The sequence below is a fragment of the Syngnathus scovelli genome, chromosome 16, assembly GCF_024217435.2.
Source record: "Syngnathus scovelli strain Florida chromosome 16, RoL_Ssco_1.2, whole genome shotgun sequence".
Lineage (NCBI taxonomy): Eukaryota > Metazoa > Chordata > Actinopteri > Syngnathiformes > Syngnathidae > Syngnathus > Syngnathus scovelli.
In genome coordinates, this window is record NC_090862.1 from 10408345 (window position 1) to 10548129 (window position 139785).

Below are 139785 nucleotides of genomic sequence, written 5' to 3' on the forward strand. Positions count from 1 at the left end.
AACTTTACTGTTTAGTTTTGACTCTGGAAAAAAAACATTTAATAATTATTTTCACATGCTATGCAAAATGCCATTTGCAGGGGCGAATATTTGTATAACTAATCTTGTCCCCCGACCGTGCATGGGACGTCAGCTGTATTCAATCGTTCATAGAAAAAAGAAAATCTCCCTTGACAACATAACCAAGACGATACGTTTGCTTTTTTGCTTTGATTTTGGTTGCTTCTTTTTAATATGGATTTATTAGGATTGGTTTTGTTGTGTTTGTTCAAGATGTCCGTCGTTGAGCAAGGAAAACAAAGATGTTTGCTGGTTCTTAGTTTGCAAGATCTTGGGTTGTTTTACGGCAGTCAGTACACAATGCACTTCAGCAGATGAAACAACAACCTCATAGTTCCGGTCAGAAGGCTTTGTAGTGTCCACAAGCAGGAATAAGGAAGAGAAGAAAAGGGAGGGGAAAACAGAGAAAAACATATCATAAGGCAGACATTTGTTCTGTTATCACCTGAATGTGTTGTTATCGACTGAATGTTTTGTATCTATGTGTCATGAAGTTAATGAGCTGTGCCTTATGTGTAATGGAAAAGTTACCAAGCTCTATGTGCTGTGTCAGTGTTCTGATTGAATAACTATGTGTGTATAAATCATTAGGAGTATTTATTTACACATTGATTGACATGATAAAATATATAAATTAATAGGAATAGGTACACATTGATTGACATGATAAGTAAAACAGTATAAAAGTATGAAAGCATATAAGTTTGTATAAACTAACAAAAATATGCTGTTGCTCTCCCTTCAGTTTCGAAACTCACGTCTCTGGAAAATGGAAATTATCCAAAGTAATAAAAAACTTGGCGTAATTAATCTGTCACGTACATGTATCATAAACGACCGAGCCAATAAACTGTTTTTTTGTGTCGTCGGGAATGGGTTGAAATAATACTTCTAAAAATGAATAATTTCGTGCACACAAATGGCTACGATAATTTTGCAAATATTTGTACTTGCAGGCCTTTACATGTGCTCCACATTTTCCTCCACAAGAGGGCGCTACTAATAAACCTTTTGTTTTTTGCAGTATACGTCGTCACAAACTGCTCAATATCATCGCAACGTCATCCCCAAATCGTGTTCAATAGCCAATTGAGGACACAAAAACTAAACAAAAATGCAAATTAATGGTAGTAGAGACGCTCTCATTTGACGCCTCTCTTGTAACATTCGCATAATAATATCAAATGGAAAGGGTGATAGGTAGCACGTTCATTTAGCGCATTATTCTCCAAATTCGCTTGAAAATTCGAAACATTTAATGGAAACCTTACTAGTGTCCAGGCACGTGCACTCATAAGAGGCAGGTGAGGCAGTGGCTCACCTTGCCACCAGGGGCGGTAAAGGGCTCAACATGGTTTCCTCAGCTGTCACCATAAGTTGTTAAAAAATGAATAATATAATAAAACATAATATAATATCTGTCCTGTGGTCTATGCTTTTAATGGAATTTTGGTGTGTTTCCTATACATTTGGATCATTTTCATAGTCAAAATAGCTGTATTTCTTGTTCAAATAACAACGGGAGACGAGAATCATGGAGGCTGAGGCAGTGACAGGTAGTGCCTCTCAGGGCGTGCGTGTGAGAGTGTGCACCACTCACACACTGTACTGAGCGCGTGCAAACGGCGCGTGCTTGCAGTCAGCGGGAAAATACGGGCCTTGAAGCAGCCAGTACTTTTGCCTCAAAGATGGGGCGATAGTGAGCCTGCAGCTAATAGTTCACGACACGAGTAAATGCGAGAGTAAATTAAGAAGAAAAAAAAGAAAAGAAAAACAACCAACAACATTCGGTGCTAACGCGTTGCTATTTGGCTTTATTTTCCCTGAAAATGGAGGATATAATCTCGAAGATAAGACATTTTTCAAAACTTGACTTTCAGTCAAAGCAAAAAATCATAAGTAAGGGAAGACCAACGCCAGATTTGCGAGGATTAATTCAAACTACGGGCCTCTCGGGACGGACTACAACACGTTCATTTCAAAAGGATTGGTACTCTAAAAAAGACTTCATTTACAAGTAAAGGTAAGAATACTGCAGTGGTGTGTTTAAATGTACAGTGGTGTGTTTAAAATGTTGTTAAATTTAATCAAGAATGGGATAACAACCATGTATGCTTGTAAATCTGACTTGTGAGTCAGTGCCTTAGCGTCATACAGTACGTTTGTAAATCTGACTCTGAGTCAGTACCTCACCAACCCCAACCCTCACCGCACGTCACTGCTAGTGTCTCTTCAAGACACGCTCCAACCTAGACACGAACGTCCCAATATGTCGCAGCAATAACACACGCACACAGAACGCGCCCGAGATGAAGTGGTTGCCATGCCAACCTCAACTATATGCAGTGCATCCCAACCAGGAGACATCAAACGTTGCAACAGGAATTTATTCAATATCACTTAATTGTTTACAAGAAATGTCGAATGCAGAAAAGTAATGATGAATGAAAATAAATGTGAATGGAGGAAAATGGGCCGGTGGAACCGAAAAACGGAAAGAGCTGTAATAACCCCACAGTGCCTGCAGATAGTGCCCGAAAACAACAATTTCATGAGTTCAGCCCAGAGAGCCCACTCAGTTTCCAGATCAGGACTTTGATTCCCCGAGCCCTCACTTAAATTGTTCCAAGATTACAAGCGCTGGCCCAACACTTTAGTTAAAATCAGCTTAACCACCCGAGTAGTACAAAGTTCAAGACGCTGCATGACCGCCACGAGCAAAACACTTGCGCTCATGATTAACTGCAAAGGTTCATAGGTCGACAGGCAGGAATCCCGGTCGGGCCTTTACACGACGTACTCTTGTAAGAAGAGGCCAGATAAGGCAGAGGAGTGCCGTAGCTATGAGAGAAAACTCGAGGCTATTGAGAGAAATTGCTTGGGTGACACTGGGTGAATTATTATGGGAAAGTGTAACATTGTTACCTTGCTTGAGCAGCGCGTGTAGCACAAAGGACACAAAGGATGCTGTATCTCTTTTGTTACGGGGGAACACCTGATTGAAATGATCAGATAATCAGATAATAATGATCAGAGGGCAGACAGCAGTCCTGACCATTTTAAAAGTGTGTTGCAGCAGGGAGACCGAGAAAACATGCACCAGTACCAGACTTGAGAACCTCCGATTTCAACACTTAATTCAGTGATTCGTTCGTACGCCACTAGAGAGAGCCCTTGTACCCAATGATAATAATAATAATAATAATAATAATAATAATAATAATAATAATAATAATAATAATAGCACATTGGGAAACAGCAAATTTGAGTCAAAGATGGCTTTAAGTGTCTGTAAAATGTTGGACAATGTTTGGAAAATAGCACATCAAGTTTTTGAAATATTCTATTTTATGTTTTTAGGTTTGACCTATAGATATCTGCTTTATAAGGATTTTACAATCTGCTGTAATTTATAGCTACAACGTTAGACAAATTCAGCCGTTGCTGAACCTAATCTAATTCATAAATATTTAAAACATATTAGTGTTATTATATTATTATTCTGAAAACAATGTGTAAGAAAAAAAACGAGGGCAGATTCAAAAGCGGTGCAAATACATCTAGAAAAGTTAAATTGCATCTCTGATTAAAAAATATGTAATAGTTTTTTGACCAGCAATATATGCTTTGTTGGTAGTTTGTTAAAATTCTTACATTTCTAGCATATAGAAGAAATGGACTGTAAATAACAGTTACAACGGCCGAGAAGGAAAAACAAAAATACATTTTATAATACATGAATTTTTATTTGAAGTCCTTTATTTATAAATAAAACTTTGCATTAGCTCACTATGATGTCAAGTTAACACCTCAGTGGCAGTGTGATCCAAAAGTCTCAGCCTTATAACATGTTTGCAAAGGCAGCAAGTTTCCACACAAATTCTGACTATGACGAGCGGTGGAGGAGGTGTCCCTAATGAAGCGTCTTTCGAGTGCGGAGATATCACGTGTGTGTGCGTGTGTGTGTGTGTGTGTGTGTGTGTGTGTGTGTGTGTGTGCGTGTGCGTGCGGTACAGTAGGAAAGTCGAGTCACTTCCTCCTTGTGCGCTCCCCGCAGCAAAAACGAACCAGCCCACAACTTTTTCGTCTCTCCTTGCGCTCGATGGCTTGCTGTCAGCTGTTTGAGACAGAAGTTGCGCCACTTTACGTTAGCTGCTTCTGTTTATTCTAAAGTCCTTCATTTTGGAGAGTTCGAAGAAGATTTGGGCGTCTGTGCGGAGGTTTTTTTTCCAAAGCACAATGGCTCCGACCTAGCCCAACTTTTTTTCGGAGCCACAGAAAGAAGGAAGAGTTCCGCGGAGGTGCCGTTGCCCTTTTTTAGGTGCTTTCATATAAAGTGGAAGCAAGCGGGCGAGCAACATGAAGAAACAGTTCAACCGGATGAGGCAACTGGCCAACCAAACAGTCGGGAGGTGAGTTGTTCGGATTTAGAAGGACGTTACAAGCCAACGCCAGCATGTAACCGACACTTTCTATTGGAAGCTTTCGTGGCAGAAAACGAACGCGCAGCTTTGATGTACAAAACGAAGAACATTTGCCACTTTATACGTCACTCTGTCGCTCTTAGACGTGGGTGAGCGAGCGGGGAAGCTTTCTCGACAGTCTCGTTCAAACGAATTCATACTGAATTCTTCAACAAGGTTCGACTGCTGTCTTCTTAATTCCTACTCGATTGGTTTAATGACTGCATATAAAAAGTAACGGGCTACCTGTAAAAGAATAATGGGAGCCAGTACACGAATCCAAACGCATTACCCATTTAATATCGCCTGTATGACGGCACAACAATGTGTTCATCATCGAGGTTGCGCAGTTCTTGACCCTACCCAGCCGCTCTTCCAGCGACCTACCGAAAGATAACTATCTGCCGACCTAGGCACTCTCAAAAAGCCCCACCCACCAATACTAAGCAGCCAACTACCTTCCTCGGTACCAAGGTATCAACAGACGCATAGTCTCCATAAATTCTTTGAACCCCCTCACCAAACCTACCTAACCCCCATAACTTTCTCAAAAACCCACCCAGCAGATCAAACCGTCACGAAGTGTTTTTTTTTTTTTTTCTGGTTTTGTTGGTGCTCATCTATTGCATCACGTCGCCGCAAAGACTTGTGAAATCAAACTTGTCTGACGTCCATCTTTACACAACAGAAGGAAAATAAAATGAATCGATAAAAGGTTGGGGGAGACGACGTCACTTCCAAGCCTAGAACTAGCTCGGAGCCAGGCCTACTTGAAGCAAAAACGACAAGTCGGTGGAGTGATGCTACAATTGTGACGATGTGATGATTGAGTGAGAAGCCCCTTCCCCACAAGCAGGCTGAAAATGTGAGACACACCCACTGAGGCTTTGCCCTGCAGTACACCCACAGTGGAACTCTTTGATGGATTTGTGTCCCCTGTGATGTGCCTTTCAGGCAGGCTCACTTGGCCACAGAGGGATTGTGTGGAGTAAGCATTTTGGGGACAGGGGTGGGGTTGTGTAAATGAGTGAGGCTGAAATGGAAACATGAGTTCCATGTTGTGGTCACACACACGCCATGCTTTTGAAGTTTTGTGTGCTTGTTGCCTAGTTTGTGTGATCGTTGGGGTCATGCTTCTGAAACAAAGCCGTTTCGGAGCTTAAAGAGCCATCCGGCAAGAAAACTCTGTTTTGGATCTCAAATTGAAGAGGAAGATGCTTGCTGTTCGCATTCTACTTTCACTCATAAGACGTTTGTTGTCTGAGCAACATGTCCGATGTACAACTTGTGAACTGAAGGCTTTCCTTCCAGTCGGACGACAGTTATGATGAGACTTCGATTTTTGAAAAGTCGGACAACAGTCATGACGAGATTCCGATTTTTGAAAAGGAGAGGCTCACAGGCCGGGATATTTGGCACACCAAATACAAGACAATTAGACAACTAGAGAAAAGAAAGAAAAGTTTTGAATGGAGTGCTTGAGACTCAGACGTGCCCCTTGGCGACCTCCGGTGCTCACATACCCGCTCACCTCGTGTTGCCATAACAAACACAGTGACACAACGGGATGCGTTTGTTGGGACACGACGGAGGAATCTCACAGCGCCTTCATAGAAACGAGTTTCCGCTGAGTCGCTCGAGTAAACACACGGTTTGACTGTGCGCATTATTATTCTGCTCAAGTGAGATCGTGTGATGAGCGGCTCACATTCTGCTGTGTACACAAAAAGACAGGTTGAACTCCATTTGGAAGTTTGCGCTCGTTTGCAGCATGCCAAGTCTTGCAGAATTCAATTCAAGACAAGTACATTTTGTATTGTGTCGTACTGCTGTTGACATTGCCTGCGTTTTGACCATAAGTGCAATTTTTCTCTCGCCAGGGCTGAGAAGACCGAGGTGCTGAGTGATGACCTCCTGCAGGTAAATACTTGGGCCATACCAATTTCACCATCATAAATGAAGGCCCACTGCAGTGTTTTTGATCAATATTTAGTGTTGCCATCGCAAGCTGGGCTGTCCAGATGCCCATTTTGCTGGCATGGTAACATCACATGACCCAACCCAGAAAACGGGCTGTTAGCTGAGCCCGTCGGCACTGATGTCATTACTAGTGGACAGCAAACGGCAGTACGAGGCCTTCTGCTCAAGTCATCATCTTCCCTCAGCCCAAGTTGAGTTGAGTTTGACGACTAGTGGGGGGAAGGAGACGTGGCTGGCGGCTTTCCAACAAAGGCTATGTGGTGCTAGCTTCAAATGTTGGGGACGGGGACGGAAAGTAGAGCAGCGCTTGGCCACATGAAGGAAGATGATTTGAAGTTAAAGGCTTGGCTGTCAAGCTGTGCTCGCTCGGACTGACGAACGGAGCAAAGTGAGTGAGAAATAATATAAGTGCGAGGTCATCGGCTCCGTTTCTCCTCACGGCGTGCGGCTGTTGAGGGCGGAAACTAGTTGGCCATCTTGTAAACCTTTGGACAGCTCACCTACTCGAGGACTGCGGCTGGCGGGATCGCGCTTAAGTTTTGTTAATTGTTAAATTGCCCGTGCGGCAAGGTCACATGACCCCGCAAAATAGCGAAAAGGATGAACAACATGACAGAGAAGACGCCACTGGTGTTGAAAGGAGCAAAGTGAGTCTACAAGACAATCAAATGACCGCCGGGACTCTCTAAGTGACTGCAAGTTTGTTACCGAAGCCTAAAACAAAGAGAACACGCAAAATGGGATTTACGTGGACAGACTTTGGAGATCTGGCAGACTTGTTTGGAGATGTTCTCAACAAGTTGTGTTGAGGCAGGTCAAGACCTGACAAGACATGGACTGACGTTTCAAACTATTCCCCAGGTGTAAAAAGCAAGCACGGGTTCTTGTTGGAAGTTTTCATGCGGAGCAACATCTTTGTGGAGAACGGCGCTCATCTGCCTGCCTGCTTGCTGAATATGCCCAACATTCAACGTTTTCCTCGCCAACGTGGGTTACAACTCCTTCTGGCGGAGGAACCTGCAGGTTGAAGTACAAGTTAGAACTTGTCTGACTTTCTGCGGAAGCTTACTTTGTTAGAAAAAAGTGAAGAGGGTTACAAGGTAGTGCATTCCACAATCAAAACAGCCAGGAGCGTTAAAAACATCCAAAGTTGTACGATCATGTCTGATCCCCACATGGTCTGGATTCATTTTTTTTTTTTTCCTGTCAAAGAGCTCGATTGCAGTGTGGAAATCTGAGCCGGCCGCGGACGAGGCGGAATGATGAGCTAATCAATTGGATCCATTTGGACGCGTCTGGGGGGGGGGAAAAAAGACTGTCAAATGGGAGACGTGAAAATGGGGTGACGAGAGAGTCAAAGATGGGAATCTCTCAGCCAATGAGGCGCCCTGCTTGTTTATGTGCAGGCAGGAAGAGGAAGTGAGATAGCATCTTTTGCAAATGCGCTTTTCAAAGTTCAAAAAGAAACTCCAAAGGCAGAACAAATAAGCATTTGTTGAAAAAACATACTTCCTTTTTAAAATGGATCTACTCCAAATCAAAAAACGGTGAAAAAACTGACCAGGGCGGTGCGCGCACGCGTGTGTGTGTGTGTGTGTGTGTGTGTGTGTGTGTGTGTGTGTGTGTGTGTGTGTGTGTGTGTGCATGTGCATGTGTGTGTGATCAGATCGAGAGGCGCATGGAGCTGGTGCGCTTGATGTCGCACAACACGATCAAGAGGCTGGTGTCCTGCCTGCAGGGTCAGCTGGGCACAGACACCGAGAAGCGACACGTGAGTCGGATAACAAAGCAGCAGTCATTTCTTTCATTAAAAAAAAATAAAAATTGAAGAAGGTAAAATAAAATTAAAATTAAAAAAAAGAAAGAAGCCTTTCTCGGGCCGCTAGGGCACTTTGATTGGCTGAGGGAAATCATGAGCTTCCAAGTTGTGTCTTTAGAAAAAGCTGCCCTTGACGACGCTGTCACAGGCCATGCAGGAGGGCGGCTCGCAGCTGGGCGACGAAAGTCTGATCGGGTGAGCCGCGTCCACCTTGTCGTGACCCCAAATTGCAAATGTTTGCATTTTGTCTTGAATGCAACGCGTGTGCAAGCAGCAAGATGATGGATGTGTGCGGCGAAGCCGAGGGCAGGTTGGCCAGCGAGCTGATGCAGCACGAGGTGCAGATCGAAAGAGATATTCTGGAGCCTCTCAACACGCTGGCTGAGGTACCACACCTGCTGGGTGGTGGGGTCCTGATTCTGCTCACATTGCTGAAACTTGAATTCTAATAGGTTGAGATTCCCAACATACTGAAACAGAGGAAGCAACTGGCCAAACTGGTCCTGGACTACGACTCGGCAAAGACCAGGTTGGCGTTCGGTTCTTGCAGCATTACAGCCGATGAGCCCAAACGGAACTTAACTCTGCCTCAAAGCGAATTCACGTGGAAATAAGATAATTAGTCTGGTTGTAATGGGGCATCAAATCACGAAACCATTAAATAGGTTGGTCCAATTTGTTGAGGGTAAAAATCGATTGTGGTGCAGGTGGTACCAAGCGACCAAGTCCAGCAACCAGGCCATGGCGGCTAAGGTGGACTCCCTCAAGGACGAAATGGACGAGGCTCTGAACAAAGTGGAAATATGTAAAGTAGGTTTCCGCTGCTCTAAATAAAATGACGATGCCATTTTGTCCACAATGTCTGTGACCACTTTTCCCGCAGGACCAGCTATCGGCAGACATGTACAACTTTGCGTCCAAAGAAGGCGACTACGCTCGCTACTATCTCATGGTGGGTACATGACGTGATGATGAGATGAACCAGCAAAGTGAACCACATTGGTGCTCGCCTATGTCGTCAGTTATTGGAGGCCCAGGCCGAGTACCACAGAAGGTCTCTGGCAGCTCTGGAGCAAGCGATACCGAATATTCAGTTGCAGCAAGGTGAGCAGCGAGGCATTTCAAAGAGGAAACGAGCGCATAAACGTTCGGTCGGCACCTTTGTCTTTAGACTCCTGGACGGAGCAGCCAGCGTTTGGCACCGCCCTGGAGGAGCACTTGAAGCGGAGTAACCGAGACATTGCGCTGCCCATCGAGGCCTGCGTCATGATGCTGCTGGAGACCGGGATGAGGGAAGAGGTGGGGGGTCTGTGATTGTTTTGCAAGTCGCTGCTCTAACTCTCAATTTGTGATTGTTGATTAGCTCACATTTTGCGGATTCGCTCTGTAGGGTCTGTTCAGAATAGCAGCGGGAGCTTCCAAACTAAAAAAGCTGAAAGCCGCATTGGACTGTTCGACGTCCCAGCTCGAAGAGTTCTACTCGGACCCTCACGCCGTCGCCGGTGATGACCGCAAAACCATGATCTGCTCCCAGTCGTGTTTTTTTTTTTTCTTCTTCAATAATGGACCACTTTGTACACAGGAGCCCTGAAGTCCTACCTTAGGGAACTTCCTGAACCTCTCATGACCTTTGGCCTGTATGACGAGTGGACGCAGGCGTCCAAGTAAGACGACGCACACAGCTGAAGGTGTGTGTGCCCAGGATGTGATTCCGCTAACTGTGTGCACACGTGTTGTTTCAGTGTGTCTGACCCTGACAAGCGACTTCAGGCTTTGTGGGTGACATGTGACCGTTTGCCAAAGACTCACAAAGCCAACTTTAGGTAGGTGTGCTCAGCGTTGATGTGGTCAACCGAATGTGGGAAAATCATCTAAATAATAAGAAATGCTTACAGGTATCTGGTGAAGTTCCTGGCCAGACTGGCTCAAAACTGCGACATCAACAAAATGTCTCCCAGCAACATCGCCATTGTGCTGGGCCCCAACCTGCTGTGGGCAAAGATGGAGGGGTGAGGGCACGGCGCAAGCACCCGCGCACGCGCTTCGCTTGGTCTTCGCCGGCCATTGAACTTGGCTCATCTCCCACAGGACACTGGCCGAAATGGCGGCAGCGACCTCGGTCCATGTGGTCGCCATCATTGAGCCCATCATCCAGCACGCTGATTGGTTCTTTCCCGAAGGTAATGCTTCATAAAACATTTTCTGGCTGAAAAGTAGCTCATGGAACAAAATACAAACACAAGTAGATTTTTTTTCCAGCCCTAATTGAATAATGTTGCTGAACTAAATGTCCTTGGCTGCTTGGTTTCTTCCACACAGAAATGGACTTCAATGTGTCAGGCATGTTTGCCATGCCCACCCACCCATCCACGTCGGACGGCGAACCGGACAGGAAGCGCCCCGGCAGCCTGGTGGGGCAAGACGGGGACACGCAGTCTCCCCGCAAAGACAGGTACCTGTCTCGCGCCAACCTCAGCCTCAGCCTGCCACTTCCCCTCCCGTCCCGGCCCAAGACAGCCAGCGGGCAGGATTGGCGGGTCCCGGCGGTGTCAGCCCACTACGTAGTGGCCGACGACTCCATCACGGTCACCCGACAGCAGCCCTGTCCAAACGTTCAGCCTGTGCTGTAGTTCAAAGTAGCCCCTATCTTTTTGGAGAATCCTCTTGATTCTCTCCAAAAGACGTTTTGTCGATGTGGCAATTTGTGTTCTGAACTCCTCCCATTGTGTTGTCTTGCAATTAAAGCTTGGGTCTGACTGCAGGTTGCTGGTCGTGTGTTGGCTTCCCGCCCGCCATCTGTCTCGTCTCATGCAGCCACGTTGCTTCCTTTCACGTTCATGTCGAGTTCTGCTTTCCGATGGCTCGGCTATGTCTACCCTTGGCTTTCTGTTCCTCTTGAGCTCTCCTGGGAATTTTCTTAAAATTTGTGTGTGTGGTTTGCCCCTCTGCCTCTCTGCCCCCCCCTTCCGTAGCACCATTAACAAACCTCCGGAGGCAAGCCCACGTAGAGCTGGCACCACCATTAGAAAGCAGCCACAGCTAAGCTCGCCCAACTTGCAAACGCCACTGCCCCACCAGGAAGGCGGGGGTCCCGTCTGCTTTGAGGCCCTAACTGCCGCCCTGGAGGTCGAGGCCGGCGGCGCAGGTGCTGGGGGCTGGCTTGCTGCCGCGCTACCTCACTTGGTCTCCCAGGCGGGCGTGGAGGAGAACAGGTAAGGAGTGAGCTAGCCGCATATCCTCCCCGCCACGCTGCTTGCTCTCAAGCAATCCGACCTGCCCAACTCGCCCTCGCCTTTTTGCGTTTGTCAGAAGCCAGCAAATTGGAAATGTCTGGCCAGTCCTATTTACATGGTGCTTTGAAAATGATTTGCCGTTCTATGCCCGCAGCCCGGCTCGGGAGCTCACGTCCACGCCGCTTCCGCTGAGGAATGGTTCAGCTCAGCTTACGGCGGGAACGTCGCATTCCCAGAGTGGGTCCAGGGGCCCCAGCCCTCACATGGTCCGCAGAGGTAAGATGAGCGGCATGTAATGTTTCCCCGCACAGTGCCCAGAAATGTCTGCACGATTTGAATTAACACAGATGGCCACTTGAATGTGTCACCTCAAAAATCTACCGTTCCTTTTTTCAAACAGAAAGTGTGTAATGAGCCGCACTTCTGCATTGAATGAGCAGATCTCATATTGGAAGTAAATTCAAAATAAACAATTCTCTCAGGCAAATGTGTTGAATAAGAAAAGTTTAAAAACAACGCAATTACACCCAGGGCGTGATCCTTTCGGATACCACTAGAGGGAGCTCGTGCAACACTGACATTAGTACCACAGACAAAAACAAAAGGTTGAGTTGATGCACAGGCTGAGGAAACACAGTTGATACTTGAAATGCAATATGTTCCCTTTTCCAGGAACCAAGAAACAGGCGCCGGCACCACCCAAACAAGCCAGTCCTTTCGCCTCTCAGCCTGCCACCCAAACTCCGGGGTCCCCTCACAATCCTGCCATCAATCCCAGGCGGCACTCAGGCAAAGAAAGCCCCATCCAGGCTCCCAGCCACCCTCCACCGCAGCCGCCCCAAGTGTTGGGTACGGGGGAGCCGCCGTCGCCGCCCAGGACGCCCACGCCGCCCGACACGCCACCTCACGTCGGCGCCCACTCCCAGCCACCTGCGTACCACTACGGCTCGCTTCCCCGTCCCGCCCGGCCGGCACCCAAGCCGCGGCCCCGGCCTAACATGCCGCCGCCGTCTCAACCGGCTGTCAGCGATGGCAGCTGCAACGGCCTCGTCGGCTCCTCGTCCAAGATCATCACAGGTAAGGCGCCTCTACCAAGCGGTTCTATCTCGCTATCAACTGGCAGTTCAAAATTGGGAAATAAAAATCGGTGGTGGTGGTGCGGGGTGATTTCGGGTCTACTTTTAGATTCATTAAGAAAAACATCTGATTAAATTAGTATGATATATTTTGATTTATCAATTTTAAAAAAGGTTTTATCTAAAGTCATTTTTTTAAACTTACAACAGCGATTGCTCGACCAAAAAGAATTTGCCGACGCCAGACGTCAGCCCGAGTTCTAAACGACGTGTTGGTTTGGATGTGGTGCTTGGCTGAGTGACATTTTCAGCTTCCTTTTTCTTTTACTGTCTGCCTTTTGGGTTTCAATGTGACTGGTGACGTGAAGTGTGTGTGTGTCTAACATTGCAGATGTCTGAGGTGGCGGGCCTTGTAAGGCAGGCGTTGGTAAGACTCCGACTGGCTGATGCGCCTGGTTTGCTTGCATGTGTTTGTGTGTGTGGGTGCAGGTGTGTGAGGGAGGAGGGGTGTCTGGGAAATCCTAACAGCGTGTCGTTAAGATACAATAGATAGACTGGCTCGAAATCCATCCGGTGTGATGTGTATGTGTCAATTGCTGCTGTCCAGACAAACTAACATCGACCTTGGGTGTGACTAAACAAAAAAACAACTGTGCCTATTCTATGTAGCACTGATCATGTGCCACACTTTACATGTACTCCAAGGACTCCCTCCAAAAAAAAAAAAATCACATTTTAGTCTCAATGGACATGACAGGTATGACCACAATAAAATCAGCAATGCCTTCAAGACATTGGCTGGCATCTCCAAAAACGTGAACCACTCGCAATTAGAGGCACCACGCTCAAGGAGTCCTTAGTGTCTTAAAGTGTGCGTCAAGAGTGCCAATTAGTGGGCGCGCTAGTATCTGACCTTTTCCCCTACGACCCCGTGCAGACGGCGGCCTGGATCTGAAGGGGGCTAGACGAGTGTGGATCCCGGGGATGGTAGTGAGCCCGCAAGCGACGCCGCCCGCCACCCTGCCGCCGCCACTCGACGCACACACGGAGAGCACCTCGTTGTGAGCGGAGCGCCATGCGCCCCTTTTATGCCGGCGCCAGGTTCCGCTCAACACCTTAGGAACGCATTTCTGACAATCTGATGGCAGGCTTGATCCAAAGGCTTTTTTTCTGTGAATCTATTTAACACGGCAGCCAAGTGCGAGTGAAATTGCGTGGAACAAAGACAGGGCAAAACGGAAAGGGGAGGAAAACGAGGTGCTGTTTTGGCTTGTGTGGTGCCGGTTGTTGACCAAAGTGCAATATTGTGCACCGACTGTCTTCCAGTGGCTCATATTTGGTTTGTTGTACAGTGCCTTGCGAAAGTATTCGGCCCCCTTGAACCTTTCAACATTTCGCCACATTTCAGGCTTCAAACATAAAGATATAAATTTTTTATTTTTTGTCAAGAATCAACAAGTGGGACACAATCGTGGAGTGGAATGAAATTTATTGGATAATTTAAACTTTTTTAACAAATAAAAAACTGAAAAGTGGGGCGTGCAATATTATTCGGCCCCCTTGTGCTAATACTTTGTAGCGCCACGTTTTGCTGCAATTACAGCTGCAAGTCCCTTGGGGTATGTCTATATCAGTTTTGCACATCTAGAGACTGGAATTCTTGCCTATTCTTCCTTGCAAAACAGCTCGAGCTCAGTGAGGTTGGATGGAGAGCGTTTGTGAACAGCAGTCTCTTTCCACAGATTCTCGATTGGATTCAGGTCTGGACTTTGACTTGGCCATTCTAACACCTGGATACGTCTATTTGTGAACCATTCCATTGTAGATTTGGCTTTATGTTTTGAATCATTGTCCTGTTGGAAGATAAATCTCCGTCCCAGTCTCAGGTCTTTTGCAGACTCCAACAGGTTTTCTTCCAGAATGGTCCTGTATTTGGCTCCATCCATCTTCCCATCAATTTTAGCCATCTGCCCTGTCCCTGCTGAAGAAAAGCAGGCCCAAACCATGATGCTGCCACCACCATGTTTGACAGTGGGGATGGTGTGTTCAAGGTGATGAGCTGTGTTGCTTTTACGCCAAACATATCGTTTTGCATTGTGGCCAAAAAGTTCTATTTTGGATTCATCTGACCAGAGCACCTTCTTCCACGTTTGGTGTGTCTCCCAGGTGGCTTGTGGCAAACTTTAAACGAGACTTTTTATGGATATCTTTGGGAAATGGCTTTCTTCTTGCCACTCTTCCATACAGGCCAGATTTGTGCAGTGCACGACTGATTGTTGTCCTATGGACAGACTCTCCCACCTCAGCTGTAGTTATCTGCAGTTCATCCAGAGTGATCATGGGCCTCTTGGCTGCATCTCTGATCAGTCTTCTCCTTGTTTGAGATGAAAATTTGGAGGGACGGCCGGGTCTTGGTAGATATGCAGTGGTCTGATACTCCTTCCATTTCAATATAAGTGCTTGCACAGTGCTCCTTGAAATGTTTAAAGCTTGGGAACTCTTTTTGTATCCAAATCCAGCTCTAAACTTCTCCACAACAGTATCTCGGACCTGCCTGGTGTGTTTTTGTCTTCATGGTTCTCTCTGCGCTTTAAACAGAACCCTGAGACTATCAAAGAGCAGGTGCATTTATACGGAGACTTGATTACACACAGGAGCATTCTATTTATCGTCATAAGTCATTTAGGACAACACTGGATCATTCAAAGATCCTCACTGAACTTCTGGAGTGAGTTTGCTGCACTGAAAGTAAAGGGGCCGAATAATATTGCATGCCCCACTTTTCAGTTTTTTATTTGTTAAAAAAGTTTAAAATATCCAATAAATTTCATTCCACTTCACGATTGTGTCCCACTTGTTGTTGATTCTTGACAAAAAATTAAAATTTTATATCTTTGTTTGAAGCCTGAAATGTCACGAAATGTTGAAAGGTTCAAGGGGGCCGAATACTTTTGCAAGGCACTGTATATTTTGGGGACTGATTTGTGACATTTTTAATTGCTTTGAGGATATATTCGTTATTTGGTCCAAAAAATGATTTATATTTAAAAATCGATATTGACAATGGTTGGTAATGACCAACTGTGCTCCAATATTTCAAAGCTTTGACCAAATATAGCCCAACGTTTACATATCGTTGCCAATCTTTTTACTAGTAATACTAAAACATGAGACCGTTGCCGCGCCATGACTTGTGATGATTAAAGTTTTACAATCTTGTCATGTTTTTCTTTTTTCATGTATTTACATATCAAAGCAATCATATAGGATACTTCTGATCACATTGTGGCCTGGGCTACACTTATGTGACTTGCTGTTTCTCTTGGAATGCAAAAACACCTTTTGAGGAGCATGGCAGCCCCTCAAGCCCAGTAGCTGATGATGAACACGGCCACAGAGAGGCAAATGACGACATTGGCGTTCACCAACGTTTTCAGACTTGGATTTTCTTTTAGTTGACTGAGGTCGGGGGCCATGGGTGTCACGGGTCTTCTCTCTGCCTCGTCAGACCGTCGCTCCATCCCGCACAGCCAGTAGAGAGCAGACACTAGCCGTGACTGGCGTCTTGAGCTGGAGCCCGGGTCCGAAGACTCTGGAAGTTGGGGGAGATGGCAAATGAGCAGATAGTGGAGCAAGGTCAAAAAGATGGAAAACTATACCTTTTCTCGTGCTGTCAACTGCCTTTTCCATGACCATCTCCGCCATCTCGTGACCCGTGACCTCTTCCACGCTCTGCTCTTTGACTTCCACGGGGGCAAACCTTGTGAACCAAGTCAGACGGTCAATCTAAAAAAAACAAAAAAAAAACAACATTCTCCAATCAACGACCACACACAAATGCAGCATTCACAACAAATAAAGGAACATTTTGACCTGCTCGGCTTTGGGTTTGTCGGTGGCCAGACTGACCAGCACGACCACGACGAGTGTGATGAAGGACAGCAGCGTGGAGAAGTAGAGGTAATGCAGCGATTTGACCACGGCGGGCCTGTCGTCCTGCTCAAAGCACAGCGGAGCCGGGTAGATAAAATCCAACAGCATGCGGACGCAGCCAATCGTCAGGCCCATGGCAACGCCCCAGAAAGCACCCTGCCGGCATGCAGAAAACAACGCTCGGAACATGTGCTTTGGTGCCGGCCCGAGGAAAGTTCAATGACATTAGCAATAGAGTCAGCAAGCTATTGGTGCTCTCTCAAATTGTGACACGGTGGTTCCAGAAACCAAATGCGCAGGCCTAAATCGCATACTGCTCTACCTTCTCGTTAGTCCTCGTCCAGAAGCAGCCCAGGAGGAAGATGATGGACACAGGCGGCTGCAGGTAGGTGCTGATGGACTGGATGTAGATGAACAGCTGTCCCCCTTGACTGGCTTGAATGACGGGAATCCACAAAATGGACGCCACCACTAGAATGAGCACAAAAACCCTAGAAAGTAAAACATTTGCTTATCAGAATGTTTTCGGTGCTGCTGTTTTGATTACCAACAGACAGTGCGCATAGTAAAATATTGATTACCCATCCATGTCATTTTACTTTACAGTCCAAAAGAGTTCACATCCAATTGTGTGGTCCATATCTACAAATAAAAAGATAAACGGACCTGCCCACGATCATAAGCTCCCACTCGGACGCCCCGGATCGGTACATCTTCCACAGGTCCATGGTGAAAATGGTGCTGGCGCTGTTAAAGACGGATGTGAGCGAGGAGATGAGCGCAGCAATCATCACAGCCATCATCAGACCTCGGAGTCCTGGAAGATGCAGCATTTATATGAATGCATATGAATATGCATTTTATATGAATACCGAGGTTGAATAAAGGACAGGAAGTCACCTGCGGGGAGAAGCTCCAAGACCAGCCTGGCATAAGCCGTGTCAGTACATCCTACTGGGTTGTCACAGATCTGCTTGCACAATTCTGGATCGGCACAGGCTACGTCATCTGGAAACAGTTTTATTCAAGGGCAAATGGGTGTGAAATGTTCTCAATTTTCTTGGACTCAAATGATTATTCCATCATTTGATTGAAAAAAGGTGGAGGCAACTACGGTCAACTGGAGTATTCCGCTGATGTTTCCCACCTGTGTAAAGTATCCTGCTGATCATGCCGGGCAACATGATGGCAAAGAAAGGCAAAAGCTTGAGGTAAGCAGCCAGCAGGGAGCCGCCTTTAGCATGGGTCAGCGTTTTGGCAGCCAACGAGCGCTGCACGATCACCTAAATAACAACCATACACGCAGTTGAAGCCATTTTTGTTGTGGTGTATTTCTTTAGAATAGCTACTGCATGACACGATGAAATCAATGAATTCCATAGTTTACTGATAAGCCAAAAGGAGCAATTAGACTAAAACGACAAAAATAACAAGGTTTCTAGAAGTGATCCTTGAGGGATGCCACATATTTAAAAAAAATAGAAGAAACCTGACCTGATCAGAGCACCAGTACCACATGGAAGGAACGGACATGCCGATGATGACGCCAGGCCACGGGAGGTCAGAGTCCACCGGGTCTCTGAATATGTGGAAGGAGTCCCCTCGGGGGATGCCGCACGTCGTGTTCGGCACGCGAACCGACGGGATGGCCTTAAGGTAGCCCTCCATCAGAGCATTCCAACCTCCAACCTCTGCAAAACCTGAACGGCAGCACAAAAATAGAGTGAGCCAATGTGAAAAGATGCCATAACACAGGTGGCGTCATTGTTTGGGATGCGCTTACTAAAGCCCATGAGTATGAGCGCTCCCGCCAGCATGATAACCGTTTGAGCGGCGTCGGTGTAGATGACAGTAGCCAAACCACCTGAGGAAGGAACAAGACAACACATTCAAGTAAAGTTTTAAAAGACTACAGGAAGCGTCTTGGCCATACAATTGTGTTACCATTTACTAAAAATAACATTAATTTTATGCAATTATATGAGTAATGTGGGCTGACCTGCCACGGTGTAGAGCGCAGTGATAGCTAGCAGGAGCACGATCGCCAGGTAGATGTCCCACTGCAAAGCCATCTTTATAAACAAGGCACCAGCATACATGTCCACCTGAAATCTCAGACAAGAGACAGTGAGCATCATACACACTTGGACATGCCAAATGAAGACATAAAGGTCCAAGTCATACCGACATCTTGGTGAAGATGTAAATAAACAAGAATAAGACAGCCATGAACAAATGCGTTCTTCTGCCACCGTATCGCCTCTGTAGATATTCAGGCATAGTTGTCACCTGGAAGGAAGCGACCAGAAAACGTGTCACTAAGTGATGATACAGTGAAATTCATGTCGGTGTGGACTCAGCTTACCCCGGAGGCCAGATAAATGGGCAGGAAGATCCACGCAAGCAGAAGCACCATGAAAATTCCCTGTCACATCAAAACATGGAAGGCACACTTGAGTACCCCGAGGCCCCCAAGAGTCTCGGCGCATCATACATTCCACTCGTAGGCAATTGCCCCGATTCCCGCTGCTGCTCCGGATCCAGCCAGCCCGATGAGGTGTCCGCTGCCGATGTTACTGGAAAACAGAGAGGCCCCAACCTGCAAGAAGAGGATGAGATGAAGCAGACTTTTTGGTCCGTTCTACTGTGGTATCTGTGACTTTGAGAGTGTATGGCTTCAAAAGGCAGGGCTTGGCCTGGTGGGTGTCAGCGAATAAATTGGCTGAAAACTGTGTCTTGCTCAGTGAAACCACTTGGCCTTGAATTCTAAATATTTACAGATTGATAAAACGTGTTCAAAGTCAGTCTGGATGCCTCTTAAGGTGTTTGAACTCACCGGCCACCAGGTCATGCTCTTCCCTGCCAGGAAGTAGCCATCCACTGTGCTGCGCTTTGTTTTCCACATTGACTAGTAGACACATGACAGAACACAAGAAGAGACCAATGAAGTGATCAAATGAAACTCCTGGTGTCCCCCCCTCTCCCTTTCCTCCCTCACTTGGACTCACCCAAAAGCCCACAGCCAAGACCAGGACAAAATAGAGCACCAGTACCACAATGTCCAAAGCTCCCAAGGGAGGACTTCCTCCGCCTGGAGACGGCGTCGTGGACATGGTGCTCCCCTGCTGGGTTGCTGCAAGATCTAAAGTCATCTGAAAAGAAGCATGAGATTAACATCTGTGGTTAAAATGTGATGTACCTCCGTCATTTATTGAAGAAAAGCAAGCCATGTACTATTCTACTAGAGGCAGGTACTTGGAAACGCAATAAGCCACATTTGATTTCACATTTGTACATTTTAAAAATAATATGAGACACTAAAGCGGTTCATGTGAATTCAAGTGCTGTCAGTTGAATTAACTTGCCCTGCTGCCACAAATGAGAAAAACGGCGACAATGCCAACAGAAGAATCTTAGTGGTGTCATGCATTACAAGTTTGTGTTTTGTTGCAAATAGAGAAACCTCACCTCTCCGTAAGTTCCCACCAACAACAAAGCATTTCCAGGAATTAGCCAAAGATGAGTGAATGAGCACGAGGAAGGTGCTTTCACGCACCTAGAGATCAAATTCCACTTTCAACACGTGCACACTGATCATTAGTTAAAATGTAAAAGGTTTATTGTCGTCAGACGCACGACACTTACACATTGACACGCACACACACTCATTGCAAGTGCTTTACCAAACCATGGCAGAGAATCGGAGGTCTACGAATGTGTTCATCAGGAACAAAATCAAAAGAAAAACAAAGACAAGAATTCAATTCCAGGAATAAAGTTCACCTTAGGTTTATTATCAGAAAGCTTTTACATTTTACAGAAGTAGGTTTAATTTTAGAAGAAGAAAAAAAATATATCACAAATGACGTTGGAATTTTACAAGAATATTTTTTCAAAATATATTTTATGGGGCTAGTGTTGTGTTTTTAGAAGAAACGCCACTGTCACAAGAACCAAGACTTCATTTTGGGGGGGAAAAATGTCGAGTTTATTTGAATAAATTCAGATAATCAACAAGATCTCTGACTATAAAGTTAAAATGTAATGAGCTTTCCGTTACATCCCCACTGCAAAATATACATTATATATATATATATATATATATATATATATATATATATATATATATATATATATATATATATACATATCCATCCATCCATTTAGAAGTTAGGAGGGTGCGGGTTCGAATCCACCTCCAGCCCTCCCAGTGTGGAGTTTGCATGTTCTCCCCGGGCCCGCGTGGGTTTTCTCCGGGCACTCCGGTTTCCTCCCACATCCCAAAAACATGCTTGGTAGGCCGATTGAAGACTCCAAATTGTCCCTAGGTGTGAGTGTGAGTGCGATTGGTTGTCTGTCTCTGTGTGCCCTGCGATTGGCTGGCAACCAGTTCAGGGTGTCCCCCGCCTACTGCCCGTTGACGGCTGGGATAGGCTCCAGCACGCCCGCGACCCCCGTGGGGACTAAGCGGTTCAGAAAATGGATGGATGGATATCTGACGCCATCTAGCGTTGTGAATGGGTATAATGTCTAGACGACTGCTGTCAAACCCAAGGCCCGGGGGCCAGATACGGCCTGCCAATTCATTTTGTGTGGCCCCCGAAGACAAATTGTGCATCAAATTCGTGTCATTACTAAAATTGCAAATTGTATTCACGTTTACTAATACCGTATTTGCCGGTGTACAGGTCGACTCAGTGTATAAGTCGACCAACCTAAAATTCGACGGAAATTTACGATTTTATGATAGATCCTTTGTATAAGTCGAGCTCAATTGTTGCATTATATTAAACTTCAAAATTCAATATGCGAAATTTATTGACGAAATGTGTTCAAATTCCGGGAGGCCGTGCGCATGCGGCTGTTTATAAGCACCGCGCAGGAGATCGCGGCCGGCGAGCTCGCGCACGCCGCCCGGCACCAACGGGAGATCGGAAATAGCTCCAAGCCGAGCGGATCGGCACTTTATAAGCACCGCGCAGGAGATCGCGGCCGGCGAGCTCGCGCACGCCGCCCGGCACCAACGGGAGGTCGGAAATAGCTCCAAGCCGAGCGGATCGGCACTTTATAAGCACCGCGCAGGAGATCGCGGCCGGCGAGCTCGCGCACGCCGCCCGGCACCAACGGGAGGTCGGAAATAGCTCCAAGCCGAGCGGATCGGCACTTTATAAGCACCGCGCAGGAGATCGCGGCCGGCGAGCTCGCGCACGCCGCCCGGCACCAACGGGAGGTCGGAAATAGCTCCAAGCCGAGCGGATCGGCACTTTATAAGCACCGCGCAGGAGATCGCGGCCGGCGAGCTCGCGCACGCCGCCCGGCACCAACGGGAGGTCGGAAATAGCTCCAAGCCGAGCGGATCGGCACTTTATAAGCACCGCGCAGGAGATCGCGGCGCCTCATTGGTCTTCCAGCGGGCCGCGCACTCGCGCACGCCGCACAGTTCAAATTTTCTAAGTGCAACGCACAATGAGATGCATGAGAAACGGCCTTGGTTACCATCACATTTGAAGCGATGAATACGAAGTTAAATTTTATGACTCGGTGTATAAGTCGAGGTCGATTTTTTTCGGTCGATTTTGGATCGAAAAAGGTCGACCAATACACCGGCAAATACGGTATCTTTTTTTTTTTTTGGACCAGTTTTTACTCGTCTGATTTGAAAACAAGTTATTTGTCAGTTTGTTTTGTAGCTTTTACTGTATATAATATGAGGTGCTCATACATTGATTTGGGTTGACAATCATATGACCCTCCGAAAGAAGCTATGACTACAATGTGGCCCGCGAAAAAAATGAGTATACCCACCCCTGGTCTAGACCCTGAATGTAAGATGACCCCCACTTTTTCAGTCTTATTTCAATGCAAAAAACACCGTCTTATATGTGGGCCAATACGGTAACAGAAAAACTATGATTGTACTCAACACATTTGCGTTCATCTAAACATTTTAAATGCTGCTACAAAATAGTTCAATGGCTAAGTTACACCGCACACCCACTTAGTGAACTTTGAAAAGGAAAATTAAAAGTGAAAATGCAATAATAAATTCTGCAATACAATCATAAATATAGTACACTATTGGTATGAATAGATAAGCCATCTTGTATGTCCCTTCCAAATAGAAACGGTACATGAAAACTGATTTGGCTCAGAAAAGTGCAACAAGTTACATACTGGATGTGAAACAGTGTAGCTAGTTCGCGAGCTAACAGGCTTTGGGTGCTGCACTCGGCTCATCTGCGGCGTGAACCTCATTGCTTGGGGATTTAAATAGCCGCAGCTGAGGAAAATGCATTTTCAGGGTTTAGCAATTGCTTATAAGCTACACAATTAACGAAAGCTAGCAAGCTAGCTAAGCTACAGATAGGGGAAAATTGGGCAAAAATCTTGATTTTATAAATGCTTGTAGGACCAAATGAAGAACGGTGTGGGTGGAGCAGTAAGTTGCCATACTTTTGCCAGCCATGCTTTCGAGCATAACAGCGTGTGTGTGTGTATGTGCATGTTTGTTCTTTATAAGTGCTACCAGGCAAGTGGGGAGGCCATTCGAGGACTTCTCGGGCTTTTTGGGTTTTCAGCTGCCTGGTGATCGCTGAGAACCCTCTGTGGTGAAGAAACAAATGCACATTGGCATCAGTATAACGGGAAAGCTTGGTGGCTCTGTGACAGTATGATTCAAGCAATCAAACTTCATGAGGATGAGCAGTTTATCAACATAACAATAAAACTTGTGATTAAAGTACAGTACTGAAGTAACACATTGTTGGAATCTCCGCACTATTAAGTCAGGCACTAACAATTCAGGATTGCAAAGTGTATCTACTGGCAGGAAGAGAAGACGTTCAAACCCATAAAAACACACAGACACACACAGACACACGCACACACGCACACGCACACACACACACACACACGCACACACACACGCACACACACACACACACACACACACACACACACACACACACACACACACACACACGCACACACACACACACACACATCCACCATGTAGACTTGAAATGGTTCCTCCTCACCTCGAACTTGCTGACAAAGTCAGCAAAGATGCCAAAGAAGGCCTCCGTGTTGGTGCTTTTGCCGTCCTCCCCGAAGTAGGAGGCCGTTTGAGAAAACTCTTCCAGAGAGCTCTGCTGGAGGGACTCCAGAGACTGCACGGCCGGATGACTGTTTTCCAGAAAGGTCTGCGCAAGGCCCAGTCAAGGGAGATGGCCGCCAATGCACTGGTGTCCAACCCATGGCTCACGGGCCAACTCTGGACCTCCACTAGCCATCAGCTAGTCTGAGCGCGGTGCTGCAGGTGTTGGACATTTGCTCCCTAACACTGAAGGATACACTCATGACGGCGGCAAAGCGGTCCTCGGCGCTCGCGGGCATTTTCTGACAGGCCGAGCGGATGTTACGGATGGCTCCGTGCATGTCGTTCAAATCGGATGTGATCGTCCTTTGGTTGACTGAATGGATCGAAACAATTTAGGGCACTGCGTTGAATGACTCGATTGTTAGCATTCACCTTTGGCTGCGAGAGGAACCGTGGTGAGATCTTTGGAAAAATCCAGCACGTCGGGAAAGTGATAGCACAACGACTTGACCAGAATGTGCAGGAACGTCGACTTCCCGTCCACCGTCTTCGTTGTGCTCAGCTGCAAAGATTCAGAAACAAAATGACCCTCCTGCCCCGAAGGATTCGAGTGTTGCTGCCGGTCCGTGTACCTCTGTCAGGAAATTGATCTTGAAGCCAGTTGTCTTGTTGCTTTTGGGCTGGCTGCTATTCAAGTAGTTCCCCATGGCCAACACGAACTGTGGAGCAGATACAAATGCACAAAATTAGCTCATCATATTTGCAAGCAGGGACATCAAATTCCATGAATAAAGTCAGAAGAGACGAATGTACAACTTCAGGGGAATAGAATAACCCCAACAAGAAAAAACAGGTTGGTACCTCAAGAATCTTTGCAAGCTTCTTGCTGCTCCTGAGCTCCGAAGAGGCCTTGTTGATGCATTCGTAGGCTCCCCTCAGCTCTTCCGTCTTCTCCTGTAGTGAGCACTTGAAGAGGAGGCTCTCCAGGCGGGTCTTGTACTCAGGCACTGACAGCATCTCATTTTTCCGGGAGAAAAAGATAAAATCGTAAATCTTAATGAATACTGTTGGAATAATTTTAAGTGAAGCTTTGGCCTGCCAGACCTGGAGGCCTCGCCTTTACGAGTTTATCTTTCCTTTTATCTAGGTTCTTCCTTTTATGTGATAGGGATGTCTTTTGATCCCTGTCAGCCATTTGTATCCTTCCTGTCCTTATGTTGTCTGTGTGTTTTTGTTCCCGTAAGAGGCCTTCACTAACAATGAGCAGGGCTTATTTGCATAGGTGACATGTTCTTTGTTTGATTCACAGGAACTTCATTCCTTTTCATTTAGCTGTAGGTTTGGTTCATAGATTGTAGTTGATCAGACCTGTTTTTCTTTGTTAAGGGTTATATACAGTTAGAAGTAGTTGCATAAAAGTTATCCCATATTTACTCAATGTTTGTTTAAGGAACTGCATACCAGTTACCTCACGTTTGCTTAAGGTGTGTTGAAGTGTTTAGGACAAGTTACTTATTGTTATTGTGTGTTAATTTACCAAGTAGATAAAGTTAGTAAAGGTTTAGTTGCATTTGTTCCACAGCAAAGCGGCAATCAACGTGCTTCAAGGTATTTGATCACAGTCGAGGACGAGTCAGCCAACTATGAGGGAAGACAGCTGGTTGAGGAAAGAGAACGGCCTCTGCGGGGGGGTCACGAGCCAACAATGAAGTGCTAATTCACACCACACTACATTCTTTAGCTAATCAGCGTTGCTACAGACACAATCTCCCCTCCCTTAGTGTAGCAACACCTCTGCAACCAGGGCAACCATAACATTAAAAAGAGGGGCACGTGGAGTAAGGACTCAGAACTGATGGAAGTTGTAACTGAGATTGCTTTCTCTATCGTTCTCCTCGCGAGTAAACCTGTTCTGATTGTCTTCTCCTTTTCATTCCAGCGAGTGATTTAATGTCTAATCGTATTTAGACCCAACAAATACATACGTCTTATGAATGTGTCCTCCAAATGCTTATGTATGCCAAGAACGGTGAGAGAAGGGAGCAGCGGAGAACTCGGATCTACCAAGACACTATTAAAGTATTGGGACCGAGAGGACACCATTAGGAGAATTGAAAGGATCACTACCAAAATGCCTGCCATCGCTCCTGACTGTACAGTACCTGCAGTACAAACTGGTCGGGCTCGCTGAGTTTGCCAGGGTCCTCGCTGTAGTCTTGGTACTTTTTTACCTCGTTGGCGTCGGGGGCATATAGCAGCAGCTGTTTAATGTGCGAGGGCTGCAGCCTGTCGGAGTTCATGCTCAGCAGCACCTGACGCAGCTCTCCGGGACACAGCTTCAGGTGGGCCATCAGGATGGCTGCGCAAAGAACAGACGGGAGCATCATTCACTTTGCCTTCAACCCTTAATCTCCTCGGAAGCACACTTACATGCATTGTAGGCCTTCTTGTGGGACAGAATTTCAATGACATCCTTTTTCCTAAATGTTTCCAGTTGTGCCAAGGGCTCCGGCGCGAGCGCTGAAAACAAGACTGTCCGTCAAAAGTCACCACATTCGTCAGAACATAATGAAAGCAGCAAATCCACTTACGAGACCCTTTCTGTGTCCCAAAGTGCATCTCCAGGTCCAAATACTTCACCATGTCATGCAGCTTCTCGTGGTCAGAATTTGCGCCCAACTACAGAAAAAGACAACAAGCGTGGCAGCACCGTTACTTACAATTTCAGGCAGACTCTTTTCAAGTCATAGTTCTAAGACGTAGCCTTACACGGCCAACGTGCAACTAGCCCAACATTCACCTGGCCCCAGATAGTGCCTTCCGAGTTCTCCACTTGCTCCCAGCGCAGCCTCTTGACACTCATGTGATGGGAGTCCATCCTGGAGAGGGTGGGCCGGGGTAAGGGCGGAGGGGAGCAGGGTGGAGGCAGAGGTGGTGGCGGGGGTGGAGGTGGCTCAGATAGAGATGGGGGGAGTGACTGGTGCTGAATTGGGCTCTGTATTGCTTTGTGCTGGGACTGGCCCTGGGGCTGCTGCTGCTGCTGCATCAGGTGGTGGGAGGGCTGGGAATGAGGGCGGGTGGTCTGGGTGGCCGACTGGGCCTGCTCGCGCTGACTCGGAGGCTGGAAGGAGGAGAGCACGGGCTGCTGTGGCTGGAGAGGCTGGAACGTAGACAGAAGCGGGTGCGGCCGGTGGGTTTGCTGCGGCGGATGGATCACTTGAATCTGGTGCTGGTAATCCTGTGGCGGAGGTTGCGGGGTCATGTGGTGGATGTGATGGATGTGAGGCATGGCCGAATGGTGGCGAGTCTGCTGAATGGAATGGGGCCTCTGGGGGGACGGCTTGATGGGTTGGGGGCGATGCCTTTGGTGTACTGGCGGCCCTTGTGCTGAGCCTTGGGGCTGGGGCTGACTTTTAAGACTCCGGCGGTTCTGCTGCGAACGGCTTTCTTGGTTCATCTGAAGCGGCTGGCAGGGAGGCTCTTTCTGGACGTGATGCAGCAGCTCGCTGGAGGAGTGATGATGCGGCTTGACTTGTTGCTTCTGTTGGGACCGGTCAAGTAACTCGCTGGATGAATGGTGGGGCTGCCCCCTGTGCAACTGCTGCCCTTGATGGAGAAGTTCCGTGGATGAGTGGTGAGGCTGCCTCTGCATCATCTGGTGAGGTTGATGGAGGAGTTCCATAGAGGAGTGATGGATCTTGGGCTGGTGGAAGATTTCTGCAGAGGAGTAGTGGCTGCTGGGTTGTTGCATCTGCTGCGGTGGTTGGTGGACCTGCGCATGTTGCAAGATCTGGATCATCTCCGCCGAGGGATGGTGGAGCATCTCGGCTGAGGCATGGTGAGGCTGGGCCCTGAGGCTTTGGTGGCTTTGGTAAACATCCTCGGGATACTGCCGACTCGGGTTGGCCGTGGGAAGGGGGGGCGGGTGATGCGGAGGCGGGGCTGACCGGGATAGACGTCGGTGGTGTCCGGGCTGCGCCTGCTGCTGCTGCCGCATCATGCAAAGAGGATGGCGAGAGTTGTGGTTGGAGGTTTCTGGTGCAGGAAGTGGCGGTAAAGACTGGTGTAGCTGCTGGACTGCTAGTGGCGAGTGGGATTTCTGCTGGGTGGGCTGGGCGGGCATTGAGTGGTGGCTCTGGTAGATCTGCTGCATCACTTGGTCCTCGTAAGCTTTTTGGTCCTGGAAGTCTTGCGCTTGTCTTTGCTGGAAGGCTCGTTGCTCCTCAAACATTTGCTCCTCAAAGGCTTTGAGCTCCTCCAAGGCCTTCTGCTCTTCATAGGCTTGTCTCTCCTTGAACAGTTGCTCCTGATATGACTGCTGCTCCTGGAAGGCCTGATGTTCCTCAAAGGCCTTCAGCTTTTCATATGCTTGCCTTTCTTGATACGCTTGTTGCTCCTTGTAGGACTGCTGCTCTTGATAGGCCTTTAGCTCCTGTATGGCAGCCTGGACTTGCAGCCCCTCTTCGGAGCACAGCACTTTATGCAAGGAGTGTCGTTTTGGTGGCGGCTTGCTGCGGGGTGGGGGTGGGGGTGGCGGGCCAGATTTCCGGCGGATGGGCAGGTAAGCTCTCGGCGAGTTTTCGGGGCTGTAGCTAGCCTGCTGCTGTGGTGGTGGTGCTGGTGGATGAGACGGCGCAGGTGCGACTGGAGGCGGAGGAGCCGGCGCATCATTGAACTGAACGGGTGGAGGTGGAGGAGGCGTCATGGGGGGCGGAGGGATGTGGTCGGAAGAGGAGGAATAGGTGAGGGAGGAAGCATTATCGTCCCCGCTGCTGCATTGGATGTCGCTCGGGCTGCTCAGCTCGGGACCCACGAAACCTCCACTTTCTTCTTCGTCCATGCCTAACTGTTCATCATTATCTTCCTCCTCCTCCTCATCATCATCATCTGGGAATGCCACCTGCCCAAACTCCTGCCATGAAAAGGGATATAGTAAGTAAATCAGTGATTTGCCTAAAATGTCCGCACATAAATACCTCTTCGTAGTCGTTTTCAGGAGTGAGAAAGTCATCAACAATTGCCACGTGCTGGCCCAGCTGCTCGCTCAGCGCATCCAGAAAGCGGTCAGTGTCTTCGGACCGCGGCGGCTTGGAGAAAGTATATCGACGTTTGCTGCTGCGGTGTGGCGGCGGACTCGACGGCAAATCAATGAGCTCCGGTGGTGAGGGTGGTGGGCTATCCAGGCTCATGTAGGGGTTGGACTCCCCGCTGTTCTGGCTGGTCAGGCCTGATGGGTAGAATTGGGTAAGGGGAGGGCTCGGAAGAGGCTCTGGCCAGGTTAGAGCGGGCGGGAGGCCTTTACGGCTACCTGCAACCAAGAAGAAATACGTATGCACGTTAACAACATTGAGAGAGTGCATGCAAATAGGAGCACAGTAAGAGAAAAACAGAAAAGAATGAACAAAGGACAAGAATGGAAGGAGGACATTTGGGGCCATTTCTACCGGGCACGTGAATGTTTATCACAGTTTGGGAAAAAAACAGTTTGTTTCAAGCGCCACCATTTTGATGCTGTAACAGAAGAGTGCCAAAAAGTGCTCCAGGAAGTTTGGATCTAGTACATCGGGACCCGACCTAACTCCTGACAGCAAGAATGTGTAAAAGTTGCATTCGTCCGATTCAAATTGTGGAGCTTTGAAGAAATTGGGCCTCATGTGTGTTTCCTAGCTCCATTTCCACCATCAGCACATCCTCAAACTTGCTCGCGTGTGCCGCTTTGACAACAAAAGTTTCAAAAGCCGACGTCGTTTTGGGTTTTATGGAACAAAATATCATCATCGATATAAAATTCAAGGATAGATTTGGATGTGGGTTAGCTGCTTGGGGATGAAGCGTCGCTGCACTTTTTCATCATTCCACCGACTTGGTATCCCATCTTGAGAGAGGCAGAGCATGCGTGACAGTCGGACGAGGTCCCGGCGGGGCTACCTGTGTGAGCACGCGTTGTCGGGGAAGTTGCGCGGGAGGGGGAGTCCACTTCCAGCAAAGTCTCAGGGGCGGGAGGAGGGCGAGTCTTCAGGGACTTGGATCTCTTGGCCGCGTACATGCTTTCCAGTTCGGCATACACGGCTGACAGCTTACGTGGCGGAAATGTAAAAAGAGCAGGATGAGACCTTTCTGTCCAAATGGTTTCCAGTGAGAAGGGGCCGGCACGTACATTGGCGAGGTTGTTGGGAGTCTCGGGAAGAGAAGTCCCGTCGCCTGATTGTCTTTCTCCTGGAGCCAACCGCATTCCGGCTTCCAGTAGCGAGTCTGCACGGAAGCCTAAAGTCATCCAGGCATGACAATGAGCCAACACCCAATTCCACACCGGGGAAGCTCCATGTCAAATTTGGCTTTACTTCTGATTTGGGTTCATAATGAATATCGAGAACTGACATTTGATTTTATCACTGAGCCTATCCTACATGCAAACATAGTTTAGGGCATACTAAACAGGCAACAACACTAAGTAGAACTGCACAATCTAATATAATATCAAATGAAGTATTAGACAGAGCTTCCCTTGTCCATTCAAAATGATCAAATTAGAAAAACAAGTAGGATCGTCTACTAGATTAGAACGTGTAGCTGTTCCCACTACTTAATGTTGTGATGATAAAAAATTAGAAGCACTCGACATGCTGGCCATTTGGTCAACAATTATGCCAGACAATAAGTCCGATTCTGTACCCATGCTCAAGTTTGTGCCAATGAGCAAGTCGTCAGAGCTCCGCCCCCTCACACTGCTCCTGTACATGGTGCCCGTCACCCTCATGGAGCTGCTGCGGCGATGGGGCTCGGGGGCAACCTCGGGCTCTGGTGGAGGGGGAAGGGGTGCTGGTGGAGCTGGAACACACACATACACAACCACACACGCACACACACACACAAACACACACACACGCACGCACGCACGCACACACACACACACACACACACACACACACACACACACACACACACATATACACACACACACACACACACACACACACACACACACGCACACACACACAATCACACACATAAAACGTCAAAGTGTTTGGCTGTCTTTGGCTAATCAGATGACAGAAAAACATCAGGTAATTTTATCAGCTTTTGAAGATATTTTCATTTGTTGGTTTTACGTTTGCGCAAAAGGGATTTTACCACGCATTATATTTCATACCTATGGTAGGATGCTTCCGGAAAGAAATTCCACTAGACAAAAAAGGAAAGGGGTTAAAGCAGGGGTGCCTAAACATTTTCCGCTCGCGAGCTACTTTTGAAATGACCAAGTCACAAAGATCTACCCACAAAAAAATAATTTATTTTATATATATATATATATATATATACACATATACACATATATATACATATACATATATATATATACATATATAGATATAAATATATATATATATATAGATAGATAGATAGATAGATAGATAGATAGATAGATAGATAGATAGATAGATAGATAGATAGATAGATAGATAGATAGATAGATAGATAGATAGATAGATAGATAGATAGATAGATAGATAGATAGATAGATAGATAGATAGATAGAGATATATATACACTATATATATAAAAAAATATAAATAAATATAAATATATATATATATATAAAAGAAATATAAATATATATATATAAAAAAGAAATATAAATATATATATATATAAAAAAGAAATATAAATATATATATATAAAAAATAAATATATATATATATATGTATATATAGCACGTAATTTTCGGAAGCCCAAATGATCACACATGGAACTATATATATATATATGTATATATAGCACGTAATTTTCGGAAGCCCAAATGATCACACATGGAACTATATATATATATATATATATATATATATATATATATATCAACGTGAAAAAAAATACTGATACTTTTTTAAAAATCTTTTTACTATGTCCAACTGCCCTTTTTATACCCTTTCTTAAGTTTAAGAGAAAAAACAGGGATCTGACAATTGGAGGGAACTCGCGAGCGTTAGTGTTGTGTTATTAGCGCCGTTGTTTGCGCACACGTCAAGTGCGAAAAACCCCCCAAAGCATTTTAATGTCACACGATCGACCAGTAGTGGCTAGGCGATCGACCGGTCGATCGAGATCCACGTATTGGGCACCCCTGGGTTAAAGCATAAAACATTGTCCTCCCACCTGGCGCCTTGAATCCAAGAAAGCGTGAGATTTTGCTTTGGCAGTGTTCTTGCTCTTCATATGTCAGCAGCTGGTAAACAAATTGCCAGATGACCTGCTTGGCGGGCGTATCCAGCACCGGGAAGGCATCCACGATCAGCGTATCCACATTCCTGATGCCATGGAAACATCACGTCTGAGAATGCCTCACACGCACATGTTTATGTTTTGATTCTACTTCTCACCTGTGCTGGAAGAAGTTCTCCAGAGCCTTACAGACTGTGTACCTTTCCTGGATGGTCAGCAGGTGCTCCAGCTGCTGCCCGAAGGTGCGTCCGTGGACTCGGATGCTCGGTGGCAGTATCTCAGCCACCCAGCGCAGGGAGCCGAGCGCGGGGGAGCGCGCGCGCTCTGTGGAAACGCCGCCCCCTGTCAAGTCCTGCTCTGACATGCTGAAAGAGGGCGGGCCGTCCTCCACGACCAGGGTGGGCATGGCGCCGCTTCCTTGCAGCATGGACACCACCTTCTCATGGGAGGAGGTCCTACGGCCAGACGCGTTATGAGGTGACTGGTTAATGCTGCGCCAATGATAACTTCTTACCTCATATCAAGTCCGTTGAGGAACAGGATGCGGTCTCCTGGTTTAAGACCCGCCTTGTCTGCTGCGCTGCCTACACAGCAAAACAAGTCAAAGCGAGGCCACCGAGGCTCTCAATGTGCACCTTGAAGTTACCCGGGATGACAGAGTCGATCCACACAGGGGCGTGACCCCTGAGAGTGAAGCCAAAGCTCATATTGCCTTTGCACACTTTCACCGTCCTAAAGACAACAACAGCAGATGGAATAAATGGATATAGTCACAGATCTCCCTCAAGAAACATGCTTGAGATTTAGTTTGTTTCTATACAGCCCTGACCTGCAGTTGGTTGTCGATCCACCCAAGTGTCCGGCTATGAGTGAGGTGGTCTTGCGCATGCCGCGGGGCAGGGGGGCGTAGCCTTCGTCCGCGTGCGTGCGCGGCACCGAACTGGCACGCGTGGAGACCGCCGGGCGCTCGGGATGAGCCTCGCCGCGGCTGCGGCGCAGATCGCTACGGCTGGGGTCGCTGAAGCTCCGCCCCTTTAGACGGCTCATCGGGTTCTGGGAAACCACCTCGTCAAAACGCTCCAGGTGCTTCTTGGGAATGAAGATCCTGGAGAACATTTTTGAGGATGAGTGAGAGAAGCCCTCAGGGTGAACTTCAGAAAAACTTGATTCAATAAGCGTAGAGTAGGAAACCAAGACAGATACATTACTTGCAAAATGTTTAGCTTTTTTTGTCCATGGGCAGGGCCCACTTAATTACTTGAAAAACGTCTTCTCAGTAAGCTGCAATAAAAAGACGTTTTTTGTATGTGCACTTGCTGCAGCAAATGCAAGGAGGGTTTCTCATTCACTTAAATATTACCACCCCCCCAAAAAAAAACAAAACAAAGGACACTCCACTCCCCATCAAAACCTCTGGTGCCTTTTACTTATCCCAAAAAGAAAAAAACAGCCTCACCCTAAGGCAGTGGTTCTTGACCTTTTTCCTTGTTCGCACCCCATTCAATTCCCCAACCAGTTCTCGCACCCCTAACCCTAACCCTACCCCTAACCCTAAATAATTATTATAATAATAATTGGTTTACTTTACAGGTATAAGGCTTAATTAGCATTATCCCTAATGCCAATTAACACAATGACTTCTTGATTTCCAGAATTTTTCACTTTTTTCGGTTACCCGACCATTATCCCCGAAAAATTTTAAATTTCCCCCAGGGTATACTCGCACCCCCGAGGAAGCATTCTCGCACCCCTAGGGGATAGGGTTAGGGAACGCCCAGTTAAGAACCACTGCCCTAAGGCATGAAGAGATGTCTCATCTACGTAGCTGACATTGCAGCCATTGTTTGTGTTATTGCTCGTTCAAGGGAGGCATGACAGAGCTCTCACTTTGAATTTCACACTGCATGTGAAAGAAAAGCAGAGACTTGTTTTTGTTCCTCGTCAACAAGTCTGACATATTTGGCTTCATAAGATCTCACTGTGGTTTATATGATGCCAATTAGCTGCGACAGCAAGAAAACAAAACACGGGATTGACCCAGAAATGCAAGAAAGCTGACAGACAAGGCAAAGTCAGTCATGACAGCTTCTTTTATCGACGCTCAAACACAAACAAGCAAAACAGACTCGAATTTGGCCCTCTGCTAGTTTGTAAATCCACCGCATCGCTCCTCCAAAAAGGCAGCTGCCACCAACATCATCATCACCCCCTTTCCTCCTCCTCCTCCTCCCCCTCCTCCTCCTCCCCACAGCGCAGCCTTCATTCAAACTCTCCAGGGGTGCTTTGCATATTCCGAAATGGCCCACTTGCGCAGAGCCGCCGCAGGACTCGAGCACAAACAAAAACAACACCGCCGGAAACAAATGATAGCAAATGATTTGGTTTGTTGATGGGGCAGGCTGCAAGGAAAAACAATGTTCTGGCAAGTTGTTCATTAATATCCTAAATACTTGCTAAACGTTGCTGACATACATTCAGCCTGCGGAGTAAGATAGAATGTGGAGTAGGAGCTCTTTCTGGGCCAGGTTGTGTATCACAGAGGCAACGGGAACATGCTTGTGCTCACCGATTGATGTGGGCCACTCAACTCTGGTCACCAATCATGCATCAGACAAACGCACCAGAATCAGGCGGGTCATTGTCGTCAAATAGAAAACACGGCTTGATGGATAGAGTCCTCGGTGGGACAAGCGTGCCGGCGTAGAAGGTAAAATGTAACATACCGAAAATGTCTGGCAAGGCTGCGTTCTCTTCCCATGGCTCTTTGAGGAAGTGCCGCCTCTCAGTAAGCCATGCAAAGGCCTCCTCAAGTCTCCCGTCCGCCGTCAGTGGGCAAAGACTCCCGGCCAATAGGCCAAACGCTCAGCTTCCCTGCTCACCAGCAAAAGCTCCCTAAGCGGCGTCGGCAGATGGTCACCAACTTTGCCATCATTGGCCCACACCTGGCAGCCAGTTGCACCCATCCATCATGCAGCGTCGCTAACAAGAGCAAAAGTGACAAGCGGCTCTTCCCTCACAAGATGAGGAAGAGGAGGAGGAGGAGGAAGAGGGAAAGAGTGACAAGAACTGAAGAGCGCCCCAGTGGGTTGTCCAAGAATGTGTGTGTGTGTGTGTGTGTGTGTGTGTGTGTGTGTGTGTGTGTGTGTGCGTGCGTGCGTGCGTGTGTGTGTATGTGTACGTGTATGTGTGTGTGTGTGCTTGCGAGTGCGTGCGTGTGCGTGTGTGCGTGTGTGCGCACGCATCCCTACAAGGCTTCATTGATACACTTTCAGAAGAGAAAGACCCCACAAGCATTGGAGGATTTGTAAAAGTCATGAGGATTGCAGACGTCGACCCGTGCAGCGACCAGAAATTCCACTTGAAGCATCGTGTCTTTCCAATGTTGACGTCAGATCATGGCTTTGAGCCCAAATTGAAATGTTTGAAGGCCAAGCGGGTTGCCAACAATTTCACTCAACGGCCACAAAAGCGGCAATGGCCGTTGTGGGATCGTCTTGACTCATACGGCAGACGCGCGCCTGCCATTGGGGAAGCGCTGAAGAACTGTCACTGCGTCAAAAATGAAAAGGTATTAAAAGAAGTAGGCTGCTTATAAATAGAAGGCCTCCCGTGGGAGGGCGAGGCAGACGCAGGGACAGAGGCGGGGGTGTGAGCGCGTGCACAGGCAAGCGCGCGGGAGAAAGAAAGGAACCAGTTGACACGCCTGGCGTCAATCACACATCACGTTCACTTCCGACCTTCATTTGGAAAGTTCACTTTGAGGAAGGTCAGGGAGCTTTGGATTTTGGTGATTCCTATATTTGGCAGAATAAAATTAATAATAAAAACGATGTAAGAACACGAAAGCCCTGACCTCAACACCATCAGACACCTCAAGATGAACACAAAGAGAAACTGAAAAATTGCATTCGACCCATTACGCTCTTTCATTTTTTCTCAATTGTGTTCCAAAATCGGAGCGGGTGCCAACCAAAGTTTCATTTGAATAATTTGTCCAATGAGTATGCTGGCCTAAAAACTGCGCTATCACTTTGACTCTCCAGATGTCGGATCCATTTTGTCATTGTACGAATGCCAAGAAGCACCCCGAGGCAAAACTTTGCAAGGCTCTCGGCACCAAAACAACATGGTCCCATCATGCTGCTGCAGCTTCTTGCAAATGTGTCACTAATGTCGTCTGCCTTTCATGTGGGAAACAAACCCAGTACTGGCTTCAAAACGGAAGAGCTACACCGGGAAGAGGAGGCACAACTTTGCATATCAAAGTCTCGCAAGGTCACAGAGCACCTGAGCGAGAAAGAGGAAGACGCGATTATAAGGAACAAATGCTAAAGTTAGTTCGAGAATCAGCAATGGAGCCATAACCGTCCTCTATGGATACAGCTGATGCATAATAGATGGGAAGCCTGTGCCCAAAAAAAAAAAAAAAAAAAAAAAAAAAAAAAAAAAAAAAGTCAGGGGCACTTTTCTAAACAGGACACACACTCGTGGGACAAACCATTAGGTACACTTGCACAAAAGAAAATGCACAATTCAATAAGCATTTCACAAGAGAAGTGGTGCAAGCTCGAGTGCAGCATTTTGAGTTTCAGGTTTAGTCTGTTCCACAAAACCATTAGAAACAGTCAAAGTGATGCTGTCCAAGTAAAGTGACTTTGTAAAGGCAAACATTTTGGATGAATCTCATCAGTTTACAACCTGCAACGCTTGCAGGTAAGGTACGCTACCTTATGTTGTGGCCGTTGAATGTGCAATAAAAGTGGCATTGTACTATTTTTAACCAGCCGATGAAGACGCTTTGACAATGACAACTCCAACAGAAGCCTTGCAAATTAACAAAACTGACAAACGGTACTCACCTGAGGCAGCAAGTCATCATTTCCTCCAACACACGACCTTCAAAGCACACGTATGACCTTAAGTGCAGCTGGCACGTTTGTCTCAATTTTGGAAGGTGTGCTCATCGCAAAGTCACCCAGCCTGCAAGCTGGCTGGAGCGGCTAGAACAGCCCCACCAAGAGGAGCCCACAAAAAGCAAGCAGCAATGCGCTACACACACACAATTGCCTATCAAAGGACGGATGTATCACAGCAGGCGGAGAGAGGGAGAGAGAGAAGCAGATAGAGAAAGAGCTTGGTGGCCACCGAGAGAAAGAGAGTGTGAGAAGCAGGAATCAGAGATGAGTGAAAACATTGCAAGGCTCAGCAGAGCAGTGCCGTGTTTGGGGTTTGAGTTTCACAAGGGTGTTGAAACGGAGGAAACGCAATACAGTAGTGTTGAGGATTTGGGGGGAAGGAAGTCTTCTTTGTACCTGACACTTTCGATGAGCTGCCGATGGCGCTCTGTGACAAGGATGTCCGGCAGCGCCTCGGCCAGGCTCTCCACGTGGCGATTGGCGGCGTACTGCTTCAAGACGTCAAAGAGCTGCTCCTTCAAATCTGGCTCCTCACCTAGCACCTCCTCCACCTCAAACACGAGCACAAAGTAATGCATAAAGCTGAGCTGGCTCGATGCGACCGCTCAGAGGGCTGAATGACACAAGGCCAGGTGACCCACCTTCTTGTTGAACTCCATGGCCTTGTGAGCGCGACTCTCCCTGATGCTGTCGCTGCTCTGCGAGAGGACCCTCATGCTGCTACTCAGCCGCTTGGGCCGGCGTGCTATGCTGAGCACGCCCAGACGCAGAGGACGACCCTGCGCCGCTTTGATCATGACGGCCGCTGTCTCGTGACGCTTGACCGGAATGCCGTTGACCTCTAGGACGTAGTCGCCAGCCTTGAGGCCGGCACGGGCGGCCGCACCATCGGCCACGCAGTCCTCCACTGTCAAAGGGCTGTCGCCCACAATGGTGAAGCCGAAGCGGCCGTCTGGACCGGGAGTGATGTCAATCTAACGAAGAGAAAACATGCCATGCGAGTTTCACCTTCAGCTCTAAACAACAGTTGGCTTTCAAATCCAATCATCAAATAGTGTGAACTTCTCAGCTCCTCGGTGCAGCATTAATATGAATAGTTTTTCACAGACAATAAAGACCACTGTGGCTGCCTGCTCTTATATCATCCGTCTACATCTCTTAAACAGTCATTCTTTCCTGGTGCGTGTTTCCAGATACCTGTTCAATGCGCGACACCACGCCGATGCTGGGTGGCACCGTCTTGAGGGTTTGAGCTAGCGCAATCAGTGCCGGGGTGCTGAGGTTGGTCACGTCCTGGCCCTCGATGTCCACCACCTGGTCGCCGGGCTGCAGGCCCGCCAGGAAGGCGCTGCTGCTCTCCACCACCGACAAGATGTAGCTGGGCCCGGTGCCGCCCAGTCGGAAGCCGAAAGCCTCGGGCCAGTTCTGATTGGTAGCGGGAAGACCAAGAACTGCAATGTGAAATGTAGAGTTGTAATCTTGATGTGCAAGGCGGGAGTTTGCAGGCAGTGTGCTTTAGTTAGTGCTGAGTGGTATCACCTTCAGGGAGGAGGAAAAACTCAACAAAACTCAACAAAACGTGGACTGTGAAAGTCACAACTTAATCTCCCAGCCCTAAATCCAATTGACATTTGTTTTCATTCCAAGTAAAAGCACTATTCATGTAGCCTTGTCTAGTGGCGATGTTGATAAATTACAGTTTGACACATTTGACAAGTTATCAATGCTTAGTTTTATAATGTCTGCTGACATTTGTAAAAAAAAAAAAAAAAAATTAAAAAAAAATTACAAATAAAAAGCTAGTCGTGACAACGCATTGACACAGAAAACAATGTTAATATTGGATTTGTTCACACACAAACAGGTTGTGAGGTGCGAAATAAAGGTCAGAGTGTCCTTCACGCCTCAGCATGGACCTAGAGGGAAAAAAACGAGCTAGAAAAGGCAGGTTATTAGTGACGAGCACAGTGCTGCCCCCTACTGGCCATCCTCTGGTGGTCGCTGACCTCATTCCACTGGTGCGATATGGAGTCCCTAGAGGCTAATATGACATCTGGATACATTGAACCTGACTATTTGAGGAGAGGGGATGTTCATTTTAGTCATTGGTTCAGTCGTGGGTCTGTTCGACAACTGGTATTTGCCTTTTCGCTTGGTCTCACAGCAACACTGGGGGGGAAAAAATAACCTGGGTTATATAAATATATTAAAACACCATGTCACACATGGCCTCCTTAAGTTAAGGCAATGCTTTAAGCTTTGAAACGTTAACATCAACACGCAAAGTGTGGATACAACTTGATATAGCCAAGGAAAAATAACAGAGCACACTAATTGGAATGCAAAGCAGCCATCAAAAGAGCAGTAGTAGGGAAATATTGCTCTGTTGTACAACTGTTCATAGGCGCACAAAGAAGTGCGCTAAGACAAAGCCAGAATGTCCAATTAGGACAACCAAAGTCAGAAAAGTAATCAGAAAAAAAAAGTCAACGAGAGGTGCAAAAGGAATTTAATCAGTCACTTGGAGACGTGTGTGGGTGGATGAAAGCAAAAGGTTCCGTCACATCTGCTAAAATATGCATTGTGAATCTTTTCAAGCATTCTATTCTGCAAGCCTGCGATTAAAAAAATACATCCATATGTTATCATTCTTTACCCTGACAGAAAGTTCGTGAGATGTCAAAATGATGGCGACTTACAGAAATCTTTGGAAGCGCTGCGGGTGCCGGACTTGCTCTGGCGCAGGGAGAAGCGACCCTTTCGGCTCAGGAAACGCCTCATCCTCGCCCGGCTGGCGGCGGGGCACGTCCCGGCCAGCCTCACCCTTCACACCCCCCGGCCTAGGGGGGGGGGGGGCAGATGCAGTCAAATGCCTACTCGCACCATCGCTCCGCTGCTCAAGCTGGACGTCTGGAAATGCTCTAGCCTTGTGTGCCTGAGAAATCAAGCACACCCAAAAATCTCACTGGTTGTCCAAAGTGAGAAAACCAGCGAGGGAGGCTTGTTCCAGCCTCGGTGAACGGATCACAGAAGTGGGACAGTCAGTTCGGAAATTGTTCTGAGCAAGGAAAAGGGACAGCGAAGCCCCATTTTTCTATAAATACCTTTGCCTGCTCTCTCTCTCGCGCTTGCTTCACGTTGCGCTCGCGGATGCTGGGCCTCTCGGAGGGCCAAAGAGTGACCCAGAAACAGCGTGTACCAGCCGGCCGGGGAAATGATCGTGTCTGCCTTCACCTCTGCGACCGTGCGAGTGCCAGTTGAGACGAAACCTGCGGATTCTCCTCCGGGTTGCACACACACGCAAAGCCGCTCACAAGAAAAAACAAGCGGGCTCTCATTACAGATAAAAAAAAGAAAAAAGAAAGGTTGAAGTGAATTATGACAAAGTCAGGCCAAGGGTCCTCAAGGTGTGGTTTGAGGCTCCCTCTGTCAGCACACATTCACATTCTTGCAGATCATTTCTGGTGGCGCTTACGTTGGTTTGGGTGGTACTTGGTGTAAACTGTCGGAGAAACATTGCCATAGTTTTTTTTTTTTACAAAAATAGGTTTTATTTCATGTTGACTAATGAGATAAAAGTGGGCCTGCAAAAAAAAAAAAAAAATAATAATCAAACCATCAGGACTGCCCCAAAAAACTAACATGCTGGGTGAAGGTACGAAAGGCGACAAATCTTATCTCTCGCATTCAGCAAGAATCGAGAGCTGCTTGGTTGACAAAAGAGGTTGAGGACTTCAAAAACATGAATTCTGTTTGCACCAATTTTCAAGATGTCTTCTTCAGTGTCTTTTGCATTAAAAAGGAATCCATTCCGAGCATAAATTAAGTGACAACTTCTGTGCTTTGTTGTTCGAAGAGCTTGGACCTCAGTTGTAGGCGCAGTGGCTCCGATGTGGCGCGTCCCCAATCACACAACGACGGTTTGAATCTCCACCTCTTGTGGCGCGGTGATCACATAGGCCTCCTCGGGCTGCTGCTGCTCCATCAGCTGGATTTGCCCCTGCGCCGTCTCCTCTGCGGTCACCATCGCGACCGTCCCCCGCGCGGTCTCCACAGCTCGGGCCAGCAGTGTGCCGTCGCCGATGGCTGAGGCCAGCGTCATGGCCACCTGCTCCGTCAGGCTGTCAGGGGTGGCGATGGTGATGGTGTCGCCACAGTCCAGGATGGACGCGCCCTCCTCACTCCCGCTCATGTTGCGCAGGATGATCTGGTGACTGCCCGTGCCGCCGGTGCCGTGCGCCTGGCTGACGATCTGCTGCACCACTTTCACAATGTGGTTGCCCATCTGGTGCGAGCAGCGGGAACCGGGTTACGGGGTCATGAGACGGGCAGCTGGAATAACTTTCGCATGCCTACAACTGCGTTGGGAATCACGTGGCCATTCCCTATTTCTGATTATCTGCCTTGAGGGGCGAGTGACCTCGCCTCCATTTGGGATACAAGCTTTGTACGATGGTAGCAAACTCAACTCAGATCATGAATAAATCTTTAAAAATGAAGCTTCATCGATTTAGCTTATGACTAACTTTTTTTTTTTTTTAAATAGTTAAATTAAAATTGGTGTCCATGTTGTTTCGACAGAATATGAAAAGACTTGGAGGCCACTATCCTGCGGATTCCAAACACAGCCAAAAATACGTACGGTCAAGTAGTTCAAAGAATGATGAGCTGCTGGCACTGACCTCATTTTGACTGTCCTGAATGAGCGTAACGCCGTTTTCGTGCACTTCCTCGTCGTCTGTCTGAGTCTGAGCGATATAAGGGAAGAGCATGACCAAAATAGCATGTGGCAATAAATACAATTCTCAAATGCTAGATTTAATGTTCAGTAAACCCCGCTGATTTAAGTCACCATTAAGAGTAAACTATTTGTATGTGTTTTTTTATTGCTCAGATTTTGACTGGTACTTGTGAGTACCTTCCCAAATGAATGAAAAAAAAAAAAAAACACAAACAAAAGTGCACGTCTCACCTTGATGATGTACTCCTGCGTGTCAGCTACCATGGAGGAGAACTCCACCAGCAGCGCGTGAGGATCTTCAGTGATTATAGCCGCAGTAGCCACGTTGTCGCCGGAGAGCTGCTCCTCTGTGACCACCACCTCCTCCACCACCTGCTGCTGCTGCTTGCTGGACTCGTCCTTGTTACAGCCCCCTAGTGGATATCACACCATCTGGATGATCAGGCCCCGTTGACACAAAATTTGCTTCTTGAGCAGACCTTTGGCGCGGATGTGGCGATTGAGAGTGCCGTGTTCGGCGAAGCCCCGACCGCACTTGGGGCACTTGAAAGGCTTTTCGCCGGTGTGGTGGCGAGTGTGTCGCACCAAGGAGCCTTTCTCTCGGAAGCCTCGGAAGCAGAACTGACACACGTATGGTTTCTCCTCGCCGTGGGTCCGTTGATGCACCTGCAGCGCGTTCTAAACCAGGCCGACACATACAGATAAAGGAACTTGTGCCCACAAGAAGGCACCTTGGTATTGGCCGCCCTCGCAAGTACTCGATACATTGAAATAGAGCCAGTTTCAGCCCAATACTGATATCTGGTATCGATACTTGACGATCTCTAAACATTACTAATGTGTACGCCCACTTTTGCACACCGTCTGGAAGTGAAAATGAAGAGTTGAAGGGTGCTGCGTGATTAATCATTGTGGTGGAAGGCTCACCTTGGTCTTGTAGGCTTTCTTGCATCTGGCGCAGTGGTAGGGTCGCTCGTCCGAGTGGGCTCTCATGTGCTCCCGTACGTGTCCGACCGTTTTGTACAGCTTGCCGCACTCGCCGCACTTGTAGCGCCTCTCGGTGACGTGGACTTCCATGTGCTTCTTCAGCAAGTACCCACTCAGGAAGTCCCTTTGGCAGAGGGTGCACTTGAAGGGCTTGTAACCTGCAAATGTGACATTACACATTAATTTGCAAAAAAACGTGCATGACAAGTACGAAGCAATTTACAGGTGGGAGGGAGAAGAGTTTACAAATCCAAAGTATGCAAAGCCATCAACATGAAACAAAAGCATGATGTTTTCATTACCCCCCACCCCCCCCCCTCTCAATTGTGTTTCTGAAGTATATTGTCAAATTGAAACGTACCCAAATGGCCTTTGACATGGAAGCGGAAGTAGTTCAGCCCCTTAAAAGAGCGATCACAGTGTGGACATGTGTACAATTTGGAGACTGTCTGACCCACCTCCTGGAAAAAGAAAATAAGCTTAGTGTGGAAAGGTTTGCCTACAAATGTCTGAAAGCCTAACTTGGTCATCAATTTCATAGCCAAAGAAGAAAAACAGTCCACTTTAGCCACTTACCCGTGCCGCCACTTCTACCAACTCCTCTTTAACTTGGATGTCAGCACCATCTGTGACGGGACACTCAATGACCATTTTATCCAGTTCGTGCGCGGCCTGCGGCACTCGCTCCTCTTCCGTCTTCAGAGCAATGCCGGAGTTGAGGATGGCCTGGCAGATGAGGTTATCACCCGCTGCAGCGGCGGCGGCAAGAGCTTCTGCCTGAGACTGATTCACCATCACCTACGGCGAGAGGCAGAGTTCATGGGCGTTCCTAATGTTGTGAGCGGTGAGTGTCGGTGTCACTCGCCTGCTGCTCCTGCGTTGTGCCATCCACCTCCATGGTAAAGTGAACCTGGTGGATGACCTCTTGAGAGACCGCTTCCACCAAACTGACCACGGCCGTTTGTGCCTCTATCACCTGCTCCTCTGCCGGCTGCTCCTCCACCACCACCACCTCCTGCTGCTGCTGGGCAGTCTCCGTCAGGGTGTCAGTATCAAGTTCTGGATACATGCCAGGCCAAACGCATCTTTCAACTGCATACAGTGGCACCTTGACTTGCCAGTTGCATTTGTTACATAATTCACACTCTATGCTAATGACAGAGTGCAGGCATTGCGGGAGGCAGGGATTTTTCTTTTTTTCTAGTGTGAATACCTTTCTTCCTTCCATCCTTGCTCACCAGAATCTCCTTGCACTGAACAAAGCGGATCTTCTCAGTGCAGGGTGTGAGGGACTTGAGGTGTCTGGTGAGGGCTCCCGACTCTCTGAAGGACTGGCCACACAGCACGCAGTGGTACGGCCGCTCATCTGGACCAAAACACTCGGTCAGGCATCATTTTTTGTTTTTGTTTTGTTTTAGACAAAGAACGCTTTTAAGTCTGGAGCATACCAGAGTGACGGCGGTTGTGACGAATCAAAGACCCTTTAGTGCGGAAGGAGTTGCCGCATAGTTCGCACGCAAAGTTCTTCTGATCGCTATGAGTCTTCATATGAGTTTTCAAGATGTTGATCTGTGAACCCCAACAAAAAGTTTGAGTCTCAATCGCTGCCCATGCTTGGTACCGCCCGTGTAATAAGAGTCTTATTTTTGCCGCACCGTTTTAAAGGTCTTGTCACAGAGGTGGCAACTGTAGCGGCCGTCTCCATTGACTTTGAAAACGGGCTTATCGCCCTCGACAATGTCGGAGTCTTTAGGCGTCTCGGACCCCTGGGATAACTTCAAAGAGGTGATTTTCTTCCTGCATCCTCGTCCCAGCGCGGCAGTGCTTGCGCCTGTTTGCAGAACCAACGTAAGTGGGTCAACTTACAGACAAGACAGCCATAGGGAAAGAAAAATCATCAGAAACACATGGGAGTTACTCACCGCTGCAAACTACAACTACATTACAATAATTAAAACTGAGTATTACCATTTCTCTGAAAATAAGCATTATTGTAACTTTTTTACATGGATTATATGTAAACTTTTGTATATGTACAAAAGTGTGCAAAGAGTGGTTTTGCTTACTGTCATTAGGGCTTGTGCTCTCTGGCTCACTAGCAGCTTCTTGCACCACGTGCGTGTCTTTATTTATAGTCTCAACCTGTTGAAACCATCATGTTACTTCTCAAAGGTGGAATCATTCATCTTTACCGGTAAAGTATGTACAAAGGACAGAAGGAGTTTGCCTCTGGTAATTGAGCCACAACAATTGCTGGCCTTACCGTTTGCTCTTCAACTTGACTTTTAGGCTCACGTCTGCAACTGTGATGCAGCTTGTGTTGTATAAAAGCCTCCAAGGTGGAAAACTCGTTCTGACAGCGCCCACATTTGTGCACGTCCTCATCTGGTAAAACGACCAAACAAGATTAGATTATTTATCATTTAAACAGTAACTTGTGCGAATGTTCATGTGCTCAACAGAAACCGTTTAACAGCGTGTCGCTAACGACTCATTGCTACTAGCTAACTAGCTGCTAACAATGTCGACATTTGAGGGAATTCTTGCTAGGCCCAAACACCAAAGCACAAAGTATAAGGCATGTTTAAAAAATAGGAAACTAACCTTCGTCTCCGAGATTGGTTTTTATGGTGATGGTCTCGCTGCCGTCCTTCGCGTGTTTGTGTGCCGTAAGATTATTTTCGACATTCATGTCGTTCGAGGTCTCCGTCTGTGTCGCAACACGGCCGCGGGGTGGCAAACATGGCGGATTTACGACTCCGTCGTCATAACGACGCGCTCTGCGCATGTACGTGTCCCTAGCAAAAGAGACACCGACTTGGTCGTATTTAGATGGTTGTATTTTTTTTTTTTTTTTAGTGCTTACTACTGTTTTCATTCACCTACAAAATTTTACCGAGTGCACAAATAACAGTAAGCTGGTATGCAGCTTGTTGTACCGGCCGGAAAACTAATCGTTCAAAGTTGTTTACGACATCAAAGTAAACAACGAATCCCTATACGGCAGCAGATATGGCTACTGTTTTTAGTGGTGTGCTGCAGCTGACTGATCTAGACGATTTTATCACGCCGTCTCAGGTGTTGAAATATACATTTTACGTGTTTTCACGCATTATTTTGTTTAGCTATACGGTGCTGCAGTAGCAGAGAAAATGCTTCGTCGATGTTATGTCATTCATAACGTAACACAATGACGCATGTAAATAGCAAATGCCTAATTTTACGCTAAGTAGTGACTGTCAGCAAGCAATATAACAATTTTATGGTAAACCATCGGAATTTTTTTTCACGCATGATTTTGTTTAGCTATACGGTGCTGCAGTAGCAAAGAAAAGGCTTCATCGATGTTATGTCTTTCAAAACGTAACACAATGACGCAGTAAATAGCAAATGTCGCATTTTAAGCCAAGTGGTGACTGTCAGCAAGCTATAAAACAATTTCATGGTAAACCATCGGATTTTTTTTTTTTTTTTGAATCTCCGCTTTGGTCTTCTTGTGTCGATTATTGACAATTAACTCTTGTGTTGCTGTTTTGTAGGAATGTGTCAAACCTGTTAAAATTGAGAAGAAACAGGGCAGGTCTGTTGCCAAAATCCAGATAGAAGATGATGGCAGTTATGTCCAAATCAATCAAGTGAGTATTGAATAATCATTCAGTCTTTTCCCCTTACGTTTTTCTCACAATTGGCTTGCTTGTTTACAGGCTGGGCAGAAGCAGAAGCTTGAGAAAGCAAAGATCACACTGAACGACTGCTTGGCTTGTAGCGGATGCATCACATCGGCCGAGAGTGTCCTCATCACGCAACAGAGCCACGAGGAGCTCTTCAAAGTGCTGCGCAACAACAAGGTCAATAGTGGTGCTGGTGGTGTTGCCCTGATGAGTTGGATTTGTTTCATGGCCAAACGCAATGTAAAATCAAATGAAAGGTCGTCAATCTGTCCCATAACAAAGATAATCATTCTACCACAGGTGAGCGAGACAGAGAAGAAAGTGGTGGTGGTGTCAGTGTCACCTCAGTCCCGAGCGTCCCTTGCCGCCTTCTACGGGCTCAGCAGCAGCCAGGTGGGGAGGAGGCTCACCTCTTTCTTCAAAGGCCTCGGTAAGGAATACGTCACGGTCAGAAAGGTCTTATCTTCTTCCAACCATTATCAGGAGGACTGAGTGAAAAACCTAAACTGTAATATTTAAATATTTACTCATCTTTGACATTTTCGACCAATTCATTTGGAGCTTTTCCCAATGCTGCTTTTGCAGGCGTCCATCACGTGTTTGACACAAGCTTCAGCCGCACTTTCAGCCTGCTGGAGAGCCAGAGAGAGTTTGTGGAGCGTTTCCAAAGGAAGGAGCAAGACAGACGTTCTTTGCCCATGCTGACGTCAGCATGTCCAGGTACACTGCAAAAGCAAACTACAAGCTCATCAGAGATCTCACACCTCTCCTGTTGACATTCCGATTCCATGCAAGTCTCCTGAAGTGTGTAGTCTGAACTGCTGAAGAATGAAGACTGACTTGTGCTGGATTTTTATTGTTTTTTTTCATGTGTGCTTAGGTTGGATCTGCTATGCGGAGAAGACGCACGGAGAGTTTATTCTTCCTTACATCAGCACCACCCGCTCCCCTCAGGCCATGATGGGCTCTCTGGTTAAAGGCTATTTTGCACAGCAACAGGTATAAGACACATACCGTATTGGCCCAAATATAAAACTGTTTTTTGCATTGAAATAAGACTGAAAAAGTGGGGGTCATCTTACATTCGGGGTCTAGGCATTATTACCCATTCACAACAGTAGAAGGCGCCAGATATCTTTAAAGCGAATGCTGATCTTAACTCCCCAGGCCAAAGCGAACCCCTGTCACGAAGAATAAAAATGAAAATAGCGGTAGCACGAAGAAGAAAAATAAAAAATAGCGGTAAGAAAGAAAAGAGAAGAAAATAAGAGAAGACATAACAGAAAACAGAGAAACAGTAGGTTTATTTACATTTCAAAAACCAGAAACCATTCAGTTACAAATGTGATTGCACTTTAGTTTACATATTTAAATGTTCAGATATTAAGATGTGATGGACAGTTTTTGCATGATTTGAATAAGGCAAAATAACATGCTTTTTCTCTTGAATATATTGTTATAATCATTTGTTTCAGATATACTGTAATTATTTTCTGTATAAAAATTAAATATGGTGTTCAAAAAGTCTTTTTTCAAACTTGAGTCTTGAAAAAGAGGGGGTCGTCTTATAATCAGGGTCGCCTTATATTCGGGCCAATACGGTACTTTGAAAAGGAGAAAGCACCTTTGCCCCCCCCAACAAAATACGACAATTTTGGGACTTTGTAAAAATAGTATAAATATTTTTATTATTCTACGATCCATTCAAGTCTATAGCCAGTTGCTCAACACGGCTCTGCTATTTTTACAAATTATTGACTAACCTAAAGTATCAGCTCCACAAACACGTTTTCTTTCTTTTTCTTTGCAAAGCGATGGTTTGACGTGGGCAATATGTAACCTATACTGTATGAAGCTGTATGTCATGTGTGTTATCAGGGCCTGAGCCCACAGCAAATCTACCACGTGGCGGTGATGCCCTGCTTCGATAAGAAACTAGAGGCCTCTAGGCCAGACTTCTACCAGAGCGAAGCTGAGAGCAGAGAAGTGGACTGCGTCATCACATCCGGTACGGTCTCCACTTCCATCATCGTACGTCTCTTGGAACACCATGTCTCTCTTTTCCTTGTTAGGAGAAGTTCAGAAAATGCTGGAAGAGGAAAAGGTGACTCTTAACGAGATGCAAGCTGCACCTCTTGACATGCTGTGAGTTTGAGCGCTTTTGGCGGCAGGTTGACTTTTCATGCTATTGATGTGATTCTCCGTCCAGTTTCAGCAACATGGAAGACGGCGAGTTCCTCAGCCACGCCGGCAGCGGCTCGGGCGGTTACCTCCATCATGTCTTCAGTTACGCGGCCAAGCAGATTTTTGGAGAGGAGGTCAAGGAACTCACCTACAAGACCCTCAGGTGAGCCCTCGAATGCTTTGCGCTCGTATAAGGTGATGGCGGCTCATGGCCGGTGCTGCCACCGCAGGAATAAGGACTTCCAAGAGGTGACGCTGGAGAAGGACGGCGCGGTGGTGCTGAGTTTTGCGTCCACGTATGGCTTCCGCAACATCCTGAACTTGGTGCAGAAACTCAAGAGGGGGAAGTCGCCGTACCACTTTGTGGAGGTCATGGCCTGTCCCTCAGGTTGGCCAAAGTCTCAAAAATCCACAATTACTTCAACATGACCCTATCATTCTGTATATAAAAGTGCAAAGTATTACAGTGCCATAGTATAGTATAAATGACATATTCAATCTTTACCATTGTGAGTTGACGAGCTATCTTATACATGCCTCATTTTGACTTAATGTTTAGTATACTCTATATAGTATATTATGTTTATTGTAATATTACTTTAAGGTCCTTCGTGTTTTGTGAATCTTCAGGTTGTCTTAATGGCGGTGGGCAGCTGAAACCAGGCCCTGGTCAGAACCCAAAGGAGTTCCTCCAGCAGGTGGAGGCACTCTACAAAGCAGAAGCAACCAGAGCGCCGAAAGATGACGTCTGCGTGGCCGAACTCTACCAGTCGTGGCTCGGCAGCATCGGCGAGGAGCGCGCCAGAGAGCTGCTGCACACCAACTACCACGCCGTGGAGAAGATTACCAATGGGCTCACCATGAAATGGTGATGCTGTCCAATTACATGCGACCGCTGCATTTGTGTCCGTTTCAGTGGAAAAAAATAGTAATTTAGTTATGTATATTGGAACAGGATTCGGGAGCATTTTCATTTAATAATTGCACGAATATGTGCAAAGAAAAATGTCTTGTATTTCTGTGGTGGACACATCGTACTTACCTGTGCAGGATGAGAATTTTCCGCGGATTTCCGAATTTTTTTCCGTCGAAAGTATCATTTTTGTGAATCGTTGAGATTTTATATATATATATATATATATATATATATATATATATAAAAATAAATAAAATGCATATATATTTCGGGGAGCGGGCAACGTTAGCCTCGGCGACTCGCGAGCATGATTCGGGAGCATTTCAATAATTACACGAATATATTTTAAGCAAATAAAAATTTGTTTTTACAAAAGGCATATTGTGTCCATATGTGCAAAGAAAAAACGTCTTGTATTTCTGTGGTGGACACATCGTACTTACCTGGCTGTGATTTGTGGAGAGAAAAGACATTTTCCTAAAAGGATTCCCCCAAGCCCAGCAATGAAAGCTTAAGTATTTCTTACCTGTGAGGATGAGCAGGGTCCACAACTAAAGCCAATGACCAAATTCACCAAGCTGGAGATAACATTTACCCTCAACGTGGAGATTCCCGAGGACGCGTTTACTGTGTTGCTAAAACCATACGCCACACATGGTGGTATTTTCGCCGCGGAAGCAGAAAATATGAACTCGAGTTAGACGCGCCGGTGTTTTCACTTCTCGCTACGGCCTTATGCCAACAAATCCAAGTTAGTGCCTTAAAAGGCATGGGCAAGGCAATGTGACCTAAATTAATTTAATGACAAAAACATGTACACAGGTTGTTTTTATTAAGACGATTCCTCTTAGCCCAAGTTCTCGCGAGATTATTGTGATGACGCAGTACATAAGTAAAGCAAATGAACGCGTTCTCCACCAGATTAACACATACATATAAATTAGTTTAGCAGATAATTTTGTTGTTAAGATACACGAAGGACCCAACAGTGTACAATTAGCCTCATGCTCCCTGATACAATTAGATAATTACAAATTTACAATGTAAATACTTATACTTTCGTACTGAAACAAATGTTCAGCCCATCTAACATTTCGTATCTACACAATGAATTGAGCATGAACTGTTCAAATCATGCGTAATCAGATGAACAACTTCCCATTAATTATCGATTGAACGCTAAGTAGAAACATCCCATCTTGGAAATAAAATGTGGTTTCAACAGCTGAATTTGTTTTTGAACATACTACATATTTACAGAACGTACCTAAAAAGACTGAAACTATTTGTTCTTATTTAAAGCAGTTGTTCAATGGCCACATTTTACCCCCCTGGCAGCCGCTTAACAACTCGGGAACGTGAGCTGGGCTTAGACCGTCGTGAGACAGGTTAGTTTTACCCTACTGATAATGTGTCGGCGCAATAGCAATTCTCGTTTTGAAGACAAACTGGGGCTCAGCGTGAGCATTGATGAAGAACGAATGTTGCATCATGTGACTCGCAGACAGTTTCGGTAATGCGGACATATTGCAGTCCTATTAGTGGTTTGAGTGACAGCGGGCAACATCACTCCTTGGGCACTCGGAAGGCGTCCTTCTCTTTACGGAGGCTCCTCATGGCTTCGATGGGATCGGTCTGTTTGACGTGATCTTGTACGGATTTCTCTCTGTATTGAGCGGGGAAGAAAAATGCTGACGGCATTTCCGACCGCTCTCTTTGCTGTGGATGAAATCATCAAAGACTCGGTGCGGTGGACATACTTGACTCTCATGAATGGGTTAAAGGTGAATTCATCAGCCAAAGTGGATGGGATGGTAGGCTCACCATTGCTGCATTTCTCCTGAGGAAACAAGCACAACTTTCGTCACAAATTCGGTGATCATGTGACTGAAGCGATGATTGCTTGTACGCGACAGACAAATAAATACCTTTGCCCATGCCAACTTCTTCTGAATGACCTCGTTGTCTGGCTCGACGTGGCGTGCAAACTTCAGGTTGCCGACAGTGTACTCGTGACCACAGTAGACTCGCTGAAAGAAAGACAAATATTTGTGTGCATGCTCTATTTATGTGTTACGGCCATGCCAAGTAGCACTTGAAGGTTTCTAATGACGACAATGCTCGTTTCATGACATTTTGCAATGTCTGATGACGTTAGGTTTGCGACTTGAACATTTGGGCGCTACAATCCTTCATTAAGCTATGAGTGTTTGAGAGGCACCGTTTCAGAAGGCAGGCGTCCCAGAATTTCAATCAAGGCTTTGTACATTTGCTCCGCGGTCCCCTCAAAGAATTTCCCACAGCCTGAAACAAATAGTGTGTCCCCTGCATGTGGGGAAAAACAAACAAACAAACAAACAAACAAACAAACAAACAAACAAACAAACAAAAATCACCGTTAACATGGCAGGCTGCTGCGATTGCTCAAGTAAGACCGATGATGGAAGTAGCAGCGAAGCAGGCTAACGGGATGTTGTACCTGTGAAGACAGCGGGGGGCTCGGAGCTGTCATCTTTGGTGACATAGTAGCAGATATGGCCGGTGGTGTGGCACGGCGTGAACAGACATTTGACGTTAAGCGAGCCAACCTGAGAACAGAGATGACATCAGAGATGGAGATATTCTGTGCTGCTCGGGTTGATGTTCGTACTTTGAAACTGTTGGCGTGAGAGACTTTCTTTGTTATGGCATCGACGCGTTTGTCTCCTCCGTAGACTTTCAGGCCGGGCATGAGGTTTACCATCTTCTCATTGCCACTAGCGTGATCCCTGAAAACAATGGTGCTCAAATTCAGAAATGAATAATGTTGAATAATGAATGTCAAGTGTTCCTCAAGTCCAATTTTTTATAGCACAAGGGCATTTCCCTCCAGTGTGTTTGCTATGCGGCTTACCAGTGGTGATGGGTGGTCAATACTGTTGTGAGCCTTACGCCATGTTTTCTAACTGCCTCCACAACCTGCAATTAAAAACAGCAAAGGTCAATTTTATATAACACGTATACGGAGAGTTTTGGGGAAACTGGCCTGAACTAGACCAATTCAAGAAACGAGGCTGAGCATATATTACGACGGTGGTTTTTGTTGTTCAGACAGCTCGGATATTCGGATTAAACACTGTGTGTATAGCAGAGATGGGACCAAGTCACACATGTGCAAGTCTCAAGTCTTAACCTTCAAGTCTGAAGTAAGTCCCAAGTCATTTCTTTCTTGGGCAAGTCAAGTCAAGTCAAGTCCAAGTCAAGTCCTTAAATGGGCCAAGTCAAGTCCAAGTCAAGTCACCTTATTATTGCAATTTTACCCGCAGAATCTGATCTTAGTAGTGAAAAGACAAGATATCAGTAACTTTAAGTAACCATCATTGTCCAATGTGTCTAACCTGTTTAAAAAATATGACAATAATTTGGATTTGCACTGTAATTACTGATATTCAGCAAAATACACCATGGAATCAAACAAAAAAGAAATTACCTCATACAATGATTTATTGACAGCTCAATTTAAACAAATGAACGTCTGCCGACAGTGTCTGACACATTTGAGTTGCAAATATGAAAAAAAAATCTGAAAAAAATCTGAAAGAAGAAACACAAAGAGCATTAGAAACGATTTATGTTTCATCTAACTTCTGGAGACACCAGAGCTCTATAAACTTCAGTTTTCAACATTGTCAGAAATGTTTTTGATGCATATCTCGCACTGTGCTGCCCGTCTTTTGCCGTCATAAAAGTAATTGCGATAGCTGAAGGTGATGACTCGCGGTACCGCTCCCGCTGACATGTTTGCGAATGTCTGATATAAAGGGGCGTGATTCTCCAATAAACACGTTGGGTAGGTAGACAGGGCATGACTGATTGATTGACAGGGTAGTGATCCAATCATGACAACGCCATTCTCAGCCTGCGCTCCTACCATGTTATCGATATTTTTTTTAATGTATTATTAATTTTATATTCAAACTGAAAACCTAAACTAAATAACACTGAAGTCATTCAAGTCATCGTACCTCAAGTCAAGTCCCGAGTCTTTAACTTCCAAGTCGAGTCTCAAGTTTTTTCTTTTTTTGTCAAGTCAAGTCACAAGTCATCAAAACAGTGACTCGAGTCGACTCGAGTCCAAGTCACAGTGACTCGAGTCCCCATCTCTGGTGTTTAGAACACAACTTGTATTCAAGTATGCTTCATTCAAAAAAATAATACATATATTCTCCCTGTGACTGAAGGTGATCGGAGAAGGCCTCACTGACCCTGAGCAAAGTTTAAACTCAACTCAACTACAAATTATGACAGACCTTCACAGGTTCCACGGGGTCAACGATTGCTGCTTCTTTGGTGTCCGTGTCGATGAGCAGGTACATGTAGTTGTCAGTGAGAGCTGGCAGAAGTTCAATCTTCATGTTGGCTTGCTCCACCACTGACGTATTTTTCACGGTGTCGTGCAGGAGAGCCGCTGCTTGGGCCTTGACTTCCACAGGTGCTTCGGAATCGGGACAACGCACGAGTCAATCATTGACACTAGGTTAACCTTAAATGACGTGTGTCCACGTGAAGCACGCTGTTTTCTGCACCTATTTGATACCTCATCTTCAACAACAATGTGAAGACGATAATTGTGTGTGTGTATGTGTGTGTAAGAGACAGTAACTGACTGGAGACCAGCTGTGTTCATGTAAGAACTCGTCTTCACCATGTGTCATAAAACGAAAAAATGTGTCGTAATGCAACGACAATTTAAGACGATAAGCACCACAAAACTGCCGAGTGCGACAACTTTACCAAGTTTTAAAGCTGTGGCCGCTCCTACTAGAGTGCAGGCACTCCCTACGAGTGATTTCAGTAACATTCCAAAATGCAGAAAACCTATCAGTTAGCGGTGAGCAAAAAGTTTGGTTGCGGTTCAGTTCCGGTTTCGTCGCCACTCACCTCGCAGACTCTACCAATCAAATTCGGGGGAGTGGATGGGGGAACGTGTCAAACGCTTTTTATTTTTTTATTCATTTAAACAACAAAATCCACCATAACATTTGTGTGGTTGTCATTTAAAGACATAATATAGTTATCACGACATCACAACAGAAAACGTTAGGTTTTAGTTCATTTCCGTATCGTCGCCATTCGCTTACTTACTCGACCAATCACATTCGGGAGAGCGGTCAGCAGTGTGTGTTGCGATTTATGCAAGCAATAAAAACACTCAATGTGTATTTCTTACGTATACGATTGTGTGTTTTGCTTCATTTTTTTGTTAAATAAAACAAAGGCAGCACTATACAATTTTTTTATATACAAATTACTTACAATCTGTCCCTTACGACTCGCCGTAGCTTAACGTTCACAGTTGCATAGGGTGTCGGTCAAAGGTAACTTAAACTCGTGCACACTGTTCGAAAACTGCGGCATTTGACATTTTTCCAGTTTTTCCAACAATGTCGGCAGGAAATATATCCCGATTTTGGGAATGGGGAAGGAAGATCATTTGCGTGGGCAGAAACTACGCGGAGCACGCCAAAGAGCTGAAAAACGCCGTCCCCACGGAACCGGTGCTGTTCTTGAAGCCGCCTTCCGCCTACGTCCGGGAGGGCTCCCCTATCCTAGTGCCCTTCTACTCCAGCAACCTGCACCACGAGGTGGAGCTCGGTGTTGTGATCGGCAAGGGGGGCGCGGCCATCCCACAGTCTACCGCTATGGACCACGTAGCCGGCTACGCGCTGTGCTTGGACATGACGGCCCGGGACGTGCAGGACGAGTGCAAGTCCAAAGGTCTTCCCTGGACGCTGGCCAAGGCTTTCGACACCTCTTGCCCGGTGAGCGAATTCATCCCCAAGGAACGCATCCCCGAGCCGGGCAACGTCAATCTGTGGTTGAAAGTCAATGAGCAGCTGAGGCAGAGTGGCTGCACCTCCCACATGATCTTCTCCATCCCCTACCTCGTCAGCTACATCAGCGACTTCATCACCCTGGATGAGGGCGACCTGATCCTCACCGGGACCCCTAAAGGGGTGTCGGCCGTTCAGGAGCACGACGAGCTACGGGCAGGCATCGATGGAGTCCTCACGATGACTTTCAGAGTTGAGAGGAAAGCTCACTAGCGGTGGTCAACTGAATAAAAACTCAACAGAAAGTTGTTCAAATTATGACTGAGGGGCGAATTTTAAGGAGGTAGATTGAGGTCAAACGTTTTGTACTTGAAAAAACAAAACTCGTACTTTGAGAAAAAAAAAACCTTGAATCTGAAAATAAACGTGCTGAGTTTAAAATTTGATAAATAAAACAATGTAATAAAATAAAAATACTTGTTTGATAGTTTTGCTTTGCCTTAGTCATTTTTTTTTTTAATAAACTATTTTCAGGTTTCACCTCAATTTATTTTTGAGGATTTGAACCACCCGCCATAGACAGCGGAACTTAAACAAATGAAATTTGATGCCGATTTGAGGCTGCCTGGGCTGTAGGAGTGCATGGGATGCGAAAAACATCCACAGTAGCCTGAGTCAATTGTATCTGCGCTCGGTGAATTTGGGTAGTAGCTCTCGACCCCATAGGAGAGTAGGTGTTAGAGATGTTATGCTGGGTTGTGTGACGTCATGACGCTCGGGCGTCAGTTGAATACAGACACAGACTTGAGCAACAGTTGTCGTCCGAGGTCTCTTTCATATCAGTATATATATATATACACACAAACATGGTGTCAGAAGCGACTGGACCCGACCACAGTTTGGCTGGACGGCGCTGTGCTTCACGGCGGGGCCAGTGAAAGAGGGTGAAGAGGGACAGACGGACAGATAGCAAAGACAGGCGGAACGGCGGTTAGCAACCTGCTAGTCTAGCGACACCACCCACCATGGCAACGAATATACCGCCGCCGGAGGAGATGAAGATGAGCGGCGACCTCGCAAACAATTGGGACAATTTCAGAGGGGAATTTGAGGACTATTTACTGGATTATCAGAGAAAGAGCAACCAGTGCAAGCAGCAACCCTACGGAGAATAATGGGTAATGAATGTCGTCACATATACAAGCATAACTTGGGACTCACGGCAGACCAAGGGAAGGATGTAAAAGTTATTCTTGATGCTTTGGAGGAGTACTTCAAACCATTTAGGAACGTCATATTTGAGAGATTTGTTTTTGGAAACTGCAAGCAAGATGAAGGGGAGCCGATTGATGTGTTCGTAACGAAACTGAGGGAGAAAGCTGCTTCATGTGAGTATGGACAACTCAAAGAGGACTTGATCAGAGACAGGCTGGTGCTGGGTGTGAGTGATGAAAGTGTGCGCCGCCGGTTGCTCAGACAAAAAGATCTCACACTAGCATCGCCCATAGATATATGCAGAACAGCAGAGATGACAGACACGAGGATACAAGCAATCACGCAGGGCAGGCCTCCAGAGATGGTGCACACAATGGATGGCCCGCGGCCACGTCCCCCGCCCAGGCAGGAGCGTCCGGACAGAATTCGAAATCAGACACCGAACACATATGACAGCGCTACGTGCAGATTCTGCGGCAACACGCACAGGCGTGGCCGTGAATTTTGCCCAGCCTTTGGAAAAAACTGTAGGAGCTGTGGGACCGCAAATCATTTTGCCAAAGTTTGCATGAAGAGGGGCCAAGCCACGAGACAGCTGCACGCGGCAGACGGTGAAGTACCTGAGGACACGGACAGGTCTGACATGGAGGCACACATTTACACAGCGGAGAGCATAGGGGCAGTTCAGGGGCGGGGGAAGAAATGGTTTGTTAACTTAAAAATGAATGGTTGGTTTCAGAGGTGCCAGATAGATTCGGGGGTCACGTGTGATGTCATGAGCATAAAAGACATGAGGAGACTCGACCCTGGGGCAAAACTACTACCTAGGCTGGTATTGTATTCGGGCCAATCCATGCAATCCACGGGCATATTCCGCACAAAGTGCGTAGTGAAGGGAAGAGTACACAGGCTAAGGTTCGAAATAGTGAGAAGTGGACAGAGACCTCTGTTGTCAGGCGAAACAACCGAGCGGCTAGGCTTGGTGCACTTCACCATCCCAGAAGAACTTCTTATGGTGGGACACGGCAGCTCAGGGCCATTAACCAGACAGAACCTTGTACAGACGTATGTAGATGTTTTCAACGATCCACTTGAGTCACTCCCAGGGGATGTTCATTTTGAGTTAGATACTAATGTACCCCCAGTACAGGCTTCCCCACGCAACGTCCCGGTGGCCTTCAGGGAGGCAGTCAAGGCCCAGTTGGATAGGTATGAGGCGGATGGCCACCTAACGTCAGTGTCTGAGCCTACTGAGTGGATTAGCAACATGGTGATTGTCAGGCAGGCAGAAAAGTTGAGAATTTGCATAGATCCCAAGTCATTAAATCGGGCTCTAAAGAGGTCCCACTACATTATGCCAACACTTGAAGATGTGTTGCATAAGCTGCCCAGGGCCCGCGTCTTTACACTAGTAGATGCAAGGGATGCATTTCTACAGTGCAGATTAGACAAAGAGAGCAGTTACACCACCACGTTCTGGACACCGTGGGGCAGGAAGCGGTGGTTAAAGCTGCCGTTTGAAGTGTCTGTGGCCCCAGAGATTTACCAGCGAAACCAGCATGAGCTACTGGCAGGGCTAGATGGGGTGGAACCTATAGCGGATGACATATTGATTGTGGGGTGTGGGGGGACAGATAAGATAGCCACACGGGACCATGATGCAAAGCTGTTAGCGCTCATGCAAAGATGCAGGGAGGTAAAGCTGAGACTGAGTTTAAAGAAACTAGTGTTCAAGGTCAAAGAGCTCAAATTTCACGGACACATCCTATCAGCGGAGGGCCTTAGAGCAGACCCGGAGAAAATCAGAGCGGTCCAGGACATGCCACACCCCGAGGACGCCAAGGCCGTGCAGCGATTCATTGGGTTTGTGACCTACCTCTCAAGGTTCATGCCACGCCTCTCTGAGGTGTGTGAGCCACTACGGAGATTGTTGGACAAGGATGTTCCATGGCATTGGCTGCCGAAACACGACGCAGCAGTCGAGGAGATTAAGCGACTCGTCACGTCGGCCCCTATCCTGCGATACTACGATGTGACCAAGCCAGTCACCATACAGAGTGACGTGAGTCAGAAGGGACTTGGCTGTTGCCTACTGCAGGAGGATCAGCCGGTAAGCTTTGCGTCACGGGCACTTACTCAGACGGAGCGGAACTATGCACAAATCGAAAAGGAATGTCTGAGCATAGTGTTCGCGTGCCAGCGATTTCATTACTACCTGTATGGGCGGGGGGAGATCACAGCGGAAACCGACCACAAGCCACTCATCTCCATTTTCACCAAGCCACTCCTCTCAGCGCCCAAACAACTCCAGAGCATGCTGCTCACACTACAGGGCTACAATCTGAAGGTGGTGTACAAGCCAGGGCCCGACATGAGCTTGAGTAGGGCCACGGCTTCACCGCAGGGGCCTGGCACGAGATATACAAAACAAACTGTTTGCTGCATGCAGAGAGCACAAGTGGACACTGAACAGATAAATCAGGCTGAGCATCTGAACGTCACCAGCCTCAGAATGGATCGCCTCTACATACACCTGTGCCAGGGCGCAGGACGGCCAGTGGCAGGCTTGTAAGGGTGCCGAAGAGACTGGACTTGTGAGCTGTGGGTACTGTGGGGCCTTGAGGTCAATTGGGTTGTTGACGGGGACAAATGTGTGAAAAAAAAAAAAAAAAAGACGTTACATGTTGTTCTTTGAAATGCGAGTTAGGAGTTGTTTAAGTGTTTGATGATATGTAAAGACAAGTGGGGGAGACATATTGTTGGAAGTTAAATTTGATCTTCGTGTATAAGTTACCGTGTATAAAAGGGGAGATGTTAGAGATGTTATGCTGGGTTGTGTGACGTCATGACGCTCGGGCGTCAGTTGAATACAGACACAGATTTGAGCAACAGTTGTCGTCCGAGGTCTCTTTCATATCAGTATATATATATATATATATATACTGATATGAAAGTATATATATATATATACACACACACAAACAGCAGGACACCGCGCTGCTTTCAAAGAGCCGTGTCAAAATCGGGCAGAATACTACTTGAAATGTGGCTGCTGAACTGCAAAATGTGGCTAATTCGATCGCCCTTAGATCTCTTTTTGTGCTCAATACTGTCACAAATGGGTATTTAAATATAGATTTGTCACAGGCATCAAATCTAAGGCTGGCAATGTCATGACTATGCCGTATATAGGCGTCAAGTTTCATTTGTTTTAGTTCCTCCGTTCCCTGAAAGCGCTGTCGCTTTCAGTTGAACCTGGAAAAAAAAAAAAGATGAATCTGAGAATATAAAACATACGGAAGAGGATTAGGGGACTTCAAAGTCATAATTCTGACTTTAAAGTCAGAATCCTGTCACCCCTCGTTTTTTTTTTTTTTTTCACTGGCCCTAATCTTCTTCCGTAAAAACATGCAACTGAAAAAATACCTAAAATCTTGAGAAATAAATTCAGGTGTAACCTGAAAATAAATAGTTTATTTAAAAAATTAAATACTTGAAAACTATTTTCAACTCGAAAAAACTTTCAAACAAGTATTTTTATTTTGAATACATTGTGTTATTTTCAAGTTTTAAGATCAGCACGTTTATTTTCAGTTCGTTTTTTTCCAAATACGAGTTTTGTTTTTTTCAACTACAAAGCTTTCGACCCTAATCTAGCGCCATAGAATTTTCCTTTACAGGCCAATGCCAATTTTGACCAGCAGGGAGAAATGATAGCGCCTTTTTGACGGACGGTGTAAACAAAAAGTGTGCCTTTTTTTTTTTTTTAAGGCAAGTAAAATCAACTTGCTTGCTTTGTTGCGCTAACATTGTTATCATAAATGACTGCCTTATATTAAAGTTTTTCCAACTCAAATGACCGTTTTATACCCAAAACATTTTTTTTTAATAGTGTATCAACATATAATGAGGTTGTTGAATCTCAATAGCAAACACTCAGCAACAATCATGATAAAAGCCATTTTAATATTCAATAACCACGGTAAGCCGAGGCTGTCCAAATTCTACGAACATTATACTGAAGACACCAAGCAACAAATTATCAGGGAAACCTCCAAATCTCTGTATATTTTCAAATAATCATTTGTAAAACATTCCTAAATCACAATGTGCATCACTGGTGAGTTCTCTTTCGAACGTTCCTGCGGGCAACGTGGATTTAGAGTTTTCAACAACAGAATTTTGACTTTAAAGTGAGAATTCTGACATTAAAGTGGGAATTCTCACTTAAAAGTCAGAATTTTGAGGAAGAAAAAAGTCAGAATACTGTATGCTGTACCCTCATTTTTTTTCTTCACTGGCCCTAATCCTTTTCTGTGTGCATTTCAATAAATCGGCATATACTAAATTGTGGATCTACTGGATTCCTTTTACTTGTAAATCATGAGAATCTAAAGTGCATTTGATTTGTATTTATTCATGTTTTACATCTTTAAAACGTATGCATTCTTTAGTAATGAAAATTGTACAGACATTTTTTTCTTATTTTTGTTAGTTTGTAGTAACAAAATGGATGGATGGATAACTAAATAGAACATTCTGGAAAATTCTGGTATACTTGGCCACCAGGAGGCAGTGTAATACAGTCATACAGACAAGTGAGTGTGTTCTTGCAGAGGATAAAGAATGTGAGTCTGTCCATAGCTATTAACGCTAACGTTAGCACATCTTTGGTGCTGTTCTGTATGTGTTAGATTAAGCTAGCAGCGGCGATTATAAAGCAGGTGCTTGTTTACAACACAAATTCTCTATGTTTTATACTGAGTTTGGCAGACAACTTAAAAGGGATCAAAATTAACTCACATGGAAGTAGTATTGCCACCTGTGCCGGATTTTCTTGATTGTCCTGGATTTTCATGGTCTGTCCCGGAAAAAAAAAAATCCGGGACACTGAGATGTCTCGGATTTTCGTACATGTTGTGCAAAATGTGTATTTCAGTTTAATTGTAGTGTGCCTACGTCCAAAAACTTGTGCACAGCCTTATTGGCTCTAGCATACTCATTTGTGGTGGTGGGGCGGCGGGCAGTGACGGCTAATTCGGAATGATGAAGTGAAAACGGAGCGTGTGTAGGATAAGGAAAGGATCCAGTGACTAAAAAGAGTGAAATTATGTCGTGAAAATGGGTGGAGAGACAGATGACGAGGGCGCTACAGATGACAAGCCAGTAAAGACAAAATAAAAACGCTCGACATGTTCAAACGACGACGGGGCGGCTCGGTGGCGCACTGGTTAGCGCGTCCGCCTCACACTTAGCAGGGTGCCGGTTCGATTCCACCTTTGATCCTCCCTGTGTGGAGTTTGCATGTTCTCCCTGTGCCCGCATGGGTTTTCTCTGGGCACCCCGGTTTCCTCCCACATCCTAAAAACATGCTTGGTAGTCCGATAGACCACTCCAAATTGCCCCTAGGTGCGAGTGTGGATGGTTGTTTGTCTCTGTGTACTTTGCGATCGGCTGGCAACCGGTTCAGGGTGTCCCCAGCCCAATGAGTGCTGGGATAGGCTCGAGCATGCCCGCGAAGCCCATGGGGACAAGCAGTATAGAAAATGGTTGGATGGATGGGTTAAAACAGGAGAAATACGCTGCGGCTAAGACCATGCCCAGGCGATCCATTTTATGCTAGCTGCTCCCTGTGCCCAGCGAAGATTCTCCTCAAATATGAAGGTAAAATCACGCCAAGTCTAAAAAACATCAAAATCGAACCCAGCCAAGAGCAGGAAGCAGCAGAAGCACAAGCAAAGCGCCCACCAGCCACCACACTCTAAGGAATCAAGTAAGTTGTTTGACATTACACTTTACATTACTACATTTGGTTATTCTTAGAGACTGTGAATAATTAAATGACTTGTTTTTATTCTACATAGGCAAACGGAACCTAATTATTTATTCCCCCTTTTCCTCCTAATACTGCCCCCAGGTGTCCATGACATAAAAAACGTTGACAATAAATAAAAAAATAATAAAGCCCTGCTATTAGGTGAAGCAATTAATAAAACAAATAACTAATAAGTGTCATTTTTACTAATTAGAGCTATACAATTGCAGGGTAGAAGGGTGATTTTTATTTTGGGTTAGATCGGCAATGAGCGCCATTGCTTACAAACAAAAAGGTCGATTCAATGGTCAAAATTTACAGGATTTCTTTCAGAAATCCAATCCAGGTGCCAACCCTTCATGGAAGGTCCGCTTCAAAAACAGAGTTCAAGTTGATGTTTGTGCTGGGCTCGGTTTCGCAGCGACCATCTGTTGTTCCTCGAGAAACACAGACCACATGAGGCCACTTGTTGGATCAGTCGGGACACGTTTTCCCCCGCCAGCGTTTGGATGGAGTCACGCTCTGACACCAGCTTTCTGTATCAGGACAAAAGATGGATACACTGCGAGATTCATTTTCCATTCCAGCTGCGTTGTCTGCTTTGAAAATAAAAATAATGATTGTGTTGCTGTTAATGCTTGGAGATTTGGACTCTGCAGACGTCCTATTGATGCACATCTGCTCCCGATTGGGTTACGGTGCGTTCCCACAGGCCTCTCTGCTTTCAGGATCAATCAGAAGTGGCACGGCTGTAACGTGAGTGCCTGTGCATCGTCGCTCACCTGGAGGGCTTGTCGAGCTGCACACAAGTCACTCTGTGCACTTTTGTAAGAGACGTATGTTTAAGCTTCGGGTTGAATCGAAAAGGCAGTACTGTGTAAACCATCACGTGTGAACTTCAGTTGATTTCTAGACTTTTCAATGTGCAACAGTTGAATGTTTCTGAAGCATCAAATCAACAACAGGTGTTTGATCCAAGAAACTTACCAAAGGGGTGCCCCAAGGCTCGTGCTTGGGACCCATTTCATTTTCAATTTAGTACTTAGAGCTTGGCCCAGCTCTGCTTCAGCATTCAGCGCATGCAGAAATCTGTGAACGGGCATCCGACGTGGGACCGAGCCTGCAGCCCGTCGTGATGTTACTGGGCAGTGACCTCACGCCAGGTGCACTGATGCCAAAAAAAGGCAGCGAGGGAAAATGCGCTTAACAAAGAGCACAGCAGCTCCAGTAGTGGAAAAGTGATTTACGTCTCCCTTGTACAGAAATAGGCACATACTGACATTCTTGTTGCATTTCTACATTGTTCTTGAAGTCTACTTAAACCTTGACCAAAGAAATTAAAGTTTTTACGAGGAGAGAAAGCAGAAGGGTTCATGAGAGGAGTTACTTGGGCGTTGTGTTGTTGCCTTTTCTAAAAATATATTTAATACAGAGCAGTGATTGAAATCTGACATGACCTCGTAGAATGTTTAAGACAAGGCTTTTTGTGTGATTGGCCCTTGAGGCTGTTGCCAGTGTTGCCACAGTTTGATATATTTGAAAACCAGGCTATAGCAGTGATTGCAGAAGATCCTTATGGGAGAAATGGTGAATTAAATCCACGAGTATGTGTTTTCCCATCACAATGGCGGTATGCGTGAAAGTAATCGCACAGTAAGCAGACTTGCCGCAGTGCGCAACTTGCGAGATGAAGTCAAGTCACCTCTTCGACGTCTCCTTGCGTGAGTAAACACATCCAACAAGTGGCTGGCGACCGTTCTTCATATTGAAAGCATGCTGAGTTAAGCTGCTTTGATTTGGGCAGAGAATAAAAAGCAAAACAAGCATGAAAGCGAGGTGCAAATCGCTCTCAGGAGCCCAGATGGAGGAGCAAAGTGTGCCGAGCATCAGGGAGCACACGGCGCCCTTCAAAGTGTCTTGTAGATTCCTCCAAAGAAAGCCACATCCCAAACTGCTTCCACGCTTCCCCATTAGGCATATTTTTACTTTGAGGCCTCACTCAGTGTGAGAGTTTTCCGTTCATTTGGCAGCGGAGCCCTTGTCGTAAAAGTGCAGCAGGCATCTCACTCAACTTGAGTCAGAGCATAATTTTTGGTAAACAAGCCTACATTGAAACGTTTCCAGACAAACAATCCTCGTTTGGGAAAAGGCAAACTGGAGCTCCCGTAAGAGTCGAACATTCCTTCATTTGGTTTGAGAACGTCTGTTCTCTGCGAACCAAATGACTTTCCCGTCAATTTTGGTTGTTGGGAGTCACAAGTTGAGATTCGGCGAGGCCCACAAACCACAAAGAAGAGAGAAAAATGGTCCGATTGAAGGAGACTGCGGTCCAAGATGGAAAATTAGTCCCACAAGCGTCTTCATTTGTGGCTCCTCACAAGAGAAACCACTAAATTTTCTAATCATGCTTTTTTTCAACCTGCTTTGAAGAAACCAACCTTTTTTCCTTGTCAAGGAGGAGTCATGACAGAAAATTTCTCCTCACGCCTGATTTCAAATAGCCACAGAGGCCCAATTTCCACTCATGCAAATCAATCCACAATGGGAGGAATTGCTGGTATGCATTTAAAGCCTCAGAAGCGACCTTCCAGCTCAAAAGGTTCCACAACTGAACCTTTCTCAATGAAAAGGCAGCGATTTGTTTTTCCCATCAAGTATTTTTGTTTTTAATTCAAAAGCCTGTAAAGTGAATTCAGAAATGACATTGTAAAAGTTAAAACGACTCAAAACATGCAAAGACTGTCAACAGTGAGGCTTTTGATTTGCCGAGCTGGCGTGACCTCTTTAGAGTGCCTCGTTGTCAGCCCTGAGTGCAAAGCGTTGGGGAAGCGAGGCCGTGCCGTTGACACCTTCAACTCAAGCGTTGCCTACGTTGGCGCGCCTCGTTTGTTCCTCTCACCGGTCGCCGCAATTGCATTTGTCACATCATTAGCGGGCTTTAGTGACAACCAAAGCCATTGATGCTAACGGATTTCACAGATGGCATTGCAAAGACGCTTCAGGCCCGTCGCAGGCCGATCGCTACACAGTGAAAGACATTATCGGCTTTGGCCCGAGCGCTTATGAATTTTGGTGGGGGCCCACTGAAACACCGCTACCAGACCCATAAAACTGAGGGCGAATGTGACAGAAATGTCGAGCGCAATTAGAGAGGGTGTGTGGTGACCAGGAGCACGGCCAAAGCGGTTTGCCTGCAAAGTTGGGCCAACATGCACACACTGAGCAGACCTTTCGCACCTATACAGTTACCCAGCGGGAAAAAAAAGTCTGTGTGAACCTCAGGGACACATTTGTGTAGTCCCTCCCACAATTTCAGTAGATTTCAAGTTTGAAGCAGTTTTCCCATTGAAGAGGAGAAAGCAAGAAGAAAACAAAGCATTTTTAATGGGAAGCGCCAAGGCTCTCAACACAGAATGTGCCACTTGCACTGCACTCAGTGTCAGTTGAGAAATGAAGCAATGACTGGGTATTAAGGCAGTCAAAATGAATTAAATTTCTGAGTAACCACATTTAGATGACTCACTTGAATTTGTCAAATTGACATTCGCCTTTGGCCCCCCCTTGGGCTTCATACACCTTTTTTTCTGATCACAACTTTGGGAGGTTTGTTTTTTGTTTGTTGTGTCGTTTCGGTACAGGCTGGCGGTGTGTCACAAACGGATACCGACTAATTCGGAGCCCCACGGTCATAATGAAAGGCCTGCGATTGCACATGTGGCTTAAATGTACGGAAGTGTCACCAAGTGCATGAGATTGCGAGGCGGGACAAGTGGTTTCAATTCCAATACGGCTCGAGCAAAACCTTTTCTGTGAGGCCGGGCCAACAAATGAAGCAGGGACGCTGGCAGTCATGGAAAACAGAACAGAACTTTACAACACTGAGAATGACAACTTGAATACGGAGTTTAAAATGAAACACAGTTGGCACCCTGTAACCTAAAACACATTTCCTTCTGATGGGTAAATGTTCGTGAAAATAAGAACAATCCACTTAGCTTAATACTGCATACAAGAACGGAAATGTCAATAAGGCATTTTTTTCAGGTCTTGATGTGTCATAAATACATAAAAAATCTTTCAGTTATCAGTAAATCAACATCAACTATAAATATCAGCTTATCAAAATCCAAAATAGACTTTGAGGCAATTTTTTCCCTTTGGTTCAACAAATGAGCAAAGGTAGTGCTGTAGTTCAGCGGCGTCGGCGGCTTTTACGCGACAGCAAAGCAGTCGCACGTCATGGTGGTTGTTTCCACCGTTTTCGTGAAATGTCTTTTGTTCTTTTCTTGTGCTCAATGCCTGCTCGAAGCTCCATGCAGGTATTAGTTCTTGATTTGGTTCGATTGTTCGATCCGGATTGTTTGCTCCTGTAAGGAAGATAAGCAATTGTATTTTCATTTTGTTATCACAGTGCTAATAATAGCTGAGCACTCTGTTCTGTTGAAGCCGGACCACATTGTCTGAGACTATTTATCATTGAATTTCATAATCGTACTTGTGTGATTCATTCATTTGTTCGTTCATTTAATCATGTTTGTTTATTTATTTATTTATTTATTTATAAACTGGCTGCTTGGGAGAAACGTGATTCCTTTTTCATGTGATCCTGGATACCCTGAAGGAGGTTCACTTGGAAGATGCTGCATCACATCCGGTTCCTGAGACAAAGTCAGAATCAGTTTTTTTTTTGTCTGGGCTACTGTCCCGCTGTCAGTCCCATCCAAAATCTTGCCCGCTCATCTGGTAAAAGCGTCGGTTATAGGGTCTGTAGAAATCTCTGAGTTTCTGCAGGACGGCGCTCGGAATGTGGGGATGCGGCCTCCCCTTTGACTTGCCCAAACAGCGAGGCCTGCTGCTCCCCTCGGGTTTCTTCAAGCAAGGGAAACCTTTGGTCTGATTGAAGTAGAAGTGCTTGTCGGAAACAACCCTCTTCAGGCCCAAGAAGTCCTGAACCCGAGCCATCTCGCCAGCGGGATTGGACACTAACCGTTCGCCACAAACAAAAAGAAATTGTGACAGGGAGAAGTGCTGAAGCCAGTTCTCCAGATGTTTGGCGTAGAGGCCGATGCGAACGGCGCTCCACGAGGTGTCAATCGGGCCTATTGAAGCGTTCCTCAGGGCCAGGCTCTGGAACGAGGGGAGGCCCGGGTTCTTGGAAAGAGTTTGCGTGTAGTCAGACACGGCTCGGGTCACGGGATCCCGGACCACCACGATGAGTTTGGTTTGGCAGTTCAGAGTGCAGACGCGGCTCGGCGCCTCCTTTGTGACAAAGTAGCTGGGGGTCTTCTCCATGGTGATTTGACCCTCCAGCGTTCGAGGCATCAAGTTCCTGAAACATAGCAAGCAGTGTTACAGTCTGGTTCCTTTTATTTGTTATTTAGCAACAACCATTTCCAAACTCAGATTGTTTTGTTCTACTTTGAGTCGTGAACCTAAACGGAATTAAAAAACAACAACGTAGCCACTCGAAGCCGTCCTTATTAGCGGCATTTAAGAAATTTGCTGGCACACCAACCACAAGCAACAACCACAGGCCACACCCTGCCACCACCAAAAAAGTATAGTCATGTCTGATGTGCCTTTTTTAAATCCCAACGGAAATGTTATGTATAGCACAGACACAACAAATCATCCATGCATCAATTTTCTATACCGCTCATCCCATTGCGGCGGGGAGGGTGTGGCAAGGGGTTGGACGGCTGGAGCCGGTGTTGTGCTCGATTTGGTTCCCCCGTGAGATTTTGTTCCCCCTGCCGCGGGAGCGCGCACAGCTTGTTTGGAAAGCGAAAAACCGATGCCGTACGGCGTCGTACGGCGTCAGCACTATGTTGTTTTCAATAAAAACATGAAGAATTCACGTTTGCGTCAGTCAATTTTAATTTTTATAAAGGATTATTCTCATTTGATGTCTTTAAATTCATCCGCGTTCTGCCATTGAAGCGGGGTGCATTCAAAGACCAGTCGTAAAGACGGAACACTCACTCGCTTCACCAAAAAGCAACGATATAATTACGTGAGCTCTTTGCATAAACCTCGATGCAAAGAAACTCCTCCTTTTGGGTACCGTTACATGCTACAAGGAGTATATATTACAGAGGAGACTTTATTCTTAATTGTAATCATCATTCATCCATCCATTTTATTACTCAGGTATTTTCAAAGCAAATTAATATTGTTGCATTTATTAATTTGCTTTAAAATGACAGCGCAATATAATTAAAAGCTGACACTCTAGCAATGTCAAACGTGTTCATTTAAGAAAAAGCCACACACGTTTTGTGATCAAATCTTTCATAACGACAATGATTTGAGTGAATTGATTTGAATGAATAATTGAGAAGACATTTCAGTTCTGAAGGCTCCTTTTGTCCCAAGCAAAGTGAAAGGTGGTGGGATAAAAATTGTAACAGGAACGCTATATTAAAAGTCAAGCCGTGAATATTTGTGCCCCCCTCCCATTTTGAGAACGGTGAGTCCTAGACTCCAGCTGTTTTTTTTCTGTCTTCCTGGGGGTCTGCTCAGGTAGTGTGGCAAATTTGAACAGGTTCCCTCATTCCTAGCCCAAGTTACAGGGGGGGAACATATCCTCACGGGGGAACATATCCTCACGGGTGCCCCGTGAGGATATGTTCCCCCCCCTTATTTTGAGAACGGTGAGTCCTAGACTCCAGCTGTTTTTTTTTTCTGTCTTCCTGGGGGTCTGCTCAGGTAGTGTGGCAAATTTGAACAGGTTCCCTCATTCCTAGCCCAAGTTACAAGGGGGGAACATATCCTCACGGGGGAACATATCCTCACGGGTGCCCCGTGAGGATATGTTCCCCCCCCCCCCTTATTTTGAGAACGGTGAGTCCTAGACTCCAGCTGTTTTTTTTTCTGTCTTCCTGGGGGTCTGCTCAGGTAGTGTGGCAAATTTGAACAGGTTCCCTCATTCCTAGCCTAAGTTACAGGGGGGGAACATATCCTCACGGGTGCCCCGTGAGGATATGTTCCCCCCCCTTATTTTGAGAACGGTGAGTCCTAGACTCCAGCTGTTTTTTTTCTGTCTTCCTGGGGGTCTGCTCAGGTAGTGTGGCAAATTTGAACAGGTTCCCTCATTCCTAGCCCAAGTTACAGGGGGGGAACATATCCTCACGGGGCACCCGTGCAGGATATGTTCCCCCCCCCCCTCCCCCCCCCCCCCCCCCCCATTTTGAGAACGGTGAGTCATAGACTCCAACTGTTTTTTTTTTCTGATGATTTGTGCAGTGATACTGTTATTAATGCACTTTATCAATGTCTTTGGCCTTATTTGGGTCAAACAACTTTGTTTCTTTATCATATAACTTACATAAAAATAATGACTTTAAACTTTATTAAAAAACATTATTATCTATTTGTTTATTTATTTATTTATTTAACATCCAATATTGTAAAGTTATCAGTGCACAAATCATTTATTTACATTTACACCGTTTTAAATGGGGGGGAACATATTCTCACAGGGCACCCGTGAGGATATGTTCCCCCCCTGTAACTTGGGCTAGGAATGAGGGAACCTGTTTGTTAGGGTTGTCCAGGTTATCTTTATCGTAGGATTATGTTGGAGTGCAACAGGTAATAAATACCTTACCTTGTCCTCCTTATCACAAGGTCATAAAACATCCCCTGACATGTTTAGACTAGAGGGCAAGGGCTTTAGCCAGCCTACCCATACCCCCACTCTGTTCCTCCTAATAAATATGCCCTTGCAGGAAGGAGACTTTTCAGATTTCATTCCTGTAGCGAGTGATCTCTCCACCTGCAGGTGTCTAAAAGAACTTGCCTTGTCTCTGTGTGGTTCTTGCAAAATAAGTTGGAGTGAGCAAATCTCTAACACTGTTCAAATTTGCCACACTACCTGAGCAGACCCCCAAGAAGACAGAAAAAAAAACAGTCGGAGTCTAGGACTCACCGTTCTCAAAATAAGGGGGGGGGGGGGAACATATCCTCACGGGGCACCCGTGAGGATATGTTCCCCCGTGAGGATATGTTCCCCCCCTGTAACTTGGGCTAGGAATGAGGGAACCTGTTCAAATTTGCCACACTACCTGAGCAGACCCCCAGGAAGACAGAAAAAAAACCAGCTGGAGTCTAGGACTCACCGTTCTCAAAATAAGGGGGGGGAACATATCCTCACGGGGCACCCGTGAGGATATGTTCCCCCGTGAGGATATGTTCCCCCCCTGTAACTTGGGCTAGGAATGAGGGAACCTGTTCAAATTTGCCACACTACCTGAGCAGACCCCCAGGAAGACAGAAGAAAAACAGCTGGAGTCTAGGACTCACCGTTCTCAAAATAAGGGGGGGGGGGGGGAACATATCCTCACGGGGCACCCGTGAGGATATGTTCCCCCGTGAGGATATGTTCCCCCCCTGTAACTTGGGCTAGGAATGAGGGAACCTGTTCAAATTTGCCACACTACCTGAGCAGACCCCCAGGAAGACAGAAAAAAAACAGCTGGAGTCTAGGACTCACCGTTCTCAAAATGGGAGGGGGGCACAAATATTCACGGCTTGACATTTAATATAGCGTTCCTGTTACAATTTTTATCCCACCACCTTTCACTTTGCTTGGGACAAAAGGAGCCTTCAGAACTGAAATGTCTTCTCAATTATTCATTCAAATCAATTCACTCAAATCATTGTCGTTATGAAAGATTTGATCACAAAACGTGTGTGGCTTTTTCTTAAATGAACACGTTTGACATTGCTAGAGTGTCAGCTTTTAATTATATTGCGCTGTCATTTTAAAGCAAATTAATAAATGCAACAATATTAATTTGCTTTGAAAATACCTGAGTAATAAAATGGATGGATGAATGATGATTACAATTAAGAATAAAGTCTCCTTTGTAATATATACTCTTTGTAGCATGTACCGGTACCCAAAAGGAGGAGTTTCTTTGCATCGAGGTTTATGCAAAGAGCTCACGTAATTATATCGTTGCTTTTTGGTGAAGTGAGTGAGTGTTCCGTCTTTACGACTGGTCTTTGAATGCACCCCGCTTCAATGGCAGAACGCGGATGAATTTAAAGACATCAAATGAGAATAATCCTTTATAAAAATTAAAATTGACTGACGCAAACGTGAATTCTTCATGTTTTTATTGAAAACAACACAGTGCTGACGCCGTACGGCATCGGTTTTTCGCTTTCCAAACAAGCTGTGCGCGCTCCCGCGGCAGGGGGAACAAAATCTCACGGGGGAACCAAATCGAGCACAACACCTGTTTTCCAGCCCACTCAGGCAAACGCAAGACGAGACTCTCGAGAGGTCGCCACTCAATCCTGTATCAGCCACTGCTAAGTGTCAACCGCTTACCTGACTTCTAACGGCCCTCACAAGTCTCGCTGCATCGGCCAATGGAGGAAAACCTCTTACTTGGTGATGGTTGTGCTCCATTAGAAATCTCTCTTTGGTGTTGGTTAACTATTCCTTCCACTGAGGAAACAGCAACTTATTTTTCTTTAAAATAGACAAAATGACAGCGCCCCCAAGAGGCAGCAAACACAAGCACATTCCCGTCGCAAGTGATCCGCCTTGAAATGTTGAGCGCAGCCTGAAACCAAAATGACAGACAGGAGTCAATTGGCGTCTACTCCCATGGAAACCGACATGTTTAGCAAATGCTTCAGACACCACGTATAGCGCCATTATAAAAATGTTGAAGGGGGAAATGGGAGGTTGGTCGCCATGGTTACGATAATAACAGGAACCGACAACAAGCGGAACCGGCGTGTGCAGCAGTCAAAACGTGTCTATCACTTGTCATTCAAGAACTACAGCTTGAAAATTTTCCATACAGGTATTCCTGTGGTTGGACTATTTTTTTCCACTCCCGCCTCCTTTTCATTTTCAATTTGGTCTTTGGTGTCTACTGAGCTTGCGGCCAACTTTGCCTGGGTGAGTTAAACACACACATACGCACACAGGCCACTTCAAAATAGTGGTACATCAAGAGAAGAGATAAGCTAAACACATCGCTGCACGTGGAAGCGCCGCCAAATTTTCCCTGATTAAAGCAGCACGGACTCTTGCGCTCGTATTGTCCGGGGTTCTCGCTCTAAGGCACTCTACGCTCCCCCGTAGCCCCTGATCAGTCGTAACCGCAAAGACTCGTGAAGCACTTATGGGCAATTTGCTACAGATTTCCAGCCTCTTCTGCGAGAGCAAGACAGGAGGCACCTTTCAGCACCCCCCAAAAGCACCTCTGGCCCCAAAAGCCCCACCGGCGTGGCCGACTGCTTAGCTCAGCTCTTCTTTTTAAACACATGATGAAAGATGCTGGTGAGGTTAGCAGCGATGGCGTCGTCACTCAGTTCATGTTTAGACTCATCAAAGTGGCATCTTTTTCCGTCCTCACACAGAAATGTGTTTGATTTTAGCCACCCCCTCCATCTTCACAGACACCATGTGACGTTGAGTCACAGAAGATTTCAGACTGTTTTTGAATGAAAACGCTTCGTTTTCTCAACACGTCTACTGTAGAGCTGCTGGAAAACAAATGGAGCTTTTATGTGGCTTGGGTTCACTTAAAGGATTAAAGGAGAAGTTGCTGTGCTGCATCTGTGTCATTATTGGCCTTTGGCTTCAAGTGTCAATAGCAAGACGTTGTTCGCTAGTAGTGATGATGGATGGAGGTTCAAGGGAAGTGAAGTTAAAGTTTGAAAGTTATTGTGGTTATTTATATCAGGTGCTGAAGAATAAAGCCATATTCATAGAGACTTTGAACATTTTGTCATTTTTTTACAATTTGATCTGTAGGAAACAAAGCAAACATGTAAACAATTATTTGAAATGACAGGGGACTTTGGGTGGAGCCTTGAGGGACTCTCTACCAGATGGGAGCTTGTAGAATACCTAACGAAATTGCTGCTACAAGACGATTATAGTTGAAAACACAGACAAAAGACGACATGGGCAGACTAGACTAAACCGCCGTGAAGGCATGTATGCCTGTAGCTCTCCGGAACATAGAAACATTAGCATACCAACGACGCTGTAGCACAGACATGACTGGAACCATAAACAGTCAACGCCGAAGAAAAAAACTGCCAGGGGTAAGGGAGGAGATGTTATTTTATAATAATAATGATATTGAATAAGAAACAAAATATGTAGACACCACTGAGACGAAAAACACTACTTACTTACCACACATGAGGATTTATTTGTTTTCAGTGAATGATTCAACGTGTGATTAATGGAATGGTGGTGTCTATTAGGGCGGAGGCCGCACTCTGAGGAAATAGCGTCTTCAACTATGTAGGATACATGTTAGTGAAGTACAGTGGTGCCATGGGGTACAAGTTCATTTGTTCAAAATCAAAAACTAAATGTCTCGAAAAACTGCTAAGCCAGCGTCTCAAGGCTCCACTGTTTAAGTAAAAAGAGGAGATTAAATACAGTGGCTCTTTCAAGTGGGATTGTCGGATGAATGATTACAGAAGGAAATTCTCTTGAACGGCCCCAAGTAGTCACACATTGATCTAAAGTTGACTTGAAGTAATTTGAATCGCAAACTACTCTGTGATAAAAGACCATGAATTGATTCTTATCCATGTACAGGAGCTGCAAATGTTCCATTGCCGCCTGTCTGTCCCCGCTTTAGCTGTGACTAATCAATACGTCTGTCTCGATATGACATATTGCTGCCAGTGTGTGCGCGTGTGTGTGTTTGTGTGCCCAGATGCAGATGAGGCGTCTCCTCCTCCGCTCTGCAAGATTTGTCCTTCACTGAAGTGTCACTTGGGTAATTGACCATAAGTTGTCTGATGTCCTCATGACTAATGAATGCTGTCGGCCTCATCTTAATGTGTCTCACTATTAGCGCGCAATCAATAAAAGACATTTTGCCGGCATAAATTTGCTCCTGGATGTGGTGTCAGGAGACAAATGTGACAAATCGTGTGATTCCTTTCTTGTGCACGTTGTTGTGCATGTAAATGGACTCCTGTTGTGGTCTACATGTTGATGTCGAGGTGGCACTTTGCAGCAGCGGTGCTGTTTATATCACAGGAGGACAAACGAGTGATCTGATTTCAATCTACAATTTTCACGTTCGTAATGTTTTTTTTGCCCTTTTGCTCCGCTACCTTAACGTGCATTTTCCCAGTGATGGATCAATCAAGTCTTATCATCCACAGCTGACAGAAGGGAGCCCCGTTTGTCAGGGTAATTTATAACTAACAAATCACTAAAGTCGAACCAAATGACGGCACCCAGGAGGCAACTTCTTGTTTTGATATCTAACCGCACCTAGTTTACGACATCATCACGCAATGTAACAACTAATGTTTGGCTTGTTTATAAGCCCGTGCTTGTAAAGCGCGACCAAAGCGTACTGCAGCACAAAAAAGTCAATTTGAGGAAAAAGTCGCTCGTAGCCGACTGCGTTTGAGCTCGTAGCCGACTGCGTTTGAAGCCAGAAAATCAGCAGCAACGACAAGGAAAAAATAGTTAGCCTGAAACCTGCTGCGGTGAAGATGTTATCGTGCTTTTCCCGCCTCTAGTGATACCGGCCTGATGAAAGTACTGATACTAGGGGGACCGTCCGGATCTCCAGATTAAATGCAGACGTGGATGTGGCTGAGAGACTTCCTGCCCAAAAACATGATGGCTGAATTGCCCCCGTTGCACCAGAACAAAAGACATTCTGCGCAGGAAGTTGAGCTGAAAAATATTCTCCAAATGCAATTATAATTTCATTTTCTTCAAAGAAAAACACATTGACTGTTATTATGGCAACCAAGTGGACCGTTTGGACTCAAATGGCTTTTGCTTTTGTCAGAAATATCAGTTAGGAAATAAGAAGGGTAAAGAGCAGCGCAAGATGTTTTAATGGTCAAAGTGACTTCATGGCTGCACCGCACGACAAGCCCAATCATAGTTGCCACCGACAGATTCTAAACATACTGCGAACCGTTCTTTTCTTTACTACCCCCCCTGGGAAGAACAATGCAGTAATAGAGGTACAGGAGGTTGTCTCAACATGAGGTGAATGGCCTGGAAGGATGTCATAATATTTTATATGCCTACTCATTAAGGGTTTCAGCAGGACTCGAGATGTACCTGCATTCTTTGTTAATTATGGTATGTTTGAATTTAATAGTTGGATTACAATATCACTTCATTGATCATAACAATTGTAGATTCATTTTAGAAATCTCGTCGTTGAATAAATTGCCATTAATATTCTTCATCTGCTCTCACCTGGGCATATTTAATCGATGGCAGATCTATGATCGATGGCATGTTAAAACATCTAACAACTGGACTAAATGCATCTCTCAGAGACAAGTGGCATTCCACAAGGATCCTTCTTATGACAACTGTTTTGAAGAAAATAAAAACTAATTCATGTACTATATGGTTGAGAACACAGATTCCAGGAGGGGATATCTACTCTAGCTACAGAATAGTATCGAACTATTTTTTAAAAACACTCAGTTCGTCTCACTTCAGACAAAAAGGTTCAAAGTGTAAATGTGACGCAGCGGCGTGCCAAAATGTAATGCATCTTTTTTTGTTGCATGCTTCACTGCCATACAGGCTTGTTGACTTCCAGTAATTCATTGCTTCCATCCTGTTTCTTTCCTTGCCTAGCTAATTATTTCAAACAAGGGTGACGCAGCTCAACTCTTTGCAAGAGCAAGAACCACAGTTCTTGCTTTATTATAATATCCTCCATATGGTGTACGAGTTTGGCCATTTTTTTTTTATCAGCCTTTTAAGCATCACATAAAGCTCCAACTCCAGCCACAACTTTGCTGCCGTTAAAAAACATGCGCAGGCGGGTCTGTTACACCAATCAGCTGCTGGCATTCACGGAGGTGTCTAAAATGTCACCCGCAACATTGATGCTACTTTTGTTAGCCGTCCATGGCATTTTGCTTTGCGTATTAAGCGCGTAGATCAGTGGTTCTTAATCTGGGTTCGATCGAACGGCTCCAGGGGTTAGGCAGAGTTGGTATGTCATTGCCCCGCACCCGCCCCCGCCCAGGCGTCCGCGGCTGGCCGAACACACCGATACCACCCCCCCACCCATTCCGCGGTAGTCCCCCCCCCCCCCCCCCCCCCCCCCACCCCCCGGTAGCGGATGGCCGAACACATCGGTATGCACATATGAACCAGATGGGGTTCGGTACCTCCAAAAAGGTTACGAACCACTGGCGTAGATGTTGGTCAAATCAAGAGATGTGGTCTATTTTATGTTTAGTTTTACAGTAGACTTCATCTGGGACTGGCAATAAAGAACTTAAATGTGTAAAAGTATTATATAGGACACGTTTGGCCCAAGTAATTTCATTTTTAAAAATCCAAATTAAAGTGTCGCTGAGAGTGCAATGGCTCTCGATGCGGATTTGAATAAATCTCAATTTTGGTCAGCGCTGACATTGCTGTTGGCCCTTTGAGGACTTGGGCTGCGTTTTAATGGCACTGCTGTCAAGACATGACCTCTGGTGTCGAGACTGCAGGTTTGGCAATTGATGAGCTTTCAAAAACATCAATGAGGAAGTGAAATAAATATGCAGATTGCATTTCTGGTATTTATGTTATGCTTCAACTAGGACTCCCTTTCACTATGTTTATTTTCGTACAGACTGCGTTTAGTCCACATCTCAAACTGCATTTTTTTTGGAAGACTGGGCTAAAGATTTTCCACATTTCAGTATTTGACAGACATCCGAATGAAAAACAAGGATTGTTCGGCCTTGGCGGAGGTCTGCAGGGTCCTTTTGGTATCAATCAATGTTTATTATTTACTACCATTATTTACATTCAGCAGTGGCGTCCAACTGCATTTAGTTTTTTTGTTTTTTTCAAATGGCGCGGATGAACAATTCAACAAGATGTAAGGTCAAAAGTTTCAGTGATGTTTTTCAGGGCTTGTCAAGCATACGGGCCTGGAAGAAATCAAGTGTGTGTGCGAGTGTGTGTGCGTGTTCCAGATGTGACACTGAGCTGGCAGTTTGAAAAGAGGACTCGCTTGTTGCGCTTCAATGAGTTCATTCCCCGTCTCGCGCTTCATGACTTCCGGCGACTTCTCTGCGGGTTGCTGCAGATGACAGCAAGCCGTCTCCTTTCCCCAGCCTGAGTTTTGAGATTGGGTGACAACAAACAAGTCGTCTTTCGGTGACATCACTCGGGATCGCGTTGCTGCTGTTTCCTTTTGTGGCGTTAATCCGCACCACCTTCAAACTGAAATCACTACGCCGGGCAGGAAAGCCCAATTTAGCTGTCAGCCGGAGTCAATTCCCGATGACTTTAGGCGAGATGTTGGGGTTCGAATAGATTTGGATGGGACCCGGGTCCCTCGCGCGTAATCTTATCTGCACACGAAACCTCAGGCCTCTGAACTGTGAGGCAGACGTAAGCACTTTGTCACTCTGCTGCTGCTTTTCAGGGTTAGGGAGTCAAATGTATTGGGACGCCTACAGTACTGGAAAGACAGGTGAAAGACAATCGGGTGTCCTACCTGTACCACTCCAGTCCCTTGTCATAGAATCTGTCAAAGAAGTGGGGTTCGGCTCCCACAGCTCTGACGTCCGGGTGGATCCGGAGGAATTCGAGCAAGGCGCGGGTTCCTCCCTTCTTCACACCAATGATGATGGCCTGCGGGAAGCGTTTGCTGCCAAAGGTGTTGGACACAGGCATGTTGCTACTGCTGCTGTCCTCCAGGAGGCTGCGGGGCTGAACTGCCTGCGCGTCCACCGGGGAAGCGCTCCCGGGCCGCTCCGGCGGGCTGTGACGCCCATCGTCCACGTAAAACGTCCTCGGAGCCGAGTGGCAGATCCCCGTGAGACAGTAGAAGAAGTAGGTGAAGATCAGGAGCATGGTGAGGAAGGACAGTGCCTTGGCTGAGTTGAACCTGACTCTGCATGCGCTACATCCCATGAGTGGAGCGGCTGCGCGGTGCCCAAGGGCCGCGGCTTTGATAGCAGCCTCCGGACATCAGTTAGCGGTGGTGCACTTTGGGCGCCGACCTGTTGCGTCAGGGGGTGGCTGGGGGTGACTTGCACAAGTGCGCAATGCAAACAGCACATTTGTCACACACGAGGCTCCCTCTTCTTCTCCTTCCAAACCTTTGGTCGGTTTCAAGTCCGGGCGGGCTGTGATTTGAGGTGTCCTTGCAGGCTGCTCTGCTGTGTGTTTGCGTGCTGAGCTCCACTCATCCCTCATTCAAGGTTTCCTCTCTCTCTCTCTCTCTCTCTCTCTCTCTCTCTCTCTCTCTCTCTCTCTCTCTCTCTCTCTCTCTCGCTGCTCTCTCGGGCTCCTAAACTCCCCCTTTTCTTCAAGTCTCCACCTTCCTTCCACTGATGAACAACACCCCCTGAGGTGGCAGCAACAGAAGCTGCTCGCAAATGAGAAGGCAATATTTCTGTTTGGGAAAAAGAAACCAGTGAAAGTACAGAGTAGTAATTCTCAATAGTAAGATAAATTTGGATATGCGATCAAAGTAATGTACAGTACTGGCATAGCTTGCTGACTTTGCGAACTGACACTAAAATAGTGATGCCATTTGTCAGAGATGGGGACTCGAGTCACTGTGACATGGACTCGAGTCGACTCGAGTCGCTGTTTTGATGACTTGTGACTTGACTTGACAAAAAAAGAAAAAACTTGAGACTCGACTTGGACTTGGAAGTTAAAGACTCGGGACTTGACTTGAGACACGATGACTTGAATGACTTCAGTGTTATTTAGTTTATGTTTTCAGTTTGAATATAAAATTAATAATACATTTAAAAAAATTATATCGATAACACGGTAGGAGCACAGGCTGAGAATGCCGTTGTCATGATTGGATCACTACCCTGTCAATCAATCAGTCGTGCCCTCTCTACCTACCGAACGTGTTTATTGGAGAATCACGCCCCTTTATATCAGACATGCACAAACATGTCAGCGGGAGCAGTACCGTGAGTCATCACCTTCGGCTATCGCAATTACTTTTATGACGGCAAAAGTGCGAGATATGCAACAAAAGCATTTCTGACAATGTTGAAAATAGAAGTTTATATAGAGGTCTAGTGTCTCCAGATGTTACAGATGAAACATAAAATGTTGCTAATGCTCTTTGTGTTTCTTCTTTCAGATTTTTTTCAGATTATTTTTTCATATTTACATCTCAAATGTGTCAGACACTGTCGCCAGACGTTCATTTGTTTAGATTGAGCTGTCAATAAATCATTGTATGAGGTAATTTCTTTTTTGTTTGATTCCATGGTGTATTTTACTGAATATCAGTAATTACAGTGCACATCCAAAGTATTGTCATATTTTTTAAACAGGTTAGACACATTGGACAATGATGGTTACTTAAAGTTACTGATATCTTGTCTTTTCACTACTAAGATCAGATTCTGCGGGTAAAATTGCAATAATAAGGTGACTTGACTTGGACTTGACCTATTTAAGGACTTGACTTGGACTTGACTTGACTTGACTTGCCCAGGAAAAAAATGACTTGGGACTTACTTGAGACTTGAAGGTTAAGACTTGAGACTTACTTGAGACTTGCACATGTGTGACTTGGTCCCATCTCTGCCATTTGTACAAACAAAAGTAAAAGGAAGAAGAACTACTCACCCTTTGAAAGCGGAGGCTGTAAAAGGATGGCCGAAGGTGGGTCCACTTCACAAATAGCTTCACAAATATTTACAAACCGAGGACGTGTCTGTTTTCAGAACGAACCGACCGCATTGGAACTCATGTTAAATGGGTGTTCTAATCGACTTTTCCTGCCAGCTGAAGAAAACCAGCCCCTTTGCATGATGCTGTTTGGAATATTAGTGGGGCAGCTAATACACTTTTCAGTATGTCTCAGGTTTGCCGTGTGCCATGAGCACCCCCCTCCCTCTACAGAGCTAAAACAGGTTTCCAGTTGCCTCTGGCAAAGAGATGATCAGACTTTGAAACGGAATAAATGACCGTGTGACTGGACGAGAGGGCAAAGGGGAGAGATAGGTATCTGAGGAACAAGTGCACACGCGCACACACACACACAGACACACACACGCGCGCACACACACGCACACGCACTACCTTGAGGCCGGGTTCTCGTCACACACTGATAAATGAATCTGGCAATCTTCTATACGTGTGATTTTCTTCCCTCTCTACAGGTTTGGCCTTCTTTCTTGTTTAAAAAGCCTGAGGCAAACTATCAAATGTATAAAGTTAACCATCAAAACAAGTGCAATTGCAGTTGTTTTGACGGAGACTGTAGGAACAAAAAAGCAGCTCAAACAAAAGGTCTCGGCAGACACTGACGTGACCCTGGCAAAGATAGACTAATGATATGTTTGGAAGGAGGCACGGCCATTGTAAATCTATTCTGGCACGGAGGAATTCTCATCTTTGGGAATCGCACGCAGCCCCAATGAGGTCACGACGGAGCATTTGCTTTCATCACGTCTTGTTATTTGCTCTTTGCTAATTGCTCTGTTTCAGGGTTCTGCTGACGAGTTTGGGACCGGTAATATATATAACAGCCAGATTAAAGAAACAAACATGCAGCAGTAGCAGAGGAAGAGGATGCGAGCGCTTGGCTGTATCAACTATCTGGCCCGCAGGTGGGCTGCACCGCCACATTCTCCGCCTCTGATGGAGCGCTCCTTGCAGCCCGGCCGGAGCACGACATGCATGCCGTGTACACGTGTCAGCTATTATGCCAAATTACAAAATGCTGGGAGGGAGAGAGGGAGAAAAAAATAGAATGTTCCACACGCGTTCTGAAGATGCTGGTGAGCTTTTGCGATATGGAATGGGAAGCACCGCTCCTTTTGTGGCTTCACTGTCCACACGTTATATGGACAAAAGTAACGGGACAGAAGAGTTATACACGCTGGCATATGTCTGCCAAACTTATTAGCCTGACAAGGACCAAATATTTTCAGAGGGTGCATTATGCTCGTGGTTGTCTTCGACTAGTCTTCAGTCAGTATTCATGTTTGTGTGAAGTCTCTGAATCAAGTCCAAACAGTTCAAGATGCAATGCCCACATGACAGTGCTTGAAGTGCGGCTTCTTTTGAAGCGGTATGTGATGTCACACAGGTAACCGCTAAGATGTTCAGCAGTGCGGCCCTCAGGTGGAAGAGAACACAAAAGCTACAAAGGCAACAGGCCGGGGGAGCCTCCCCCAACTTTTCATGTGCGTTAAGAATGATGGAAAGCACCCTTATGTGGTCGTCGCTCTGGATGTGCATACCTCACTCAGGTGCCCTCGCACTTCCTGCTGGATGGAGACATCGCTGCTCCAAAGACGTTTATAGCTGGAGAAGAAGTGCTGGGGGGGGGTTCACATTAACAGTCTTGAACGTATGAAAGAGCAGCAAAAGCCACATCAATGAAGGAAGCTCTCTTTGGGTATGGAAGCAATTTTATTCTAAAGAGGAGTTTGCTGCCCTTTTATGGGATGAGCTCAAAGCAGGAGGAGATACATAGAAGTAAACAGCTATGTGACTCCTAAACAAAAATATGTCGACCGCTGTGAAAAGCAGCTGCACTTGAGCAATTTTCATGTGTTTGATGATGCCAATAAAAAGATGAAAATGCCTTTCTAGAGAGCAAGTCTAGGCAGGAGCACTATTTTTTCAACTTAAAACTGTTATTTACCTTCCCTCTTCAGGCTGAATCTTTGCAAGAGTTTGAGGAGGAATTAGACAGAATGACAGTCATGTCATCACACGGGCTGAAGAACGTTTGGGAAATGCCTCATCTTCTAATCCGCGGCCCAAGTGGGATCCGGAGTTTGGCTCCTATGTGCGCAGTCGGGTGTGCAGGGAACGGTGGGGGTGCCGGCTGCGGGCCTCTGTGGGCGTGCATGACACAAATGTGTGAAAGGCTGCAAGAAAAGAAGGAAAAAAAAAGACACGTGATTAGTTTGGCATACACTTTTGTGCCTTCCAGCCCCGTTTGGGGGATTCACCAAGACATGTGGCTGCAAATCTGACAGCTCGTCTGTAATTGTCTCAAGTTATGCGTGCGAGTCGCCTTATTACCTGTACGCTCTTCTTGTGGATGTGCGTGCGGAGACTTATTGTTCTTGTACGGAGCCTTTCGTGACGGCCAATCCCACGCTCTTCCTCAAATGGGATAATTGAAGGCTGCTTTTTTTCATCTTCTGAAATGTTGATTGCTCTGACGTCACATTTAAAACCGCAGCCCGACCTTTATTGTGTCACTGTAACAGCCCCCCACCCCCCATGCAGTTAGTTACTAGAACTTAAACTACATTCGTCAACCACTCCTTTTGTCATACTGACAAAAAAATATGTTCTCACGGAAATTAAAGACTATAGATATAAAGAAGATTTGATTCTAAATTATAGAAGTTCAAAGGTCCTTTTTGTGTTAGCCTTGGTTGCTCTGTCCCACTGTCATGTGGTGATCCTCAGGGTTCAATTTTGGGGCTCCTGCTATTTATTTTAATATTACAGGGACTCTCTCATGTGCAATACATTTTACCGTAATTTCCGGACTATAAGTCGCGTTTTTTTCATAGTTTGGGTGGGGGGGGGGCGACTTATACTCAGGAGTGACTTATATATGTTTTTTTTCCACAAATTTTTACTTGATCATTAAGACATCACTTACAAGTATAGTTGACCACTTCCCATGTTATTTTTAGTATAGTTGATCACTTCACATGTTTTTATATCTTTATCTTGAACATATTCAAAACATAAAAAATAGAGAAAACTATAAATAAAGCAATTTAAACACTTTATTTAAAGCACCATATCCAAGTCCACTGTCTGCTGTATGTGCTCCATTTTTGCTCCTCTTATATTTATTATTATTATTTATTATTATTTGTTTATTTATCATTTATTCAACACTCTTATGTATTCATTGTTTGTGCCTTCTTGGTTTTTTTTGTGTTGCTTGTATGCATATGTGTACTGTCTCACTGAGGGATAGTGGGAACATAATTTCAATCTCTTTGTGTGTCTTGGTATATGAAAAAATACAATAATGCAGACTTTGACTTTGATAAAACAACCAAATAAACAAAACAAAAAACTACATCTGAAAAAAATTATATTTTCAGACGAAACTGGATGAGGGCGCTCTAAATTTCACCGTTGGCCGTGACTCATCAACTGGGTGGGCTTAAGAAAAATGGCACCAAAAAGAAACTCATATTTTGCAGGTTACAAACTTCAAGTTGTAAAATATGCAGCTGAAAACAGTAATCGAGGAGCAGAAAGAAAGTTTGGAGAACCGTGATGTACCAATGGATTACTATTTCAAGTGATGTCAGTGGCACGGCGCGGCGCGGTGCGGAGGTTGTTTACATAAAGGACAAACGTACCCACGTAAGGACTACCGGCATCATTAGCGGTGATCATTTCTAAGTGACACGGAGGACAAAGAGTTTGAAGGAATTAAGGATTTGGAGTGACATAGAAGGTTTGAAAAACTATTATGGCTTTTACGCACGCTCGGTCCTACTCTACTGAGTCGGGGGCCGGCGCTCGGCCGAGTGGCTGTCCGCGAACGGTGCATGGGGCTCGGACATGGCCATTAGGCAAGCCTGGTCCTATGCCATGGAGCTCTCGTGTCTGGAAGTTCACGCCGCCACACGCTTGGAAGTTTGTTTTGTTTAACAAAGAGCCGTTTACCAAACCCACGTCTATCCTTGTACTTTGTTAACGCTACAATATATTTATATACTAGATCTGTGGAATAAAGACGAGGCTGACGTCAGGGCGCACGCGCGCCGATGTTGACAAAGGACGAGGAATTCGATCGATGGATTTAATGGATTTAAAGTGCACGTATGGTTTGATAATATTATTGCTTATATTATAGTTATTTGAAATATAGTTTATCTATCGTTATATGATCTTGTGGAATATTTTGAAGTGCAAGCGCCCTCAGCCGCGCGCACCCATTGTTGACAAAGAACGATCGATGGATTTAATGAATTGGAGTGACACCCATGATTTTATAAACGTGTTATTCATGTAATCGTTTTCTTTAATAACTCTATATGTTACGTCAGGCCCATTCTCAGCTCTTCGTTTGTGTTTGTCACGTTAGCATACCAATCGTTTAGCCTGTTGCTATCGTATCGAACGATCGATGGATTTAATGAATTGGAGTGACACCGATGGTTTTATAAACATGTTATTTATGTAGTACTAGTTGTCCTAAATCACTCTATATGTTATGTCAGGCCCGTTCTCAGCTCCTCATTTGTGTTTGTCACGTTAGCATACCTATTGTTTAGCCTGTTGCTATCGTATAGAACGATCGATGGATTTAATGAATTGGAGTGACACTGATGGTTTTATAAACATGTTATTCATGTAATAGTTGTCCTTAATCACTCTGTATGTTACGTCAGGCCCATTCTGAGCTCTTTGTTTGTGTTTGTCACGTTAGCATACCTATCCTTTAGCCTGTTGTTGCTCGTTCATGACTGTTTTTTGTGTGGGATTTTGTCGAATAAATTGCCCCCCAAAATGCGACTTATACTCCGGAGCGACTTGTATATGTTTTTTTCACTTTTTGGGGCATTTTATGGCTGGTGCGACTTATACTCCGGAGCGACTTATAGTCCGGGAAATACGGTACGTATTTTTCTATAGAAACACTACATGAAAAAAACTCGTATTCTCCACCTTAAACACATGGCCCTACTATGCTGTCTTATACTGATGGTGACACCTGCTGTAAAAAGATTGTAGGTTAGACCAATTAAAGGTTGCTGCCTGCACGGCTTACTCTTATAGGTTTTATGACAGAGGAACGATATGCAGCTTTCCCACGCTTTCACAGGTCCAGACTGCCAGCCTCTCCTCCAAAGATGGTCGCTTCCTGTTGCAATATAACAAGGATGCCAGCCTTGAGGAGGCTTAAAGCGGAATCCGCAAACCAGTGGATGATGTCACATTTCTACGGCCGTTTCTTTCATACAGCCTATTGCATGATGCCTCTAACAACTGGCCAATGCGACCACAACACTTTGTCTAGCCACTCGCTGGAGTTTCCCAAGTTTTTGTCATTCCAGCCTGTCGAATCCAGAATGTTATAGAAAGGAGCTGTCAAGCTAATATTAAAAAAAAAAAGGAGGGGATGGAAGTTGTTGGTCGGTCGCCCTTCCCTTGAGGAGTCAGGAGTGAATAGTATCAATTGTCCTATAATATCTTGCAGACGAGCGAGGCAACGTTCTGAGTTTGTGTGTGTGTGTCAAAATGGCTTCATGCTGCAGAAACAGGAGATGGGCTTCTACCCCGTGGGAAGAGTCTGCATATCAAAAGGAATGCGAAATTAGGTTCGACTCAAACGAGCAAACTATCAGCCTGGGTGCTGACAGCGGTTTTGGCCGAAGGCAACGTGAGTGTACCAAATGCAGTTTGTGAAGAAGTAAAGCAGGCCGGCTGGGAACTAATAGTAGCTTCAGAATGACGCGGATCCCTTCCACGGACATGTTCAATCATCTCCATCAAAAGAGAACATCTGTTTATCCCAGGCAACAAATGCGGCAAACTCTGCCAATCCTCGTGCTTGGCAAACAAAATCATCGAAATTTAATGAAAACCTTTTTTTAACCTCTTTGGCGCCGGTACAATGAAAACAGATCCTCATCCGGAATCATCGAGCAAGAAAAACAATTCTGGCTGAGAGTCTTTTCGGTGCCTGTGTGTCTTCCAAACGCAACACACCAGAGACTCCATCCATGATTCAGCTTGCTGTGCGCTGACTGGTGAACTCAACGGGCCTCATCATTCCGCCAGCATGAAGTGTGTTCTACAAAGAAATACAATCAACGCCATTTTGCAAGGGATGGCACGACTCGCTAGCTCGTGATGAGAAAACAACACTCGCTATTTTACATGGCAGCGTCCAGCCAACAAATGTGTGATGAGACTGTTAAGCGCCGGTGCAGGGGTTTATGCCGGCTGGCGATTCTGCAACGCAGCCACTGGATTTTTATTGCCGTCGTCGTGGTTAATGAAGCCCAGAGCACGATCGTAAGGGACGCTCAGTGAACAATGCAGATTGGCCGATGATCATCTATTGGGTTGCTGCAGCTTAGTCGGAAATTGCAATATGACGAATGCTCTTCAAGCAAGATGTTCTCAGCTGATGTTCAACGGATGCAATAACAAAGACAGAAATACAGGCTCATTCGGAATCGGCGCATCCTGAGGGTGCGAGAGCGAGAGAACTGATAGCCGATCTGAGCGTGTGTTTGCCTTTCTGGCACACAAAGAAAAGGGAGGGGGGAACTGCAACAGAGTAGAACTGAAGTCGATCTACGCCAAGTGTCAAATTTTCTGACATGCGAGGGGGAAGGTGGTGATGGATAACTGCAGAGATTGACTTGGCTCCGCAACCGAAGAAGCGCGAGGACGAGTGTGTTGCTCAGGAGGCGGAAAGCCCCCCTCGGCCCAACTCCACCTGCTCAAGATGTGACGATTGCACCAGCAAACGCGCGCGCACAACACTCGAGTCACTCACGTTGAGGTCTCGTCTCGCTCATCAGCGCTTCCTCTTGCGCTTGGTGTTGTTTGGAGAGATGGCACAGCTCCCCATGCTCACCTGTGAAGAGAGACACGAGTCAGAAAGTGTCCTTGTTGGCATCAATTCCAAGAACACTGCAAATGCTTGGAGCGGTTTGTCTGGATGATAATCATCACTTACTCTTGACAGCACTTTCTAGCATTCAGTTTCTGCAGAACTTAAATATTCGCGTTCTGTAAAAGAACCACCAAGAACCAACATGGTCGGCCAAGCCAAAACCTTGAAGTGCACATCTGCTGCAAATGCACATTCAAGATATTTCAGGCTAATTTCTCAAAAACACACCCTTGACTTAACTTTTTTCTTTTCGCCCGCATAGTAGGTATGCAGCGCATCTCATGTGGCATCACGACCCAAGAAGATGAGAGAGGATGAGCAAATTGCAGGGTTGGCTCAGTGGGTGGCTGAAATTTGGACAGGGTGCTCGGGTTGCGGGAGGACACTACACATCACTGAGCCAATTTGACCTGTGAAAAACATAATTTTTGGAGTGGGCCAGTCACGGAAAGTTTGGCTTGAAAGGTCGTGGCGTGGACCAAACCATGTAAATTATGTGAGACTGGCCACTGGCGCGATGAAAGGTCAAAAAGTAATGCAAACAAACGAGACGTGCAAGAGTGGATCTAAAAGTCTACACACCTCTGTTCAATTTGAGAGCAGCACCTTTTAAAGGTATTTGTACAAAAAAATGGAATGTGGCTGTGTTCAAAACAGACCAAACACATTTAGACTTGAGTTAAATGGAAGTCATAATTCTTTGAAGTGCCTTCGATTAATACCAAATAAGGTTCAGTTCTAGTAGTCGCCCCCTGACTTTTGTTTTGTTAGTTTTCTACAGCAGCAAAAGTTAAAAGGTTTGTACAAACAGCTGCCAAGTTAAACAAAAGTAGTGTGCTATTTTGATTTACACAAACATTTCATTATTTTCTCTTTTGCCTTAAGCCTCTACAAAGTTCCATTTAACTTGATCATGATTTAACTTGAAAAACGTAAAAAAATAATTAAAAAAGTACAGCACACAGTCAAACCACCACCAAGGGATTGTTCTTCTTCAACATAAACAAAAAGCACAAAGAAGAGCACCCCCCAACCTTCAGGATTATGATGCCCCCCCCTAAGCACTCCAGCCTAAATCCCTGTGTAGTCTATGATCAGGCCAGGATAAAAGGTAGCATGTGGGGCCCACAATCAGCCACTTTTGTCCTGCCCTGAAAATAAGAGCCTGTCTCCCCGATCCACCAGAACAATAGCGTTACCACGCTTCGCTTTGAAGCTCTCAGGTGGATCTCTGCTGTCGTCTGGGGCTAGCTCCTCTGAGAGAGATGAGTGAGGAGATAGTGAAAGACCGTTGCAAACACATACGTGATGTTCAAAAGGCAGCCTGCAGAGACGCTGGATGTCACAAGAACGACGGTGATCAAAAGTGACAAAGGATGGCCAAAGTGAGGTCAACTTTGGCCATGCGAAGCCCTTGTTTGTGATCAAATTGATTTGACTTCATGTTGAACGTGAAATTATAATAGCAGCGAGCTCGTTGGTGACTAGCAGCTGAGGATAGCCATCCACTCAGTACCGAAATGGCAACAATTGCTTTTGCTATGATGTCATCTTTCAAGGGCCCTAGTTTCTCCGCGAGTCGTCACCTTATCGTGGTGGAGGGGTTTGCGTGCCCCTATGATCCTAGGAGCCATGTTGTCGGGGGCTTCATGCCCCTGGTAGGGTCACCCATGGCAAACGGGTCCTAGGTGAGGGGCCAGACAAAGCACGGCTCACAAGCCCCTTATGATGAGTAATATAAATGGACTTAGTTTTCCCTCGCCCGGACGCGGGTCACCGGGGCCTCCCTCTGGAGCCAGGCCTGGAGGCGGGGCTCGAAGGCGAGCGTCTGGTGGCCGGGCCTTCGCCCATGGGGCCCGGCCGGGCATAGCCCGAAATGGAAACGTGGGTCCCCCTTCCCATGGGCTCACCACCTGTGGGAGGGGCCGAAGGGGTCGGGTGCAATGTGAGCTGGGCGGCAGCCAAAGGCGGGGACCTTGGCGGTCTGATCCCCGGCTGCAGAAGCTGGCTCTTGGGACATGGAATGTCACCTCTCTGGCTGGAAAGGAGCCCGAGCTGGTGTGCGAGGCAGAAAGATTCCGACTAGATATAGTCGGACTAGCCTCCACACACAGTTTGGGTTCCGGTACAAGCCCTCTCGAGAGGGGCTGGACTCTCTTCCACTCTGGAGTTGCCCACGGTGAGAGGCGTCGAGCAGGTGTGGGTATACTTATTGCCCCCCGGCTGGGCGCCTGCACATTGGGGTTCACCCCGGTGAACGAGAGGGTAGCCTCCCTCCGCCTTCGGGTGGGGGGACGGGTCCTGACTGTTGTTTGTGTCTATGCACCAAACAGCAGCTCAGAGTACCCACCCTTCTTGGGGTCCCTGGAGGAAGTGCTGGAGAGCGCTCCTTCTGGGGACTCTATCGTTCTACTGGGTGACTTCAATGCTCACGTGGGCAATGACAGTGAGACCTGGAAGGGCGTGATTGGGAGGAACGGCCCCCCTGATCTGAACCCGAGCGGTGTTCTATTGTTGGACTTCTGTGCTCGACACGGATTTTCAATAATGAACACCATGTTCAAACATAAGGGTGTCCATGTTTGCACTTGGCACCAGGACACCCTAGGCCGCAGTTCGATGATCGACTTTGTAGTCGTGTCATCGGATTTGCGGCCGCATGTTTTGGACACTCGGGTGAAGAGAGGGGCGGAGCTGTCAACTGATCACCACCTGGTGGTGGGTTGGCTCCGATGGTGGGGGAAGATGCCGGTCCGACCTGGCAGACCCAAACGCTCTGTGAGGGTCTGCTGGGAACGTCTGGCAGAATCTCCTGTCAGGAAGAGCTTCAACTCCCACCTCCGGCAGAGCTTTTCCCACGTCCCGGGGGAGGCGGGGGACATTGAGTCCGAGTGGACCATGTTCCGCGCCTCCATTGTTGAGGCGGCCGACCGGAGCTGTGGCCGTAAGGTCGTTGGTGCCTGTCGTGGCGGCAACCCCCGAACCCGCTGGTGGACACCGGCGGTAAGGGATGCCGGCAAGCTGAAGAAGGAGTCCTATCGGGCCGTTTTGGCCTGCGGGACTCCGGAGGCAGCTGACAGGTACCGGATGGCCAAGCGGAACGCGGCTTCGGCGGTTGCTGAGGCAAAAACCCGGGCGTGGGAGGAGTTCGGTGAGGCCATGGAGAATGACTTTCGGACGGCTTCGAGGAAATTCTGGTCCACCATCCGGCGTCTCAGGAGGGGGAAGCAGTGCAACGTCAACACTGTTTACAGTGGGGATGGCGTGCTGCTGACCTCGACTCGGGACGTCGTGAGTCGGTGGGGAGAATACTTCGAAGACCTCCTCAATTCCACCTACACGCCTTCCATTGAGGAAGCAGGGCCTAGAGACTCTGAGGCGGATTCTCCAATCTCTGGGGTCGAAGTCACTGAGGTAGTTAAAAAACTCCTCGGTGGCAAGGCCCCGGGGGTGGATGAGATCCGCCCAGAGTTCTTAAAGGCTCTGGATGTTGTGGGGCTGTCATGGCTGACACGCCTCTACAACGTTGCGTGGACATCGGGGACAGTGCCTCTGGATTGGCAGACTGGGGTGGTGGTTCCCCTCTTTAAGAAGGGGGACCGGAGGGTGTGTTGCAATTACAGGGGAATCACACTCCTCAGCCTCCCTGGTAAGGTCTATTCAGGGGTGCTGGAGAGGAGGGTCCGTCGGGAGGTCGAACCTCGGATTCAGGAGGAGCAGTGTGGCTTTCGTCCTGGCCGTGGAACAGTGGACCAGCTCTACACCCTCGGCAGGATCCTCGAGGGTGCATGGGAGTTTGCCCAACCAGTCCACATGTGTTTTGTGGACTTGGAGAAGGCGTTCGACCGTGTCCCTCGGGAGGTTCTGTGGAGGGTGCTTCGGGAGTACGGGGTGCCGAGCCAACTGATAAGGGCGGTTCGGTCCCTGTATCACCGATGCCAGAGTCTGGTCCGCATTTCCGGCAGTAAGTCGGATTCGTTCCCAGTGAGGGTTGGACTCCGCCAAGGCTGCCCTTTGTCACCGATTCTGTTCATAATTTTTATGGACAGAATTTCTAGGCGCAGCCGAGGCGTTGAGGGGGTCCGGTTTGGGGACCTCAGCATCGCGTCTCTGCTTTTTGCAGATGACGTGGTGCTGTTGGCTTCTTCAGGCCGTGATCTCCAGCTCTCGCTGGAACGGTTCGCAGCCGAGTGTGAAGCGGTCGGGATGAGGGTCAGCACCTCCAAATCCGAGTCCATGGTCCTCGATCGGAAAAGGGTGGAATGCCCTCTCCGGATCGGGGATGAGATCCTGCCCCAAGTGGAGGAGTTCAAGTATCTTGGAGTCTTGTTCACGAGTGAGGGGAGGATGGAGCGTGAGATCGACAGGCGGATCGGTGCAGCGTCGGCAGTAATGCGGACCCTGTACCGGTCCGTTGTGGTGAAGAGAGAGCTGAGCCAAAAGGCAAAGCTCTCAATTTACCGGTCGATTTACGCTCCTACCCTCACCTATGGTCACGAGCTATGGGTCGTGACCGAAAGAACGAGATCTCGGATACAAGCAGCCGAAATGAGTTTTCTCCGCAGGATGTCCGGGCTCTCCCTTAGAGATAGGGTGAGAAGCTCGGTCATCCGGGAGAGACTCGGAGTAGAGTCGCTACTCCTCCACGTTGAGAGGAGCCAGATGAGGTGGCTCGGGCATCTTATCAGGATGCCTCCTGGACGCCTCCCTGGGGAGGTGTTCCGGGCATGTCCCACCGGTAGGAGACCCCAGGGACGACCCAGGACGCGCTGGAGAGACTATGTCTCTCAGCTGGCCTGGGAACGCCTTGGGATCCCCCGGGATGAGCTGGATGAAGTGGCTGGGGAGAGGGAAGTCTGGGAGTCCCTCCTGAAGCTGTTGCCCCCGCGACCCGACCCCGGATAAGCGGAAGAAGATGGATGGATGGATGGATGGATAGTTTCCAAGCGTGAGCCATCCTGACAGAGACACTAAGATGTTGGAGCACCGTCAATCTCTTGCAGTGATCTCCTTTGATCCACAGCAAGAATCCTGCTGTATAAAAGCCCCATTTCTCTTTTTCTTCATTACGCCAAGTCCAAAGCCCATATGGAGGACATTTTCACCACCGCTATAGGAGGAGGTGTTTGGCTTCCTCTGGAACGTTGATCCTCATGGCAAGCTTCTCCACTAAAGAGCCCATAAGATGGTTTCAATCGAGAAGAATTGAAGTGGCATGGCGTGTCGTTATTCTGAAGAACTCAAAACAGAAGCAGGTGCATCTGCTCACAAACAGCCCGACCGGGTGGGCGGAAGCTGCTCATAAAGTTAGTCACAACAGGTTGCCCTGCGTAGTAGATCGTTCAGCGGCAACCTCCGGGCTCTGCCCTTGGCCCGCCGGAATTCTCGACATCATTACGGATCCGGACTCAGGATGAGACCCAGAGATCAGCGGAAGAGAGGAAAAAACGTGTTTGCAGTCCAAGTGTGTCTTGTGATGTTTATCAGGGGATTTACCACTTCCTGCTTCCTGTTTGCTTCCTCTCGGCCATGCGGCTGCTGAGCCTGCACCAGCAACAGTGTTTGAGCGCAGAAAGCGCACGTTAATTGTGTCCCGTCCTCCTTTTTCTCTCCCCATCTGTCATTCTCACATCTGTTTTAATTTTGTATTTTTGTCTGCAGGGTTTGTCGCTACCTCATCCCGTATTCAACCCCGAGCACGATGAGGAGTCTGTGTGCCAGCTGAGTGGCGAATCTGAAGAGGAACCACAACAGAGACATCTAATCAGTGGCAAGGAAAGTATTACTGGATAAATGAGGGGCCCCCGGGCAAGATTAGGCCAAGACAGAGAGGACAAGTTTAGGCCATCCACTGAAAAACCTTCACAGAGTACAGACAGATTGAAATGCTTCAAATGTTAAGGGTTGTTGCCAAAGTCAGCATACATTTCATTTTTTCTGTTTCTTTTGAGGGATCATTTGCACAATGCGCAAGCATGAGGCCGTCAACATTGGACGACTTTGGCTTTGCATCTGTTGCAAGCATATCTTGCCAACTGACAATTGAGTAGTGATGCAAAGTTGCCAGGGGGAAACAACAATTAATTCCATCCGTGGCAAGCTTCTCAAAGCAGGATCTGTTGCATGCAGTGGAAGACCTACACTGACACAAAACCCAAACTCCTAGAGCAGGCGTTGACGCTAAGCCAGCAAAAGTCTCTCTGGCATTACAGTCCAAAGACTTCAAGCCGATGATTATGATGCTCAACAAGAAGTTGCTAAGGCTTTATCACACTCCAAAGCAGTGAAATTAGTTAAAAATCTCCAACTAACGGTATATTAGCATTGGCTGATAACAAAGCTAAAAATAGTACAACTGAGATAAATGCGTCAAAAAAGTGGATGAAAACTTGATGACATTAAGAGTAAGAATAACTCAACAATAGCGGTCATGTGAACAGTTGTCTTTTAAAGCGTGACATTGCTTCATAGGAATACGTCCAACATTCAAGAAAGACAAAAAATAACAGGATTGGTTAATTAAATATATTTATTCAAGAAGTGTGCTTGTTTTCATCAAGACAAAAGTAAAGTTTTAAATATGTTACCAAAGTAAAGTTTTAAATATTATGTTGCTTCAGTGCATGGTTTCACATATCTGCGCCCAAGGAAAAAAAAAAGTGAAGATTTAAGTGTTAATATTGTAAGGAAGAAAATATAGTTTAAGTATCAAATTCATCACCAAATACAATAACTTAAAGACCTAGTGTAAAAGTTAGCCAAGCATTGTTTTCCTAAATCTTAAACATTAAAATAAAAAGCTCTTTGTTGCTGCGGTCCAGAGTGGCCACTGTCCATCCGAACTCTGGTGTTCCCATCGGGCTTTTCCCCAGAGCGCTTCATTCGCTGTCCACACATTTCGCGGCATCTAGAAACGTTTACGCGTCAAGCAACATTTCCTCCCGTGCGCTCACTTTGCTGTCCATCAATTTTGTCTGTGGGGTGAGGCAAAAACATGCAGCATGATGTGGACTTTTCTTGGCATACAATTGTAATCAAGTTTGCTCAAACGGTAGCCGCTTGAAAGAATCAAAGCTACATCCCGAACAAATGCTGTTTGCCTGTGCTGTTTACATCATTATATCAACAATAGTTGCCTAAAAAGCAGATATGGCATGTGTAAAGATCACATTGGCAGCAGAGATGAAATGCAAAATATATGACATGTATTCTAAGCATGCATCTATACAAATAAAGGTCTTCTCCTCCATAGCGACCATAGCAAAATCTGCGAGGTTGATACCAAAACATTAGATAAAAAAACACTCTATAAAACATAAAATTATCATACACATGCTAATAAATAAGTTACGAACACAAATGGTGAAGCTACATATGTAGAGCAACAATAAAAATACTCACTGGCTTATATTCTTTCTCCTCTGTGAAAACCATTTTAGACTGCAGCTTGCTGAGTCAAGTTGCAAATGTATTCGTTTGTCTGTGTATTGTACTGCCCCTTGGTGGCCAAGTTGTTCACACACCCACAGGCATGAAATGAAGGGTTGGTACACAATAACACCATTCCCGTTCATTTCAATGGAGAAAGATGACAAAAGCAGATTTTCTCGAGCAAAATGTGTAAATACCGAGTTCAAAAAAATAGTTAAAACAGTCAAAAAAGCTTCATAATTTTTCAATAAATCGTAGATTAGAAAAAAGTAGGGCTCAGGCATCTGGGAAGATTAAAACTATTTACTCTTGCCGATGAGTTCACAATTGTCCTCAGTTCGTTTACTGTTTTCAATTTATGATTCGTGACAGCATTTCTCAGCATGCAGATGCAGAAATTGAGGGAATTCCTCTACTGTACCTTTAGGGATGAACTTCAGTGAGCTGCTGAATATTCAAAAACGAGACAAGCCTATGGCGGGCCCGTCGTTGACAAACTCGTGGCCGAGGCCATTTCCACACTTGCCACATGACACCTGGAGTGAAACAAAATTTCTTGAGTGATTTCTGGGGCCGTCACAATCAAATAGTTTTAGAATGAATCATTCTACAACATGTCAGTTGCAGGCTACAACAAAAAAAAAGTGTTAAATTAACTTTGTGATTGGTGTCTATTTATGATTTTCTTGGGATTGTACCTTGAAGGCTCCAGGTCTCTCCAGATGTTTGGCCACGCTGTCTTGATGGACGGTCTCTGTGAAGGCGGGCCAAGGAGATGAATGTTCAAACTTGGAGCGGCTGGTGAAAAGATGATGTTCACACTTTGCACACGCGTATATTCCTATAGGATGACAAAAAAGAAAAATTAGAAATGAACATGACAGTTTGCTTATCCCATGAGAATTGATATGATCCGAGAAGCTATCATTTTTGTGATGATGATGACGACGTGGAATGGAGGTTAGGTCATCTGCTTCACACCTGTTGCCCAAAGGCAACCACTTCACGTTGAAAACAGATGACTGGATGATGACAACATTCGGGATGTTACTTGTCAGGTCAGGAAGTAGTGTCAGGGTTGTGCAACCTACAAAGTTTGTTACAAAAGTTCGTACTTCATATGATAAATCTTGGCCGGGGTGGACCATTAAAGACAATTGTACTGCTATGTCACTTATTGATGACAAATATTTGACTCACACATCTGTCGAGGAATTTACAGAACTACAGTTGAATAACTCGAGTCTAGCTTGGGCTAAACGGCTAGCTCGCCACCGTTGACTTCGAACATTGAACAGTTATAAGTGGCAACGGAACTATGAAAGAACATTGAGTAAAGAGTGGTAACAGGACCTGGTTTGAAGTGGTCTTTGTAAACCTCCCGACCATAGAAGGAACAAAACGACATTTTTTCCCACCTGCGTTTGGCCAAATTTGCACAACAGCGGTCTAATGATAAAGTACCTCAAAATCAACGTAGCCACCAACAACCTCCGGCCTAGAGTCACATACCATTCAAAATAAAACCGGAAACGCCCGTCAAGAGCTCACCCTCGTGAATTAAATATCTATCGCTTTGCCAGCAGCGTGCACAGTGAAATATAATGGCTTCAATCCAGGGGTGTCAAACTCTTTTTTTTCGCGGGCCGCATTGTAGTCATAGCTTCTTTCGGAGGGCCATTATGACTGTCAACCCAAATAAATGTATGAGCACTTCATATTATATACAGTAAAAGCTACAAAACAAACTGACAAATAACTCGTTTTCAAATCAGACGAGTAAAAACTGGTAACATATTTTTAAAAAAAGATATTAAAAGTGAAAACAATTTGCAATTCTAGTAATGACATGAATTTGATGCACAATTTGTCTTTGCAGGCCACATTAAATGATGTGGCGAGCCATATCTGCCCCCCGGGCCTTGAGTTTGATACCTGTGCTTTAAACTCAATTCAAAATGACCTGTGTACAATTGTGCAATACAGGCGGTGCGATTACATAAGTATTGGCAACAGTATGAGTAGCGCTGTCAAGCTTTAACCTTCTACTCCAAAAGTAATCTGGATTAAGAAATTCATCCAGTCTACCGCTCTCTGGAAAGGAGGCTGGCTCCCTGTGAACTCAAAGCAGCAGTCTTTATTCGTAAAAGAACCCAAAACAACATTGCGCTTCCATGTAGGGTTTTTCCACTTTTCATGACATTTACTTTGATACAGCAAAATGCAGGTCGCAATGGCAAATTCGTGCTACCACATAAAAAGCTGTCAATAACTTTTCATTAAAGCCATGTTTCCATGAAACGCCAAGTCTTGGTTTTCAGGGGCGATTGTGTCTATAAATTTTAACATTTCTAGATCAACCACGGTTTACGGCCATACTACCCTGAGAACGCCCGATCTCATCCGATCTCGGTGGCTAAACAGGATTGGGCCTGGTTAGTACTTGGATGGGAGACTGCCTGGGAATACCAGGTGCCATAAGCTTTCACCCCCCCTCCACTTCAATCGTTAAAGCAAATTTTGACAACACCCATTACACCCATTCGGAAATTGCAAGCCGAGTTTTAACTCCTACATTGATACTTTAACCCGCGTTTCAAACCTATATTGTGTGGTGTCATCCATAGCATTGTAGTTCACGTCTTTAACCGCTAGAGAGCAGAATATGTACAATAACTTTCTTTGTCAAAGGGAACATTATCAACATTTATTTTTTTCCAAAAGTTCAAACAATGCATCATTGCACTGTGTAAAACACAGCATGTGGCAAGATCTTAGTATTTATTGATGCAGCTTTCACTCCACTTCCCAGGTCATTATAGATCTCCCAGGCATATGCAGTCCTCCTGCAGTATGCCACATAATGCCCAAGAGAATCCTGGGTCAGTCCTGGTTCAAAGCCAATTACTGCTCTCAACGTAAAAGTCCTCCCTTTTAGCTCCAGACTGGAGGGAAATTCAATCAAGGCAACTTCCTTGCAACTGCTACCAAGGTCAGTGTCAATCCACACAAACTCTCCCAGATTGTAGCCGCGAGTAACATTACCTGAACACAGAGCCTTGCCTGTATTGTTGTCCTGTGTTTTAAATGAAGACGGACACTGGGAAGGATTTTCAATTGGCCTGAGGCAGAGAGAGTCAGGAATGCGGAGGCCCTCTTCAGCAGCAGTCTGAAGAGAAACCATGCCACAGGTCTGCAGGACAGCAATGTATTTCCCCCAGCAGTTCTGCCCTCTGTGATTATACCTGTGGGTTTACACCCTGTGTTGCGATGGTTTTCACCAGGTGGAGGAATTGTTTCCTACGTTCATAGTTCAGAACAGTCTTTTCAAATGAAAAACTTTCACAGAAAGAACAGCATAAACATTGGAAGACAGAATCAAATGCACAAGTATTGAGCACAGACACTTTTGATGTGCGAAGTTTAACAGTCTGTTGATGGTTCCTGTTTTTCAACAACGGTACCTTGACTTTTATCCAGCCCACTTGTGTATCAATATGCAGCCATTCAGGACAAGGAGAGAGATATCAGGTTATCTTTCTTTTTTTGGTGGGACCGCTAAACCTCTCCAGTTTTCAACTGCACTGTCAGTAGATGCATCTGGCTCCACTCCAGGATGAGACTTTTTTTCTCTTTTGTTCACTACTTCAGTTTGAGAAGTACTGCAGACATTGTCAGGCTCTTTGACAGTCGTGGCATCACACACATCCTTTTCACTTTTTTGTTTTGCAGAGCAAATCCGCATGTTTCCCTCAGTGAAGGAAAGATGACGAGCAACGAACCGGTCCACACGAATGGGTAGGCTTTCATGCTTGAAAAGGCCTTTTTTTCAGTGTTTTTGAGCTCTGCTTCAACAGCTGCGGAACTTGCAGTGATGCTGGTGCTTTTGAATAGAGGGACCATCATTGCTGTCCATAGTGGCAAGTAACTTCCAAGTCTAGTTATTTGAGGAATAATCTCAGGGAGGAAGTGGATGTTGTCTCAATCCCCATCAGCCCTGGCAAAGGGACCTGCTCTCCTCACATATTTCTGTCACCCACTGCCGGACATTAGTCTGGATGTGCTGATTTAATGGATCACCTGGTTCTTGTCCCTCAACTTCCTCATCTGAAATGGGGACAAATTTCTCTGCGATTTGCGCTCTCAAGTATTTATTGCACTTTTCTGATGGGATAGGGGCTCCAGAATTGTCATTACCCTCTGTCTCACTCAGTGCCACAATGGTGATAGCATGAAGAAGTTCTTTTGCATGTTGCAAACATTGTGACTTAAGAAGCTGTGCTATTGACCTGACAAAAAAAATCCTTAACGCGAGGTCTTTTGGTTTTCAGGCAGTCCCATCGGCAGATCATCTTAATACAGTGTGCTACATCTACCCTGACAAAACATGGGGGTAGATGTCCAGTTTGATTCCCACGTGAAATGTTAAAGCACTCATTGATGTAGCTCTTCAGATCAGGATGAGGCGTAAAAGCTTTGACTAGAGCTCCAAGAATCGCCAAAGAAAAGTCACTCACAGCTTCTTTAGGAACAGATGCACCTGTATTTTTCCATTCCTTCAGCCACTGTGTGATAGCATTAACATCATGCTTCTCTGACAGCATCTGCACGACTGGGACACTGGAGCTGGTATGCCCTGTCATAACACCCTGATACAGGAAGATATGGCCAGACATGCCACTCGGCCTCATCAGTTTTTTAACAATAGAGGCAGTTGCATCAACACATAATATTGAGTGAGATTTCTTTAAGCTGCTGTACACATGCATTTGTGTTTGACTCCAATAGTGACAGAAAAACTTGTCAAGTCCAATGACTTTGATGCTGTCACTGGGAGGTGCACTGTTTTTCAACATCTGCAATGATAAAATTGGATTTTTGTCACCTAATGCCAAATATTTTTTCTCTTGCTTTACCTTGCGCAGGGTGGCAAAATTTGGCAGGTGGCTTGGCTCTGGATCTCCGAAATCCATCCGTTTATTTGCTTCTGATGCTCGTCATACATGGGGTTCCATCCTGCCCTCACAAAGTTCCTTGGCTACCTTCACACGCAACTGTCCAGACAGAAACCGCTTTAAGCTACCAGTGTGTAGGGAGTCATCACTGTTCTTAATGAAACAGTTCAATATTATTGGACTGTTCATTTCTGGCTCTCCGCCACAATTAATGTTGAGAAGACCATGACACTCCTTGCAGTATCCTCTGATTTCGATATAATTATTTGAGACCAATGGATAGACCTTGGCTCTTCTAAAAAGAAGTGTGCAAAGAATTTTGACTGTTTTCTAGATTTGTTTTTGATTTTATGATGTGGGTCCAGGTGCCAGGCTTCAAAATTGTATATTCTCTCTTTTGGGTTCGACAGTTCTTATCTTTGTATTCAGCCTTTTCCGGAATAAATTCCATCCATTTGTCAAAAAGAATATGAAGCTGAAATGACCGTTCAGGGCCTAATTCCGAGCTTGCTTCACTGCCAGTTTCAGGATCGGTTTCATCATGATTGAATCCCAGAGCTGACCAGGTATTGTGTATGTTTGTCTTTACAATAGGTGTACAGAGCCTTTGCAGACATCTTCTTTTCCAACTGGTCACTCAGATCTGTCCACACAGTAGCGCTTGGAGTGGTTACGTATGTTACCATTTTCAGTATGGCCTCTTTTGATGAGCAGAGAACTGCAACAATTAAATCATTGTCTTCTGCTGGTTGTTTGGGCATCTAGTTGAAGGACAAATAAATATAATCAGGATTCATTGCTTGAATAATTATAATTACACATGCGTGTTCATTATAATTACTACGCATGGACGGAAAAATGATGCCAAGGGAAAAATATTTTGATATCAAAATGTATCAAGCATGCTTTCTTTAGAAATTTAGTTTTCTTGGTCTGTGCAAATTACACACGTCTAATAAGACAATGTTAGCAAGCTAGCTATACAGACTAACTGGGGTGTTTTTAATTCTATATTGTATGAACTTTTTAAAAAAATTTTTTTTTTACACATTTTACTTACATTGGTCGATGGTCACTTCCCAGATATAGGCTTTCTGTCACTCGCTGTTCTTAAATCTTCGGAGATATAATTTTAATAACGAAAAATTTCAATGGCACAAACCAATGGTTAATTAACGATTCATGGAGCAAGGATTTGACATCTCTAGAAATAAGTTAATATTAAATAAATGACAAATTGAAAGGTTCACTGAGCGCAAACTTATTTTTTTGCGGCAAAAACAATTGGTACCATTTTGGGTTCATTTGGAGTTAAATGGGAGCTGATACATTTGGAATTAAATAAGGGGCGGGGTACGTGACGTCATTGCTAGAAAATAAATGTGTAATATCTGCAAAACAGTACCAGCACAAACGAAATTTTTGCTGCACAAACCAGCATAAACGAAGCACAAACGAACGGTACCATTTTGGGTCCATTTGGAGAAAAATGGGGGGCCAGGTTCACGATGACGTCATCACTATGAATGAAATGTCTAATATCTACGAAACGGAAGCAGCACAAACGAAAATTTTTGCTGCACAAACCAGCACAAAGGAAGCACAAACGAACAGCACCATTTTGGGTCCATTTGGAGGAAAATGGGGGGCCAGGTTCACGGTGACGTCATTGCTACGAATGAAATGTGTAATATCTACGAAACGGAAGCAGCACAAACGAAAATTTTTGCTGCACAAACCAGCATAAACGAAGCACAAACGAACGGTACCATTTTGGGTCCATTTGGAGGAAAATGGGGGGCCAGGTTCACGGTGACGTCATCGCTATGAATGAAATGTGTAATATCTACGAAACGGAAGCAGCACAAACAAAGATTTTTGCTGCACAAACCAGCACAAACGAACGATACCATTTTGGGTCCATTTGAAGGATAATGGGGGGCTGGGTGACGTCATCGCTAGAAATTAAATTTGTAATATCTATGAAACAGAAGCAGCACAAACGAAAATCTTTGCTGCACAAACCAGCACAAACGAAGCACAAACGCAACAGACTAATTTCCTTAAATTTTGCGTGGGGTGGGGTGCCAGCTTCACGCAGGTTTAAAAAAGCGAAAGGAAATAAATAAATGAAAAATAAGAGTCACAATCTTTATGCAGAAGTGAGAGTAAATTGACAAAGTACAAGCCCGACGGCAGGTCTCGAACACTAGTTCCAGCGTAGCAGAGGTAATGACGTTAACCACTCGAACAAAGACTTGTTACATTGATAGTGACAGAAGAGCAACACCCAAAACCATATTAGTATATAGCCTTTGATTTACTGCCGGTCCGGCTGTACCTTCCGCAAGTTTGTTTTGCGATGCTTCAGTCGCTGAGGTACTTCTCACTGGTTCAAATTGGTAGTCTTGTACGCCAAGAAAGAAATCATACTCTTCTTCATTTTCGTCGTCAGGTGAAGAATCATCTGAGGGAGATTCGTCAGATGACATCGCTTCCACTTCGGTATCCGCCGTTATGGTTACATGGGCTAAGTAACTCGGCAACGCTCGGCCTCCTATAATCTACGCCAGTGGTTCTCAAACTTTTTTCAGTGATGTACCCCCTTTGAAATATTTTTTTCAGCCAAGCAAGAAAAGCATCCACCTGAGGAAAGCAGGTGAAAGCCTCCTGACCATATGCCCTTTTAGCCCCTGACCAGTGCAACACATTTCTGGTTGGGTACAGGATTATCCCATCAGTGTTTGATTTATTAAAGTTAAACAACTTGTAGCAATGTACCTGACAGACACATTTGTGTTTCAAACATTGCATATAGAAACAAAAACGATAAACAGTAAACGGTGTTGGATTTTGCCCACAATTTAGAGAGCGCGCTACCTGCGCCTCACGGCAAAAGCCATTGCCAATCACCTGTTATCCAATTTACTCACTGTGTGCTCGTTTGATTTCTTCAGATTTAGGAAAATGCTAAGACACTGAAGCAAAAACTAGACTTACACAGAATGGTTGAGTTCAATCACAATTCTTGTTCAGAAAGCTCTGTTTTCAGGAAAGTACAATACAGTGCTGGGCCCTTCAAGAGCAGAAAGTCTCCATTCAGAAAAGGCAATGTTCAAGGTTCTTTGATCAGCTTATATCACATTGTGGGCCGAGATTGATGGGTGATGAGTCTTTGGGGTGGAGCAAGTTCGAAGAAGAGTCTGATTCCATGGGAGTGGGTGGTGGTTCGGTGAGAGCTGGTTCCGTGGGGTTGGGTGTTGATTATGGGCGATTCGATGTGAGGGGGCTTTCGGCCTTGGCGATCATCTTTGGCCGAGTCCTTGGCTGGCTCCATCTGGCACCCGCTGGTCTTTATCTCCAAGTGACCTTCCTGTAAACATTCTTCTCCATTCTTGCACATACACTGTCTCACCTCATTCTTTCAATGTTGTCTTTTGTACGAAATTATGTGAGCTTTTGGCTGTGACATCATTAATCTATTACTGTTCCCTGACTATGCAAAGTTTGTTCTTTTGATACTCCATGTCTTTGCTTACGTCATTAGATTCTTAGTTTAATCATGCTTCCAACCGTATCTTTTCTTTGTTAAGCAAAATATTTCCCTCTGTGCAGAGCGTTCAGTAGTAATCGAAAAGCTGGCATCTCGCATTAGGTAACATATGACGTTTAGTCAAAACACAAGATATAATCAAATACTGATCGGTCAAGAGGACTCTGGCCGTGTCCATGATTTAGAGAAAAAACATCATTAAGCTATTTAGGCAATATATCAAAAGACATTTGTTATTTCAAAGTGCTCAGAAATATATATCAAATCATAAAGTCACAAAAACCTTTGTCATTACCACCTATCAAAAATGTCTAGTTATGTCTTCTTCATTGATTTGGTGTGTAGGTATAATTATAAGCTTAAAATGTTTCTTTTATTGATTTAATATGTGAATATACTTTTCTGCTTATGTACTTTATTCAATGATGTTTGAGCATATCTGTTTTTGTAGCTAGGCAGGACTTTTTGTATTTCAACCCCATTCCTTCAATGGTGACCACCAAGAAGGCATAATCCCTTTCAAAACTCAAATACTGTATGCCAGGGATGTCAAAGTCAAACACACCGAGGGCCAAAAAAACAAATTTGCTACAAGCCGAGGGCCGGACTGCTTCAATGTTTATTAAAATATATCGGAATGATTGCACATAGCCTATTGAACTAAGACCTAACACAGTGTACATTATTTAATGATTAAATGAATATGGCAATATTTTGTTATGGCTCTGTCAGTAACTTCAAGGGAAAATATTTTCAACAGCCAAACAGCAAAAAATTGAATTGTTTTAAAAACAAAATGTGTTTCTTAATATCAAGATAAATGCATAAATAAAACTGCATGCATTATAAACTGAAAGTTTATTATTGTGCTGCTCTATGATCTACCGATCATTACTTTCAAATCGTAAAATAAAAAATTAATCAAATCAGTTGTATTCTTTCTCATGGCTCTTATCTGCAATTTTCCCTTGGTCCATTCAACTGAAAAATAAATATAAATAAATAAAATTCAAAAATTTACGGCACACAGACAAAACAATACTTTCTTCAAAGAAAAACGTCTTGTAGAAACAAATGTAAAAATGTAACCGAATTAAAAAACGGAAAATACGTTACTGTTCTGTGATGCTCACTTGTCTGAGGCTGAGCCTGATACTTAGAGGTGTCTCATCTTTTGTACAAGTTCATCAATGTTCGGGGTTAGGCTCTGAGGCTCAAAACCCGTTTTTGATCAACTCTCCTTCTGCAAAGGGCCAGGCTGATTTTGCGATCTCTTTTGCCACAATAAAGCTAGCCTTGGCAGCAGCGTCGCTTTGCGATTTAGCATTCGTGAACATAGCCTGTCTGGACTTAAGGCCTCGTTTTAATTTTGCCACCTTCTGTAGCTTTTGTTCATATTCTATTTTCTTGTCTTTGTCTGTGTGTTTCTTAGACGTTTGATAGTGCCTTCTTAAATTAAATTCTTTCATTACAGCCACATTTTCTCCACACAGAAGACACACAGGTTTGCCTCTTACCTCCGTAAACATGTACTCTGCCTCCCACCTGGCCTGAAAACCCCTGTTCTTAGCGTCCACCTTACGTTCAGCCATTTTTGAGGAGGGGGGTATCAGAAAGTTGAACTCTGCTCTGACTACTGATGAATAATGAAGCCGCTTGTGCGAGCTGCAGGGACATCGCGGGCTACCGTTGCATTGTGGGAAATGTAGTGGTGCGTGCAAAACACCAGCGGGCGGCTGTGGCCTGCGGGCCGGTTCTAATAGTAATTCAATATCATCCAGGGGGCCATAGATAATCAATTCGCGGGCCGGATCTGGCCCGCGGGCCGTAACTCTGACATATGTGCTGTATGCAGAACACTGCTAATTTATATATTTGGGGAACTGAACCGCGCTCGGGCGGCGACTTGGGGACAGAACCGCAATCGGCGGAAACTCGGGGAAACACAACCGCACTCTGCGGCGCCTCGGGGAAACAGAACCGCAATCAGCGGAATACGAAAGTCAGCGCCGCAATCGGCGGCATTTAAAAGTCCAGATCGCGATCAGCGTCAATCGGAAGGCGGAGTTGTGGCAGCAGCATGAGCCACCACGCGCCACAGCAGTGGGAGTGGGGCCAGGGACGATCGCGGGTCCGGCGCAGCTGGCCCGAAATCTGGCGACTCCCGCAAGTGCTGCAACGCTGGGATGGAGCCCGGTGGTGGCCGCGAGTCCGATGGCGCCGGGGGGCACGCCGATAGCGGCCGCGGGTCCGGCGTCGCGGCAGCGAAGTCCGATGACGGTCGCAGAGGCGATGGTGCCGGGAGGAACTCCGATGGCGGCCGCGGGTCCAGCGTCGCAGGAGCGAAGTCCGATGACGGTCGCGGAGCCGATGGCGCCGGGGGGGAATTCCGATGGCGGCCGTGAGTCCGGCGTCGCTGGAGCAAGATCCGATGGGGGCTGCAAGCCCATGGCGCTGGAACATGCTCGGATGTGGATCGGGCGTCGCAGCGGGAGCTGGTGGTGAAGGGGGGTCCAAGCGCTGGTCGCTGTGATGGTCGGATCATTCTGTCACGAACGGATGGAGCATGGAGCAGGACGACCAAGTGCAGCTTGGACCAAGGTTTATTGGCGGAACTCAAAATACAGACTCGGTAAACTGACATGACTTAACAAAACAAAATGACTTCCCAACCAAAACATACTTGAAACCGACAGGAACCAAAAGGACATGAAGACGACACGACAGCAACCAATGATCTGAACAGGGAGTGAGGGGCAGACAGGACTTATATACATGAGGCAGGTGGGAATAATCACACTGATCATGGGCACACAGGAGGGGAGGGGCGAGCACACAGACACACGAACAAAGACAACAGACACATAGTGGAGCAGTTGGGGACGAGACGTGACAATATCTTTATTTCTACTTTTTTAGTTTGCGTGTATGTATGTGTGCATATGTATATATAGGTATATGTCTATTTTATAGGTACTATATATATATATGTATATGTATGTATGTATGTCTGTATGTGTATATATGTATATGCATGTATTTTGTAATGTCTTTTCATTGTGTACAGTAATCATATTTTTTTCTTTCACATGTTTGAAATAAACGAAACGAAACAAAATTGTTGCATTGAACATTTGATTTTGATTTGGCAAGCATTGAACAGTCTTGAAGCTTGAATGAGTCTTTTGCACTCATACTACATTTTAGTGAGAAACATGGGCTTTTACCTCACTTTGTCATCCTTGCTGGCAGGGAGACAACTGCAGTGATAAGTTCTTTCTTTGCTTTGTTTTGATCACAGTCATTGCAGAGAAGGAGGTCTCACATAAATATGTGGAGGCAAAGGGCAGCAGCTGCTCCAAAGCTTTCTGTCCCAGCTCAGGGTGCTCCTGCCTCACACACACCCGAAACTGTGTGAGAATGGATGCGCCAAACTTCATCTGCAGGCCACGGTCAGATGCCACTTCCATCAGTTTTTCCTGGTGAGTGACAGGAAGCTTGCTTCTCTTTGCTTCAGACAAGAGAAATGGGTTTCTTACCCAATCCAGCCGTGCAGATTTCTCCTCCATGTCAGCAAATTAGCAATGAAAGCCCTTTTTCAAAGTCAAAGTCAAAGTCAGCTTTATTGTCAATTTCTCCACATGCCAAAGACACACAAAGAAACCGAAATTTCGTTCCCCCCTATCCCACGGTGACAAGACATGGCTCACAACAGACAAACAAGTAAACAAGTATAACAAAAACGTGCTGAATAAATAATGAATAAATAACACAACAATAAATAAATAAATAAGAGGAGCAGAAAAAAAAAAAAAGGAGCAAGTGCGCGTACAGTAGACATTCCCGAAAATAGCGCAACAGTGCCGCACGCTACGCAGAAGGGGGTAGCGAGTTCAGGGCCCTAACAGCCTGGAGAAAGAAGCTGTTGGCGAGTCTGGTGGTGCGGGAGCGCAGGCTCCTGTACCTCTTCCCAGAGGGCAGAAGGTCAAACAAAGAGTGAGCCGGGTGACTCACATCTCTGGCAATCGAGGTTGCCTTGCGGGCGAGATGGGAGACAGGAAGTGAGGGGCAGACAGGACTTATATACATGACAGGTAACGAGAGGCAGGTGGGAATAATCACACTGATCATGGACACACAGGAGGGGAGGGGCGAGCACACAGACAGAAACCAAGACAACAGACACATAGTGGAGCAGTTGGGGATGAGACGTGACAGAACCCCCCCCCACAAGGGACGGCTCCCGACGTCCCAAAAAAAACTAGGGGAACCGAACCGCACTCGGGCGGCGACTTGGGGAACCGAACCGCACACGGGCAGCGACTTGGGGAACCGAACCGCACTCGGGCGGCGACTTGGGGAACCGAACCGCACTCGGGCGGCGACTTGGGGGACAGAACCGCACTCGGCGGCGACTTGGGGGACAGAACCGCACTCGGGCGGCGACTTGGGGAACCGAACCGCACTCGGCGGCGACTTGGGAGACAGAACCGCACTCGGGCGGACACTTGGGGAACCGAACCGCACTCGGGCGGCGACTTGGGGAACCGAACCGCACTCGGGCGGCGACTTGGGGAACCGAACCGCACTCGGGCGGCGACTTGGGGAACCGAACCGCGCTCGGGCGGCGACTTGGGGAATCGAACCGCACTCGGGCGGCGACTTGGGGAACCGAACCGCACTCGGGCGGCGACTTGGGGAACAGAACCGCGCTCGGGCGGCGACTTGGGGAACAGAACCGCGCTCGTGCGGCGACTTGGGGAACTGAACCGCGCTCGGGCGGCGACTTGGGGAACAGAACCGCGCTCGTGCGGCGACTTGGGGAACTGACCCGCGCTCGGGCGGCGACTTGGGGACAGAACCGCAATCGGCGGAAACTCGGGGAAACACAACCGCACTCTGCGGCGACTCGGGGAAACAGAACCGCAATCAGCGGCATACAAAAGTCAGCGCCGCAATCGGCGGCATTTAAAAGTCCGAATGCGGCCCCGCGATCTCATCCGCGGTGCTTGTAAAGTGCCAGCCGCTGGGCCGGGGCTATTTTCGGCCACTTGGCGCATGCGCACGGCCTTTCGGCTGTGCCGGGCGGCGTGCGCGAGTGCACCGGCCGCTGGAAGTCGAATGCGGCCCCGCGATCTCATCCCCGGTGCTTGTAAAGTGCCGAACCGCTTTGCCGGGGCCATTTCCGGCCTTTTGGCGCATGCGCACGGCCTTTTGGCGGTGCCGGGCGGCGTGCGCGAGTGCACCGGCCGCTGGAAGTCGAATGAGGCTCCGCAATCTCATCCGCGGTGCTTACAAACAGCCGATCCGCTCGTTTTGGAGCTATTTCCGGCTACCCGGCGCGCGCTCACGGCCTCCCGGTGGTCCCGGTCGCCTCCCCGAACCGTTAAAAAAATGTCAAGTGAGCCTACCTTAAGAGAGTTAGAGTTACTCCCGCCGTTCGGCCGCTTAAAGTGCCACGGGAGGCGTAGCAACGCGAGAGTGTGCGCTAAGTGCGAGAGGTGGTATTTTTACTCGCCGCGTCCGCCAGAGCGAGGCAATTCCCCGCCACGGCGGCACCGGCAGCTTCCGAGGGTCTCCCCGAGCGCTCGGAAGTCCCTGCGGGGGGAAGATGAGAGCCGTGCGAGGTACCAGGTGGAGCCGGACGGTCACCGGCGCCGCTCGCCGTGCGCGCCGGCCGCCGGAAGTCGAATGCGGCCCCGCGATCTCATCCGCGGTGCTTGTAAAGTGCCGAACCGCTGGGCCGGGGCTATTTTCGGCCACTTGGCGCATGCCCACGGCCTTTCGGCGGTGCCGGGCGGCGTGCGTGAGTGCACCGGCCGCTGGAAGTCGAATGCGGCCCCGCGATCTCATCCGCGGTGCTTGTAAAGTGCCGAACCGCTGGGCCGGGGCTATTTTTGGCCACTTGGCGCATGCGCACGGACTTTCGGCGGTGCCGGGCGGCGCGCGCGAGTGCACCGGCCGCTGGAAGTCGAATGCGACCCCGCGATATCATCCGCGGTGCTTGTAAAGTGCCGAACCGCTGGGCCGGGGGCATTTTCGGCCACTTGGCGCATGCGCACGGCCTTTCGGCGTTGCCGCGCGGCGTGCGCGAGTGCACCGGCCACTGGAAGTCGAATGAGGCTCCGCGATCTCATCCGCGGTGCTTACAAACAGCCGATCCGCTCGTCTTGGAGCTATTTCCGGCTACCCGGCGCGCGCTCACGGCCTCACGGTGGTCCCGGTCGCCTCCGCGAACCGTTAAAAAAATGTCAAGTGAGCCTACCTTAAGAGAGTTTTAGTTACTCCCGCCGTTCGGCCGCTTAAAGTTCCACGGGAGGCGTAGCAACGCGAGAGTGTGCGCTAAGTGCGAGAGGTGGTGTTTTTACTCGACGCGTCCGCCAGAGCGACGCAATTCCCCGCCACGGCGGCACCGGCAGCTTCCGAGCGTCTCCCCGAGCGCTCGGAAGTCCCTGCGGGGGGAAGATCAGAGCCGCGCGAGGTACCAGGTGGAGCCGGACGGTCACCGGCGCCGCTCGCCGTGCGCGCCGGCCGCCGGAAGTCGAATGCGGCCCCGCGATCTCATCCGCGGTGCTTGTAAAGCGCCGAACCGCTGGGCCGAGGCTATTTTCGGCCACTTGGCGCATGCGCACGAACTTTCGGCGGTGCCGGGCGGCGTGCGCGAGTGCACCGGCCGCTGGAAGTCGAATGCGGCCCCGCGATCTCATCCGCAGTGCTTGTAAAGTGCCGAACCGCTGGGCCGGGGATATTTTCGGCCACTTGGCGCATGCGCACGGCCTTTCGGCGGTGCCGGGCGGCGTGCGCGAGTGCACCGGCCGCTGGAAGTCGAATGCGGCCCCGCGATCTCATCCGCGGTGCTTGTAAAGTGCCGAACCGCTGGGCCGGGGCTATTTTTGGCCACTTGGCGCATGCGCACGGACTTTCGGCGGTGCCGGGCGGCGCGCGCGAGTGCACCGGCCGCTGGAAGTCGAATGCGACCCCGCGATATCATCCGCGGTGCTTGTAAAGTGCCGAACCGCTGGGCCGGGGGCATTTTCGGCCACTTGGCGCATGCGCACGGCCTTTCGGCGGTGCCGCGCGGCGTGCGCGAGTGCACCGGCCACTGGAAGTCGAATGAGGCTCCGCGATCTCATCCGCGGTGCTTACAAACAGCCGATCCGCTCGTCTTGGAGCTATTTCCGGCTACCCGGCGCGCGCTCACGGCCTCCCGGTGGTCCCGGTCGCCTCCGCGAACCGTTAAAAAAATGTCAAGTGAGCCTACCTTAAGAGAGTTTTAGTTACTCCCGCCGTTCGGCCGCTTAAAGTTCCACGGGAGGCGTAGCAACGCGAGAGTGTGCGCTAAGTGCGAGAGGTGGTGTTTTTACTCGACGCGTCCGCCAGAGCGACGCAATTCCCCGCCACGGCGGCACCGGCAGCTTCCGAGCGTCTCCCCGAGCGCTCGGAAGTCCCTGCGGGGGGAAGATCAGAGCCGCGCGAGGTACCAGGTGGAGCCGGACGGTCACCGGCGCCGCTCGCCGTGCGCGCCGGCCGCCGGAAGTCGAATGCGGCCCCGCGATCTCATCCGCGGTGCTTGTAAAGCGCCGAACCGCTGGGCCGAGGCTATTTTCGGCCACTTGGCGCATGCGCACGAACTTTCGGCGGTGCCGGGCGGCGTGCGCGAGTGCACCGGCCGCTGGAAGTCGAATGCGGCCCCGCGATCTCATCCGCAGTGCTTGTAAAGTGCCGAACCGCTGGGCCGGGGATATTTTCGGCCACTTGGCGCATGCGCACGGCCTTTCGGCGGTGCCGGGCGGCGTGCGCGAGTGCACCGGCCGCTGGAAGTCGAATGCGGCCCGCGATCTCATCCGCGGTGCTTGTAAAGTGCTGAACCGCTGGGCCGGGGCCATTTTCGGCCACTTGGCGCATGCGCACGGCCTTTCGGCGGTGCCGGGCGGCGTGCGCGAGTGCACCGGCCGCTGGAAGTCGAATGAGGCTCCGCGATCTCATCCGCGGTGGTTACAAACAGCCGATCCGCTCGTCTTGGAGCTATTTCCGGCAATCGGCGCGCGCTCATGGCCTCCCGGTGGTCCTGGTCGCCTCCCCGAACCGTTAAAAAAATGTCAAGTGAGCCTCCCTTAAGAGAGTTAGAGTTACTCCCGCCGTTCGGCCGCTTAAAGTGCCACGGGAGGCGTAGCAACGCGAGAGTGTGCGCTAAGTGCGAGAGGTGGTGTTTTTACTCGCCGCGTCCGCCAGAGCGAGGAAATTCCCCGCCACGGCGGCACCGGCAGTTTCCGAGCGTCTCCCTGAGCGCTGGGAAGTCCGTGCGGGGGGAAGATGAGAGCCGTGCGAGGTACCAGGTGGAGCCGGACGGTCACCGGCGCCGCTCGCCGTGCGCGCCGGCCGCTGCAAGTCGAATGCAGCCCCGCGATCTCATCCGCGGTGCTTGTAAAGTGCCGAACCGCTGGGCCGGGGCCATTTTCGGCCACTTGGCGCATGCGCACGGCCTTTCGGCGGTGCCGGGCGGCGTGTGCCAGTGCACCGGCCGCTGGAAGTCGAATGAGGCTCCGAGTGAGTTAGAGTTACTCCCGCCGTTCGGCCGCTTAAAGTGCCACGGGAGGCGTAGCAACGCGAGAGTGTGCGCTAAGTGCGAGAGGTGGTGTTTTTACTCGCCGCGTCCGCCAGAGCGAGGCAATTCCCCGCCACGGCGGCATCGGCAGCTTCCGAGCGTCTCCCCGAGCGCTGTTTACCCCCCCCCTTATTTTGAGAACGGTGAGTCCTAGACTCCAACTGTTTTTTTCTGATGATTTGTGCAGTGATACTGTTATTACTGCACTTTATCAATTTCTTTGGCCTTATTTTGGTCAACCAGCTTTGTTTCTTTATCATATAAAATACATCTAAAATAATGACTTTAAACTTTATTAATAAAAAAAAATGTTTTTTAAATAATAAAATAAAAAAATAAAAAATGTAATAAAAAAAAAGCAAAATGGTCTTCAAGAAAGCTTCAAATATTTAGCATTTAATTTCTGTACATGCTGTCACGTCTCGCCCCCAACTACTCCACTATGTGTCTGTTGTCTTGGTTTCTGTCTGTGTGCTCGCCCCTCCCCTCCTGTGTGCCCATGATCAGTGTGATTGTTCCCACCTGCCTCTCGTTACCTGTCTTGTATAAAAGTCCTGTCTGCCCCTCTCTCCCTGTCGGATCATTGGTTTTGGTTTTGGTTGCTGTCGTTCGGTGTTGTCGTCCTGTCTTGGTGCCGTCATGTCCTGCTGTCTTCTTGTTTCACGTCCCGGTCAGTCAGTCAAGTTATTGTTTAAGTCATGTCAGTTTACCGAGTCTGTATTTTGAGTTGCTTCAATAAACCCTGGTCCAAGCTGCACTTGGTCGTCCTGCTCCATGCTCCACCCGACCATGACAGAATGATCCGACCATCACAGCGGCCAGCGCTTGGACCACCCTTCACCACCAGCTCCCGCTGCGACGCCCGATCCACATCCGAGCATGTTCCAGCGCCATGAGCTTGCAGCCGCCATCGGATCTTGCTCCAGCGACGCCGGACTCACGTCCGCCATCGGAGTTCCTCCCGGCACCATCGCCTCTGCGACCGTCGTTGGACTTCGCTGCCGCGACACCGGACCCGCAGCCGCCATCGGAGTGCTTCTGGCGCCAGCGGCTTTGCGGCCGCGATCGGACTCTGGTGCCGCGACGCCGGACCCACGGCCGCCGTTGGAGTGCCTCCCGGCGTCATCAGACTCACGGCCGCCATCGGGCTCCACCCCAGCGTCGCAGGACCCGCGAACGTCATCAGACTCACGGCCGCCATCGGGCTCCAACCCAGCTGCGTCGGACCCGCGATCGTCCCCGGCTCCACTCCCTCTGCTGCGGCGCGTGATGGCTCTTGCCGCCGCGCACAGCCCCGCCTTCCGAATGTCGCCGATCACTGTACGGACTTTGTGAGTGGTCGCCGATCGCGGTACAGACTTCCCAAGTCGCCGCCCCAGTGCGGTTGTGTTTCCCCGAGTTTCCGCGGAGTGCGGTTCTGTTTCCCGAAGTCACCGCCAGAGTGCGGATCTGTCCCCGCAGTCGCCGCCCGAGTGCGGATCTGTCCCCGAAGTCGCCGCCCGAGTGCGGTTCGGTCCCCTAGGTCACCGCCCGAGTGTGGATCTGTCCCCGCAGTCGCCGCCCGAGTGCGGTTCTGTCCCCTAGGTCACCGCCAGAGTGCGGCTCTGTCCCCTAGGTCGCCGCCGGAGTACGGTTCTGTCCCCTAGGGCGCCGCCCGAGTGCGGTTCTGTTCCCCGAAGTCGCCGCCCGAGTGCGGTTCTGTTCCCCAAGTCACCGCCAGAGTGCGGCTCTGTCCCCTAGGTCGCCGCCGGAGTGCGGTTCTGTCCCCTAGGTCGCCGCCCGAGCGCGGTTCTGTTCCCCGAGGTCGCCGCCCGAGTGCGGTTCTGTCCTCGAAGTCACCGCCAGAGTGTGGATCTGTCCCCGCAGTCGCCGCCCGAGTGCGGATCTGTCCCCGAAGTCGCCGCTCGAGTGCGGTTCTGTCCCCGAAGTCACCGCCAGAGTGCGGATCTGTCCCCGCAGTCGCCGCCCGAGTGCGGATCTGTCCCCGCAGTCGCCGCCCGAGTGCGGATCTGTCCCCTAGGTCGCCGCCGGAGTGCGGTTCGGTTCCCCAAGTCGCCGCCCGAGTGCGGTGCGGTTCGGTTCCCCAAGTCGCCGCCCGAGTGCGGTGCGGTTCGGTTCCCCAAGTCGCCGCCCGAGAGCGGTTCGGTTCCCCAAGTCGCCGCCCGAGTGCGGTTTGGTTCCCCAAGTCGCCACCCGAGTGCGGTGCGGTTCGGTTCCCCAAGTCACCGCCCGAGTGCGGTGCGGTTCGGTTCCCCAAGTCGCCGCTCGAGTGCGGTGCGGTTCGGTTCCCCAAGTCGCCGCCCGAGTGCGGTGCGGTTCGGTTCCCCAAGTCGCCGCCCGAGTGCGGTGCGGTTCGGTTCCCCAAGTCGCCGCCCGAGTGCGGTGCGGTTCGGTTCCCCTAGTTTTTTTTTTTGGGACGTCGGGAGACGTCCCTTGTGGGGGGGGGTTCTGTCACGTCTCGCCCCCAACTGCTCCACTATGTGTCTGTTGTCTTGGTTTCTGTCTGTGTGCTCGCCCCTCCCCTCCTGTGTGCCCATGATCAGTGTGATTGTTCCCACCTGCCTCTCGTTACCTGTCTTGTATAAAAGTCCTGTCTGCCCCTCTCTCCCTGTCGGATCATTGGTTTTGGTTTTGGTTGCTGTCGTTCGGTGTTGTCGTCCTGTCTTGGTGCCGTCATGTCCTGCTGTCTTCTTGTTTCACGTCCCGGTCAGTCAGTCAAGTTAATGTTTAAGTACCGAGTCTGTATTTTGAGTTGCTTCAATAAACCCTGGTCCAAGCTGCACTTGGTCGTCCTGCTCCATGCTCCACCCGACCGTGACACATGCTGTACACAAAAAAGAGCCTTCGGTTGGAGGCTCCCCAACACATACAAGATGGAACCACCTGCAACACTCGTCACACTGAATCTGGTAAATAAAGAAAAAAGCAAGATCATACAATGCAGCACATTTACAATAATTTACAACGCATGTGTAATTCAATATATTTCTTAATCATCACATGCATTAGTTAACAAGACCTGACATAATTACCCATCTGTTGTCAGTGTCATGTGTAGCTTCCCCACAAACAAAGCACAATGTCAGGCGCAGAGCAGGGAGAGGACTCGAATGCAGAGATTCCAAAGTTCAACAAAGTGTTTATTGTCTCCACTGATGGTCGAACAAAAAACGCCTCACGAGGAGGGAAAAAAGGGGAAACTAAGGCGCCTCGAACCGAGGGAGAAAAAGGAGAAATCAAAGCGCCTCAAACCGAGGGAAATACAAAAACAAGATAGCGATGTAACCAAGTTAACATCGGTGATCAAGGACGTTCAAACAAGGCTTCTACGTGGACTCAAGGGTTTTGTGATCGCTAGTGTTCTCAGCAAGGCAAGACGCACTGGCACTGGATGCTAGGAAAGACGCGGGTTATATGGACACAGGAGGGGAACACAGGTGAAGACAGTTGGTCATTGGCGCAGGTGCACACACTTGGAATCAGGGGATCACGTGACCGGACGCACAGGGGAAGGACACACTGACTGGAACGAGAGGAAAATCACACAATAAAACAGGAAATGATCCGGACGACACATGACAGCATGACACACAAGTCAGATAAATCATCTGTGAAAACAAAGACAGAAGAATTGCTATCGTACTTCCCTGTGTAAAACTTAACTGAGTTGTATATAGCATTGATAGCACAGTCAGGACCATTCTTTGGGTGGCAATAACATCTGCATATTACTTACCAGTCTCTAATAGAAGTGTGGTGGCAATTTGCAGCCTGTACCTATTTATATCGTGTGCCTTTGCTGAAAAGTCTATTTCTTCATTTGAAAGATGTTCTGCAAACTGAAAAAGACAATGTCAGATGTTGACAGTGCATAAAGAATGCCTTAAATGTTTGCCATCTTTAGCCTATATATCGTACAAAAAATTCTACTGTCAGACAATAATTTGTTTTAGTCCTTTGTTGTATGAACTAAATTAGTTTTTTGTTTTGAGTAATGTTTAAGTTTTTGCATAATTGAGTGATATGAGTTTTGTAAATATAGTCTGTAAATCAAATGCATACTTTCAAAGCAAAGACACCACAAGAGGTTGAATCTTGTTGCCTGGGATGGGGGACAGTGCCACAAGTCCACCTGGAAACATTGCACCCTTTGTTGCGCATGAACGCCCTGAAATATAAGAGCCAGCACATAAACACAAATTTCAAGTTTTATCCGTCAATTACATAATTTGTATTGATAAAAACAAAAACCTAGTCCACTTTCAAAAGAAAGCGCACATCTTCAGTTAAATGTTGATATCACAATAGAACTCTGACTTATTCATATGTATGAATTATCAAACATTTTGCACATAACTATATATTTTTTGCTGTAATGTTACTCCCTCTTGTGGCATTAGAACATTTCTTTACCGCCAGCTTCCAATGATTATGCTCATTGACAATGCCAACAATAAGTTTGTATTCCACCGGGTTGATCTAAAAATAAACAGAAGAAAAAAATACGTCTGTCAATAATTTCAATAAAATGTGTAAAGAACAAAATTAATGCCAATTGAGTTTTTTAATAAAATTATTATAATGTCTTAATAACGTTGTTGGGCCACTAATTGGCCTGGCAACAATATTAAGACATTTAACTTCTTAACTTCATTGATAATTTTGCAAGATATAATTCAATAAACAGTACTAATACAGACAGACCTTGTGTCTCTGGCTCTTTCCATTCCATAAATTAGTCATTGCAAATGAGTCAATATAGGAAATCTTTTCCACGCTGATTTGGTTGCGTTTGTTCACCAACAACAGGAGGTACGCGTTAATAACCTGTAATTGAAACGGCAAACAAATTGAAACAGAAAATATTCCCCACCCCCCCAAAAAAATACAGTGCTGCCAATTAAGACTTGAAACAAAACAGTCAAACTGAGAAAAGTTTCAGATATGAAAACATAATTTTACCTCAGATTCCAGCTCAGATTTGGGTCCAACGTTCATAATGTCCCAAAAGAACAATTTGTACGCTCCGATTTTTGATAGGAGAACATGGACGTGCTTTCCCTTCCAGGCATCTTGAACGTCTGCCAAAAATAAGTCAGAACAATACCTCAAAATGCAATTGGAAATGTGGTTCATTCCATAGCAGCAAGTGGCACTTATAAAACACTTTGTGAGTACAAGACCTATGTGCCACATATCCATAATGTACCGTATTTTCCGGACTATAAGTCGCTCCGGAGTATAAGTCGCACCAGCCATAAAATGCCCCAAAAAGTGAAAAAAACATATATAAGTCGCTCCGGAGTATAAGTCGCATTTTGGGGGGCAATTTATTCGACAAAATCCCACACCAAAAACAGTCATGAACGAGCAACAACAGGATAAACAATAGCAACAACAGGCTAAACGATAGGTATGCTAACGTGACAAATACAAACAAAGAGCTGAGAACGGGCCTGACGTAACATATAGAGTGATTAAGGACAACTATTACATGAATAACATGTTTATAAAACCATCGGTGTCACTCCAATTCATTAAATAGCAACAACAGGCTAAACGATAGGTATGCTAACGTGACAAACACAAACAAAGAGCTGAGAACGGGCCAAATAATAATAAATAATAATAATAAATATAAGAGGAGCAAAAATAGAGCAAGTGTACATACAGCAGACAGTAGACTTGGATATGGTGCTTTAAAGTGTTAATTGCTTTATTTGATGTTTTCTCTATTTTTTATGTTTTGAATATGTTCAAGATAAAGATATAAAAGCATGTGAAGTGATCAACTATACTAAAAATAACATGGGAAGTGGTCAACTATACTTGTAAGTAAGTGATGTCTTAATGCTCAAGTAAAAATTTGTGAAATAAAACATATATAAGTCGCTCCTGAGTATAAGTCGCCCCCCCACCCAAACTATGAAAAAAAGCGCGACTTATAGTCCGGAAATTACGGTATGTTTTAATATGTTTACAGTTTTATCATGAATACATCTTACATTTGTCCACATTTTCCCTCCTTTGTCTAAAAGTCAAAGACAGTCGTGGTGGTGTTGCGGTATTAAGAGCAGGGGAAAAGGGAGCCGTGGCTGGAGGAGCTGTGGCTAGAGGAGCAGTGGCAGTGGGAGCGGTGCTTGGAGGAGCTGCGGCTGGTGGAGCAGTGGGAGAGGAAGCGGTGGTTGGAGGAACTGCGGCGGGAGGAGCAGTGGCTGGAGGAGCAGTGGCTGGAAGTGCTGAGGCTGGTGGGGATGGTGACTCTGTCATCCAGGAGGATGCTCCTTTTTTGTTTTCATACCTATGAGGCACTCTTTGTTTATTTTCTTTGTATGGTTTTAAGTGGTCAATGTTTATTTTGGGGACCAAGGCTCCATTCTCATCCTGAAGGTCAGCTGTCTTACCCTCAATCGTCACAATTTTGTATGGCCCCAAAAAATTGGGGTTCAATTTTCCTCCCTTTCTTTGTTGAGACCTGATATTTTGTCTTAGAACAAGATCTCCTATGTGTACAGTGGTCCCTGAGATTGTTTTTGGGTGCCTTGTTTTTTCCTGCGCTTTTCTAATGTGCTCTCTAACTTAAGTTCGACATCCTTTCGTTGCTGTCATTGGCCACATAAAATAAAGTTGCAGGCCAGATATGCCCTCAGGGACTTGTATTTGACAGCTATGATGAAGACAATTTCTGCCAAACACTGTAGTACTTACTGCATTGACAAATTCTTTGCCTTGATCTGTCAAGATCCTTTTTGGCGACTCAAATTGGTAGACAAATTTTAGGATACAGGCGGTAACATCAGCAGCAGACTTCGACCTCAATGGATAGGCTTGAGGCCATTTTGTGAAATAATCGACCATCACGCAAATATATTGGTATCCATCTTTTGTCTGAGCCAGTTTGCCAATGAGGTCCATGCCCAAGGGCTGAGACACCTAATAAATAAATATTTATAAAAACAAATTGTGTTAAACTGATGTTGCTGAGAAAAATAGTTATATAAAGTATGCCGCATACAAAATACTATATAGACCTTGGGTCAAAATAGAGAACATTATTTGGATTAACTGACCTGTATAGGCATGACCTCTGTTGGGCTTTTTATTGATATGCCGGCTGCCTGACATTCGGTGCACTGGGGCACCTGACAATGGCAAGTTTTGTGGAAAAGTAGTCATTGTTAATAAATGCATGCAAAAAGAAGGGGAAGATCTTAGATAATCATTTTGAATTGTTTGCAAAAGATACAAAGGAATAGTTTCATTCATTATGTTTGCAGGCTTAAAAAAATGAACAAATAAGTATACTCTTTTTGTATTGTTTACATACCCACTCATTAATGTCAACAGACATCGCTTGCCAGTAATATCTCAGAGAGATACTGTGTCTTGTTTTATTTTGCCCGGCGTGTGCCCCTGCCGGGCTGGCATGAAAACTCTTAAAAATTTCATTTGCCTCTTCAGCACCACAGACAACCTTCACTTGGACTGCCTGGCCTGTGCCTTTTTGGCGGCAATAATACAGCTCCCCTCCTGAGTCGAAGTAAAAATAAAACGTTGAATTAGCACCATACTTGTGGTAATTCATGAAGTACTCACTCAATACACCTAACTGCAAATTTGCTACTTGGACAAAAAAAAAAAAAAACAGTTTCATAATATATCAAGTGTTCACTCAATGGGATTAAATGTTGGGTCTAAATACGATTAGACATTAAATCACTCGCTGGAATGAAGAGGAGAAGACAACCAGAACAGGTTTACTCGCGAGGAGAACGATAGAGAAAGCAATCTCAGTTACAACCTCCATCAGTTCTGAGTCCTTACTCCACGTGCCCCTCTTTTTAATGTTATGGTTGCCCTGGTTACAGAGGCGTTGCTACACTAAAGGGAGGGGGAATTGTGTCTGTAGCAACGCTCATTAGCAAAAGAATGTAGTGTGGTGTGAATTAGCACTTCGCTGTTGGCTCGTGACCCCCCGCAGAGGCCGTCCCCAGCTGTCTTCCTTCACAGTTGGCTGACTTGTCCTCAGGTCAACAAATACCCTGACGCACGTTGATTGTCGCTTTGCTGTGGAACAAATGCAACTAGACCTTTGCTAACTTTATCTACTTGGTAATTAACGCATAATAATAATAAGTAACTTGTCCTAAACATTTCAACACACATTAAACAAATGTGAGGTAACCGGTATGCAGTTCCTTAAACAAACATTGAGTAAATATGGGATAACTTTTATGCAACTACTTCTAACTGTATGTAACCCTTAACAAAGAAGAATAGGTCTGATAAACTACAATCTATGAACCAAACCTACATCTAAATATAAAAGGAATGAAGTTCCTGTGAATCAAACAAAGAACATGTCACCTATGCAAATAAGCCCTGCTCATTGTTAGTGAAGGCCTCTTACGGGAACCAAAACACACAGACAACATAAGGACAGGAAGGATACAAATGGCTGACAGGGATCAAAAGACATCCCTATCACTAAAAAGGAAGAACCTAGATAAAAGGAAAGATAAACTCGTAAAGGCGAGGCCTCCAGGTCTGGCAGGCCAAAGCTTCACTTAAAATTATTCCAACATTCCTCCCTGTTTATCACATATTAGCTCAATTTTTCCATCACCAAGAACAACCACTTCACTCGATTTTCAGTTGCCGGATCACAGGTATGAGCACAAATATGTTTACACCCAAAAGGTTAGTTGTTGCATCATCATCATTCGGAAACACCCAGATCTGGAAAAAAGTCTGTAAACTCAAGTGCAAAAATTTCATCTTCATCGTTATCATCAACATGTTGGCGTCCAGACATTAGGCATACCCGGGCCATGTTGTCTTCCATGGGCGATATTGCTGTAGTGATGAGACGATTAAACAGAGCACGCAGACATGGAATACAACAACATCCACACAAGGTGAGTATAGCAGTAAATACTGCAACTGATATTATAATTGAGGACACAAGTGCTTTATACTTCCCAAAGGCATGCATCCAGTTGTCCCACATTGATGTGTCCACGCCAGAGTGCTCTTTCATCCTCGTGTTGAGGGATCGCAGGCCTGCAATGGCCTTTGTCAGGCTCCCATCAGGGGCGGTGTTGTTGGGTATAAAGGTACATTCTCCGAACATTGCACAGACCCCTCCTTTCTCAGACAACAACATATCAAGAGCAACGCGATTCTGGATTAGGGAAGTCGTGGCTAGCTGTTCATGCACTGCCTCAAGCCCCGCTTTGTCACGGTCGGGTGTAGCATGGAGCAGGACGACCAAGTGCAGCTTGGACCAGGGTTTATTGAAGCAACTCAAAATACAGACTCGGTAAACTGACATGACTTAAACAATAACTTGACTGACCGGGACGTGAAACAAGAAGACAGCAGGATATGACGGCACCAAGACAGGACGACAACACCGGACGACAGCAACCAAAACCAAAACCAAAACCAACCAATACCAAAACCGCGACCGCGATCCGACAGGGAGAGAGGGGCAGACAGGACTTTTATACACGACAGGTAACGAGAGGCAGGTGGGAACAATCACACTGATCATGGGCACACAGGAGGGGAGGGGCGAGCACACAGACAGAAACCAAGACAAACACATAGTGGAGCAGTTGGGGGCGAGACGTGACAGAACCCCCCCCCACAAGGGACGTTTCCCGACGTCCCAAAAAAAAAAACTAGGGGAACCGAACCGCGCCGCACTCGGGCGGCGACTTGGGGAACCGAACCGCGCCGCACTCGGGCGGCGACTTGGGGAACCGAGCCGCGCCGCACTCGGGCGGCGAATTGGGGAACCGAAGCGCGCCGCACTCGGGCGGCGACTTGGGGAACCGAACCGCACCGCACTCGGGCGGCGACTTGGGGAACCGAACCGCACCGCACTCGGGCGGCGACTTGGGGAACCGAACCGCACCGCACTCGGGCGGCGACTTGGGGAACCGAACCGCACCGCACTCGGGCGGCGACTTGGGGGAACCGAACCGCACTCTGGCGGCGACTTCGGGGAACAGATCCGCACTCTGGCGGCGACTGCGGGGACAGATCCGCACTCTGGCGGCGACTGCGGGGACAGATCCGCACTCTGGCGGCGACTGCGGGGACAGATCCGCACTCTGGCGGCGACTGCGGGGACAGAACCGCGCTCGGGCGGTGACTGCGGGGACAGATCCGCACTCGGGCGGTGACTGCGGGGACAGATCCGCACTCTGGCGGTGACCTAGGGAACAGAGCCGCACTCTGGCGGTGACTTCGGGAACAGAACCGCGCTCGGGCGGCGACTTGGGGAACACAACAGCACACGGGCGGCGACTTGGGGAAACAGAACCGCACTCCGCGGAAACTCGGGGAAACACAACCGCACTGGGGCGGCTACTTGGGAAGTCTGTACCGCGATCGGCGGCCACTCACAAAGTCCGTACAGTGATCGGCGACATTCGGAAGGCGGGGCTCTGCGCGGCGGCAAGAGCCATCACGCGCCGCAGCAGTGGGAGTGGAGTCAGGGACGATCGCGGGTCCGACGCAGCTGGCTTGGATGTCTGGCAACGCCCGCAGGTCCTGCAACGCTGGGATGGAGCCCGGTGGTGGCCGCGAGTCCGATGGCGCCGGGGGGGGGCACTCCGATAGCGGCCGCGGGTCCGGCGTCGCGGCAGCGAAGTCCGACGACGGTCGCAGAGGCGATGGTGCCGGGAGGAACTCCGATGGCGGCCGCGGGTCCGGCGTCGCGGAGCTGATGGCGCTGGGGGGGAATTCCGATGGCGGCCGTGAGTCCGGCGTCGCTGGAGCAAGATCCGATGGCGGCTGCAAGCCCATGGCGCTGGAACATGCTCGGATGTGGATCGGGCGTCGCAGCGGGAGATGGTGGTGAAGGGGGGTCCAAGCGCTGGTCGTTGTGATTGTCATGCGGTCGCGTTTATTTTTCCAGTTTTTTGTCTCGTCGATTGTCGTAACTTTACTTCCGGTTTTATTTTGTCATCCCTTCCGTTTCAGTTCGTGTTTCCTTCCTCGGTGTTTGGTTGTCTTGTCTTCCCTGATCCCGATTGTGTGCACCTGCGTAATTGACACTAATTGTCATCACCTGTGTCCCCGCCCTTTTGTGTGTATTTAGTCCGTGTCTTCCCCTTGTCTTGTGCCAGTGTGTCTTGCCTCGTCCCGACCACCAGCGATCCCTTGATGTCCGAGCTCTCTGTAAAAACCCTCCTTTTTGTCTCGCCACCGAGCGACGCTTTTGTTTGTGCCTAGGTCCCCATCGCCTTTTTGTCTCGCCCCAGTGCGACGCCTTTGGTTGGTACTTTTTGCTACGTGTTTTCCCTCGTAAGAGGCGTTTTGATTTGTACTTTTAGCCTTTTGACTCGCCTCAGTGCGACACCTTTTGTTTGTACTTTTTGCCACGTGTTTTCCCTCGCAAGAGGCGATTTGATTTGTACTTTTGATCAGTGTGCTTGCTGGAATAAATCCCAGAAAGAAACGACTCTGCATCCGGGTTCTCCGTCTTGTCCCCTGCCTGACAGTACACACTGGCCAGTCATGGACTCGGCAGAGTCGGAGCACCTGTGCGCCGCAGTGCGTTCCCATGCCTCACAGCTCGCCCAGCACCAGAAGCAAGTGGGCGACTTGGGGAAAGAAATCCGAGGAATCGCTAAGTGTCAAGAAGAATTCAGAGGAGCGGTCGCCACCCAAGTAGCACAGCTGGGTCAGCAAATGCAGGACGTGCTCTCGCTCTTGAACGCGGGACCAGCAGCGACTTCCAGTACACCCGCTGCTTCCTCAGTTACTCCCCTTGCCATAGCTCCCATGACCGGCGGTGCCAGACTGGCTCCTCCAGAGCGCTACTCCGGTGAACCCGGCCTTAGCCGGGCATTTATTACAGAATGCGGGATGCATTTTGAGAGGGCCCCAGCAGATTTCCCCACCGAGCGCTCCAAGGTGGCCTACATTGTTTCATACCTGACGGGAAGGGCCCGCACGTGGGCCACCGCGGAATGGGCCAGGGATTCCGTCTCCTGTCACTCTCTCCCCGCTTTCATCAAGGCTCTGCGAACGGTGTTCGATCCAATATCCGCTGACCGAGAAAAGACTCGCCAACTCTGTCAGATAGTCCAGGGACAAGACACCGTCGGGGACTACGCCATCCGGTTCCGCACGCTGGCCGCGGAGTGCGGTTGGAACGCGACGGCACTATATGACATCTTCCTCCGGGGCCTCTCTGGGTCCATACAGGATCAGCTAATCCCCTTAGACCTTCCCACCGACCTCGACGCCCTCATCGCTCTGGCTATCCGCACTGACAACCGGCTGCAAGAGTGGAGGAAGCACCGAAGCAGGAACACCCCCGCCTTCGTCCCAGTAGCCGGCCCTGACGTTCACCACTCCAGGCTGGACGGGGATCGGCAGCGCCAGGAGCCAGAACCGATGCAGTTGGGCAGAGCTAAGTTGACCGAGGAGGAGAAGTTACGGCGACGCCGAGAGGGAAGATGCTACTACTGCGGTGAGCTCGGCCACCTCCTTCTCTCCTGTCCAGTGAGGAGGACCCTGAAGGTGAGCGCCTTCTCTGCGGCTCCGTCCCCGGAGCGAGTGCTTCCCAAGGGCAGGATTACAAAGTTGGGAAGAGAAATAGAACTCGAAATACTAATAGACTCAGGAGCAGATGAAAGCCTGATAGACTGGGCATTTGCTCGCCGGTGGGGGGTAAAGACTGAGCTGATGAACACCCCCGTGAAAGCTAAGGCACTCAATGGACAGGCACTTTTTGAAATAACTCATAACAGAACCAGTCTCGTTGTCGATAGGTCCCCACCAGGAGAATATAAGGCTACATGTCGTGACCTCTCCAATGAACCCTCTCATTCTCGGGTATCCATGGCTTCAACGCCACAACCCCGTCATAGACTGGGGATCAGGGGAAATAACGGGATGGGGGCCCGACTGTCATGATTCCTGTGTCAGGTCTAACCCGCGCGCTGTGCCTCCTGCTCGAGACGCGCAAACCCCCGACTTAACCGGGGTCCCTGCGTGTTACCACCCATGGGCCGAGGTATTCAGCAAGGCCAAGGCTACCTCCCTACCTCCCCACCGTCCGTATGATTGCGCCATTGAACTCCTGCCGGGTTCGACTATACCTAAGGGGAGGCTTTATTCTCTTTCGGGACCTGAAAAGCAAGCCATGAACGAATATATAGACTCCTCCCTGCAAGCAGGACTGATTCGACCATCATCGTCGCCTGCGGGGGCGGGGTTCTTTTTCGTGGGCAAGAAGGACGGCACCCTACGTCCCTGTATTGATTATAGTCCTCTCAATCAGATCACAATCAAGAACCGGTATCCGCTCCCACTGATGTCGACCGTGTTCGACCAACTACAGCAAGCCCGGGTGTTTACAAAGTTAGATTTGCGCAACGCATACCATCTAGTGCGCATCCGGGAAGGGGACGAATGGAAGACAGGGTTCAACACCCATCGAGGACACTTCGAATACTTAGTCATGCCATTTGGTCTCACCAATGCTCCCGCTGTGTTTCAGGCCATGATCAATGATGTTTTGAGAGACTGTTTGGACCGTTTTGTATATGTATATTTGGACGATATTTTGATTTATTCCCCAGATCTGAGAACCCATAGGATTCACGTCGAGACGGTGCTGCGACGTCTTCTTGCATACCAACTATACGTAAAGGCCGAGAAAAGTGAATTCCACAAGAACACCATATCTTTTCTCGGCTTCATCGTGGCCCCGGGCAAGGTTGAGATGGACCCGGCGAAAGTCAGCGCGGTTAAGGAATGGCCTACCCCCGACTCACGCAGAAAGGTGCAGCAATTCCTGGGCTTTGCCAATTTTTATCGGCGGTTCATCAAGGGCTTCAGTGCCACGGCGGCTCCCTTGCACGCACTCACGTCTCCTAAGGTCCCCTTCCGCTGGTCAGCAGAGGCGGAGGCGGCCTTCCAGGAGCTAAAGAACCGTTTCAGCACCGCTCCCATCCTCACGCTTCCTGATCCGTCGCGACAGTTTGTGGTGGAGGTGGACGCCTCCAATCAAGGAGTAGGGGCCATCCTATCACAGAGAGCCAAGAGCGACAACAAGCTACACCCGTGCGCGTTCCTGTCTCGACGGCTGACGCCCGCCGAACAAAATTATGATGTGGGGGATCGCGAACTGTTGGCAGTTAAACTGGTATTGGAAGAATGGAGACATTGGCTGGAGGGTGCACAGCAGCCTTTTTTGGTTTGGACAGACCATAAAAATCTTGAATACATCAAGTCAGCGAAAAGATTGAATTCCCGCCAAGCCCGCTGGTCACTTTTTTTCAATCGCTTTAACTTTTCTCTATCTTACAGACCGGGATCCAAAAACACCAAGCCTGACGCCCTCTCCCGTGTTTACAACTCAGATCCAGAACTCAAGAAACCCAAATCCATCCTGCCTCCTCATTGCCTGGTGAGAGCAGTGACCTGGCCAATCGAAGGCCGGGTACAGCGGGCCAATGGAAACAAGCCACCCCCTAGTGGCTGCCCGGAAAACAGACTTTTTGTCCCAGATCAATTCCGATTCCAAGTCATCCATTGGGCTCACACCTCCAGACTCTCTTGTCATCCAGGCATGCGCAGAACCCTGTTTGTCATCCAGCAGCGATTCTGGTGGCCCTCCATGAGGGCTGACATCAAAGAATACGTGGCAGCCTGTCCCGTCTGCGCCCGGAACAAGAACTCCCACGGCGCCCGTATGGGGTTGCTGCATCCCCTACCCATTCCTTCGCGTCCATGGGCAGAGATATCCATGGATTTCGTCACCGGACTTCCGGTCTCGCATGGGCGGACCACCATACTCACAGTAGTAGACAGATTCTCAAAGATGGCTCACTTTATCGCCTTGCCCAAGCTCCCGTCCGCTAGACGAACAGCCATAGTAATGATGGACCACATATTCCGGGTTCATGGGTTCCCGAAAGATATTGTCTCCGATAGGGGGCCCCAATTCGTATCCAGGTTTTGGAGGGAGTTTTGCAGGCTCATAGGGGCGACCGTGAGTCTCACGTCAGGTTATCATCCGGAGGCGAACGGGCAGACGGAACGTGTCAACCAGCAGTTGGAGACAAGTCTCCGCTGCCTGGTCTCCCAGAACCCCTCCTCATGGAGCAAGAACCTCTCCTGGGTGGAGTATGCCCACAACTCCCTGCCCACCACGGCCATAGGTATGTCCCCATTCAAGTGTGTGTATGGCTACCAGCCCCCAGTCTTCCCTGACAGTGAGCCGGAGGTGACGGTGACTTCGGCCCACGCCTTGGTGCGCCGCTGTCATCGCGTCTGGGCGGCGGCTCGGGCCACGCTGGTCCGACAGGGGGACCGGGTCAAGCGGATGGCTGACCGGAGGAGACGTCCGGCGCCCGTGTACCGGCGAGGTCAACGTGTCTGGCTGTCCGCCAAGGATCTTCCCCACCGGGGGGACTCCAGGAAACTGGCGCCTCGCTTCGTGGGTCCGTTCCCCATCGCCAAGGTCGTGCACCCGGCCGCGGTGCGTCTCCGCTTGCCCAGGTCCCTTGCAGTCCACCCCACCTTTCACGTCGGGAAGGTCAAGCCAGTGGTGGACAGTCCATTGGTGCCGGATCCTGCGCCGCCTCCGCCTCCGCGGACTGTGGGAGGTGGGACGGTCTACACCGTAAAACAACTATTGGATGTGCGCAGAATAGGCCGGGGCCGGCCAAACCTGGTGGACTGGGAGGGTTATGGGCCGGAGGAGCGGCAATGGGTGCCGCCTAGTTATATTTTGGACCCGGGACTGTTTGATGACTTTTATGCGGCTCACCCTGGGGCTCCTGGGCCGTCTGGGATCCGGCCCTAGGGGGGGGGGGGGGGGGGGGTGTTCTGTCATGCGGTCGCGTTTATTTTTCCAGTTTTTTGTCTCGTCGATTGTCGTAACTTTACTTCCGGTTTTATTTTGTCATCCCTTCCGTTTCAGTTCGTGTTTCCTTCCTCGGTGTTTGGTTGTCTTGTCTTCCCTGATCCCGATTGTGTGCACCTGCGTAATTGACACTAATTGTCATCACCTGTGTCCCCGCCCTTTTGTGTGTATTTAGTCCGTGTCTTCCCCTTGTCTTGTGACAGTGTGTCTTGCCTCGTCCCGACCACCAGCGATCCCTTGATGTCCGAGCTCTCTGTAAGAACCCTCCTTTTTGTCTCGCCACCGAGCGACGCTTTTGTTTGTGCCTTGGTCCCCATCGCCTTTTTGTCTCGCCCCAGTGCGACGCCTTTGGTTGGTACTTTTTGCTACGTGTTTTCCCTCATAAGAGGCGTTTTGATTTGTACTTTTAGCCTTTTGACTCGCCTCAGTGCGACACCTTTTGTTTGTACTTTTTGCCACGTGTTTTCCCTCGCAAGAGGCGATTTGATTTGTACTTTTGATCAGTGTGCTTGCTGGAATAAATCCCAGAAAGAAACGACTCTGCATCCGGGTCCTCCGTCTTGTCCCCTGCCTGACAGTGATGGTCGGATCATTCTGTCACGGTCGGGTGTAGCATGGAGCAGGACGACCAAGTGCAGCTTGGACCAGGGTTTATTGAAGCAACTCAAAATACAGACTCGGTAAACTGACATGACTTAAACAATAACTTGACTGACCGGGACGTGAAACAAGAAGACAGCAGGACATGACGGCACCAAGACAGGACGACAACACCGAACGACAGCAACCAAAACCAAAACCAAAACCAACCAATACCAAAACCAATGATCCGACAGGGAGAGAGGGGCAGACAGGACTTTTATACACGACAGGTAACGAGAGGCAGGTGGGAACAATCACACTGATCATGGGCACACAGGAGGGGAGGGGCGAGCACACAGACAGAAACCAAGACAGACACATAGTGGAGCAGTTGGGGGCGAGACGTGACACGCTTGTGTCCAATTGCCCAATTTTTGCACGTTGTAATGGATGTAATTTATCCTGTCTACGTTTTTGTTTATCGTACACCACCAACAAATGGAAGACTCCCATCCTACTGCAATTTGGTCAATTAATTCTTATTAATCAGGAACTCCTCTGGGGACTCTAATTGCATCAATTAAAGTCAGATCATCGTCGTCTCTCAAATTTAAAGACATTTTGGTTTTTACCAGCTTTTCCCCAGATCTTGGCGTGTCGATACATATACAATTTTGCTTGACTACATTCTCTAGAAGCAGTGGTTTCTTTTCTTTTCCTCAACGGATATTATATAGAACGCTCTGTTGCACATTTCACAATCAGTAGACGTGACAGATTTCACACAATCTTTGGTCAATGGTAATGGTACAACATAAAGAATCGGTCGCAAACCCATACACATGACATATTCATTTTTTTCTTTTTTTTTTTTTCTCTGGTTTGCAGCTTGTTTTTCCATTAGCAATCAATCGTTTCTTTTACCAGTTACTCTTATAGGTAGTTACCTGAAACCAATTATCAAACATTCATTTTAGAGATATTAATTTCATTCTTTAACGTCTACAGCTGTTGTTGCCAAAGTATTATTTCATTACATAACATTTTTGTCACTGTTAAGGCATTCAGTGTTTACTTTGAAGCCAATTCAATCCATTTTGAGAATGCATCTATTATGACCAGGCATTATAACCCTGTGGATTGAGTTTAGCACGGTAAACAAGCTCTACAATTTTTTTTTTTTTTATAAATGTTTTGTATATGAATCAAATCCATATGTTGTATAAAGCCGATTGAACTGCCCTTTCATCCCCCCTGTTGAGCCATGTGTCAAGTCAACATCACGTGACAACTTCATGGCTCAATATTGCTGCCCATATGTATCGTTCATTTGTACGAGCACATAATATTGCTGCCCATTTGCATCGGCAGTTTTTCTTTCTCAAAGTGACAAACCAATCCACCAATCGGAAAAAAATCAACAAAATAACTGCCAGTGAATTAATATAATAGTTAATTGTTGTTGTTTCTTAACTTTAACTAGCTCAATCGCTCTCTTATTCTCAAATTTTAAATTTAGCTTTAAAATGTCGTTATTACATAATTTTTCTTCATCCAATTCCAGAAAGCAAGTTCTTTCCATCTCTCAAATTTTGTTTCATCAAGGCTAGGCATTAATGCAGTGTGGACCAGTTTCTGCCCATAAACAAATTGCTTGCTTTTCTTTACTTCCTATTTTTTCAAAATTGATTTTGTTTTGCGGTGCAAATCAGATAGACTACAGTCTAATAAATTATTTTGTGCACCTACGTATATTAGCCAATTTCATCCTTTTAACACATAACACTGACAGCACACAGACAACACAAAAACAGCAGAGACACAGATCACAAACAATACCAACAAACAACGCTGCGCAAACGTCATCCTCTATTTTGACGTTTTGGTTATACCTTTTTTTTTTTTTTCTCATCAGTGCCTTTATTCCTTCATGCTAATGTTGTCACATCTTCCTTAAGCATCACCCTGCTTCAAACATTCTCTGAGAAACTCACACTTTCCCTGCCTCGCCCACAGCCATAGCACCCCCCGTGCGAGGGGGGGACGCGGCATCAATGTTGATTGGTCACAGGCTGGCCATTTCCTGCAACAATCATGATGCCGGCCCACCGCCAACACGAGCATAGCACAGCCCCGACCCGCGACTACGCGCGAGCGCAGGCACGCTTCCTATCAAGCCACCGTTCTCGTCACCTTCTGCCACACACGTCTTATTTTCTCTACTGCCACACACTGCTCATCTTAGGTTCTCCAACCAACTTAAGCACACCATCATCCACTTCTCAATTACCCTATTATTGCTCAACAGCCTCCTGAACACACATAGGACACACATCTCACTCACACGCTCACACATATACACAACATTCATGAGGATCCTCTGCGCGCACGCACACACAAACACCAGCACAAAAGGTTGACGCACAACATATAAGACCACATAGAGCGTACTAAGAACACCCTTTTTGCTCATCTTACATGTCAGATTTATTCTCCATTTTAGTTTCAGGAGCTATTTGTAATTCAATTCCATTTATTTTGCAAATTTTAACTTCAGTATTTCTTTATCTTACTTTATCCTTTTAACACAAATATCTCCTGTATATTTAAGCTAATTTCTCTTTAATTTTGGCTGCCAGGTCCCCACTTTATTACATGAGAATCTGATTTATTTTGATCTTGTACTAGTCATTATTGTTTTGTTTATATGGACAATTGTGTGCCATGTGGCCCTTTTCTCCACAATTCCAACATTCACGTTCACTATAAGGTACAAATCCTCTCCCGTGGCCCTTGGAGCCTCCTCTATTAGTGGCTCCTCGCCCCCTCTGACCTTTCCACCCTCTGCCTGTATCTTGGTAGAAAGTGTCACTGTCCTCATCTACCAAAAAAAATGTCTTTTGTCGCTTTCACTTGTTTCTGTTTTTCTTTGACTACTTTTTCTGCATGGAGGGCGTGATTTATGTATTCCTCCAAAGTTCCGGTGTTCATGCCTATATAATGTTTGATCACCCAGCCTTGTATTGCTGGCCTGGACCCTGCGTGGATGGCATTTTTTAATTGCTGTTGATAAGCACCTTGAGGCGCAATATCTTCCACCAGCCCACTGTGTGTTTTAAACACTTTTGTCATGCGCACTCGATACTCGTCAAAGGCTTCATTATCATTTTGTTTTGTTCTCCCTATCTCTGTATAATTTGCTCTCATTCTATATCTGTTGCGTACCCGGTTAATCAGCCCTTCCATTTGATTAATTATTTCTGGGCTATTATAGGGTAAGGGTTGACCCCGAGCATTTATGGGTGCCCACTCTCCTCTGACCAAATGCCACTCTGGGCCCAAAGCAGTCATCCAGACTTGTTGGACTTCAGTCCCATTCAAACTATAAGATCTCCTCAAGTCTTCCATTCCTGTACAGAACTGTTCCACATCCTCCCTATAAGAAACTACCCCTTCTAATGCTTTCCTTACATCATCCATTGTCCATGTTCTGTAAACCATTACCACCCTGGGGTGTACTTGTTCATTTCTTGGGTCATAATTTGGGTTGGCCACTTGTATCATTGGATACAGTGGCATATCTGGAGTTAATTCTGAATTTTCAACAGTTGCCTCTTCAGCAACTGGGGCTGAAGGCCCAAGTTTGGTTCTAGGGATTAATGGATAGTTTGCTCCCATTTCCTTTGACCAATCCATTTCTATTGGGTTTTTCTGTCTGGTAGCTCTGTCTGTTAACCCATAAGGGGGGGGGGGGGGGGGGGGGGGTAACCCCTCTTGTGCACCAGTGTCGGGTATTTGTGGATACAACTTCTCTATGACCTTATGTTTTGAAGTTGTAGCATGTGCTTTCCCTACGTGCTTCTCTACTTCCTCTACACCTCCCCCTTCTTCTCTAGCTCTCTGTAAATTTTGATTATCTCTTGCCTGCCTACCATTAGGCCCAGTCTCATCATCTTCCTTCCTACAATACAGTGCCTTTTCCACTTTCTCTTTTTCTCCCCTCTCTCTCTCTCCTGCTACTTTGAGCCAAAACACCACATCCTCATCTCCTTCTTTTTTCATCTTTCTAGGGTCTCTCTTTGTTCTCTCTTTCATGGCGCCTCTAAGTTCTATCAATTTGGTTGTTTTTAGTTGTCCCTCCGGCTCGGTGGCGCACTGGGTAGCACGTCCGCCTCACAGTTAGGAGGGTGCGGGTTCGATTCCACCTCCGGCCCTCCCTGTGCGGAGTTTGCATGTTCTCCCCGAGCCCGCGTGGGTTTTCTCCGGGCACTCCGGTTTCCTCCCACATCCCAAAAACATGCTTGGTAGGCCGATTGTTCACTCCAAATTGTCCCTAGGTGTGAGTGCGAGTGCGAATGGTTGTTTGTCTCTGTGTGCCCTGCGATTGGCTGGCAACCGGTTCAGGGTGTCCCCCGCCTACTGCCCGATGACGGCTGGGATAGGCTCCAGCACGCCCGTGACCCCCGTGGGGACTAAGCGGTTCAGAAAATGGATGGATGGATAGTTGTCCCTCAAATTTATATTTCTTAACCCATTTATCGAGGTTTTTAAGTCGGTCGGGATCCTGCCTTTCAATTATTTTCCAATCTTTACATTTAAGATTATCTCGGATATTATTTTTACTCTTCCCGTTCCCCATTTTAATCAATTTGGTCCCAACTGTAAAACCATAGGGGTTTCTAAAGTCGGGTGTTTCCAGTGGGATAACGAAAAGATCCTGTGGTGATTCTCACTTCTACCAGCGTTCTGGTGGAGAATCCTTGCCTATTGCGTCCACAGAACCACGTTATGTGTTCCCCACTGCTTTAATATGGAATACTGTATCTAGTGATACGTATTCCCATTCACACTCCCAATCACTCTTTTAGACGGAAATTTCATTTTCAGCTTTTCTGCGGCTCCGCAACCTACTACTTGGACATCCACTGTCCTACACGGAATTTCAGTTATGCAGGGTCTGTGGACTTCCGTTGTCCTACTTACACACCTAGGGTTTTACAGGGCATGACGAGCCCTCGGCCGCACCACACTTTTATAAAAAAAACTCACCCTCTGGTTCTCTTCACCTCTGCACCTCGGACTGCCTTCAACCCTTAGATCCCAGCTAACGAGCAGACAGCCAGCCCTTGAAAAGGATGTAGGACCCCACCTAGGGAGGTCCTGCCGCGCGCAGTCTTTCTGGATCTCTGCTGCCGTCCGCTGGAATCCTCAGGTGTGTTGGCATCCGGCTCGAAGGACCAATTAAATGTTGGGTCTAAATACGATTAGACATTAAATCACTCGCTGGAATGAAGAGGAGAAGACAACCAGAACAGGTTTACTCGCGAGGAGAACGATAGAGAAAGCAATCTCAGTTACAACCTCCATCAGTTCTGAGTCCTTACTCCACGTGCCCCTCTTTTTAATGTTATGGTTGCCCTGGTTACAGAGGCGTTGCTACACTAAAGGGAGGGGGAATTGTGTCTGTAGCAACGCTGATTAGCAAAAGAATGTAGTGTGGTGTGAATTAGCACTTCGCTGTTGGCTCGTGACCCCCCGCAGAGGCCGTCCCCAGCTGTCTTCCTTCACAGTTGGCTGACTTGTCCTCAGGTCAACAAATACCCTGACGCACGTTGATTGCCGCTTTGCTGTGGAACAAATGCAACTAGACCTTTGCTAACTTTATCTACTTGGTAATTAACACATAATAATAATAAGTAACTTGTCCTAAACATTTCAACACACATTAAACAAATGTGAGGTAACCGGTATGCAGTTCCTTAAACAAACATTGAGTAAATATGGGATAACTTTTATGCAACTACTTCTAACTGTATGTAACCCTTAACAAAGAAGAATAGGTCTGATAAACTACAATCTATGAACCAAACCTACATCTAAATATAAAAGGAATGAAGTTCCTGTGAATCAAACAAAGAACATGTCACCTATGCAAATAAGCCCTGCTCATTGTTAGTGAAGGCCTCTTACGGGAACCAAAACACACAGACAACATAAGGACACGAAGGATACAAATGGCTGACAGGGATCAAAAGACATCCCTATCACTAAAAAGGAAGAACCTAGATAAAAGGAAAGATAAACTCGTAAAGGCGAGGCCTCCAGGTCTGGCAGGCCAAAGCTTCACTTAAAATTATTTCAACAGTTTACAACCAAATATGTTACTTTAGTTTGATAATTTATCAAATATTTACTCAATAGATCTACACAAAGTTACTTGAAAAAAACATTAGCTTGAGTTGCACTCAACAAATTCAACATTTTCCTTCATAGTGAGGTGTGTTATATATATTGCGTTCAACATTTTATAAGTCAATTATTTGTGTTATAGAGTAATTACTCTAAAACTTAAGTTTCTGACGTTAGTGTAGAAATTAGCAGGTTCTGCAATGTGGATTTTTGGTGCGTCTCTGGATCTAATTTGCTTGATTTATGTACGTTGTGTATATTACCCTCAACGTCGTAAAAAGAAGCTTTTCTTCTCAATACGTACTTCTCCTTCTTCGTAATACCATTTTGTAAGGGAACGGACAGTACAGCCAAGTGCGTAGCGACGGACTTTATTGGAGAAGGGGATGATGGGAACAGCTGGCGCTGGAGCGGCGATCGGGCTGGAGAGGACAAACGATTCTGCGGGGGTTCCAAATAGTCAAGCGAGTCCGTATCTTCGGGACTGATGAGCAAAGCAGCATCAAGGGACAGACTGACACTCCGGTCTGCGCTGGCGGTGCTGATATAGCGCTGTCCATGAGCCCGTGGCAGGTGACGGCGATTCCATTGACAGGGGGGCGTGGTCCTGTCGCCGGTGGCACCAGCACGTGACAGAACCCCCCCCACAAGGGACGGCTCCCGACGTCCCCAGGAACCAAAAACAAAAAAACAAAAAAGGAAGGCAATTCCCCGGGCGACCAGGTGGGGGGGTCAGCACACCGCCGAAACGTCCGACACCTCGCCAGACGCAGGATCGACGGACGCGGGAGCAGAAGACCCCGGCACCGGCGGGCAAGACCTCCCCTCGTCCCTCCTCGGGCGCCCGCGCCGAGGACCCGGTTGGCCCGGATGGCAGCGATGGAACTCCGTGATGAGCGAACGGTCGAGTATCCAGCGGCTCGGAACCCAGGAGCGGTGCGCGTCGTCATAACCCTCCCAATCCACGAGGTATTGGAGGCCACGACCGCGCCGCCGCGATTGGAGCAGGGAGCGGACAGCGTAAGCCGGGCCCCCATCAACGAGCTGGGGCGGCGGCGGCGGAACGGGCGCCGGCGCCAACGCGCTCTCATGGATGGGCCGCACACGGGACACGTGGAACGTGGGGTGAACCCTCATGGACTCTGGAAGGAGAAGACGGACTGCGGCCGGGCCAATCACCTTCTGAATAGGGAACGGTCCAACAAAGCGGGGCGCCAGTTTGCGGGATCCTGCTCGCAGCGGCAAATCCCGCGTCGAGAGCCACACACGCTGCCCCACTCTGTACTCCGGAGCCGGTGTCCGGTGCTTGTTCGCCTGGCGGGCGTAGCCTGAAACAGAGCGGAGAAGAGTGACCCGGCCCCTCGCCCAGGCGCGATGACAACGGCGGACACAAGCCTGGGCCGACGGGCACGCCGCACCACGCTCCTGGTGGGCGAACAAGGGTGGCTGGTACCCGAAGACGCAGTGGAAAGGCGAAAGTCCAGTAGCCGAGCTGGGGAGGGAATTGTGAGCGTACTCTACCCAGGGAAGCTGTTGGACCCACCCGCGCTGGTCCCCGGCGGCCATGCATCGGAGAGACCTGCCCAGTTCCTGGTTCAGGCGCTCCGCTTGACCGTTGGACTGAGGGTGAAACCCCGAGGAGAGGCTGGCCGTGGCGCAGAGGAGTCGGCAGAACTCCGTCCAGAAGGTGGAAGCGAATTGAGGTCCTCGGTCTGACACGATGTCTTGTGGGAGACCGTGGTGGCGAAACACCTCCCGCACCATGATGGACGCCGTCTGCTTCGCAGATGGGAGCTTAGGCAGAGGGATGAAATGCGTCATCTTGCTAAAACGGTCCACCACCGTGAGGACCACCGTGTTTCCCTCAGAGGGGGGGAGGCCCGTGACAAAGTCGATCGACAGGTGAGACCAGGGACGCTGGGGGACCGGCAAGGGTTGAAGCAGCCCGGCCGGAGGACGAGTAGACGTCTTGTAGCGGTTACAAATTGAGCAGGCTCTGACGTAATCGCTGGTGTCCACTTGCCAGGTGGGCCACCAGAAACGCTGTGCCACCACGTACCTCGTGCGTGCCGCGCCGGGATGACAGGCCAGGCGTGAGTCGTGCGCCCATTGCAGCACGGACGACCGCAGACCTTCAGGGACGAACAGGCGACCCTCCGGGCAGTTGCTGGGGCCGGGTTGATCGCGTGATGCGGCTTCCACTTGGCGTTCGATCTCCCATGTAAGAGCCGCCACCCGAACTGAGCTCGGGAGGATAGTGGGAGGCGGACCCTGTCCCTCCTCCCCCCCAGGAAACGAACGCGACAGGGCGTCCGCCTTCGCGTTACGGGAACCCGGTCTATAGGAAAGAGAGAACTCAAACCGGTCAAAGAACAGAGCCCACCGTGCTTGTCTTGCGTTCAGCCTCTTGGCCGATCGCAGATACTCCAAGTTGCGGTGGTCGGTCCAGACGATGAACGGAGTGGTGGCGCCCTCCAGCCAATGCCGCCACTCCTCCAAGGCCAACTTGACGGCGAGGAGCTCCCGATTCCCGATGTCATAGTTTCGTTCCGAGGCCGACAGACGGCGAGAAAAGAAGGCGCACGGGTGGAGGCGATCGTCTTGGCGGCTACGTTGAGACAACACCGCCCCGACACCCACGTTCGAGGCGTCCACCTCGACCACGAACTGTCTGTCGGGATCGGGAACCCTGAGGATGGGAGCGGATGTGAACCTCCTCTTAAGCTCCTGAAATGCCCGTTCTGCCCGTTCCGTCCATTTGTACGGGGAGGCGGGGCTGGTAAGGGAGGTGAGGGGCGCGGCCACCGTGCTGTATCCACGGATAAAACGGCGATAAAAGTTCGCGAACCCTAAGAACTGTTGCAGTCGCTTGCGTGTTTCGGGAACAGGCCATGACGTGACCGCTTGCACCTTCCCAGGGTCCATCTCGATGGATCCCTCACGCACCACATAGCCGAGGAATTTGACAGAGGAGGCGTGGAACTCGCACTTCTCCGCCTTCACGTAGAGCGAATTCTCAAGGAGACGGCGCAGCACCGCCCGTACATGCTTGATGTGCTCAGGGAGCGAGCGGGAGAAAATGAGGATGTCGTCTAAATAAACGAACACGAATTTGTCCAGCATGTCTCGTAGCACGTCGTTAATCAGTGACTGGAAAACCGCTGGGGCGTTGGTGAGCCCAAACGGAACCACCAAGTACTCGTAGTGTCCGCTCGGGGTGTTGAAAGCCGTCTTCCACTCGTCTCCCTCCCGGATGCGGATCAGGTGGTAGGCGTTGCGAAGATCCAGCTTGGTGAAAATGGTGGCTCCCTGAAGGCTCTCGAAGGCGGAAGACAGAAGAGGCAGAGGGTATCGGTTCTTCACAGTGATCTCGTTTATTCCCCGGTAGTCGATACACGGGCGTAGCGTGCCCTCCTTCTTCTTCACGAAGAAAAACCCCGCTCCCGCAGGTGAAGAGGACGGTCGTATGATACCGGCTGCCAGGGACTCCCGGATGTATTCCTCCATAGCCCGGCGCTCAGGAGCGGACAGGGAGTAGACGCGTCCTTTGGGAGGGAAGGTGCCGGGTAACAGCTCGATAGCGCAGTCGTAGGACCGGTGTGGAGGAAGAGAAGTGGCCCTGGCTTTACTAAAAACCTCCTTGAGTTCGTGATAAAACGCTGGGACATTGGGGATGTCGGGACTGTACCTCGGCGGGGCTCTGCTGAGTGGGCTGGTGGCCGCCTTCAGGCACACCTGATGGCAGCGTTCGCTCCACTGCCGAACAACCCCCACCTCCCAGTCCAGCACCGGGTTGTGCTGCCGCAACCAAGGGTGCCCCAGTATGAGCTGCTGTCCTGGGAGGGAAAGAAGAAAAAACTGGATGGTCTCGTGGTGATTGCCCGAGAGCAGTAACTTAATTGGTTCCGTCACGAAAGCCACCTCGCCGATCAGACGGCCATCAATGGCACGTGCGGGAATAGACGGGCTCAGAGGGAGGAAGCCAACACCCCACTTGCGTGCCAGGCTAATGTCCATGATGTTCCCCTCCGCGCCGGAATCCACCAAGGCCGCCACGTTCTGGTCGCCCGCCGCGAGCTGGACGCGTGCCTGTAGCGTGAGCGTGCTGGGGCTGGGAGAGCCGGTGCTGGTCGAGCTCACGCGGATCCCCCGACGCCGCGTGAGCTCCGGCCTCTTTAACGGGCACCCTGCTACCCGATGGCCCCCCTCCCCACAGTAAAAACACAAGCCCAGTGAGGGGCGTCGACGGTGCTCTTCCGAGGGAAACCGGGCTCCTCCCAGATCCATGGGCTCGGCGGGTGGTGTGGTTGGCGGGTCCCCAGCAGACGGAGGAATGTGACCACACGGGTTTCGCGGGGACCTCCTCTCCCGATCGTGCCGCCGCGTCTGGATCCGCCGGTCTACTCGGGCCGCCAAGTCCATCGCGCCCTTCAGGGTTCGCGGGCGATCGTACGCAACCAGTCCATCTTTCATGTACTCAGCGAGTCCATTTAGGAAGGTGCTAACGAGCGCCGGCGTGTTCCATCCGCTGCTGCCGGCCAACGTCTGGAACTTAAGGGCGTACTCTGCGACCGATCGGCTACCTTGACGCAGCGTCGCCAGTTCCTCGGCGGCGTCCTCGGCGGCGGATCCCAGGTCGAACAGGCGGAGCAATTCCTCCGCGAAGGCGTCGAAGGAATCGCAAGCCGGGGCCATCCTTTCATATTCGGCCAGGCCCCACAGCCGCGCCTCGCCCGTGAGGTGGGTTAGGACGAACCCGACCTTGGCTGATTCCGACGAAAACGTGATTGGCTGGAGGCTGAACATTATGCGGCAGTTCGTCACGAATGCCCTCACGTGCTTGGGATCGCCGTTAAACTTCTCGATGTTGCCAAGGCGGGGCTCCGGGACGTCCACGAGCGTCCTGGCCTCGGCAGACGAGCGGTGCGGGGGTACCGTGACAGCCGGGGACGCAGCCACCGACAGTCTCTGGAGGGCTTGGGCCATCTCCTGCTGCTGTAGCTGTTGCTGCTGACCAACCTTGATCAGGTGCCGGATGTCGGCAGACAGGCTGCTGACGGCGGTCTCGGCTCGCTCCAGTCGACTCAATGCCGTCTCGTCGTTCGCTGGCTGCATAGCGTTGGTCAGTCTGTACTGTAAGGGAACGGACAGTACAGCCAAGTGCGTAGCGACGGACTTTATTGGAGAAGGGGATGATGGGAACAGCTGGCGCTGGAGCGGCGATCGGCCTGGAGAGGACAAACGATTCTGCGGGGGTTCCAAATAGTCAAGCGAGTCCGTATCTTCGGGACTGATGAGCAAAGCAGCATCAAGGGACAGACTGACACTCCGGTCTGCGCTGGCGGCGCTGATATAGCGCTGTCCATGAGCCCGTGGCAGGTGACGGCGATTCCATTGACAGGGGGGCGTGGTCCTGTCGCCGGTGGCACCAGCATGTGACACATTTGGGTATTCACGTTTTGTTTTGTAGGCAATAATTTGTTGGTAAATAGTTGGGTCCATCGTGCGGCAGCGTATTGTTGTCAGAAAACAAATGGCGAAATGACGTGAAGTGCGCACTTACAAAGTGGGGTAAAATGGGTGCTTCGGTGACAAGTTTGAATTCAAGACAATATTGTTTGACCAACAAAGAAAAGAAAACATTATTATCTATTTGTTTATTTATTTATTTAACATCCAATATTGTAAAGTTATCAGTGCACAAATCATTTATTTACATTTACACCGTTTTAAATGGGGGGGAACATGTTCTCACAGGGCACCCGTGAGGATATGTTCCCCCCTGTAACTTGGGCTACAGACTCAAGGTCTGC

The 139785-nt window shown here is 47.6% G+C and overlaps 9 protein-coding genes, 1 long non-coding RNA gene and 1 pseudogene across 24 annotated transcripts; 5 read left to right on the forward strand and 6 right to left on the reverse strand.

The window, feature by feature from the left end:
- Positions 1–4066: 4066 nt before the first annotated feature.
- On the forward strand, positions 4067–15850 carry arhgap17b (Rho GTPase activating protein 17b). 6 transcript variants are annotated; one of them, XM_049744609.2, is made up of 21 exons: positions 4067–4472; positions 6404–6443; positions 8170–8274; positions 8441–8517; positions 8597–8708; positions 8775–8851; positions 9030–9132; positions 9206–9274; positions 9345–9426; positions 9494–9621; positions 9713–9824; positions 9905–9986; positions 10065–10145; positions 10218–10331; positions 10411–10502; positions 10642–10774; positions 11295–11534; positions 11710–11831; positions 12228–12632; positions 13023–13058; positions 13569–15850. In XM_049744609.2, exons 1-20 carry the CDS (start codon positions 4420–4422, stop codon positions 13028–13030), a joined length of 2235 nt encoding a protein of 744 aa, XP_049600566.1. In that variant the 5' UTR covers positions 4067–4419; the 3' UTR covers positions 13031–13058; positions 13569–15850. The 6 variants fall into 6 exon arrangements, 5 of the variants coding, with proteins under 5 accessions (XP_049600566.1, XP_049600564.1, XP_049600565.1 ...); XM_049744607.2 differs by lacking the exon at positions 13023–13058; XM_049744608.2 differs by lacking the exons at positions 6404–6443; positions 13023–13058.
- slc5a11 (solute carrier family 5 member 11) lies at positions 15838–20248 on the reverse strand. Its single transcript, XM_049744613.2, has 16 exons — positions 20033–20248; positions 19573–19716; positions 19401–19472; positions 19059–19163; positions 18930–18989; positions 18749–18853; positions 18564–18669; positions 18348–18428; positions 18059–18264; positions 17712–17847; positions 17465–17572; positions 17231–17381; positions 16887–17055; positions 16505–16720; positions 16291–16417; positions 15838–16223 (listed from the first exon to the last, which is right to left on the reverse strand). The coding sequence occupies exons 2-16, from the start codon at positions 19714–19716 to the stop codon at positions 15994–15996; spliced, it is 2016 nt and encodes a 671-aa protein (XP_049600570.1). The 5' UTR covers positions 20033–20248; the 3' UTR covers positions 15838–15993.
- A 75-nt stretch (positions 20249–20323) lies between these two features.
- grid2ipa (glutamate receptor, ionotropic, delta 2 (Grid2) interacting protein, a) lies at positions 20324–40166 on the reverse strand. 5 transcript variants are annotated; one of them, XM_049744598.2, is made up of 23 exons: positions 39497–40166; positions 37995–38248; positions 37439–37771; positions 37194–37348; positions 32711–32986; positions 32528–32613; positions 32396–32465; positions 32040–32336; positions 31816–31967; positions 30336–30491; positions 29821–29915; positions 29592–29739; positions 28640–28971; positions 26464–28575; positions 26255–26342; positions 26094–26183; positions 25826–26022; positions 24525–24680; positions 24296–24382; positions 24096–24225; positions 23918–24036; positions 23602–23766; positions 20324–23167 (listed from the first exon to the last, which is right to left on the reverse strand). In XM_049744598.2, the coding sequence occupies exons 1-23, from the start codon at positions 39576–39578 to the stop codon at positions 23087–23089; spliced, it is 5661 nt and encodes a 1886-aa protein (XP_049600555.1). In that variant the 5' UTR covers positions 39579–40166; the 3' UTR covers positions 20324–23086. The 5 variants fall into 5 exon arrangements, with proteins under 5 accessions (XP_049600555.1, XP_049600556.1, XP_049600554.1 ...); XM_049744599.2 differs by having other exon boundaries at positions 28640–28890; positions 29821–29927; XM_049744597.2 differs by having other exon boundaries at positions 29821–29927.
- Positions 40167–40363: 197 nt separating this feature from the next.
- Positions 40364–45297, reverse strand: e4f1 (E4F transcription factor 1). The gene is made up of 14 exons (XM_049744606.2): positions 45130–45297; positions 44789–44910; positions 44592–44667; positions 44181–44356; positions 43974–44094; positions 43739–43891; positions 43391–43584; positions 43102–43323; positions 42887–42986; positions 42466–42683; positions 42018–42216; positions 41770–41951; positions 41480–41545; positions 40364–41082 (listed from the first exon to the last, which is right to left on the reverse strand). The coding sequence occupies exons 1-14, from the start codon at positions 45215–45217 to the stop codon at positions 40705–40707; spliced, it is 2295 nt and encodes a 764-aa protein (XP_049600563.1). The 5' UTR covers positions 45218–45297; the 3' UTR covers positions 40364–40704.
- Positions 45298–45454: 157 nt separating this feature from the next.
- Positions 45455–49552, forward strand: narfl (nuclear prelamin A recognition factor-like). Of its 2 annotated transcripts, none has more exons than XM_049744616.2 (11): positions 45455–45603; positions 46065–46160; positions 46230–46373; positions 46497–46626; positions 46782–46916; positions 47077–47195; positions 48075–48204; positions 48269–48341; positions 48406–48543; positions 48611–48768; positions 49011–49552. In XM_049744616.2, the coding sequence occupies exons 1-11, from the start codon at positions 45538–45540 to the stop codon at positions 49250–49252; spliced, it is 1431 nt and encodes a 476-aa protein (XP_049600573.1). In that variant the 5' UTR covers positions 45455–45537; the 3' UTR covers positions 49253–49552. The 2 variants fall into 2 exon arrangements, with proteins under 2 accessions (XP_049600573.1, XP_049600574.1); XM_049744617.2 differs by lacking the exon at positions 45455–45603 and adding an exon at positions 45655–45970.
- A 557-nt stretch (positions 49553–50109) lies between these two features.
- hagh (hydroxyacylglutathione hydrolase) lies at positions 50110–54737 on the reverse strand. Of its 2 annotated transcripts, none has more exons than XM_049744633.1 (9): positions 54592–54737; positions 53586–53770; positions 52190–52254; positions 51947–52064; positions 51776–51884; positions 51518–51621; positions 51225–51326; positions 51057–51136; positions 50110–50962 (listed from the first exon to the last, which is right to left on the reverse strand). In XM_049744633.1, exons 2-9 carry the CDS (start codon positions 53688–53690, stop codon positions 50863–50865), a joined length of 783 nt encoding a protein of 260 aa, XP_049600590.1. In that variant the 5' UTR covers positions 53691–53770; positions 54592–54737; the 3' UTR covers positions 50110–50862. The 2 variants fall into 2 exon arrangements, with proteins under 2 accessions (XP_049600590.1, XP_049600589.1); XM_049744632.2 differs by lacking the exon at positions 54592–54737 and adding an exon at positions 54070–54235.
- On the forward strand, positions 54720–55596 carry fahd1 (fumarylacetoacetate hydrolase domain containing 1). Its single transcript, XM_049744637.1, has one exon. The coding sequence runs from the start codon at positions 54720–54722 to the stop codon at positions 55380–55382; it is 663 nt and encodes a 220-aa protein (XP_049600594.1). The 3' UTR covers positions 55383–55596.
- Positions 55597–56487: 891 nt separating this feature from the next.
- Positions 56488–81390, reverse strand: LOC125983413 (heparan sulfate glucosamine 3-O-sulfotransferase 6-like). The gene is made up of 2 exons (XM_049744628.2): positions 77637–81390; positions 56488–67468 (listed from the first exon to the last, which is right to left on the reverse strand). The coding sequence occupies exons 1-2, from the start codon at positions 78053–78055 to the stop codon at positions 66850–66852; spliced, it is 1038 nt and encodes a 345-aa protein (XP_049600585.1). The 5' UTR covers positions 78056–81390; the 3' UTR covers positions 56488–66849.
- Positions 71048–74063, forward strand: LOC125983452 (uncharacterized). Its single transcript, XR_007486711.2, has 2 exons — positions 71048–72061; positions 72306–74063. It is a non-coding gene; the product is annotated as an uncharacterized lncRNA (long non-coding RNA).
- A 135-nt stretch (positions 81391–81525) lies between the features above and the next one.
- Positions 81526–95685, reverse strand: msrb1a (methionine sulfoxide reductase B1a). Of its 4 annotated transcripts, none has more exons than XM_049744646.1 (5): positions 95544–95685; positions 94889–95031; positions 94612–94726; positions 86640–86720; positions 81526–82008 (listed from the first exon to the last, which is right to left on the reverse strand). In XM_049744646.1, the coding sequence occupies exons 1-5, from the start codon at positions 95596–95598 to the stop codon at positions 81923–81925; spliced, it is 480 nt and encodes a 159-aa protein (XP_049600603.1). In that variant the 5' UTR covers positions 95599–95685; the 3' UTR covers positions 81526–81922. The 4 variants fall into 4 exon arrangements, with proteins under 4 accessions (XP_049600603.1, XP_049600604.1, XP_049600605.1 ...); XM_049744647.2 differs by having other exon boundaries at positions 81526–85925; XM_049744648.2 differs by lacking the exons at positions 81526–82008; positions 86640–86720 and adding exons at positions 93271–93733; positions 94161–94257.
- Positions 95686–96555: 870 nt separating this feature from the next.
- On the forward strand, positions 96556–96674 carry LOC125984304 (5S ribosomal RNA; annotated as a pseudogene).
- Positions 96675–139785: the final 43111 nt, after the last annotated feature.

Excerpts from the sequence above, each read along its gene's own strand:
- hagh (XM_049744632.2), bottom strand. The coding sequence starts at position 54,136 with ATGTTACTGAAATCACTCGTAGGGAGTGCCTGCACTCTAGTAGGAGCG. Across the intron at positions 52,255-53,585 it reads ACCCCGTGGAACCTGTGAAG|GTTGTGGAGGCAGTTAGAAA; the intron begins GTCTGTCATAAT and ends TTTTAATTGCAG. Across the intron at positions 51,137-51,224 it reads AGAAGTTGGCATGGGCAAAG|GAGAAATGCAGCAATGGTGA; the intron begins GTATTTATTTGT and ends TTGTTTCCTCAG.
- fahd1 (XM_049744637.1), top strand. The coding sequence starts at position 54,720 with ATGTCGGCAGGAAATATATCCCGATTTTGGGAATGGGGAAGGAAGATC.
- arhgap17b (XM_049744607.2), top strand. The coding sequence starts at position 4,420 with ATGAAGAAACAGTTCAACCGGATGAGGCAACTGGCCAACCAAACAGTC. Across the intron at positions 8,518-8,596 it reads GGCGACGAAAGTCTGATCGG|CAAGATGATGGATGTGTGCG; the intron begins GTGAGCCGCGTC and ends GTGTGCAAGCAG. Across the intron at positions 9,427-9,493 it reads GAATATTCAGTTGCAGCAAG|ACTCCTGGACGGAGCAGCCA; the intron begins GTGAGCAGCGAG and ends CTTTGTCTTTAG.
- narfl (XM_049744616.2), top strand. The coding sequence starts at position 45,538 with ATGGCTACTGTTTTTAGTGGTGTGCTGCAGCTGACTGATCTAGACGAT. Across the intron at positions 46,374-46,496 it reads AAGTGCTGCGCAACAACAAG|GTGAGCGAGACAGAGAAGAA; the intron begins GTCAATAGTGGT and ends ATTCTACCACAG. Across the intron at positions 47,196-48,074 it reads GCTATTTTGCACAGCAACAG|GGCCTGAGCCCACAGCAAAT; the intron begins GTATAAGACACA and ends GTGTGTTATCAG.
- slc5a11 (XM_049744613.2), bottom strand. The coding sequence starts at position 19,716 with ATGACTTTAGATCTTGCAGCAACCCAGCAGGGGAGCACCATGTCCACG. Across the intron at positions 18,854-18,929 it reads CCATTTATCTGGCCTCCGGG|GTGACAACTATGCCTGAATA; the intron begins GTAAGCTGAGTC and ends GCTTCCTTCCAG. Across the intron at positions 17,056-17,230 it reads GAGCTTATGATCGTGGGCAG|GGTTTTTGTGCTCATTCTAG; the intron begins GTCCGTTTATCT and ends TTTACTTTCTAG.
- e4f1 (XM_049744606.2), bottom strand. The coding sequence starts at position 45,217 with ATGAATGTCGAAAATAATCTTACGGCACACAAACACGCGAAGGACGGC. Across the intron at positions 44,911-45,129 it reads AACCAATCTCGGAGACGAAG|ATGAGGACGTGCACAAATGT; the intron begins GTTAGTTTCCTA and ends TCGTTTTACCAG. Across the intron at positions 41,546-41,769 it reads CGCAGGAGTACATCATCAAG|ACTCAGACAGACGACGAGGA; the intron begins GTGAGACGTGCA and ends TATATCGCTCAG.
- LOC125983413 (XM_049744628.2), bottom strand. The coding sequence starts at position 78,055 with ATGGGATGTAGCGCATGCAGAGTCAGGTTCAACTCAGCCAAGGCACTG. Across the intron at positions 67,469-77,636 it reads AAGGGACTGGAGTGGTACAG|GAACTTGATGCCTCGAACGC; the intron begins GTAGGACACCCG and ends GCTATGTTTCAG.
- grid2ipa (XM_049744597.2), bottom strand. The coding sequence starts at position 39,578 with ATGAGGCGTTTCCTGAGCCGAAAGGGTCGCTTCTCCCTGCGCCAGAGC. Across the intron at positions 38,249-39,496 it reads CAGCGCTTCCAAAGATTTCT|TTCTTGGTCTTCCCGCTACC; the intron begins GTAAGTCGCCAT and ends TTCACATTGCAG. Across the intron at positions 30,492-31,815 it reads TCTTGGATTCAAGGCGCCAG|CTCCACCAGCACCCCTTCCC; the intron begins GTGGGAGGACAA and ends TGTGTGTTCCAG.